The sequence below is a fragment of the Cygnus olor genome, chromosome 11, assembly GCF_009769625.2.
Source record: "Cygnus olor isolate bCygOlo1 chromosome 11, bCygOlo1.pri.v2, whole genome shotgun sequence".
Taxonomy (NCBI): domain Eukaryota; kingdom Metazoa; phylum Chordata; class Aves; order Anseriformes; family Anatidae; genus Cygnus; species Cygnus olor.
The window spans coordinates 20,806,529-20,945,366 of NC_049179.1; the positions used below are offsets into that span (position 1 = coordinate 20,806,529).

General features: G+C 51.7%; 3 protein-coding genes across 25 annotated transcripts; all 3 read left to right on the plus strand.

Annotated features, from left to right (window-relative positions):
* The first annotated feature begins 6,396 nt into the window (after positions 1-6,396).
* On the plus strand, positions 6,397-54,167 carry GLCE (glucuronic acid epimerase). Of its 8 annotated transcripts, none has more exons than XM_040569800.1 (5): positions 6,397-6,542; positions 18,212-18,311; positions 42,688-43,247; positions 47,027-47,272; positions 50,283-54,167. In XM_040569800.1, exons 3-5 carry the CDS (start codon positions 42,701-42,703, stop codon positions 51,305-51,307), a joined length of 1,818 nt encoding a protein of 605 aa, XP_040425734.1. In that variant the 5' UTR covers positions 6,397-6,542; positions 18,212-18,311; positions 42,688-42,700; the 3' UTR covers positions 51,308-54,167. The 8 variants fall into 8 exon arrangements, 7 of the variants coding, with proteins under 7 accessions (XP_040425734.1, XP_040425736.1, XP_040425737.1 ...); XM_040569802.1 differs by lacking the exon at positions 6,397-6,542 and adding an exon at positions 10,196-10,214; XM_040569803.1 differs by lacking the exon at positions 6,397-6,542 and adding an exon at positions 10,300-10,626.
* Positions 54,168-61,577: 7,410 nt separating this feature from the next.
* Positions 61,578-72,666, plus strand: PAQR5 (progestin and adipoQ receptor family member 5). 9 transcript variants are annotated; one of them, XM_040570040.1, is made up of 9 exons: positions 61,593-62,365; positions 65,043-65,095; positions 65,420-65,666; positions 65,836-65,963; positions 66,031-66,236; positions 66,816-66,942; positions 69,890-69,986; positions 70,349-70,490; positions 70,659-72,666. In XM_040570040.1, exons 3-9 carry the CDS (start codon positions 65,616-65,618, stop codon positions 70,904-70,906), a joined length of 999 nt encoding a protein of 332 aa, XP_040425974.1. In that variant the 5' UTR covers positions 61,593-62,365; positions 65,043-65,095; positions 65,420-65,615; the 3' UTR covers positions 70,907-72,666. The 9 variants fall into 9 exon arrangements, with proteins under 9 accessions (XP_040425971.1, XP_040425969.1, XP_040425974.1 ...); XM_040570039.1 differs by having other exon boundaries at positions 65,496-65,666; XM_040570043.1 differs by having other exon boundaries at positions 62,342-62,870.
* A 2,252-nt stretch (positions 72,667-74,918) lies between these two features.
* Positions 74,919-93,067, plus strand: KIF23 (kinesin family member 23). 8 transcript variants are annotated; one of them, XM_040570027.1, is made up of 24 exons: positions 74,919-74,981; positions 75,084-75,150; positions 75,588-75,716; positions 77,557-77,662; positions 78,342-78,478; positions 79,024-79,133; positions 79,719-79,892; positions 80,819-80,860; positions 81,278-81,390; positions 81,539-81,660; positions 82,160-82,262; positions 82,590-82,669; positions 82,760-82,879; positions 83,408-83,567; positions 84,128-84,295; positions 84,507-84,664; positions 85,130-85,303; positions 86,033-86,212; positions 86,587-86,892; positions 88,777-89,007; positions 90,053-90,135; positions 90,417-90,498; positions 90,628-90,698; positions 92,275-93,067. In XM_040570027.1, exons 1-24 carry the CDS (start codon positions 74,971-74,973, stop codon positions 92,288-92,290), a joined length of 2,943 nt encoding a protein of 980 aa, XP_040425961.1. In that variant the 5' UTR covers positions 74,919-74,970; the 3' UTR covers positions 92,291-93,067. The 8 variants fall into 8 exon arrangements, with proteins under 8 accessions (XP_040425961.1, XP_040425958.1, XP_040425960.1 ...); XM_040570024.1 differs by having other exon boundaries at positions 74,925-74,981; positions 75,081-75,150; XM_040570026.1 differs by having other exon boundaries at positions 74,955-74,981; positions 75,081-75,150; positions 79,722-79,892.
* Positions 93,068-138,838: the final 45,771 nt, after the last annotated feature.

Here is a 138,838-nt window from a genome sequence, read left to right on the forward strand (position 1 = left end):
GGGAAGGAGGCCCCTTCCCTCCCCAGCCCGCAGCGCCCCTCTGGCACCGCGCTGCGCAGCCCCGGCTCGCTCTGCAGGCTGCCTCCTCGGTGAGGTTTTTGCCACCCACCTCTCCCCGCTCTCTCCCCAGCCATGGCAGGGGAAACCAAAGCCCCACTGCCCCCAGCAGCGCTTCCCCAGCCGCATTTCCAGTGCTGTGCCCCCGTTACGTGCCCTGCAGTCCTGGGGATGCGCTGGGGTAGCGTGGCATCCCCCGGGATCTGCTTTGGGACCGTGGGCTTAACTCCAAGCACATCAGTGCGGTGAGCAAGCGCTGCTTTTTCTGCACTTTTACCATAATTAGGGACTTTGCTGGTGGTCCGTGCTGTGAAGCAGAGCCTGGGTGTGACCCCAAGCCCGGGGGCTCTGCCCGTGCCTTGGCGCAGGTTGGCGCGGGCTGGGGCGCGTTTCGGCAGCACCCCGATGGCCCCGCGCCTCGCCGAGGGGGCTGCATCAGCAGGGGGTGATGTCAGCTCCTGCTCCCAACGTCCAAGGGAAAATTAGGGCAGCTGCAGCCTCCTGGGGCTGGCGAGGGAAAAACAACCCTCCGCAGAGGGAGCCGGGGTCTTTCAGGGATGCCTTTCAGCTCGTCTCCCCGATTGAGTCCATTCATGTGCACGCAGCTCCGCTTCCACGCAGGCGTTTCCAAAGATGCCAGGAAAAAAAAAAAAAAACAACAAAAAAAAAAACGTGGCTGTACGTGGCAGCGTCACGTGGCTACGGAAAACATACTCATCTCAATCATAAAGAAGAGTTAATTACATCTCCCCGCTCTCCCGATGTATCGAAGCAATTATAAACAGAATGAATCATTACGCGTGTGCTGGTAACCATTTTCCTTCCCCATCCCCGCTGAATGGCAGGGCACTAAAGCGCAGCGCTCAAGCACGCCGGTGCTCGAAGCAGCTCACAAAAAGCAAGTTCAGCTCTCGTTGAAGACGGGGACACCCAGGGCGCCCCGAGCAGATCTCGGGGGCACGACGCAAAACGCACAGAAACCCCCGCGGGTGCAAAGCCGGCTGGCGCGCGCGCTCTGCGACTGGCAGCCTTCCCGCAGGCCTTTTGCGGTTGTGCATGGGGCTCGTCGCAGGGAACTTGGGGGCCGCGCGACGGAGCTGGCAGCGTGCTTTGGGGCGACGTGCACCCCGAAAATCAGGCTGGCAGGGGGGACGCCGAGCAGATGGTGGGGATGCGCTCTCGGAGGGGGCTGGAGGCAGCATCAAGGTCACTGCTGACACGATGCCTGCTGAGCTGCTCCCGTCCCAGCCCCGGCGATGAAAAATTAATGAATTCCTTCCCCTCCATCCACGGGAGCTCTGCCAGCTGCCATTTTCCCCGCGTCTCCGGCTCATCAGATGTTTCCTTTGGAGCTGAGGGAGAAATGATTAAAAGATGTGCGAGGCGGGGAGGGGGGGCGGCTGCCCCCCCAAATGCTGAGCGCTGCTGCCGCCGTGCCTTGGCGCTGCCGCTGCTCCGAGGCGGGGGCAGAGCTGGAGAAAGGGCCCTGTGCGATGGGTGCAGGTGGCTCCGGCTCCTTGGCCAAACCATCTCGGCTTTGGGATGGTTCCCAACGCCAGCGATGCTGCAGAAAGCTGAGCCTGGAGCTGCTCCGAGCCTGGGGTCTGCTTTGTTTTGTGGCTGTTTTTCGTGTTAAAGCAACAGGAGGCTCCGGATCGGGAGCTGGGGAGGCAGGGCGTGAGGTTAGCTAATCACACGCCGCCTGATTAATGCCTTCCCCTGGCTGCCTTCATTATTGTGATTACACTCTGGCGGTAGCATAGCAACAGCTAATTGTTGGTTGGATGCAAAGAGCATAATTCCCCGTATTAAAATTTTATTAAGATGTAATTGCATTCGTCTTGCAGCAGTGGATGCTTCAAAGGCGCCGGGACGCGGCAGCAGCGCTCCTCGCGTCTGGGCTGCCCCTTCGGAGCCTGGAGGACGTGGGGTCGGGGTGGGCACCAGGATTTGGGGGCAAAAACCCATGGGGAGGAAGGATTAGGGCTGCGTCTCCAACCCCCCGTGGCCGTTTGCATTTATTTGCCTGGGGATTTTGCACCCCAGCTCCTCGTGGGGAGACCGTGGCTCGCGGATGGCACGGAGAACTTCTGGTGCCAAACCTCCAGTACGAATCCTTGCACTTTGAGGGATAAAAATGGGATTTTGGGAGGGGATGAAGTGTTGTGGTACATCAGCAGGCAGCCGCTGTCAGCACAACCTGTTGGTAAAGGAACCACAGCAGGAGCTGGTGGCCACCAAAAGCCCTTCGCTGCCAGGGCCGTGCCCCCGCTCCTCGAAACCCAGGGAGGGAAACCTTAAAGGAACTGTGTTTATTAACAGTGCGATCACATTGGGCATATTCCATCACTAAGTGGCCCTGGTACACAGATATTATTCACTTAAGTAATCAATCACTGCCAACAAATTACAGGATACAGGGAATGAAATTAGCAAAATGAACTATGGATGTAAAATTCATTTGAAATTCAATTTAGGAGCAACATTAGCTTTCAATTAGTCTGCCCAACTGTTTGAGCATCATTTTGTCTATCAGATTTTTATATAAATGTAATTAACCTTTGCTGCTAAATTGTTGTTGATTTCATTGATATAATTATTATGCGGCTCCTAATATTTTGCTCGGCTGACATCTCGTTAGCTGGTGGCTTCCAATTAGGGAAACCGGGGCTGGTGGTGACTTCTGGGCCCACATGTGGGACGACGGCGCTCGAAACCGTTCTGGTGGCTGTGGTTTTGGTGGTAGTAGTAGTGGTGCTGGTGGTGTTTTTTGGCGTTGTTTCTCTTGGTGGTGGCTCCGGTGGTGTTGGAACATTTCTTTTTCGTGCTGTCTCTTGCCGTTTCCAGCCCCACAGCCAGCTGGAAGCGAGCTGCAGCGAGCCCTCAGCAATCTGCCCCTCAGCACTGCGCTAAGATGAGGACATCTGGAGTTTTTCTTGCTCCCACCTTCCCCTACTGCTGATGCAAAACCAGTTTTGCCCTTGATGGGCAGCATGGCAGGGTGAGACCCTGGCATGTGTGTGCCTGTCCCAGCCTGGCCTGTGTGTCCTTGCTCAGAATTAAACCAAGTTCTTCTTTTTTTCTTGTTCTTATTATTTCTTTATTTATATTAAACCAAGTTATTCTCTTCTTCACGACACCTGCTGTCGCTGGGACTTAGGGCTGTCCCTTGCTATCAGGGACGCCAATAATGATCTCCCGTGCGCAGCGGTGACGATGCTTCTTCCCCTTCCCTTCTGCCCACACCCCAAAACCCCAAAACCCAAACGCTGTCCGCTGCAGCGCAGCTTGGGGGGCCGGGGGAGGTTACAGGTTTGCACCGAACGAGTTAATTAAGGGGTAATAACTCCTCACAGGCTCGTTACAAGCATTCACTGCCCCCATAGCAAAGGCAGGGGGCACGGGGCGTCCTGCACCGCGCGGCGAGGAGGATGAGGAGGGACGGGCTGCGGCTCCCCGGAGAGCACCAGGACTGAGCCCAGCGCCCGTTCTTCCCCCCGGAAGAGAAACAGCGCTGACAGTCGCTTGATCCCCTCGAGTTATTTTTAACAGGCACAACTTTCCCCCTTCGGCCCCTATGGATTTTTGCACGGCTGTAAATCAGGCGCGTACCTGCGGCATTCGCCTCGTTCTGCCCCCGTTGGAGCCGATGGAAATTTTTCCACTGACGTCAGCGGGAGCAGGATTGATCTCCGCGCGCGTACCATTTGTTCCTGAGGTTTTAAGAATTCATTTCCTTCCTCCATCGCCAAAGACAGATAGCAGCCGTGGAGGTAGAGGAGTCATCTAATAACCACACATTAATACATGAATCGTCGGCTTAGGGCCCGGGCCGGGGGGGAGGCTGAGCGGGGAACAACGGGGCTTGGCGTTGGGCTGTCTGAAATAAAGGATTTCGCGGGCGGAGCGCGGCAGCGAATCTGGAACCAGATGATAATTGCAATGTAAATTTTTGCACTGGCATCAGGACCACATCTTTTAAGCTCTATTTAAGTGCATCACGCTGTGGGGCCTCCGCCTAAATCCTTTATCTGGCATCGGAACAAGAGCATCCCTGGTATCTCTTTGCAATGCGCTTTGAGGACGCTGTTTACTGTTAGGTGGGCTGCCAACGCAGCCCTTAAACAATCAAGAGCAGTTCCTGGAAGAACGGGAGAGTGAAAACCACGCGTTTCCAACCCAAATCACCCCCTGGCACGCAGGGAAAGCTCAGGGGGGGCGGCGTGGTGCCTCGCCGCGCTCCCTCCTTGCATTGCCCTGCCCCAAGCAGAGCCCCCCCCATGGGTGCAAGGACCCCCAAAGCGGCATTTCTTCGAAGGACGAGCATCTCCTTCAAAGGGCGAGCACCTGCACCAGGCTCAAAACCCTCCTGTGGGGCTCTGTGTGCGGGTCCCTGGCAGCAAGGGGCTGCTCCGCTCCGCGGCCCCTCGCTGCTGCCGCTCGGTGAAGGGCCCTCCGGCCTTCCCGCGTAACGACACCGCCTGGGCAGCGCCGCGAAAGCAGCTCCATATAACGACGTGTCCGGGGTGAAAGCCGCGGCGAGACCCGGACTCGTTTGCGATGGGAAATCTGTGGCAGCGCCAGGCTGCCCTGGCACGGGTGGGGCGAGCCCTCCGCGCGCGCGGAGAGGAGAGGGGGGAAAAGCAATAACCTTCCATTATCTGAGCATCTCGCCGTGTCCCGCCCTGCGGTTTTGTTTTCCCAGCGTGTGACAAACAAGGCTAACGAATAACGCAGCCGAAGGAGGTGTTCGTGTCGCCATGGAGACAATTTTTGGGCCAGTCCTGGCGGGGTGGGGGGGGTTCCTGCCTCGCACAGCCGCCAGCATCACAGCATTTGCGGGGTTCCCATAAACATGCGGTGCAGCAGGAGCTCAGCACCCCGTCCTGCACTTTTTCCTAGCCATTTTTGCTTGCTTACGCGCTGCTGGTGAGGTTCGGAGCGATGCACGGGCACCCCAGCCCCGGTGCTTGGTCCAGAAGCGGGGGGGATGCATGCGGTGCCGTGCTGCTGGGGTTGTGTTTGTGCTACAGAAGGCAAGGCCAAGGGATGTGCTTTGCAACCACAGGGTAAGGCAGGGAAGGTCTCGTGGCAGCGCTGAGCTCGCACCTACTGCAAATACCTTCCCGGGTCTGAGTAACGAGGATGGTGCTCTCATTAGGACACTTGCCGGGTTAATTTACCCGGTTAATGTGAAACCAGTGGAAGGGCAAGGCACCGTTTCCAGCCGGTTTCACTGACCTCTGTGTTTGCAGGGCCCTATGGGACCGCGCGGGAGCTGGGCTGGTGGGGTCGGTCCCAACGCGCGGCCCCGCGCTGCCAGCACGCCCAGTGCCACCAGTCCTAGGTCCTGCCCCAGGACATCACAGCCCCGGTGCTGGTTGATTTGGAGCCCGTGGCTGTGCTCGGAGGGAAGTCAGCAGCACGCAACGAGGGTTTTGCACGGCGCAGGCTTGGCCAAGAGGTCACAGCAGGGGCCGGGGCAGGGTCCAGCCCCTGGACGGCCGCGCGAGGCTGCGCGAAGCAGAACAAACTCCCAGGGGCTGCTGACAGCAGCCGAGAGGAGCCGGCGGGGAACTCAGCGTTTTGGCACACCGGGTGCAGCCGGGTAGCACCCAGTCCCCGTGGCACAGAACCAGCGGCGAGAACAAGAGAATGAGAGAAAAGCTGCAAAAGGCCGAGTTCGCAGCGCTGCAGGCAGCGGCGGCACCGTGCCGAGGGCTACCCGGCCGGGTAGGGGTGGGAGACCCCCGCGGCACCGGGGTCTCCGCCAGCACCCCCTCCACCGGCACCTGCCTCGCAGACCGCTCAAAATCCGCGCACGTCACTTTAATAAAAATTAAAAAAAAAAAAAAAAAAAAAAAGCCGAAATCGAGCAAAATGCCGCCCGATGGGGCTGTGGGCACGCTGGGGGGGGGGGTGCGTGTGCTCAGCCCGCAGAGCTGAGCCCGGAGCCTCGCCCCCCTCCCCGGGCCGAGGCAGGGCACGGACCCCCCCCCCCAAACCCCTCCGTGCCCCCCCCGGCTCCCTCCCGGGGCGCGCCGCCCCCGGCCCGGCAGCGCAGGGGTTAACCCCGCCCCGCCCCTCGTTCTCCCGCGCCCGCGCCGCCACGTGCGCGCTGCGGGGCGGGGGGCGTGGCCGCGCGCAGCCAATGCGCAGCGCCCTCCTCCCTCCAGACCCCGCCCCCCTCTCCTTTCCCCCGCCGCGCTCCCCCATTGGCCGGCGGCAAGCCCCGCCCCCTCCCGCCGCTCTCGCGGGAAGCGTGGGCGGGGCCGCTCCCCCCCCCTCCCGCCCCGGCTCAGGTAGCGCCGCGCCGCGCCGCGACCGGAAGGGCCGCGCGCTCCTATTGGCCGGCGGGCTCTCAGCGCCCCGCCCGCTGCGCTCCGATTGGCTGCGCGGGGGCGGGGCGCGGCGCTGATCCCTCCGTGCGGCCCCGCCTGCCCCGGCGCTGGGGTTCCGCCCGCCGGCAGGGCCCGCGCCCGCAGGTAGGGACCGGGGCCGGGACCGGGAGGGCACCGGGGGGGGGGGGGGCTGGCGGGCACCGGGCGGGCACCGGGGCCGCTACCGGGGCGGCTCCGCGGGGTCAGCGCAGGCTCGGGAGCCGCCTGCCGGAGGTCGCTGAGCACCGGCGGGGCGAGAGGAGCCGCCGGGGGGGCGCGGCGGGGGCGGCCCGGGGTTGGCCCGGAGCTGGCGGGGCTGGGGCTGCCCTCGGGAGGGAGCCGCCGGTAGAGCCGCGGGGGGGGGGGGGGGAGCGGGGGCCGGTGCGCCCGGTGGGAAGGGGTCGGAGGGGCCTTGGGCACGGGGGGAGCACCGGGGCACCGCGGGTTGTACCGGGGGGTTGGGGGCAATGGGAGACGTTCGTGCCCGGGGGGTGGCGGCACCGTGGTCCTGAGCCCCTGGGGTCCTGAGCCCCTGGGGTCCTGGGGTCCTGAGCCCCTGGGGTCCTGGGGTCCTGAGCCCCTGGGGTCCTGAGCCCCTGGGGTCCTGAGCCCCTGGAGTCCTGGGGTCCTGGGGTCCTGAGCCCCTGGGGTCCTGAGCCCCTGAGCCCCTGGGGTCCTGAGCCCCCAGCTGCCCCCGGTGCAGGGCAGCACCCGGGTGACAAGGACCCCCTGTGCCAGCACCACCTGCCCCGCGCTGCCTTCGGACACACGGCGCCCACGCGGCCCCCGCAGGCCTCGCACGCGAGGTTCTGAGCGATTCCCCCCCCCTAACGGAAGGGATTTGGGGCGCCTGGTTGTAAGGCGAGGTCACGAAAACCCCAGTGAACGTGCTTGGGATGCATACAGACACAGATCCGAGCGTCCTGGGGCCGTTTGGCCTCTGCCCGTTCTGAGGACGTGGGGCAGCGCCGCTGTGATGCGGTTTTAGCCGATTTGTTCCACCTTTAAGCCCGGTTTTAACGTTGCAAAGGCAAACGGCCGGGAGCCTCCCGGGCAGGGCAAGAGGGAAATCTCTGCTGTGCGCGTGCTAATCCACGCGGTGCCTGCTGGCTTCAGACACCGGAAAGTGTTGGTTGTGGTGTTGTTGGTAGGAGCTCGAGCATCTGGCTTGTTCCTTTAGGTGCGGGGCTTGCCCATAGGTGATGGCTCTCCTGGTTGGAGCCTTCGTACCTGTTAAAAAGTGAAAAGGGAAGCCTTTCCCTCCAAGACGAGGCGTAACTCCCGCGGCTGCTCCGTGCCCCTGCTTTTCAGGTGCATTGGGGGAGTCTCGGCAACGCAGATGTCAGAATCCAGCAGTGTTTGTGGCGGGCATTTAAACTTTTTTTTAAAAAAAAAAAAAAAAACAACACGAAAGTCAGGTGAGAAGGACAAATCCGAAATGCACAGGGCCGGTTTGCAGTGCCACCTTCACCGGGCCTGGCCGCCCCAGCCGGTGGGGTGCCTTTGGTCGTGGTGCTCTGACAGCACAGGAAAACTCTGATAAAGGAAATACCGGCGCTTATCTCTCCAGGGGGCACGCGGGGGAGTTCCCGAACCTCCCAGCAGGTAACAACGGCGGTGTCTGCGCTGGGGCTGCCAACAATTTCTGTATTTTTTTTCCCCTAATCACTGGAAGCCTCCTGAAGCAGCGCCTGGGGGAGGCCGCCCCCTTTGTGTCACGCCGCGTGTTGCACAGCTAAAAATTAGGAGGGCCCTGAGATGATTAGCGGCTGGCTGCTGGCCCGGAAAGAGGGAAAGCTGGGCCTGGCAGCGTCTGACAGTAATTTTCTGTAAGACAAGCGTCCTCAGCTCCTTCATTGTCCGGCTCATTCCTTAACAATAGCGCTCCCGTCGGTAACGCCGCGGCTGAGGCAGGAGGAGCAAGAGGTGAGCCAGGCACCAGCTCGCGCACGTGCTGTGGTAAACAAGGGGTCCGGGGCGGCTGCTTTGGAGAAATGGACCCATTTTTCCCCATTTAGTATAAATATTCCACCGGGGCAGCCGTGGTTGCTGGTAGTACCCTCGTCACTTCAGCAGGTGATGGTCGAAGCGCTTTGTGGACCTGCTCTTTGGGGTGTTTTTGGCCTTCGGTGTTTTTCTTCTCTCTTCTCAGGATCTCTCGTCCTGAAAAATAATAATGATGATGATGATGATGAGTTGGATTTCACTGAAGTTAGGTCTACGTAGCTCTCTTTCTGAACACTTAATTGAGCCGGAAGATGAAAAGGCAGCTGCTCGTGGTGTGTCTTGAACTGGTTACTTTGCTGCTTGGCTGTGTTTTAATGAACCGCCTTTCATGTCCGAAGCAGCCAGAACTTCAAGGTCTAATTTCTGCCGGTTTCCAAAGCAAGTTGACTCGTCGCTTCATCTCGTGCTGCAGACCCAAAATGTCGGCAGATGTTCCCCTTTTTACAGTGGTAGGATCTCATGATTTATTATTTTTTTTTTTTTTTCTCCTCCAACACCAAAACCCGTGTGCACCCAAATAAGATTTGGGAAGTTCTCAGGCCTGTTGACGGATGAATTCCCGAGGCGCCTGCCACGCGTCCGGGTCCTTCCTCGCCTCCTGGCACCACGGTGGCTGGCAGCACGTGGTGGCGGTCGAGCTGATGTTTAACCAGGTCCTCTGGACGGCCAGGCATTGCTTCCTGGCTGGGTTTTAAACGGTAAATATCGAGTCTGAGACATTGGAGGCGGCAGATAAAATGCATGGTAATGAGATCCTGCTGAAGAAAGCTCGCTGCTGAGTCCAAAGGAAACGAGCTTTTAATTAGCGTCTTATCTCAAGTATGGCACCTTTTCTTTTTTTTTCCTTGCTTACGTTGCTTGTACCGTTGGAGTTAGAGGTTGGCTGGTGTCCTCTGACACGTGAACCGGTTGGCTGGTGGCACTTTGTAGAGCCCAAGGTACAAATTCTTGTTTACGCACACCTTGCTGGTCTCGCAACGAATTGATCTGGTGATGTCTCCCAGGTCTGAGTTTACTGTTGCTCGAAGCCACACTTTGGGCACCAGAGGTGGCTTTTCACGTGCTCTTCTTGTAAATGTGCCTGCAGTTGAAGGCAAATCTTGGGAAAAGTATCAAATCACCAGGTTGTGGCGCTGAGCTCTGCTCTCGGGGGCAGCGCCAGGACCCGAGGGAACGGCGCGGAGCTGGGACAGGGGAGGCTGAGGCTGGGTTTTTAGGGAAAGGTTCTGCACCCAGAGGTGGTCGGGCACTGGGACGGGCTGCCCTGCGGAAGAGCAAGGTGAGAAGGGAGCTGAAGTGAGGATGAAATGAGGCTGGCTCGAGAGGAGAGCTCTTCATCCCGCGTGTGGTGTGAGCTGGGACGGGCGATGCCTGGTTTGGCTCCTGAAGGGGCTTTGCCCAGGCTTGGTGTTCTCTGTCCTGCTTCGTGCCTTGAAAAAACGAAGGCTGTCACAGGGGATTGCGGCCTTTTTGTCCCTTGCAGGGTGAGTTTAGTTGTTTGTGTGCCTCAGTGAGAAGCCTTCTGAAAACGCAGATCTGGTGGGAGAGTCCCCGAACCGTTCCAGTGCAGGAAATGCGGCTGTTGCGTGGGTTTTTTTTGTCGCCTTAATCGCATTAAGGTACGCAGGAAATTCCAGAAAGCCTCAAAACAAAAGAATGGGTTTATCAGAATCTCTTGGAGCCGCCGGAGCCTCATTTGGAGGTGAAAAATCAGGAGTTTTCACTACTTCTCGATCATGTTGGAGATACCGAAGGGCAGCTTCACCTTTGGTAAGAGTGAGAGGAGACTGCAGAGGCAGCTTTGTTCCTCTTCGGTTTCCGTGTTCAAAGGGAAACAATTTCCCAGGTTTTTCCTGGGCGTGCTTTTCCCACAGAAGTGGTTTTGGTCTTTTCCTTCTTCTCCTGCCCCCAGGTGGGTGGGGATCCTCAGAGGAGTCCCAAAAGCATCCTACCCCGGGGCGCGGCGAGCAGAAGCCCCCGTCAGATGGTTTCCATCAATTGAAGCAGGCGAGCGGAAGGCCAACCTTCAGCCCTGCTTCGTTAACAACACGCTAACGAGGTCACAGCCTTCAGTGATGTCCAGGTCAGGGTCTGGCACCCGCAGCTGCAGAGCCTGGCTCCTGTCGGGGCAGACCCGAAGGCTCCCGGTCGGGCTCCCCCAGCCCCGCGGCTGCCGTCTGCAGTAAGGCTTTGAGTTCTCCTGGGATTTCCCCTTTTATTAAAGGTAAAACGGGGCTGTTTCACGTAACCTTCACACAGTATTGGATTTTTACCTTTTTGGCGTTCCTATTTCTCCGTAGCGTTTGCAGCCGGTTGTCAGAAACGGGCAGAGCACGGTTAATGAGCTGACGTGGACGTGTTTAATTGCCGAGCGTTTCACGACTTCAGAGATGTCTGAACAAGCATTTCTCACATCAACAGTCTGAAAGCAGGATTTAGCTAAACCAGGATTTTAGCTTGTGGTTTGAATGGAAGAATCACAGAATTGTGGGGGCTGGAAAGGACCTCAAGAGATCATCGGGTCCAAGGGGTCTTTAGTTTTTTTGCCTCTGTCAGTTTGATTTGTATTTCTGCTTTTTGGTAGGCAGAAAAAAAAAAAAAATCTGTAGCATACGTTGTTAAAAACGTCAGCTTTGGTTTCTGGGAAGTAGACAAATAAACCAGCTTGAAGTCAGAGCTCAAGCTGTCCCGCTAAAAGGTGCGTGAGGATGAAGCTGTGTACAGAAGGCTGCGTGTTATGTTGCCTTATTTTTTTTTTTAAGTTCTTGCAAAAACAAAAAAAAGTGTTAACTGTTGTGTGAATCTCGAGCCGAAGGATGGATGGGCTCCTGCCATCCCTGCTGTTTAATGTAGGCTTCCTTAAAAACCCTAAGAAGCTTTGCTCTCCTCGCGGGGCTTTCGGATGTCTCCTAATGAGAAATGTCAACAAGTGAGCTCGGAGCATCTTCTGCTGCAGAAAGGGAGATGTAATTCTGTTTTTTTTCTTTTGCTATACCATTTCTCCATGTACCTGAGGACCCAAAACAGGCCCTGTGCTTCACGCCACAGGGGCGGTGGTTCTGCAGGTGAAGATGACGAAGGATGGGGCATCAGTGGAAGAAGAGGGAAGACAGCATTGTTTGTGTGGTTGTTTTTTTTGTTTTGTTTTTTTAATCCATTTTTAAGTAGAGCTGTGCACCTCGATTCCATCCTGTTTCTGTGACGGGTTTTGAGTGCTTCTTTTTTTTTTTTTTTTTTTTCCCCCCGTGGAGCTGCCACACAGAAGGTGAATTTAGACGAAATCTTGGTTGCTCGCCAGCCCCAGAACTTAGGTGTCGCAGCCGTGCCTGCTCTCCCCGACAGCCAAGTTCCTCCCGGTATTAGTGGCTCCTTGCTCTGCTTTTCGTGCAGTCGGTGTTCTTCCAGACAAATTTGAATTTCCAAGGAAGTGAAACTGTAAAAAACCTGTCAGCGAAGCTCGTCGCTTTTGGGTGGGTGGCAGGAAGAGCTCCGTCGTGCTCTGCCATATGTTAGTGCTAACTTCAGGCTGGTTTTAGGATTACAAAGCGGTAATCCCCGTGGCCTGGCGTGACCGGGACCCCAGGAGGACGGTGTGGCGGTGGTACGGGTATACAGGACACCCCTTAATGTCCCCAGCCCCGAGGATGCTGCTGGGGCTGCCCCATGGATGGAGCCCACCCCAAGCCTCCTGGGGCTGCTCTCGCTTGTCTCCTGCAACAGTTTTTGGCTTTCAGATCGTGCCCAGCACCTCTCTGCACGTCCCCGCTGGACCACGGGCACCATAACCCGCAGCAGGGCACGTGGCGAGCCCTGGGTGGCCAAGGAGAGCAGGTCAGGTACTGCCAAGCACTGCAGGTAACTTATAAATGAATTTATAAACGCCGTTACTTCGTGGAGGCGAGGGAGATCCCAATACCAGCAGCAGCAAACTGGTGCTTCGCGGTAAACAAAGCCTTTTGCAGGGAAGATCTGGGAGTAAGTAGAAAGGATTATTTTTAAGCTCCAAGCTTTGCATGTCTGGAGATTTTATTTTTTTTTTCTTTAACATTAAATAGGTTTAGAACAGAAAATCTTGCCTGGTATGTAATGCTTCCCAAACCCTTGGCAGATGGGTAGCTGTGTTTCCAAACATCAAACGTTTCAGCTGTTTAATGCCTGTTTTTAAGCATGAACAGCGCACTCGGAGAATGTTCATATTAAAGCCTGCTGAGAATTAGGCTTTTAAAAGAGGCATTTTTAATATTTTATCATGCGAAGTGACGAATTACGGAAAACAATGCGAGGCTCGGGCTCCTTTGCGCAGAGCAGCAGCGCGTTGGGGACGGGGGGAGCTGAATTATGCAAAAATTGCCCCGCGCGCACGCGTGTGTAACCTCGAGTGTCAGAGCTGGAACATTTGGTGGTGGGAACGGGATCGACGCCTGGCTGGGAGGTGAGAAGAAGCAGGATTTTGTGTTGAATTCAGATGCTCTCTTCACTGGTCGTGGGCCGTTTCCAGCAGGTGCCCCCGCGGTGCTTTCCCGGTGCTGCCTGAGGTCTGTTAGAGCTCCGGGCAGGAGGGGACGGATCCCTGGTGGTGTGACGTGGGGCACGTTGGCCACAAGGCACGTCTGGTTCTTAAACTTGTATTTGAACTGTGCCTAGAAGTAAATATTTGGTGACTGATATCGTAGGGAAGCCTTACGGATACAGGAGGTGAGTTTGCTCTGAGACTTCTGAGGCAGGTGGGGCTTGGAGCTGAGAATCAAACACCAGCAGCGAACGCGATCTTGTGGCCAAAGGGTTCTGCAGAGCCCTGAGTTTTCTTAGAAAGCCGGCTCTTGGCATCGGTGTTCAGCAGCAGTGTTCTTGGGATACGTGGGCTGTAAAATTTATAGAGTAATAGATATGCAAATGTGCTGCCACGACTCTGAAGGCTGTGCAGTAATGCAGAATTGTGACATGTTTTTAGCTGTTTGCAAAAATTGGCTTTCTTGCAGGAGTGAGATTTATCAGGTTCTCACCTTTTAAAAAACAGAATTCTCAATCTCTTACCTAAAGACATTTTTTTTTTTTTTCTATTTTATGGTATTGGTGGCTTGGGAAAATGAAAGCTGAAAGCAGCGGTTGGGGTTAGCTTACAGGTCACTCACAGCAGCAGCGCTTCCCGAAGGCTGTTTCTGGTTTTCAGAAGACCCGAGGTGGTGCTGCACTTCTCTGACACTTAATTGCTTCGTCTCCTGCCCTGTGTGCGTCGTATCAGGGGTCAGACATTGGGCTGAGCAGTGCCTGGAAGCCCCAGGTGTCCGAGCCCTGGAACAACCCTCTTTGCTCTTGGTGTTTGCTGGGGCATGGCTCTGTGATGGCAGAGCAGAACGCCGGGATCTTGACCTTAGGGACTCTCAGCCGAGCACTCTGGCCTTGCCTTAAATCCCACAGAACAGTTGTTAAACCTCTGTAAAGGAAAGAAATGGTACTATCAGTCCCCCCTCTTTTTTTTTATACATGTAAATATTTGCGTTTTCTCTGACACGGGTTATAGGGCTTGCGGTTTACATACAGTACAAGATACTTGGGGTGAAATCCCAGGTGCACAGCTCACCGAATTTATTTGGAGGCGTATGCTCTAACGGTGAGCTTAATCCTCATTGGGACTGCTGCTTTAAAACGAGCACCTGTAGTAAATACCTTGTGGTAAAATGTTTTGCTCGAAAGAAAAAATACTGACCAGTGATACTTAACTTTATCCAAGCAACTACAGTTGAAGCTGCTCCTGCTGGTTTCGGCCCTTGCATTCGGTTTCCATGAGTGTAAATGGAGGAGGTTATCTCGCTGAGGGGCGATACGTGGTGTTTTAATACACGTGGGGCTGGTACCAAGTTCTGCCTGCGTGCCAGGGAGTCGCGAGTCTTGGGTCTGTTATTGTTCTCCACTTCTCCTGTAAGATGCAAGCTTTCTTTATAAAATGTTGCAGTGTTTAAAATATGTGTGTGTGTGTGTGTGTATTATATATATCTATACACATATGTGTGTGTGTGTATATATATGTATATAATGTCACTTGGTGTGACTTCTGGCACTGCCCTCCTCCCGTTCCAGCAGCCTGACCAGCGCACGCCCCCACACAGGCATTGCCCGAAGTGGCAGGGCTCCTCGCAGCCTGCAGCAGGCTTTCTTATTTTCCAACCTTTGCTTTTAAAGCAAACAAACCCGAGTGTGGTGTGTGGGGCCGCAGACGGTGCTGGGTTTGCAGCCGGGTGCGGGCTGGGCGCTCCTGGCATCTTCAGCTGAGCCCCGCTGGGTGCTGCGGCTCCCACCCGGGTCCTCTCCCTGCCTCCGAGTGCCCTCTGCTGGAGCTCGCTCCCCTCTCCGCGGTGACAGGTTTGTCCCCGGGCTGCAGGGGTTCTGGGTGAGGTTTGGCACAACTTGTGCGTTCCTTGCTGCTTGTCACAAAAAACAAAACAAAACAAAACCCTTGGGGTCCGAGTGCGGGTCAGTCTCCTGCTGTTGGTGATCATTTCTCTTGGGGCTCGCTGTGAAAACGTCCGCTGTAAAAAGCCGCAGGCCTGGTGTTTGCCTGGGGGGGGGAGAGGGTCTGTACCGAGCCCCGGGCACGGCGGTGAGCCTGCGGGGCATGGGAGCGGGATGCCGTGAATCCTGCATGGCTTTGAGCCCGAAGGGTGTCCTCTGTTTGCCAAACCAAGCTCCATCCTGCTGCGATTCCATGCCCAGGGGCGGGCAGACCCGTCTGCGTTTCGCCAGCTTACTGGGGAACTGTCTCCAAAATCACTTAGTTTGCCCCCGTTTCTTGTGACCCTACCTATCGAGTGCCCGCCTTGTGGGACAGGAGCACCCCGAAATGGGGGCTTTGTTCTTGCTCTAAATATCTGCCTTGCGCTACGGGAGGAGTAAGTGTTGGGACTGAAGGCCAGCACCCCGCAGCGACCGCCTTGCTGGCGCACATCAGGGGCTTTGTGCAGCCTGCGGGTGTGCAGGGGTCTGTGCCGGGCTGCTTCCCCTTCCCGTGCAGCCAAAATTCCTGTCAGCAGGAGCCGAGTTGGGCGAGGCCAAGCGTTGGGCAAAAATCCGGACGGAAAGGAGCGTTGGTTTCCCCGGGTGGCAGGGCGTTCATGCAGCTCGGTCGCGCGCGTTAGGAATTCCGTGTCCACCGTGAGTGTTTCCTGAATATCAACACCGTCCTCACGCTGAGCAGCTAACTGGGTGCTGTCGCTGTACCCACCTGATTTAAATTGAAAAACACTCTTTGTGGACGACAGGCGTCAGCTGTGCTCCCCTCTCCCCCTGCCTCTGTCCTGCCCTGAGCCCGCTGCTGCCCTCAGGGGACGACTGAGGAGCGGGGGCAGCGCCAGTGCCCAGCACCCGGTGCTGGGTCAGCACAGAACCAGGCAGCTCCTGGGATTTTAGTGGTGTTTTAGAGAGGGGTTGGTGTCGCTGGGTGGGCTCGGGGACACAGCTCTGCTGTGTGTAGAGAACCAGGAGCGCGCAAATCCGAATCGCCCGTTTGGTGCAGACCTTGGGCCTTTCGTTAAACGTCTCAGCTGTGCTGATTGCTCCTTAAATGTTGCAGTGGGACACGAGGCAATGGATTTGTACAGGCAGAACCTTCCGAATGGGCACGACGTGGGCAGAAAGGTAACCACTGCTGTGCTGCGGCCCTCCTTGCTCAAGCCATGGCTGCGGAGCGGCTCGGTTTGTGCCGTGGCAGAGTTTTGCTCAAGGAGAGCTGGGCGCCTCTTGCGTGGTTTGGGTCGAAGAGGAGGAATCTGCATGCGAGGGAGCTGTGAGAAACGGACAAAAAATGAGGGAGGCAGGGAAGAACCAGCCCCCTTAGGAGGGGACTTTGGGGAGCGCTGGGTCGTATCCCCTGGGAGAGGCAGCATCTGCCTGCCCCATCCTCAGCAGTCTCCTGGACAGCCGTGTCACTGCTTTCTCCTGGTAAAAACTTTTTTTTTTTCCCTTATCTGAGAGTTGTTCCTCTATGCCGAGGATGCACGACCTGGGAGGTCTCGCCTCGCTTCTCGAAGGCGCTGCGGCGAGCGATTAAATAATAAAAATGAAGCTCTTGGGGAGACCGAGGGAAGGCTTTCTGGCGTGGAAGTGCCGGGCACTATTTAAACATCGATGTTGTGCGTGGAGTGCTGCTCGTCTGCTGTAACCTGGCTGTAGGGAAAATACACGTGGTGCTTTGCCTTTGTTTGCTGCAATTTGTAAATAAGTGCCAAGAAAATGAGGATTTGGTTGTAAAGATGTTTTCAAGGCCACGTATGTATTTTTTCTAAGGAGAATCGGGGCAGACAAGCTGACAATTTAATGGTGCATGATGCACTAATAAAAATGTCTGTGTGGTTGCCTTTAATCCTTTAAAGGAGAGAAAAGAAACACAGCGGTTATCAGCATTCAAAAGGCAAGATGCAGGCTTAAATGTATGCAAAGCCTTGGAGAGGGACTGGAGAAATGTACTGACTGTGTTGCAGAAAGCTTCTGACAGGCGCATCGTATCTTTGAAAGTAAGATTTGAATTATTAGAGCTGCCTTTGTTTATTAAATTGAGCCTCCAGCGAGAGGATTATAGGAAGAAACACTGAGCCAGCTCAAGTTGCATTGGCATAAATTTTAATGGGTGATAAAATTTACTTCATTGAGCTAATTCAGTGAGAAAATTCAAATAGATTTTTAAAAAATAATCCAGGTGTGCATTAGGTACCTTTAAAAAAAAAAGAAAAAGGACTTCAAATGCACGAATAAGCCTCCTTTTGTGGAATCCAGTGTGCTTTTAGCGGAGGGTAATCCTTTTAAGACAAGACTACTTCAAGGCGAGCTCCAACAGAAGAGGTTTTGTTTAATTTTAAATTGGGAATGCAAGGGAAGGAGGCAGGAGGGCTAATAGGAGCATAATTATACATGCTACTGCCAAGTTGAGGAAGGGCAGAGACCATTAAAATGCCATTTTAGGAGTTAATTATACGGTGGGTCAAGTTGATGCTGGCGTCCCGAGTTCTGTTTAATCCACGTGTATCTGGTGTGTTGAGGATGTTGCCTCCGCGCACCTAATTCCTATTTCGAGAAACTTTTGGTTACGAAACGCTGTCAGAAACCTTCCAGCCTCTGCAGGCTTTGTGCCCGTTGGCCTTGATTAGGAAATATGCAAAAGCAATAAGGGAGATGGAAAAACCTCGGCGAATATTTTGGGGCCGGCACACATGCCATAAATAAAGCGTTGCGGTGGAATTTGGTTAGTTAAATCTTTCCTGAAGCTCGTTTAATAATTCCAGAGCCTCTGCTACTGCTCCGACGTAGCCGGCTGTAATTTGTTTCAAGGTTAGGCTTTGCCTTGTGCTTTATTAGCTTTTCAGTTTATGTTCTTCCACTCGTGCAGTTCCTCAAGTGAAACTACATAATGGGGCAGCTAAAAGTGAGCTCCTTTAAATATGGGCTTTAAATTGGAATTCTTCGGGAGCGTCTAATGAAAGCTCTGCATGAGGCAGATGCCGGGATTTGCTCTTCAATTGGTGAGATTGTGGTGGGGAGAGCAGATTAGGCTCCTTCGCCGCTGCCTGGAGGAAGTGACATTTATGCTCTTGATCCTTCAGTGATTCTGCATGTCAAGAGCTGAGCCTTGAAATTCGTCAGCAGTGCTGTCTTAAGAGCAGACAGGACTGAGTAAGAGGATTTCTACAGATAGAGGGGAAGGAATTCAACTCCAGTGGCTGCTGCAGATCCTTAAGTACTCCAATTTTTTTTTTCCTCTCTCCACATCTCCCCTGTAGGAAATCGCAGAGGGAAATCTCGCTGGGTCGCCCGCCGATGTATTTTTGAAGCTGAAACACCCGAGCCGCGTTAGAATTCGGAGACCTCCCTTTGCTTAAGGTAAGCAAGGAGCAGATCCCCTGCTTCGAATACCCAAACTGGGGCTGAGTTTGGGGGGGCTGCGACGTGCTGGCGCTGCCCAAATAACGCTCGTCCGGCTGCGAGCTGAGCTGCCAGCTGTGTTCACAGAAGGTGCCGGCTGGAAAATCTCCTCTGCGGGGGCTTTTATCAGCCCTGTGTGGCTGGTAAGTGAGCCCGTGGTGAAAGGTGCCTGGCTCGGGGGGCCGTGGTGCTGGGGGGGCCGTGGGGAGCTGCGGTTCTGTTGCCAGGGGATGCGCGGAGCGTGCCAGTGTGCGCAGATAGCGCCGGGAGATCATTCCAGGGGAAGATTATTCCGGAGGAGGCGGCGTGTGAGACCAGGTCTGCGGGCTGTTAGCCTGGCTGCTCGCTTTTGCGTGAGAAAGCTGTTAATTGCTTGATTTTGGGTGCCGTGCAATTAGCTGCCCCGTGAGCTCGAGGTCTGTGGCGCGGAAGAGGCAGGGGTTTAACCTGTTGTACGTGTGGGGAGGATTTAGGATGCTGGATAAAGCACAGACGTTGAACTGGGGCTTGGCTTTCCACGACGCCCTGATTTTCCAGAAGCAAAAGTTTCTCCTCGTGGTAAATACAGTGATTTATTTCTTTTTGGTCTTCGGCAGTTTCTCTGCTAGTTGTGGTACATCTCGCTGTGCACGAGTTTAGGAAATCTGATTCCAAAGGAGAGGAGCCCGAACTGGAGGCTCGGAAAGCTTCCCAGGGCTTCCAGCATGCCTCCTGTGTCACAGCTGAAAGATAAAAGCCCTTTCGGAGCTGCTACACCAGAAAAGTGGTTTCAAAGCATTTCAAGATGATTAAAGGAAACTTTAAACTTCTGCCCGATAATTAATACGTGCTGCTCTCGTGTGCTTAATCGGCGCTGGGTGAGTTCTGGTTTTCTGAGCCTTGCAGCTGAATTCAGCCTGGGGTGTGCTCCCCGGGATCTTGCTGGGGTTTGAGCCCGGTGTGTAAGCACCCAGCCCGTGCTGGCATACGGGATCTGTCCTTTGGGATATGTGGTGCAGCAGGACGGTCTCGAGCCCAGAGTGCTTTAAATTCTCCACTTACTTTTAAACGAGCGGAAAGGAGCATTTAGCAATTCAAATAGTCTGGAGTAGCAAATGAATTTTAACTGGGCAGACAGACTTGTGTGGAAATTAAGGCAGCGTTTGCAAAATAAAAAGCATCCATTTTGTGTTTCTGTGCTGTGCTTCTTTCTCTGTGCAGCTGGAGTGGAAAACAAATGCTCTGAATCCCTTGTGGAGGTTTTATCGGTTGCTCAGAACCTTCCCTCTTCCACCAGCTCGTGTATTCTGCAAGTGTGCTCCTGAATTGTTTGACTTGTCAAACTCATCATCCTGCCCAGACTTTTTCAAGCTTAACTGATCGTAGAGTATGCTTTTTATTAACATCGAGGCAATAGAATCTGAGAGAATACTCCCATTGAGTTGGGGAGTGGAGTTTTGCTGCCAGGTTTTAAATATATGTTCTCTTAAACTTGCTTGGCAATCTGCTTATGCGAGCATCATGAGTCTTTATATTTGAAATGATTTTTTTTTTTTGAAAAGTAGTGATGAAAGTAGTTGGAGATCTGAATTGCGAGGGATAGATGAAATTAAGCAGCAGGAGCAGTGATGACAATCTACAAAGCTTTAATGTGTTAATGTAGCCTAGGCATTATACATATTTGGAAGCAGACTAGATTGAATCCTGGAGAAAACGCCGAGGTATTCGGAGACTCCTGTCTTGATCGTGTTTTCCTGTAAGTGATGGATGGTACGAAACAGTGTTTTGAAGGAGATGCTAAAAATTATTTTGCTGCTGCTAGAACTGTATCGGATATTAATTGCCCCCAAGTTAGGTTTTTTTTTTTTTAAAAAAAAAATACGGGGGAGGGCGGTGGATACAAGAACGATGTTTGTAAAATTTCCTAGCCTCGCGTAGACCTTATTTTGCTGTCATGAATTATTTAGCGTTTCAAGTCTGCTGTAGTGCTGTATTTAATATGTTTTAAATGACATTGAATCAGTTAATACGATGGAGGAGAAGATCTGGGCGGACTGATAATTAATCTGCCAGGGGGAACAGCAGAAGAGAAGCTGTTGACATAGACTGAACAGTTTATTTTATACAAACAAGGAGCATTTTAGCATCCACTAAAAGGGTATTTTGATCGACCCGGACGGAGCAGCTTCGTGGAGCCGGTGTCTCCACTCCGGCACGGTGCCGTGACCCTGGCTGGAGCCTCTGGATGCACAGCAATATAAAGTAATAATTTATAGGCTCTCAGTGGGGTTGTAAGTGAATAAAGAGTGAATGCATTGAATTTCTGGATGAAAAAAGAGTCCGTAGCATCCAGAAGAAAATAGCTCGGTATTGTAGACCTATTAATTATGTTCCAATATCGAACAGCTGTTGGACAGAAGCACCGGGAGGAAATTCTGTTCCTGGCAGTCAGGCGCATGGGTGCATGCGGGTACAACTCGGAAAGGAAACTTCTTACAACGCTGCTGAAAGTGGAGTGTTCTGCCTGCACGTTTGCTCCCCTCCTTCGCTACCAGAGGCACCCGGGGCAGGACTAGAAGCACAGAGCTGGAAGGGACCCACCAGGATCACCGAGTCCAACTCCTGGCTCCACGCAGGACCACCCAAAAATCAACCCGTGTGTCTGAGAGCGTTGCCCAAAGGCTCCTTGAGCTCCGGCAGCTCGGTGCCGTGACCACGTCCCTGGGGAGCCTGTCCAGTGCCCGACCACCTCTGGGTGCAGAACCTTTCCCTGACACCAGGCTGAGCCGCGTGCTGCCTGCCCCCTCCGTGCCGCTCCTGCCTTCTGCTTGGGCGTTAGTCTGCCTCGGAGCAGCTCCAGGTAAACCACGTCCTTTCGATGCAGCTGGGACTTCCTAGATGACTTTTGCAGGCAGATGCCCTTCAGTGAAGTCTTTTCTTCTTGATGGCCTCAGTTAATGTTCCCAGAGCTAGTTGTTAGATTGGCTTTTTCTGTAGTAGTTCTCTGACGGTCTCGTGCTCTACTTGCGCTTCGGTGGTAACCCCTTGGCTGTAATCATTAGGATGAAGTCCTCCTGGTTTGTTTGATTTATCGTCCGTTTTAAATACCTGAGTCTGTGCGTCTGTAGCACGCCTACTGAAGTTTAAAACCAGCTCAGTGAGACGGCGATGGCCTTTAGATTATGGAGGAGATTTTGGCTTTCGTTTATTACTCCTGCCTTGTGTTAATTAAGACTTCAGCTGATTTTTAACAAGCAACACGTGCAAAAAAAAACGTTTCAGAAGGCTCTTCTGAGCTTTGCCACTCAACCAGCACATCAGTCCTGTGCCTGTCCCGGTGCTGCCCCTCGCCTGCTGGAAGGAGATGGCTGCAGCCCCGTGGCTGCTCCTCCAGTGACCCCGTTCCCTCGCTGGAAATTGATGCTTGAGCTTTCCCTTCCTCCTCCTCCCTCCACCATCGTGGTAGACACTGGGTTGGTTCATCGACAGGCACTTCCCCAGCGAGCTGTTTTTTGGGAAGGACCAGCTTCTGCCTGGAAGTCTCCTCGAGCTCGGTTTTGGGCTGTTTCCCTGCGGAGGTGAGGCGGGCAGAGTTTCAGGGGCCGTGTCCAAGCACACGTTTCTGTAGCTGCCCTGGAAATGTCACATCACCGTATTTTGTTATCCTAATGTGGGGATTTGTTTCTCCATGCAGATGGTAAAAAAGGTGGTTTGGTTAATTTGTACCTACTTGAAATAAGCAACTAAACGTGCCTTAAACCACACATTTGTGAGGCCAGAGCATGTTGCTGGTGGGTAAGTGGTGACGTTGGATAAACCCAAAACCACCAAGGACCCAGGGAGGTGTCTGCAACTGAGGCACAGCCAGACAAAATGTTGAACTGTCCTGCTCTTAGAGCCTGCAAGTAATCTGCCTTTGCACATCTCAAAACTAGGAAGCATGGAAAAGAAAGTGCTGACCAGTTGCTCCCTGGAAAACCTGCCTCAGGAAGGATTTTCTTGTAAATTCAGTATTTCTCTTCTGAATTCTCCATTGTGCTTTTATCTTGCCAACTCGGCCCGTAGGATAATACACACCTGACGGACACTGGCATGATGTCAGGCGCACGCTGGCCTTTCCCTACGCAGGTGGGCACGGTTACACGCTGCACCCAGAGTATTCTTTGTACCTGGTCATCAGAAAAAGGTCTGCCACTGCAGTCAAAACTGCCCTTTCAGCCGCCAAGAGCATAGCTGATTTTTTAAATTTCTTTTTGGAGAAATGCAGCTGGCAGAAGAGGTAAAAACCCCTCGGTAGTGCAGTGCCACTAATTACTACTGCTGTGAAACCTGCAACAAAACAGCCTTTGGGCTGCCTGGCACTCGGGATTCATCAGCGCTTGGTTCCCTTTGAGGCATCTCAGAGCTCTGTAAGCAGCATTTCCGTGGCAAGGGTTAGATTTAATGGAACAAAAGGAGCTAAGTGGAGTAGCAAAAGGGAAAATAAGTTTTGTTTGTGTGCAGTGACGATCCTGTCAGAGCCAATTCCCTGCTGCTCCCCTCCAGCAGCACCCAAGGGTGAGCGAGCAGTGTTTTTTTGCCTGGGACTTTGTGGGCACCTTCACCTGGCTGTGAGGGGACCTTGGCACGTCCCCAGGTGCTGGTAATGGGGAAGGAGGGAGCTCATCCGTCTGTCTTCTGGCCAAGTGCACATTAAAGTCGACAAGAACGGTGGCCTGACTTCCTGGCACTCCGAGGAAATGCTCTTGACGGAGGGTATCGTAGTAATTTGTTGCGTTACGAGGTTTCCATTAGTGCCAACTAATTACACGGACCACGTTGGGTTGGAGTCACAATTACATTGACCGATGTACAATAATTAGCTTTAATACATGTTTCCGTGTGTAGGAGACGTTTAATTGCTTGCCGTTTTTTGACGGAGATATTGCTGTTTTCTGTAATTGGGTTTCCCCTTTCTGCGAGTGCCCGTCTGGAGCTAGCAGCCCCTCCGGCAGGAAGACACGGCCACCGCCGACTGCCTCACGCGATGGATGTGGCATCAGCATTCTGGCAGCTTTGCTAATGGCACTCGGTACGTCTTGCAAGCAAACGCTTTGTCTTTGTGTCCGTCTAACAACGTTAGGCCTTGAGCAGGTTTCCCGTAACGCAGCACTAGCTCCAGCCAAAACCGAAGTGGTTTCGGATCAAACCCGTTGGTCTGTGGTTCTGCTGCTTGGTTTTTATGTGCAAGCGTGTGTACACGTGGGCAGCCCCACGACACGCCTCCCCGTTAACAGATTCGGTCTGGATGCCCGTGTTTTGCACGGCCGGCGTGCCCTCTGCCTCGTGCCGTGTTGGCGATGCCGCAGGCAGAGGTGAGCAGTGGTGGCAGCTTTTGTGCCTTGCTCTGAATCTTCCAGGCAGCAGCTTTTCCAAAAATCATCCCTGGCCCTAAGAAAGTGGCGAGTCAAACCCACTCTTTCCGTTACTAGTAAATGCTTATCATGCTCCTGTGCATATGTCTGTATGCACAGATTAGTGAAAGCTTGTTGTTTTGCTTAAAATGTTTACTTTGAAAATTCCTTTTATTTAAATTTTTAGTAAAGCCGCTCGCACACGAATGTGGTGAATCGTTTCAGCTCGTCTGTATGCAGCCTGTTCCCGCAGCGCATATTGCTGAATGCGTTCAGCATAAAAAGTATAATCAGCGAAACTATTGTTGAGGTCTAATTGCGAGCTGGATCGTTGCATGTTTGCAGATTTTTTTTTTGGCAACGCCGTCGCCGGTTGCTCATTAAAAGAACACTTGTGCGAAGATTGTGCTTGCAGTGCTACATTTGTCAATGGCAATCTAGCATTAATAGTACGAACTTTTAAAAATAACTGATGCAACAATAAATCCCCGACAAATACCAAATACATACTAAGTAAGTGTTGTAAAGTTTCAGACAATGCTTTGAAGTGCTCTGCTAATAAACCATTTTTACAGTGGCGTGGTGGGTTCTGTTCGTGGGGTGATTTAACAGTCTTCATCTCCACAGCGCTTTTGCCTGCAGCAATGTTACACGGTCAGGAGTAATGATTAGGGGTGGTATCGTTGTCAGTCTCAGCACATTTTTCTTAATTTATTTTCATTAGATTAATGGCCTCATCGTGGGATAGACATAACTTGTCTATAAAGCAATCGTATTTGTATATAAATGGATAAAGCTCTCCTCCCTCTGCGGCCGTTCTCCTTGCGGCTCCACGTGTCCAGCGTTACCACCTTGCACCTTGGCTAGCAGGGAACTGGGATAAACTGGTGTTAGGTGCGCTGACTTCCACTGTGTCCATCTTCCCAAGCACCAAAGTCTTCTGTTCTTTGGTAAGAGTAAGGCTTTGAGGCCAGCTCAGCCTGTTTCTAAATACTCTCCTCAGGTTCTCCTCATTTTGGAGCTCAGTTCGATGTCTGAACCACGAAGATGTTCATAAAAGCTCTAGGAGCGAACCTGTTGAGTGAATTTCCATTAAGCGGAGATTTGCTGAAGCTTGTTGAAAGCTGGTTTACCTAAAGTAAGCAGTTGTACTTTCTTATGTTTTTGTTAAGGATATTTTTATTTTGGCAAACGTTCTTCCTCCAAAGAGGCAGAGCTGTTCAAATCTCGAAACGCTTGCAATCTGTCTGCTACCTACCTGCAGAATAGGACTTGTAGGCTGTGTTTCTGTAACTTGCGGTGTTCTGGGAGGCAGCTAACAGTGCTGGTTGTTGCTGCGCATCGGGAGTCAGCGTAAGAGGCGGTGTAGTTCAAGGGTTGATATCTTTCCTCAAATCTGTGCAGCAAAAACATATTTGTGCTAAAATAAGAATTGGTAGTAAGGGTGGAGTTTGTGTTTAGATGTGCAGTTCAGGAATTTCTGCTGCAAAATGTGCTCCCTGCTTCAACAATAAAAAGTCTTCTGTGGAATCTAAAATCAAAATATTTCAGATTGGAAGGTTTAATTCAGATTAAGGTTCAATTTCTGTCGTTGTCTCTTCCTCCTTGCTTCCTCCCTTGTGACCTTGCATTTTTCATGGTGTAGAACAGACCGGGTAGAGAGGAGGAGAAAAGGTGAGGAAAGAGCTTGTTGCATAACCCACTGCTTGTGCCTTTGCTTCAGTATGTTCTGCTCAGCTTAAGCACTTGTTTTAACTTGTGCTTTTGCTGTGGGAGTGAATGAGAGAGTCACTGGGAGGCTCTGGAGAATATCCTCTGCGTGGGTTTTAGTTTCTGCCTCAGGGTCCTGGACAGCACTTCTTGCCATTGGAAAATGTGTGTTTTGGGAAAAAGAAAGCATTGCTTTAGTCGTATCTGATTTGCTGCAAGTTGTACTTGAAAGGTCAAGTGTGCTGGTCTGTAGCTAAGCACGTGAGTGTCCTTGGGACTGGGTTCATTTTCGGATGATTGAGAAAGCATTCTGGGTTTGTGGTTTCTTGCGTGTAAATTTTTGCATGTGCTGATCGCTTTGGAGATGCTTTGTAATGAGGGAGTTCTGAATTAAATTGGACTTACTTAATTTTTAAGCTTTTTCTTAAAGCTTCTTTAAACCTGCTTTGCTTCTCCTCAAAATAGCAAACCTGATTGCATCCTTCCTGTTTATTCCTTCTTTCTTTGAAATGTTCCTTGCTGTTAAACTTGCGGTAGCAGTGCTGCCTACCTTTGCGGGGGAGAGGAAGAATTGCTCTTGTTGATGTTTCACAGCAGTTTATTTAAAATAGAAAAAATCAACTCCTACGTCTGCAGAGCTGAAGTTGCTTTGGAAAAAAAAAACAACAGGTAAACCACAAAACAATTTCTTCTAGCAACAGGAACAAACGCACGGAGTGGTGATGACTTAACCTGTTTTGGAAGAGAGAATACTTTTCTACCAGTTCTGACTCATTGTCCAAACGCACTGTGTGTTTATACAAATACGCATTCATACATCATTTATTGACACATAGCTGGTGCATGGTCCACGAGGCTCGGTCTGAGTCATGATCAAAGAGCACGCATCTACCGCAGGTCTTACCTTTCACCTGAGGCACTGGGGAGACAGGTGCAATTGGGGCCTTTTTGGAGGAGAACAGCTGAATATGAGAAATGCCTTTATCTGGCTTGTGTCATGTAAATAATTATTTTTTCTTGAATGAAATAACATAAGCCTGTAGCGCAGTCACATTTTTGTGGTAAGCGTGTGCAATCCAGCAGTGAAACTGCATTGCTCCTGGCATCTATAGCAAAGCTCCCATAGGTTAATTTGTGTAAAATGAGACACGAGAAGAGAGTAGAAGGAAAAAAAAGAAAAGTGGGGTGGGGAGGAGGTGCAGTGAGAAGTCAGGAACAGCCCCTGCAAGGCTGAAGTTGTGCGTGGTGGCCTGCTCCCATCACCGCGTCTCGCCGCGATCCCACCGAGTTTGGATTAACTCGAACAACAGCTTGCAGGCCAAAGCGGAGTCTACAGTAAATGGAGCTGAAGAGTCAAAGATTTAAAAAAAAATCAAAAACAAAAAACAAAAAACCATGCTGATTTCCTTGAGGGTTCGTTCTGTAACACAGCTCTTAAACTTAGCTGCCTGCTTGCCTGGGAGAAAGGAGAGCGCGTCGCTCGGTGCCGAGCCGCTCCCAGGGAAGCGGTGTTCTTGGCTGGTGGAGCCGGTCGTTTTCTCCTCTGCTCCGCCTTTTAAAGATAATGGATTTTAAAAAGCAGAGGAAATCGATGCCAGGTTCCAAGTCCTGCAGTGACTTGCGTGCCAGGTGATAATAGTGGGGTGGCTGCAAGGGTTTGGATGAGCACAAACGTAACCCAGAAGCATTATGTGCAAGCCTGTCTGACAGCCAGGTCGTGGGCTCAGCTAGTCTGGGACACTCAAGTGTTTCAGGAGGAGAGTTAAGAGAATTTGTTGACAGCAGCTGCTCGTGTGCTAAAATAGTTCAAAACCACAGTCAGTGCTGCAGGTACGGAACAACACCATGGCCCAGTCCCACTCCTCTGTGCAAAAATCCAGCTGGGAGCATCACCGGAGGGCCTGCAGCTCAAGTTAATCCCATCAAACGATGAGCCTGGAGAGGAAATGGAAACCATCGTGTAGCCTCAGACAGAAATCAGTCTGTGCTTGTTAGGATCAAGGTTATTCCCCTGCCAATAATGTCCCTTGAGACACATGAAGTCTCTGACAGCATCTTTTGCTTAATAATGCAGCTAGACACGAGGGTCAACTCCAGGGTTTTTTCATGGGACCGATCCCAAGCAGAAAATGGGGAAGATGATGTTGTCAAGAGCAGTAAGTTTGGGTTGCAGCTCTCTGTTCTGCAGGGTACTTGCTAACTAGAGTTCAAAGAAATTTGAGTGCAACTTCTTAAATACCGAGTGTCTTGTTACAAGATTTTAATTTGGTGTATCACAACAGGAAGAGCAGCTAAAATCTATTTTGAGAAGTGGAGCCAAAGGTCTTTGGAGGCTCCCTCTGGGTTAGCATTGACCATAAACACAAATTTGGAGCCGAGCACTGTCTCTTTGTAAACCCTCTCCTCTCTTGAATATAAGAAATTGCAGTCGGGATGTCTTCACCTCCCTAATTACTGAGGTGGAAGTGGGGAGGAACCTTGGTCACAGAGGCTGATGGATAACAAGTCTTGTAAGCAGAGCTGCTGCGTACAGCCGGGATATCTGTGTAAGTTTATAATTTCTGGGGGTTTAAGAGCTGTGTTTATTGGGATGACTCAGCTGGTCCAGCACTCGGTGCGGAGAGCAGTGGGGTAAGGGAGGGACCGCGGGGAAGCTGCCGATCCCGAAGGGCAGACCAGGGCTGTGTGTGCAGGCTGGGAACTGCTCTTCCAGTTCACTTTGTCAGAAGCCTTTTCCTTCTAACGTGAGAATTGTACAAGCCGTGTCCTCTGATGTGAGTGGTGATGGTTTGGAGTGATTTCACCTGCCTGCGAGAAGTCCTTCAGCGTGTGGAGGACCCCTCATGGGGGTCCTTTGGTGTATATCTTTGGTGTTCCAGGGAATCCAGATGAAGTCAATTTTCTCTTATATTTTTTGGGAAGCTAAGACTTGCACAGTTTTCAGGATTGAGCTAGGAAAGGAAAACCTCCTTTGGAGAAAATCACTCCTCCGTGGGTGCACTCAATTTAATGGATGTGACATGCAGCAGCGATGTTTTAAAGATCAATGCTCCTTCTGGTGAAGCCTCACGGTCTCGAGGGGGCTGCAGGCTGAAAACTTGTTGGCGAGGTGCAGGGAGTTGCTCCAAGAACACGATGGCACTCGGGAACGGACTCCTCAGGCTGCCCTTTTACTTTTCTGCTTGTGACTCTTCCCTGTTGGCTCCTTGAGCCGATTTCCTTCTGGGTGGGAGCATCCCATCTGTGGAGTGCTTTAGGGCACGCTCCTGCTGCTTCCTGGATTTTACTTTTACTTTTTTTTTTTTTTTTGCCAAAGTACAAAAAGCAACTTTACAAGCTCCTACTTGAAGCTGTTAGACAAACTGAATAGAGCCATTAGTGTAACATCTATCCTCCATTAGCTAAACGTTTCTAAATGTTGTAGAGCACAGTGAAATATTAATTTTTTTTTCTTACTTCAGTCCAATTATTACCACTTTACTAGGGAATGACACTGGGAAAAGGGAGTTTTTGCAGGGGAGGCATGGACACGCTGTTATGCCGCCTCTCCTAAGGACAAACCACTTACACTTGCTGAAGTCCCATTAGACGGGGATGAAATTAAATCAACTGCTCCAGGAAATGAGACAAACGTTCCATCAAAAAAAAAATAATATCCGTCCAACTGTAACAACTGGTTTTGATATTCACGCAGTGAAGCAGAGAGCGCTTGCAGAGACGTCGGATAGAGGAGACTTGGCCTTGAAGGGGCTCTCGCAGACAACTCGGTCCTGCTTCTGCCCCCTTACTTGTGCCCTAGTATTCGAACTTGCCCCAAAAAAGGACTCTTGCTCTTTCTCCTGCCCCCTAATTTCCATTCCCAGCGAGTATTTGGTGGCTGAGCGTCCTTGTTTTCTGGGGAAGCTCCCAGCACAGCCCTGCCTTCCCTCACCCTACTGCCGCCCGCATCCTGCTGCTGCGGTCCTGGTGCTGGGGCTGCTCCGTGGCCTGTGTCCCCTTGCCCTTTTTGTCAAAAATCGCCCTTCTGAAGTTTAATTTGCAATGCTGTGTGACCCCCAGGTACCTTCAAAGCTCAAAAATAATAAAAAAAAAAACAAACAACAAAGCCATCCTGTTTAACAGGACAACTTCTGTAATTGTGTATTTTTTTTTGGTCTGGAATAATTTGCATTTGTTGAATTTTTTCCTTTTCTAGGCCTCCCTCGTGGTTTCTTAATCATGTTTTCCTCTGTCCTTGTGGTGCTTTGCAGATGTGCTGCGTGGCGGCGAGGCCCACCCTGGTTAGTGAAGGCCTTGAGGAGAGCCGAGGGGCCCGCTCGGTGCTGGGCCCGCTCGGTGCTGGGTCCCTTGGTCCCCGCGGATCGGCCATGGCCTCGCAGGCTCCTTTGGGCTCCTTTGTGTCCGGTTACAGGCGTTCAGATCGTGGATGAAATGTCTCGGGGTGTATGGGAAGACCTGACGCATCCCGGCCCTGAGAATGTCAGGGTAGAACGCCTATAAAATGCGTATTTATTTTTCCAGCAGGGATGGGTGTACAAAGGTCACAAAAATGAGGAATTTGAAACCGCAGAAGAATTCTAACGTTGATATTTCCTGCTGTCTGTACGAAAATGGAGCCGGTTGATTGCTCCAGTTGGCAAAAGCCCTTTAAAGCAAGGCGAGGCCTTCCGGCCCGAGCTGGGAGAAGCCGGGCACCCGCGCCCCAGGCCGGGTCTGCGATCCCCAAACACAAACCCCGAGGTTTTACAGTTTTACCTCTCGCGGAGGAAAGCCTTCTTGATGGGTAGACTTAAAATTCTAGCAACCCACGTGGAATTTGAAAGCTATAAATCCTGCCAAGCCCGCGTTACGTTCTGGGTTGTGCGTGGAAGTCTGTACTAATAATTGTAGGTATGCATCCCCGTCCTGCTGGAAGCACAAACTGGAGGAATCTCAGAAATGTGTGTGTGTGTCGGATGTTTAACAGTAATCACTTTCTGTATTAAAAACAGAAATAAACAGTTCACTGTCGTGGCTGTACAGAATAATTCGTAGCTGATGCAGTTTGCCATCAGGTAGCTTTCGGCATGCTTTTATATCGTTTCTGATTTTATTCTGCCCTGCTTTTTCATCAGCTCTTCTAAGGAGCTGGAGTAGAAAGGATTAAAAATAAATAAGTAAAAGGCCATCTCCATCGTATGCCGTATTACCTGCCTGTATGCAGTTGTGGGCTCTATCCTAAAAACCAGAATTCAAGTTACTGTAAAAGCTAGCTCTGCCTTTGTTGTGAACTTCAATAAAAACAGGATTTGTGTGTTATCTTGGTCTCCCTCGTATCCAGCCCCGCTGCCTCCTCCTAATCTCTGGCTTGCCAAATACGAAAAAATGTAGAAACGGAAGGTTTCCAAACACATTTGCCAGGGTTAATGCCAGAGTCTAAACATAAACTCTGCTGGGACAGGTTGTTATTGGGAGCAGCACTGGGTGGAAGGGGTGGGCTGAAAGAAGCCCAGAACCTCCTCCTGAAGGCGCTGCCTAGGGTCCCCAGCGCATGGTACGTGTGCTTTTGTCTTTTGAAAGTGGGATTTTTGGGAACAGGGACGTGCTTGTGCTGTGTTGCTTCGGCTCCTGTAGGGTGCTTGTGCCTGCTCGTGCTGGGTTGTATGTCTGCCTTGTTTCTATGTGAAAACCGGGAAAGTAGCAGTAAGTGATTGTAATCCCAGCTTCTAAGGCTTCCTGGGAAAATCCCTTTAATGAAGTTTGTCAGTGGCATTGCTTGTTGTTGTGCAGGTTGTTTGCTCTGGAAATACTTGGGGAAGCAGCACAATTTTGCTGAAACCTTTAATTCAGCAATCGGGTAACTGCCACCAGTGAGCGACTCTTTCCTGAAGAACCATCTGCACACAGCATCGGGGTTTGCTGAGCAATAAAAATGAGGCACTTTTAGACAGTTTCTCTGACTTAAAGCAAATTTTATTTACCTGCTATAAGCTATGTTGCTTCCTTAACGTCTGCTTTTTGCATAGTGAAAGAAGGAAGAGGGAACCTACCTGCATAATACGTAGGAATGTAACAGAGTGGTTTATGCCGATAACGAGCCACAAACATTAGTGAAGCAGCAGGGTTTTGGGCTTGACAGGTGTTGAAGCCTCCAGGAGAGCACTTTGGGGTGGCACAAGGGGGATGCCAGCACGTTTGCTCCCTCAAACCGGTGCTGGTCATGCTGTGCTTTGCAGACCCTGCGTGGCTGTGCTCGCTGGGAGGTGAGATCCCCTACAGAAGCTGCATGAGGCTTGCTGGTGATTACCAAGCAAGGTTGTGCTCTGCTGAGGGCATTGGACGAAGCCTTGAAGGTTCATCCGCTTAACATGAATCTCGTGTGATTTTTAGGGTCAGCTGTGCATCCTCCAAAGCATCGCACTTGCTCGTTTTTAAATGGTGGCAGTGTTCGAACTAGAAAGGCTCTTCTATTTTTACTTGAAGGCTGCATGCAAGCAGGCTTGCCAAATACATGCCAGATGTCTGAGCTGTACTTTGGAGCGCGCTTTGTATGGGATTCTTGTAGGCATTGTCATGAATTGGCAGCAGAAGCGCCAGCATCGCTGCTCTGTGGCTCTCCTGTTGTCGGTGGAGCGCTGTCGGGAAGGAAAACATGGGGCCGTAGTTCCTGCTGAAACCCGCGCTGCCTGTCGGGCTTGGAATGGCTGGGAGAAAACGATCACGTATTGAATCATTGGGATTTTCTAGCCGAAGCTATAAGGGGATCCTGGTAGGAACAAGTGGAAAGCACAAAGCAACTTGGGGCTTCCTGGCGGCAAGAAGGGTCTCCGGGGCTCTGGCAGGAGCTTGGCACAGGAGCGGCAGGCTTTCCTCGTCTGTTCGCGTTGAAAGGTCTGTCAGAACAGAACGTAGGAGCACAGTTTTCTGCAGAGAAGGAAATCTGTGCTGCTCTGGCTGCTCGGAGCTTAGGGCCATGATTTCTCAGTTCCTAGGAAGACGCAGGAGGAGGGAGCCTGGCTGGGCTCTGCGCCGGGGGCTGCGTCGTGCAACGGGGTGGAGGAACCAAGCAGCATGTCGTGGCTGCTAACGTGTATGGAACTGCGTGAGACAGCTCCAAACGTCTCTGATAAGCCAGGAAAATGTGAAGTGGTAGTGAAAAATCTCATTTTGGTCGAAGTTACGTATTTTTCCATTAGTTTACAGGGGAAAAACATCTGCTGATGAAAGCAGCAGCGGCGATGCTCTCCAACAGCAGCCTGGCGACTCTTCGGGTCTGTCGGAGAGCGACGTTTCTGATGTTGCCCTCACTCCTCAAAAATGAGGAAAACAAAGCTTCAGGCTCGTGTTTTAGTTCGCTCAGTGAGTGTTTTCAGTAGAGACAGGTAAACAAGCGAGAGATCCGGATGGCTTCCCCAGCCACATCAGGGCAGCCACGCGTGACGTGCAGAGCTTGTCCTGAAGCAGGCGATGCCAGACCCAAGGGAGACGTGGCTTTTGTGTTTTGGTAAAGCTGCATCGCTAAGCAAAGGGGGTTTGCTATTTTTTAAGCATCGCTATATTTCTGAGTATTACTCTAAGCCCTAGACATGCTAAGAAGTATAACCTGGTGACGTGTGGCCGGGAGCTTTCTCCTGCGTTGTTGTATTCTGCACACCTTAAACACAATTTTTTAGTACAGTTCCTGAATCTGACCTAGAATTATGTTGGAAATCCTGTATTTGTGGCTTGAAAAGCAAGGTTTCTTCCTCTCAAAGACCAGTGATTTCAAGTTTAGTAATGGTAAGTTTTCGGCGTGTTCATAATCCACATTAAGTCACTTTTCAGTGGCAGACCTTAGGTGAAGTTGGTTTAAACACTGTGTTTCAGATTAGCTCTTACTGCAGATAATAAAAATGGCTATAAAAACGTTAGTCTTGACCCTGCTGATATTGGAAGATCCTTATTTTTGTAATAAATTCCCGTCCTGGCCTCCCTCCGTGCTTTCTCCAGGTGCATATGCTTTGCTATCATGCCGTCAGAAGGGGAGCAGGAGCAGGAACCTGGGCTTTTTTGTCTTACCAGCCTCTAAGATGTACACGCAGAGTGTTGAGCTGCAGGAAGGATTTCTGAAGTAGCTATGTTCCGACTTCTTGGAGCTAAATAGACCCTGACTTAGTGGTTTATCCTCTCTCCAGCGGCACGATCAAAATTTAAATTACTGCTGGTGTACTGGATCGGTCCTTGCATTAAAGAAATTTGGCCTCACATCCTCGCTGTCGGGAAATGAGGTTACGGGAGTTGTGCCCTCCAGCAGAGAGCTGGGATCCCGGCCACGAGCTTCCCATTGCACCGGGTGGCCGTGGGGCGGTGGCGATGCCCGGGTGTTAGAGACAGCGTGGCTAAAAACACTAGAAAACTCTTTATACATTAACACTTTTTCATAATAATTCTGCCTAACAGAGAGCTTGCACACGGGTGCTGGGGATGTGATGTGCTGCGAGGATCGCAGCTGTTAAACGTTCTGTGCCACGCCGCTTCCAAACAGCGCTTAAAATAACTTCTGGACAAAAATCACTTTTGTGCTCAGATGCTTTTAGTTTGGGAAAGGCAAACGGTTGCAGTGAACGCCGCGCTGCTGCTCCGTGACAGCAGCCACCAGCACTTCCATGACACACAGACGTGAGAAGTGCTGCGGGAGCCGGGCGGGCACGGGGTTTTACGGGCATTTAAAATTTTGCCGCTCTCCGTCTTCAGGATGCAACGTGTCTCTTCCTTACAAAGGCGGTGACAAATAGGAGCTGACATGGTAATGGGGTGGTTGCCAGCGCTGGTGATTAAATGTGACTGGTGTTGAGACGGCGGGACGGGAGCGATGGCTGCGTTGGAGAAGCCGGCTGCAGCGTTACCACGGAGGCTGGCCTTGGGGACAAAAACTGTGCTAATCAAGCCAGACTTGGTGCTCAGGTAAAAACATGCGGCTTGTTGATGTAAATAACTGGTGGAATTACACCCTCGTGAACCCTCCTTGCTACTCTTGGGCTGCTTGCAGCTGCGGGTTGAAGCAGTCTGCAGGCGTGGGGTGCGAGCGGGGTGCTGCTGCTCGGCAAGGGGCTGCAGCGTCGCCCCTGAGGCCAGGGGGCGGCGGGAGGCAGAGCAAAGTGTGGGCAGGGATTTGTGGCGTCTGCTTTTCTCTGCTGTAGGGCTGTGGGATGGAGCAGGTGCTGTCCCCGCGCACAAATCAGCGCCGCTGCCCGCAGTGGATTTATGGGGACGTTAACTGGGACGTTAACCCAGCGGTTAACAGGGTTAACTTCGCGGGCATCCCGCTCGTCGCATCTCACCAAGCAGCGCTGCAAGGGAAAAGGTGCGAGCGAGGGGCTTCACCTCCTTGTTTTGGGGTTGGGCTTTTATGTCATGAAGGCAGATGGTCGGGCTGACACATTTTACGTGGAAGTGAGAAGCCAGGGATGTGCTGGGGAGCACATCAAAAAGGAGCAGCTGCAACCCCTGTGCCTGCGGTGCGGTCGGCACACATACCTGCACTAGCTCCTGTGAATTCAGCACCGCTGGCAGTCGCAGGTCCCAGGCTCTCTGCAGAGACGACAGCTCGGGTGCTGCTTAAAAGTCACCCGGGGCTGTTGGTGGGAACTCCCCAGTCACCGGCACCAAAATAAGCGTGCTGAGAGCTGCTTCCCTCCAGCTGGCGTCTCCTTGGTGCTGTGATCGGCTTCCAGGAGGGCACAGCTACTGGAGCGGACACGTGCTGAGGCTTTTTGGAAAGCGGGTTGAGCTGCGTTCGGCGGCAGCAGCATCCGGGACAAGCGGGTCCCGTCTGCAGCAGGCACAGCCACAGAAGGGGCTGGGGTGCAGCTGCCCCGGCTGCTCGCTTCTGGCAAGGAGGGAGCCCAGCTCCCTGCCACGGCACCAGCAGCTCCTCCGAGAGCCCCGTCCCTTGGTGCTGCTGCCTCGAGACTCGTTAGGGCATTTACGCGTCGCTTCCAGAGCCTAAATATAAGGAGACTGATGAAAAGGTTTTGTCTTTCGCTTCGTTAATCTGTGTGGTAACACTGTAATACTTGATAGCGTGGAAGGAGGCATCGTAATGCCTCTGTGAGCAGCAGCTAGATTTCAGAGTTATTGTTTGTGCCGTTAGTGAGGGGTTTAATAGCTTAATCCATCTGCAAAGTGAGTAGATTTATTGGACTGTACAACGAATGGGCTCGTAATTACAGCAGCAGTCCTACGAACTGGTCGTCCTGATAAGGCAGGGAAGTATGGCATGCACAAGCAACTTCATCAAAGTTCTGTAGCGGTACCCTGTACTAAATTTACTGAAATTCAAAAGAAAGGCGCCTTGGTAGTCCTTCCTGGGTGAGCGAGAGCTTCCTGAGCATTGGGACCGGCCGCCTGGGCTGGGGCACGCAGACCGAGTGGGTATGCGCAGAAACCCCGATAAGCTCATCGCTTGCACCGCGAGCCAAGTGGCTGCCTGCCCAGCGTCGTTGACACTTATTTATTTATTTCATGTGTAGCTGAGATTGCAATTACGCTCTGAGCCGTAGTAGATTTTCTTTTTAATTAGTGCAGCCTGATAAATACTTTACAAAGCACGCAGTATATTCTGGAAGTAAGAAAGAAGACCGATGCTCGCTCTATAGGACAAGAAACGTAAACAGTTTTGTTGCTTTGGGATTTTCCCGCAGTTAATTGTTACACGTAGCATGAGGGGAAACTCGAAATAAATTTCTGGATGAAGTTTCCTCCCCATGTTTTAGATCCTTTCTGTCCAGCAACCCACAGATGGAGAGTTGGAAGCAGCGAGGATTAGGCAGTAAATCTGCGCTAAAGAGCCGCGGCGGAGGCTGGTAATCTGTGCTCAATTACGGCAGATACGTTCATTTGTTTGTACTCTGCTGCAATTTCCTAGTGCTTAAGGAGGAAAGAAGCCACCCTGACAGCACGCCGGGTACTAGAATACCAGCTGAGCATGGGCTCTGTACAAATCACGCGTACACAAAATGTTAGAAACAAGGCTTGGCTGTTCAGACCAGTTGGCCGGGTCCTGATAAATTCTCATGTTGTCAGAATATTTCCAGCGGTTGTCCCCGGTGTGTAGCATTGTGCAGAACGCCGCCAGCCTGCCAGCAGCCTGGGGCAGCAGGCATGGGTTTTAGGCAGGGCATCGAGGAGCCAACACCGGCAGGTTTAGGACGCAGGCAAAACACATTTGGGAAGCGTGGAGCTGTCAGGAAGTTTCAATAATCCGTAAATGTCTCATTTTAAGGCCTAAGTAAGCTTTGGCAAAGGATGAGGAGTTTTGATATTAAATTATCCAAAAGATTTAATTTTCTGCAGTTATTAAAAACAAGCCCCGAGCTCTTTTTTTTTTTTCTCTCTCTGTTACAAAACATTGGGCTAGTCTAATGACTGGACTGAACAGCATTTTGCTGCGTGTAATGAACGGGAAATGGGGGGAAAATTTGTGTGTAGCCGCGTATGACTTTTACATCAGGCTATTATTGAAGTTCCAGTGTCCCTTCTTTAAATATTGGGTTAAACGTATCTCAGATTGGCAGTCGCTGCTCGGGTTTTTTTCTCCCTGCGCTAAACGGCTTAGCCCGGCGTAGAGGCTTCAAAGTAAATAGGTAGCTTATCGCTATTCGGCAGAAATCCCTGGTCTTAAGTAAAAATACTGCCCGTCCTCCTGCCGAGCAAACACAGAGCCGGTGCGTTTGGCTGCTCCGAGACCTCCCGGGTCTCAGCGGGCGGCTGCGTGCCGATTATTGGTTAAGCGCACCCAAGGTAAACGCGGGCGCTTTCGCTCGCTGCCGGCCTTGCTCCGGGAAGGGTGCTTTTGGGGTTGTGTTTTTTTATTTTGGGTCACTTGCTTAGGAAGGCACATGCGTTCAGGGCTGGTGGTGCTGGGGTTGCACCCAGATGGAGCTGCGGTGGTGGGTGCCAGGCTCACCGGGGCGGCACCGAGCGAAAATAAAGGCAGCGAGGCGAGCGGCTGCGGGGCGCGTGTGGCACCGTCCTGCCCGGGCACCCAGCCTGCCCGCAGCTGGCCCTGCCTTCCTGCAGGAAAAGGGATTTTGCATTTTGCTCTTGCGTCAGGGCAGTGGAAAGGCAAGCTTCCGGATGGAAATAAGTCGTCAATTATTTTATCTCGTGTTTCGAAAGTGCGATGTGGGAATTGGCACGGACGGTGCGTCCCGCTGAGCCCGGCTCGCTGCGAAGTGAGCTGCAGAGGGCACTGCGTGGGGTGGGAGCACAACACACGGGAAGGGACCTCTTAAAGACGTTGGGAAGGGCTGGTCCTTCAATGAACACGAGTTACCTGGCAGTGGGGGGGTGTTTGACTTTCCAGGGGGCCACAGCGTTGCTCCGTGGGGCTGCGGGGAGCAGTCGTCTCCAGCCCGCGGTGCCCAGCGCCGTCCCGATCTCCTAAGAGGGGTTAACCAGAATGATCCCTTGAAGGAAACTGGGGGTTCTTGCAGAAACTCACTTTCTCATTTTTGTGCCAGTTTCCTTCTTCTGGTTCCAGATTTCGTTCTTCTGTTTGCTTTCCTTTCTTCTTCCAGGGATGCTCACGCTGATTCAAAGGCTTGTCCTGTTTACCGGGTGCGGTGACGGGGGAGGAAAGGCATCTGAGTTCCCGGGCTGGAAATTCTGCGCTGTCATCTTGGGATTTTCAAACAGAGAGAGTCCTCTTACTGGTTGTGACAGTAAATACAATAGTTGTTAGGTTTGCATTATAAGATCCTGCCTTTTGTTTGAAGGACATTTTGGTGTTGATAGTACCGACTTCCAAAAAAAACCCACAAACCCTCGAGGAAGGAATGAAATGCCGGTGAACAGCTAAAATCACAAGAGGCTCTGACATTCAGCTAGAGTTAGGCTTGGCTGAAGATCTTCGATAGATGCAGGCGTTGTGTGTGTAGAAACAGCGCTACAGGAAAGTGGGGAGCGTTCAGTGGACACGTCTCTTTGGGAAGCATCGCATCAATCCCCGAACGTGCCGCAATGGAAAACTTAGGGGGAGGATGTGATGTGCATCTGCTGTAACTCAGTGTTTTCGGATTAACACCCCTGTGTAACTCCCACTGAGCTTAAAAAAAAAACTGGAACGGTTTATCGAAATAGTTTTCTTTTAATGGTTCCTGGAAAACCAAAGAAATGCTAAGTGTCGCGGGAGTTCTCCAGACTGTTCCCGGACCCGGGAGCGAAGTGCTGAACTGCAGAAGGAGGCTCCTCAGCTGGTGCTGGTGATGATCAAAGGGAAACGGCCGAGGCAGTGCTCGGGGAAAAGAGTAAGTGCAGAAACCAGTGTTAGCCATCGAGGAGTGAGGGCACACACGGCCAGCTGCTGTCAAGGAGGTGTCCCCAGATGTGTCCCTGCTTCCCGGGAAGTCTGACAATTCTAAATGCATTTATATATTGGCTACATATATATATAAATAAATGTGTGTATATATTAACGTTTCCCCTTGAATACACGGAAATCTGACAACGATTTGGGCTTCAGAGAAATTCCTACTTTTAATACATTCAACACAGTTCTGCAGTTCAAAAAGCTGTCTTACAAAGAGGCTTCTTAATAAATATTGCAGCAAATAAGTTGCTTTTATTTAAGAAACGTGTACCGGAGCTGAACCTGTCACTCTCAGGTACGCAGCAGGGACTGCTGGTTCCTACCTCACAGCACGGAGCACCAAGGCTTGTCCTTTTTCCAGGTATGAGTAAGAAAGCAGCGGTAGCAAGGCTTTATTTTTATGTAGCTCCGTTGCTCTTTATGCTAAAAGCGATGTTTCTGAGGCCTTGACACCTCAGTTGAGTTGACAAAATAAGTGTCTCTAAATGCATCCCTTCTGGGGGCTGCAAACCAGTTCGCTCTGTAAGAAATGTTATTTCCCTGCATTTTAATTAGTTTAATGATGGCTTGTAGAGCAAGTGCAGAAGCAGTGGAAAACTAAGGCAGTATTAATTTGTAGATTGCTTGGGCGCTTCTTGCAGGAGGAGCGTGAGCCCTGAGGCTGTGCCGCTTACAGCAACACACTGGGTCCTGCCGGCAGCTCCTGTAGCCCCGAGTCGTAATTCAGCAGAGGAATTGGAGGAATTTTTGCCAGGCTTCTGCACTGAAGCATTTGCACTTCAAAAGTCGTGGTTCCAGCGTTACTGGGGAATAAGGACCGAGGCGATGAACAACCCACGCCTCGAGGTTCGGGCTAGGGGTGTTCGGGTGCGCAGCCTCAGCCTTTACACTGTCTAGCAAAAAGGGGAGAAAACAAACCTGGGTCTCGTGGATTTGTTATTTCATACCTTAAAATACTTTCCCATCTCGCACTCCTTAAATCTTTTAAGTATTATGTGATGAAATCCTTTTCATGAGAGTAGCAAGGGAATAAAGCAATTTAACACAGTCCCTTTGCAGGTTTAAATTACTTCTTTCTGCTGTGGAAATTCTGAATTCTTTCTTCTGCAGTTGAATAAAAAAATCCATCTACTCATTTAACATGCAATAAGCCTCCCTCCTGCACTGATAGTTCTAGATTTTTCGGTGACTGGTGAGATTTAACGCGATGGGTCTCTGCAAATACTCCACTTTTCTTTCCGAGTCCTCTTTAGTTCGTTTTTGGTTGGTAAAAGCTAAATATTTCAGCAGCCTCACCATGGAGTGCTGGATGAGGCTGGGCTCCGGCCCTGGGGCCGGGCTGTAGCACCCAGTCAGTAGGGGCAGGAAGGGTGCCCCATCCCACCAGCTCTCCGAGGGTGAGGAATTGCATCTCTGCTTCCCAAGCACAACCCAAATAAAATCAGAGCTGATCGTAACAGCGTACCCAGGCACAGCTTTAAAAACACGGGGTAATGGGAGCATAAAAAGTGTGGTGCTGGTGTTCCCCCTTCCCTCTCGCTGTCCCCTGGTGATGCAGATGGTTTAATTAATTTGGAGTTTTATAGGTAGGGGTGAAGTGTGTCAGAAATGTTATTCTCTATTTAAAAGTGAATTATCCCTGTGTGTAAAAAGAGCAGAGCATATTTGTTGGGGTCATCCTGAAAGCATCATCACTAAAAATTATCTGCTGATGCGGAAAATTGGATTTATTCTTATGCTAGCATTTCCATAAAAATACAATTAGATATAAATTTATGTTCTCTAAAAGCTTGCAGTAAACTGGGCTTTCAGAAAATAAGACACTTATCTTTTAAAGTCCAGTTTTAAATGACCAGATGGTGCTTACGGTGTGGAAGCATAAAACTGGTGAGAGAGAATTGTTTCCATTTAAAAATAAAAAAAGGTGGGGGGGCAACTTGAGGTGAAACTCCTCTTCCTCGTGTGTGGTGAACTTGTGTGCGTGTCTGTCGGCCGGACTTGGATGGGTTCTGGAGTTCCTCATTTAACAGGACGGCACCAGGGGGACTTGTGCTTCAGGAGCTCCGTGGGTTTTGGTTCCCCTCTTCGGTTCTGGCTCCGGTGTGGGAAGCCCAAATGCACCTGGTGGTGAGCATCTTAAGATGGGCCTTGGAGCTGATAAAAGCTCAGGGCTTGGCTCCCCATAGCAGCTGATGCAGTTAGAAAACACAGAAAGGCAGAATATTTTTTTTAATCCTTTTTTTTTTTTGTCTTCTCATTCAGCAGTGGGCGGGTACAGCTGGTGGAGGGCATCTCCCAGCTTCTGCCATGCCCTCGGTCCTCCTCCTCGTCCCTCTCCCCAGGGTCAGTGGGGCTGTGCAAAATCACTCAAAAATCACTCAAACTTCTGGGTTTTGTCTTCGTGCTGCTCAGCCTTGCTCCTTGCTGGGGTGTGACAGCGGTGTTGGGGCACACTGCATGCAGCAGGAGATTCATCTCGCAGGGAAAAATAAAGCACAGAGAGACTTTTTGTGGCTTCTGCCTCCTGCTCGGGGAGCAAGCACGGTGCGTCCCCAGCACGTCTGTGGAAGTCTGTCCGTCCCTGGGACAGCCTCGCGCTGTCTCGGTCTGTCCTCAGCCTCGGCAGGGGCTGCGGGAGCCGAGAGCACCGTAGATGCCTGGTGCCGGCACCGTGCTCCTCTCCACGTGCATTGCTGTTTTGGAAGTGCATCTGAGGTGTGTATCGATCCAGCACTGAGTTTCATCTCCAAAACTGTTTATAGCTTGCTGTTGTGCTGTTAAAAAATAATAAAGAGGGAAAACACACATCCCTTTTCGTGTCAGCGATTGCGGCTAGTTTTGATACAGGTTTTGATCGTAGGGCTGTTCTGTTGGGAGTCCCCTCTCGCTGTGCTGGAGGTGGTGGCTTTCTGCTGAGGGCCTGTCTTCCTCCTGTGCTGGTGAGGGTCTGCTCGCCAGTTCCCCAGGGATTTCTCAGCCTCTTGTCAACGTCAAGCACTGTACCCAGCGCCGCGGCCGGCCATGGCTGCTGTTTCCGATGTGCCCTTTGTGTTTGACAAAGCGTGACATGCTGCTCTGTTGTCACAACCCAGGGTGAATCGTTGCTCGGTACGTTTGTCGTGGTTTGGAGAAAGAATGAAGGGGAGAGCTGGAAAAAAAATACTTCTCTCCTAGGTGCCCCTACCTGTCCACTTCTCACAAAATGCTGTCATGGGGTGCACATGGCAGCACCTTATGCTGAAGCAAGGCTCTGCTGGTGCTTTATTCAATGCTAAATTAGGAGGAGTCGTTGATTCCCTTGAGGGTAGAGAGGCCCTACAGGGAGATGGTGATGGATCAGACCTCGGGGCGATGGCTGGCTGTATGAAACTTAGCAGGAACAAATGCTGGATCACAGTGTCAGGGGATGTAGAAATAGTAGGTCCAAAGGAGGGCAACAGATGGTGAAAGATCTAGAGGGTGAGGTGTACAAGGAATGGCTGAGGATACTTGGCACTGCCTGGACATGGTCCTGGGCGGCCTGCTTGGGCACGGGGCTGGGCCAGGTGCCCAGAGGTGGCTCCAACCCCAGCCATTTTGTGGTTGTTTGCTCCACTCAAAGCAGGCCGAGGGGAGGCCTCATGGCGGCCTGCAGCTCCCTCACGGGGAGTGGAGGGGCAGGCGCTGAGCTCTGCTCTCTGGGGACAGCGACAGGACCCAAGGGAACAGCGTGGAGGTGGTGGAGTCCCCATCCCTGGAGGTATTGAAGAAACATGTGGAAGTGGCACTGAGGGACGTGCTTTAGTGATGGGATTCAGGTCAGGTTGATGGTTGGCCATGATGATCTTGAAGTTCTTTTCCAACCTGAGTGATTCTGTGAACATCTCTGGTGTCAGGCCTGCTCAGCACCATTGCCTAACGACATTTTTCATTTATTTTTCAGGTATGGTGTGAATATGCGTTGCCTGGCAGCTCGGGTCAACTACAAGACTCTGATCATCATCTGCGCCCTCTTCACGCTGGTGACGGTGCTGCTGTGGAACAGATGCTCCTCGGACCGGGCCGGCCCGTTCCCCCGCAGCCCCGGCAGCCTCGAGCGCCGCGGGGCCGCCGCCAGCAAGGGTCCCGTGCGCGACGCGGCCCGGCAGAGCGAGGAGGCTTCGCCCCAGGAGCAGCAGAAGGCTCCCCCTGTCGTGGGAGGCTTCAACAAAGCCCCGGGGCTGAAGTATGAGGAGATTGACTGTCTGATCAACGACGAGCATACCATCAAAGGGAGGAGGGAAGGCAGCGAGGTCTTCCTGCCGTTCAGCTGGGTAGAGAAATACTTTGAGGTTTATGGGAAAATTGCTCAGTACGATGGTTATGACAGGTTTGAATTCTCTCATAGCTACTCCAAAGTATACACACAAAGAGCACCTTACCACCCGGACGGGGTCTTTATGTCCTTCGAGGGCTACAACGTAGAGGTTCGAGACAGAGTAAAGTGCATAAGTGGTGTTGAAGGTTTGTGTTCAGCATTTTTTTTTATAGTTGAAATGCTTCTTAAATTTACTGTTACTTGAGATGCACAGCGCTCTTAATTTTGTCATGGTGGTCCAGATAAAAATCCGTTTACTCAGAGAAGTCTTTTGGAAGTCCCAACGCCATACTGAGTTTTGAGATTTTACCAGCTTCCTTCCTGCCTCGCTGGTGTTACTGGTTGCAGCCATCTCCTGAGGGCCAGGACACTCCTCTTGCAGCGCTGCTGTCAGGTGTTGGCATGGTCATTGACGCTTGCAGTATCTGTCAGGGAGCCAAAAGTATTTTTCAGACAAGCAAACAAAACCAAAAAAACCCCCCAGGCCTGGCCCTGGTTTCTGCGGAGACTCCCACTTCCCTGCGGACACGGATGCAGCAGCAGGGCTGATGCTCACTGAGCCAAATGGCACCAGCGGCAGCTGTGACACCGCCTGGCTGCTCCACATTCGGGTTTTGTCTTTGTGCTCACGGTGCTTTAACAGTATCCACTCTCCCTGTGTGGCCAGGGCGGTGCTCAAATTATACCGGTCAGACCATCCATCCGCTGTGGGCTGCTCCGGAAAAGCCGACGATGTTTTGCTCAGCGTGGGATTAGCTCTGTCAATGCCTGGCCCTGTGCAAGCTCTGAGTAATCATGGTATGGGCGCTGCTGCCCGGGGGCTGGGAAAGGCTGTGCTACCCTGAGCAATGCCGGGAGGTTTTGAAGAACTGCCCGTGGGCTGAAAAGTACTTAGAGCCTCCTCTCCTAAGTCCCCACAGCAAATTAAAGCACCTCTCCGGTTGGTGCTTTTGCTAAACTGCGCCATCGGTAATTAGTAGGCAAGGTCTTCCCGTGTCTTGGCAAAGATTTAATCGCAGGAAATGCTTGTTGGGTTTCAAATTTAAAAGTTAATGGTTTAAAAAAAACTATTATAGAATGTGATACTGTGACCCCTTGTAAATTGAAGACCAGGTTTCGCTTAAGGACTAAAACACATTAATTTTCACCCATCTCAGTGATTGGTGTTACTCTGCTGTGTTGATGTGAGCTCTTCCCCTGGTACGGTCACTGCAGAGAGCTGCCATGTCGAGCAATTAATTTGTCTGTGAAGAGTTCACACAAACAAATGCACGGGGCACGCCAGTCTTTTTTAAGGTTTCTTTGTTTTCTTAGCTTGGGCATCACCCAAATGCATGTTTCTCGTTCAATATTTTTTGAATTTCAAATCTGTTTTGGAGAAAGGAAGCTCACAAACTTTTTGGTAGATGTGATAACACTGTGACGATTAAATTAGGGTATTAAAATGGGCGATTTCTTAGTTCGACCTCTGAACCTTACCTACGCTTGTTTTTAAGAGCCTTACCGCAGTGTTTTCCGGCATTTCTGTTACTACTATTTCGGTGTCAGCAGAGAGGGAGAACACCATCACAGCGGTTTTCCCATGCTCCTGTAATAAAGGCAGGGTTTGAAGGAATTACTCTGAAAGCAGTCATACAAAGGAGGAGAAAGGAGGTGCTGACAACATGCACCGCACCTTGAGAGCAGGATGAGCCTGCTCTGAGCAGGGACTTCCCCAGCCCATCTTTGTTACCGAAGGTGCAAACTTACCCTGATAGCTACAAATCCCCCGGTGTGAGCGTTGTCCTGCTCAGGTTTGGGCTGCGAGAGGCTGAGGAGAGGGGTTTGCCTTGCTTATTGCTGGGGTAATTGCTGGTTAAATACAATTTGGGAATATAAATGATAGCTACGGGTGTTTCTTTTGTTGTTGGAGGGTAGGACGTGGGTCTTGAAGCACCACCAGTTTTTGTGTGAAATGGGGAAGATGTGTGGAGTGCCTCTTGCAACTGTGCTCTTTGCAGTGCTTCAGCAAAAAAAACTAAATCCAGTAAGAACTAATTCCGAGGCGGTGGATCCTGCAGCCTCTTGCCTTGCCAAATGTGCACGCTGGGGACCGCAAGGCTCAGTGCTTTGCTGCTTTACGCTTAAGCCTCGAGAAACAAGCGGGGCTAACGCTGGACAATTTGGTTAGTCATTTATAAACCTTGCATTTTTGTAGCATGTGATTTAAGAGCTGTCATCGTGAAATGTGGTGCCAGAGCCTGGCTTTTGTAAAGGCAGGAGAGTTATTGGCATCCAGCAAATAGGTTTGAGAAATAGTTGTGTGTTGCAGAGAAGGAGATTTAATATTAAAACATTTTCTCAGGTAGTTTTAGGCTCTTGCCTTGCATCATTCCAGCCCTAGAAATTCTCATAGTGTTGCGTGATAAAAGCCTCGTGTTATGTTTTCACCTTCTCTCTTTTTGCAAGGTTAATGTGTTGTTATGTCCTATGACCTAGAGAATTTAATCTTGTCATCTTGTATAAATTTCAAGTAAAGCTCTTACGGCAGACTTCTTTTTTTGCATCTTTCAGTCTCAATGAATGCACTCTTTAACTGAAAATGCTTAATGTTAATGAGCGCGCTGGCTTTCAGGAGTTGAGATAATACACGGTATTTAAATATTTCCCGTGATGGCTTTCTCTTCAGGCAGTAGGCAACCATCACATCTCCATCAGTAATATCGATTAGCAACACAAGGCACAGAAATATGTATGAAAATCTATCTTTTTCCATTGAGTTTAAGCAATATTTTCATTGCACCAGGTTTCAGGCAAAATTAGTTTCTGAGCTTGACATTGCCAAAGGGGAAAATGGTGCAAATGCCAACTTGTTTATTTCCATCTTCCTTTTTCTTATGTGCGTGCAAAGGCTTACAGTGCTAAATACGCTTGGTTTCCTGCAAGAGGGTCGCGGTGATGGATTCCCATTTTGGATTTATACGCTGAGGTTGGGTATTTGTTCCAAATAAAACTCAAGACTTTGGGAGAGTACTGTTTTCATCCATTTTATCCGGAGTATCGTGTGTTTGCTCGCTTGTGGAGGTGTGTGTGTAAAAAAAGTCTCTGCCGTGCGGCTTGTATTCGTTCCACACGCAGCACTGATGCAGCAGGCAGCTCGTGGCGCTGGGTTTTTTCCGCTGAAAATCTGAGGCTGGGCCTCTGGGGAGCTGGTGAAGGGCAGGCAGGAGAGGCCGGAGCTCGGCAGGGTTTCTGCAGGAGCATCTCTGCTAGCGATCCTCACGGGAGGCGGAGGTTTTAACCGAGCGTGGTGTGGGGCATCGAGCTCGTACGATGGGTTTTGTGTGGGGACAGCTCTGGGTGGCAGAATCGGGGTGTATTCTGCTGGTACTGCGTGGAGGGCCTGGCTCAAGCATCGTCTCCGACTGCCCTCTTAGGGAGCAGGTAATTGGAGCAGTTTGTGGATGCTGGGTAGGCTGCTCTTCGAGCATCAAGTAGCTCTAACCGAAATCTAGTCGTAGCACATACACTTAATTTGAAAAGATTGATGCGGCGTTAAAGGGATTGCGTTATACGTAACGTCGTCTGGAGATTTAGTGGTCTCCAGGGTAGGGGGAAAAATCTATTAGGGCATTTTAAATGTATTTTAAAATAAGCATGATGCTTCAGTAAACAATTAAATGACAATGCATGGAAGGCCACGATAAGGACTTCTCTGCCATTCCCCTCTGCTCAGTTTTGACTGGTCACGGATCCCAGTGTAAATGGGAGTAATTCGTTCTTTGAGATGGACTTTCCTTGAGCCTAAATAATAGTGACGCCTACAAATATCATCCGCCAGAAGTAAAGCAGTGATGGGGAATGGAGGAGGAGGAGTGTGCAGGGCTGCAAACGCTGTTTTTTGAGAATGCGCTGTTAAAATACTCATTTTCTCCCTCTCTCGTAGGTGTACCGTTATCCACCCAGTGGGGACCTCAAGGCTATTTCTATCCCATCCAGATTGCACAGTATGGGTTAAGTCACTACAGCAAGAACCTGACGGAGAAGCCACCTCACATCGAGGTGTACGAAACAGCTGAAGACAAGGACAAGGCCGGCAGGTCCGCGGAGTGGACAGTACCGAAAGGCTGTTCTCTTTCCACGGTGCCCGACAAAGCCAAGTTCACAAGCGTTAAGCAGTTTGTTGCTCCAGGTGGGTTATCGTAAATATATAGCAGCTCAGCCACGTTTGTTAATTTGCTCAGATGGTACCGAGGGAGCTTTAACTTTCCACGATTAATGTGGTTTTGTACATCCTAAGTGACTTTCCACCCTTAATACCTCTCCTGAAAACGCCATTGAGTTCCTATCCCTCTGGAGTTTTTCTTTTCTTCTGTTGTCTCTCCAGCACTGCTTTCTGCAATACCGTTATTTTAATGAAAAAATGTGTGGATGTACACATGGAGGGCAATGCAGCTTGACAGAGAAGCTGCGCTCGCATTTCCTGAGCCTTTTAGCTTCTGTTCCAAAATAGAAGCAAAAACATTTAACCAGTTGTGAAGGCTGGGAAATGGTGCTGACGTGTGGTAAGCCTCTGCTGAGAGATGACAGATAAAGGCTATTTTCAGCCTTGAGCAAATGTAGCACGTGTGACCGGCCGGTTGGACCCTGTGTCTCTCTTCTTTGGGATGCAATTATTTTAGCAAAATTGGAGCGCCGTGCAGCCCTCAGTTCTGGTTAACCCAGGTTAACACACGTACAGTGTCAGTATTTTCAGAGGGCAGGGGATGGGCTTTTCGTGCTTTCTGCCCTGAGCTGCTGGTTCAGGAAGGATCTGTCTCTCTAATTAGATCAGCTTTTATATTGGAGCGATCATGCATAGGCAACAAATATTTTTCTAAGGGTTTTTACACCACTCTTTAGGGGAGGAGAGCAACCCCTACGGCTAGACGGGCACCAAAAGCTCCTCCAGTGACTCCTGGCCAACACAGACGTGATGTTGGTGGGACTTTGCTCGCCGCCGTGAGGCCACACTCCCCTGTGGCAGCTGCTGTGACTCGAGGTGCTGCTCAAAGCCGCCCCTACCACGTCCCGGCTGATCCTGGAGGTCTGGGGCTGCACACGGGCTCTCGTCGCCCATAGGGGCACGAGGTGCATTTTGTTGCTGCCTCTTGACTTCTAAAATATTCTGTTTTGTACTTAGCAGAGGTTTATTTTGAGAAATTCATTATTTCATGCAAGAGTTTCCTTTGTGCTAGGACAGGCTCATTAATAAGGACGTAATGTATTTTTCTTCAATCAATACCCATTAGAATTAATGAGTCCATTACTTAAAAAGACAATGAAGTAATTTTCAGTTGGCACCTTAGGCCTGGGTCTCCAGGGAAAAAATGTCGAACACTCTTGTGTCTTTGTAGTAGATAAATACAGGGAGAGGAAAGGCTAAAAGATCTGTTATGTATTCTCTCCTCATCCTTTATTGATGGCAGAGTAATCTGCGGGGCTTGAAGGCCACAGTATGCATCCACTCATCTTAGATGGCCTTAAGTAATGGATTTATGGGCGCTTAAGGCTGTACAGAGAACAGGCAGCCTTTGGTTTTCCTCTGCTTCTGAAAACTTTTCCTCTATTATAATTCACTTTGTTATCACACAAGCATTTATTTACAAGGAACCGTAAAGCTTGGTTGGCAGGAATTGTGTGATTTTTTTAATTAGATTCTTCATCGGAGCAAAATGTTGTGTAGCAAAGCGCTCTGCTTTTTTTTCCAAAAGCAGATGCTGATCTCCAAAACTCAAAGGAGGGAAGCTTTTACTTTCAAAGATTTGAAAACATGACATTCAGTCAAAATAATAGGTACACTACGATAGCAGCCTACAATGCAAGATGTGGAAACGGTCGTGATGCAAAATGCAATAGATTAGTTGGGGAGATAGGGAAAAGCCTCTGTTATTCAGGGAAGGCTGACCATAACCCACTTTCTGCGCACAGAAATATTTATGGGATATTTCACACATCAAGAAGTAGCGAAAAAGAAAACAATTGCCTCACACAGGAGAGTTTTATTCCGTGAAAAGCCGTTAATTCAAAATGACTGTCTTTAAGTGTTTATCATCCCTCTGTGCCTTCAAAGCTATAGGATTTGCGCACAGCCTTACAAACTAATTAGCCCTTTGATCTTCTAGTGGAGGTTTTTTGGGGAGGAGTTGATTTTACATTTTAAAATCTAGCCTGAGAGAGAACACCGAGTTTCATTATGTGGTATTGCCTAGGAGCTTTATTTAATACATATATATATATTTTAATTAAACTGAGTTTTGCCAATGGAGAGGTTAATAAATAATTTTAACGTGTTAGTCTTTCTACATTATTTTCTTTTTCTTTCCGTTAAAATAATCAGAGCACTGGTTTTTGGAACACCTTGGGAAAGAAAAAATCACAGATGTAAATGTTAGTCCCAGCAGGATCCTAAATACTTGCTTCTCAGCACTCCCAGCTTGTTTGCTGAAAGCAGAGCTTGATTCAGAAATGCGGCTCTACGAGTGACGCCCCGGTTTTGTTTTTCTTTCTGCCAAGTTAAATTTCCAGTTTGGAACAAAAGGGTGGTTGTTGGCTTATATTTTGAGCTACTGAAGGAGAGGCAGCGAGACACCAGCTTCAGGTGTCCGGCACGCTCAAAGGGGGGAATTTATTCTCCCCTTGTCTTTCTGTTGTCACCCTAATGCCTGGTTGGGGTTTATGTTCGTGCAACGTGGCTGCTGAGCCTCATCCTGTCCCTGTGCGCTGCAGAAGCCCAGCTCTGTGTCCTCCGGGGACCAACTGAAGGCAGCAGTAAGATCCCGCCGTTCCTTAGCTTTCCTTTACCCCAAATTCTGCCAGTCCCTGCTGCGCCCCTCCGTCGTTCACTTTTCAGATGTGTCGGATGAAGCAATTTGTGGAGCCTCTGGCGCTCCTGCTGCTCGGTGCGGTGTGGCAGCGCGTTAGCGTGGGATGCTCCCTGCTGCTGCTGGAGTCAGCCGTCGCGCACGGGTTTACTTTTATGCTTAATTAAATAATATATGTACGGAAAGAAGAGACCGCTTGAATTATTGATCAGCTACCCTAAAAGCATTTGGATTTTGTCTGGTAGCTGGTTACCTCTGGAAGCTGCACTTGCTATCATAAATAGTTTTGAAAAAATGAGGGCTTTACCACTGACAATTTTTTATGTGTTTGTTTTGCAGAAAATACCGAGGGGGTATCTCTGCAGCTTGGGAACAGCAGAGATTTTATTATCTCTTTCGATCTCAAATTCATAACGAACGGGAGCATTTCCGTGGTTCTGGAAACAACAGAGAAGAACCAGCTCTTCACCGTGCACTACGTCTCCAACACGCAGCTCATCGCTTTCAAGGACCGGGACATCTACTACGGCATCGGGCCCCGGACCAGCTGGAGCACCGTCACCAGAGACCTGGTGACCGACCTGCGGAAGGGAGTGGGCCTCTCCAACACGAAGGCCGTGAAGCAGACCAAAATCATGCCTAAGAAGGTGGTCAGGCTGGTAGCAAAGGGAAGGGGCTTCCTCGACAACGTCACCATATCGGCCACGGCTCACATGGCAGCTTTTTTCGCTGCGAGCAGCTGGCTGGTGAGGAACCAGGACGAGCGGGGCGGCTGGCCCATCATGGTGACGCGGAAGCTGGGGGAAGGCTTTAAGTCCTTGGACCCGGGCTGGTACTCGGCCATGGCCCAGGGCCAGGCCATCTCCACGCTGGTCCGGGCCTACCTGCTGACGAAGGACCACACGTTCCTCAGCTCGGCCCTGCGGGCCACGGCGCCTTACAAGCTGCCGTCGGAGCAGCACGGGGTGAAAGCCGTGTTCATGAACAGGCACGACTGGTACGAGGAGTACCCCACCTCGCCCAGCTCCTTCGTGCTCAACGGGTTCATGTACTCGCTGATCGGGCTCTATGACTTGAAGGAAACGGCCGGGGAGAAGCTGGGGAAGGAGGCGCGGGTGCTCTACGAGCGGGGCATGGAGTCCCTGAAGGCCATGCTGCCCCTCTACGACACCGGCTCAGGGACCATCTACGACCTCCGGCATTTCATGCTCGGCACCGCTCCCAACCTGGCCCGCTGGGACTATCACACCACCCACATCAACCAGCTCCAGCTGCTCAGCACCATCGACGAGGCCCCGATTTTCAAAGAGTTCGTCAAGCGGTGGAAGAGCTACCTACGGGGCGGCAGGGCAAAGCACAACTAGAGCTGACGACCAAAACCCCCGTGCCTGCTGTCGGCGGGAAGGGTTGGCTCCTCGGAGCTCGGCGGAGGTACATTTCAAAAGGTTGCATACTAAATTTTTACAGACCGTTTCAAAGAAGTGATCCTTAGAACTGATCTCCTGAAATAATTGCATTCCAGTGTGAAAATATTTGGGTCTGATGGGTAGGATTCGGGAACTTCAGCTCGCTCACCTGTCCTTAGTGCTCCACCGTGAAGTTAGCCGCACGAAGCAAAACCCGTTTGTGCTCCTGAGCTGGGGGACGTCTTTGTTTTTCCGTTTTGCAGGAAAATATTTACAGAAGCCATACAGGTCTCTAAAGTCCAGCACTTGCCTGAAAAGTTAGTATGTGGCCTCTTTAAAAATGGAGTTCTATGTGTATATGTTGGAACAGCGTAACGGATCATGTGGTGTAATGCAGTAAATGTGTATTTACTTGTAGCCTGGGTAGTGGACAGCGTAGCTTTTTCAAAGTGTTTCTTTTTATATGGATTCTTTTCTTGGGGTGAGAAATACACAGGTTTTTTTAATTCTCTATATGGAGATCCTTTATCTGTATGGTTTCTTTAAAGATGTGTGGACAGAAAACCCACAGACAGCGTTCAGGCTTCAGAGTCACATCACGTTAAGCACAATTCGGTGGGGCACGTGGGCTGTGGAAAGCCTGCAACCATGGCACCCCCTTTTTTATGAAGCCAAATTTACAAGGTTTGCTGGTGTCACGTCCTCCCTGGTAGCTGGAATCTCGTGTCGTGGAGCCCAGTGTTTTGTACTGTATTTTTTAATTCCATCCGAGAGGTTTCTGCAAACATTGGCAACTACATTCGCTGGGAGACCTGTAGTAAATTCCTGAACGTGACGTGGAGCTCACTTTGAGTAGCGCACAGGAAATTTGATTTGAGATAGTTAACGTTGTCCTATGGTGATTTTCATTTTTAACCTGCTTAAGTATATCCAGCACTTTAAAAACGTAAATTACCCCATAGGGCTTTCCAGCTCCGTCTGTGCTTTAACATCAAGTTTCGCCTCTGCTGGCCGTCTCGCTCGTAACATCAGGGCTCGTTACGTCCCCAGCCCTGGTTTACTCGGTGTGCTTTGTTGTCGTGGCTCTGCCGAGCGAGCAAGGGGACCTGTGCAATAACCAAATGCGTCAGAACCCAAACGCTTTTACTTTACTGTTGTAATGCAGGAGAAACCAGGCGGTTTCTTCCTCGTATTTATAAATCCTTTACACCCACCACGGGTCTGCCTTCTCAGCATGGAGGTTCCTGGTTGATCCAGAAGAGTAAAACCAACTGATTGCATCATTAGATCGGTATTGTTTAGTTTGGTAGCGTAGCAAATATCAGGTCATCAGCTCTGTTAAGGCATGCTGGTGTTTGCTTTCCGAGTCCCGGGCTCGAAAGCTCCCGACATGCACCAGCGTGGTAAGGACATGTACTAGCTTTGGGGTTTTTCCACTGATCCTATTACATGTTGTATGTGTAGGCAGGGGTTGAGCTTAAGATGTTTGTATGGAGAACAAAGCTGATTCAAATCACAAAAACGCTGGGCACAAGGACAATGTGCATCTTGATTTTTGGTTTGTTTTCTTTCTTTTATAATGCTTTTTTCTATTTCTTGCAGATATTTGAAGCAACTTTATAATTACTTGATCTCTGCAAACGCATGCTATATGATCATATCAATTAATGTGAAAAGTGGATGTCACAGGAGAAATTTCAATACCAAAGTTAGCAGAGGTGAATTTTTTTATATGTATTTTTTCTTTTACTTACATGTGTGCACACACACAGAAAACAACCCAGAAAAATGTGCTTCCTTTCCAAATGACTGGTCCTCACTACAAACAGAAACATCTTTCTCCTGCGTGTTTCCTCCGTCTTTTGCCCATTTTGGATTTGGGGAAAATAGAGAGACTATTTGGGTACTGCTCAAGAGGCAGTACCGGTGCCTTACTGAGGCCACAATTTCCTCTTTTTTTTGTTTGTTCTGTTTTTCTTTCCCCTTTTTAATGCCAGTTTAAAAGTGCAGCGATGCTTCATTGGAATCAGCCCAGCAGGTAGATGAGCTCAGAAGCGATAGCTGGCAATGCCAGCGCAGTCGGTCGTGTCAGACCACCTTATCCTTAATATCTCCACTGCATTTCTGTTGGCCTTTGCACATGTACAAATTGAACCACCCACCATCAGAGGTTGTAGAAGTGAAGAGAATTAGCGTGTGGGCTTCTCCTTTTTGTTTGCTTGGTTGGTTTTTTTTTGAATAGAGTTGTGCAGTGGGAGAGGATTTTTGGACATCGGTGCCCATAATGTCATCGAATTCACTTAAATTTTTATTCCTGTGCTTTTTCAGTCTTCAAGCTGACAAAGGTCTTAGAGACTAAGATCTGTTTTACCTTTCCATGAGGCTTACTGTACATAGACTTCATTGGAAACACAGTACGCATGGGTATATGCAAACCAGTGACACAAGCACAACTGTACAAGTGTGGCAGTGCTGTTTTTCTCAGCCATTGTGCAAGACATTCACTGAAAGCTGCTATTTTCATTCACCTTGTAATTGTACTTTATTTTTTCTACATTTTTACATGTGGGATATACACCATGTGTTAAATATGCAATAAATTGTTTACAGGATGCTCTTGTAAAGGGTAGTCCTTTGTAAAGCTGTACAGACTTTGCAGTTTAAGCACAATGTGCACATGTTAGTTTTATATACGGCAAGACAAGACTTTTTGCAGAAGGAAAGGTTCTACTATGTTTATATACAAAGTAAATGGATCAACGTTTGTGCTTAATGTAAAGCTGCTTTATAAGATTGTAAAATAAATTTTTTATCTTAAGACAAACACGGAGTGTTTTCGTTATTTCGGTGTATACCTTCCCCCGACGTATGGCCACAGGTGAGTGCTGGTTAGCAATCGTCTTGGTGTCTTTTGAGATTTCTCCTTTTAGGGAATTCTGGAAGGTTTTTGATCCAAAATAGGATGAAAAATGTTTTTACTTCAGCAGTTAAGAGTTTCTGATTTGGGATAAGGGCCAGAGGTGTATATTCTCTGTCTGCTCAAGTAAAGTGCACACAGTGTGTTGCTGACGTGAGTTATTTCTGCTAAATGCATCTCATTTGGAGTTCATGTAATTTTTGGGAAGTGAGTTTTAAATAACTGGTCATCGAAGAAATACCCTAACAGAGCTGAGATTTAGTAATGATCTGTGCAAGAGGAGCACCGGTCTCCTCCTGTTTTCAGCTAAAAGCGTGCAAGTCCTACTTTCTATCAAAATTCCCCCCCCGAAGGGGAGTTGAGGTCACCTGAGCCCATCTCCACCACTCCGTGCCGGACGCGCTGCATCCTCCCTCGATGTGTAAGTGCTGTTAAAAGTGCTGTTAAATTGCTGTTCCACCGGAGCTCGCTGGGCTGTGGTCAGTTGGCGCTGCCGTAGCCGCAGGCACGACCTGCCCGCGGGCCGTCACGTCTGACTTTGTCGCGGATAACTTTGCGTGGCTGAAATACGCAGAGCACATCTTCCCCGGCCGGGCAGAGCTTCCGAGGCTCTCTCCCAGCGGCGTGGGCGAAAATATTGATTTTCATTACTTAGCAGTTTAAAAACGTATGAATTGAAAATAGAAGAGGATTTAAACATGTTGTCTTGGTGATGAATTTGAATGTTTGCTGCTCAGTTTGTGGTGAAAGGAGATACATTTACCATCTGCCGGGAGTGATTGATAACTCCCCTGTATGCATTGCACTTGCTGAATGTTAAATAGCTGCTTCTATACTTTACTAATCTCTTCCCAAAATGGAAGGAGCTATTTAAGTGTCGAGCACTCAGCAGTTTAGTGTATTCAACAGGGCTGAGTCTTGCTACGGTGAAGTGCAAATGTTGAAAGACGTCCTGGCACTCGCTGCCTTCAGGGCGGTGAATATTTTAATAGCTCATCTCGTTGAATTTGTATCTCTGAGCGACTCGCTGAATAGCTCTCGGCTGGTTTAAGTGAAGATGAACAGCTCTTCCTCGAACAGCGTGCGGCATCTGGTGCAGGGCAATAACGGGCTAAAGAGCACAGGGGTAGCCCTCTGCTCCTTCTCTTGTGTGTTTCACATCACAGAGGGAGGAGGAGCACATGCAGGCACTTACCTTGTCCAGAAGTGGTGGAACCCTGCCGTGCCCTGGCCTCCAGCGCAGGATCCGTCCCGCGAGCAGCACGTGCCTTGCAGGCACCCGTGCAGGAACCCGTGTTACGGTGCCGGGGGTGCGGCCCCAAGCGTGTGAGCTCTCACCCTTGCAGTGCTGCCAGCACGTCGTGTTCTTGGTGGTGGTGAAGGTGGGCTGCGTGTCCCCAAAGCAAGGCTTTTTTTAGTGGTGTTTTGCGGTAGGAAAGTGCCTCGCGTGCAGCCACCCGCCTGCGCCACCCCGTGCCGCCATCCCCCCCTCCCCAAAGCCAGGCAGCGAGGCCAGCTTCGAAATGCACAGAGCACATCTCCCCCCCCCAACCCCCGCCAGCCTCCTGGCCCTCTGTCAGCACAAACCCTGCTCTAAAGATGCTTGCAGACATCTGATTGCCTTCCTGAGCTGAAGCGATGCCGTGGCCTCGAGGCGCTCCCCTCTAAATGGATCCATCGCGGTTTAGTGGCGTGCTGCCACCCTGGCGGGGAGATGCGAGGCAGCCCTAATGCACGGAGCTTCCCCGGGCTGCCCCAGCCAGGGCTTCACCCTGCGAGGCCCCAGCCCCGGGGTTGGGCTTTTGAAGCACCTGGGGATTCGGAGCTGATTCCTAACGCTGTCGTGTCCTCAGCAGTCCTCCAGAGGAAGGCTGGGCATCTTTTGGGACCAAGAAACCAGAGAACCTGGAGGGGATGGCACTTCTCCGGGACAGGGCGGCGAGGAGTGTGCATTTTGCTGGAGGGGACGTAGCTGTGCCACAGGGGTAAGGCAGCCCAGGGGCGAGCTCGGGGGCTGCAGCTGCCCAAGCTGGGAGTGCTCCGTGAGCCCCTTCTGCGCTGTCCCGCAGGGCTGCTCAGCTCCCCTCCCGGCCGGGGTCGCCTCCGCATCGCCGGGGCTCAGGGAACTCCGGCACCGAGCAGGCACGCGTGGCCCCTTGTGTGCAGGAAGCATCGAAATAGATTTGCTGCTGCAAAGCCCATTACCGGGGAAAAAAACAAAACAAAACAAAAAAAACCACCGAATCCAAATGGCATTGCCTGGGTGGGGAATACTACCCCATTAATTTGATCATAAAGAGCCCTTCTCACTGAAATCCCTTCTGTATCCCAAGCGCTGGCAGGGCTTGGCGGGCTCTGACGGACGCTCCGCCCTGCCGCTGTGTCTTTTTGTTTTCCCCGGGCCTTGTTTGAACAATCAAATGTCAGCAGAAGCAGCTGGTGGTAAACTGCCATTTCCCTCTGTCCGGGGACCGCAGGGCTGGCTGCCGTGTGCTTAATCGAGGGATGAGCTGCTTAGGGCGCATTAAACATTGATGTGGTGCCCTAGCACGCAGCTCGGCAGAACCAGCTGTGCCCTTTTTCGGTGCCACGGGCACGCAGCAGCTACAGGAAAGCGAGGATGAGGAGGGTGTAAGGAGGCCTTTTCCATCGCAGCCTTGCATCCTTTGGCTCCGCAGGGTTTTTGCTCCGGGTTTCCGCAAGGGTTTGGCTCCCCCTCAGCACCCGCTCCCCGAGGGCAGCGCTTGTTCCCGGCCGGGCGCCAGCCCCCCTCCTCCTCCTCCTCCCACAGCGCGGCGGCAGCGCCCGCGCTGGCACCGTCCTCCCTCTGCCATGCCCTGCGAGCAGAACCTGTCAGCGCATCCATTTTGTAATTAAAAATATTAATTAAGACAGGCCGGAGCCAGAAATCCATCGCAGGCGCTGCGTGGTGCCAGCAGCCGGGTCCAGCTGCGTGCCGGGTCGAGGGATGTGTCGGGGGGGGATTGGGGCTTTCCATATGGGCCCCCTGCAGCCCCACGGGGCCACCAGCTCCCACCGATGCCCCCTATTTCTTATTTAAGTAGCAGGCAGGCACGGGCCGGGCTCCGGGGCACAGGGACCCCCACGAGCCCCTTCCACCCTCGCTCCTCCTGCTGGTGGCCCCGGACAGGTTTGGGACGGTTTCCCACCAAATCCTCCGCTTTTGCTCCTGCTGTCCTCTCCTTTTCCTTGTCCCTGGCTTTTCCCACCCGACACGGAGTGGGGTGAGGCAGGATCCTGCTCGGCTGCTGCTTCGAGCCTCCTGCCTGCGATGGCTCTTGGGAACAGGGGCCGCAGCCCCCCTGCTTGGCAGGATCCGGCCCCGCGGGGCTGCGGCCCCAGCGCTGCGGACGCGGAGCTTGAGGCAGGCCACGAGTAAGGTGGAGAAGAATTAAATGTGCGTAATTAAACATGCGGGCTCGGGGCTAAATTAAATATTAACCAGCTCTCCCTTTGCACCTCCGTGAGCAGCTCCGCTGTGGCGCCGCAGTGATTGGGAGCAGGCGAGGGATGCTCGGCTCTCCCCTGAGACCATTTTCTCTTGCTCGGAGGTTTTGGGGAGCTGCGAGCGCTGGGGAGAAAACTTCCCACACTTGGTCTTCGCCCCATCAACTGAAATTTTGGGAAAGCCCATGCCCAGACCCTCCAATTAATTTAAAGAAAATAATAGAAAAAAAATATATATATGTGCTCAGAGCACGTTGCCATCACCAGCATCTGCGTCAGACCCGGATGGAGGGGGCGGTGGGACGGGGTCCCTGTGCGGGCCGGATTCTGCTCACCCTGACCGCTGTGATCCAGCAGGGAGCTGGGCTCAGCCGCGGTGTCCCCGGCTGGGGCTGCGTGGGGGCGTTTGGCAGCTCAGCGCCCTGACGTGGCCACGTCCCGAGCTGCTGGGAGCTCGGACACGGGTCCGAATGTGACCCCGGCCGCGTCCCCGCAGCTCCCGGCTGAGTCACGTTTGGGCAGCGGACGTCTGGCCGCAGCTCAGCAAACACGCGCCGTGTCCCGCGGTACCATGGGCTGCTAAAAGTCACCTCTGTGCTGCTGCTGCCTGCCTCTAAGCCACAGCTGGGAAGTGACCGAAACCAGAGCACGGCCCTGGTGAGCTCGGACACGTCCATGTGCCTGCTGTGACCGCTGCCCCGCGCTGTCCCCAGGCTGTGCAGGGGCTGCGCGGGGGTGCTTTGGGGTGCACATCCGCACAGGGTGCTGTCCGTGCACATCTGGGGGGTGATCTGCAGGGATGTGCGTGCCCGGTGCTCCCCAGGACGCACGGCGCTCCAGGACTGGAGGGGAAGTGGCAGCAGAGCCGGCGCTGTCCCTGTCCCCGAGCCCCTGGACGTCTCCGCCGGCACCGCTCAGACCCCAGCTCCCAGCAGCTGCCTGCTGGCCCCAGCTGGGTCCCCAAAACCCGCCTGGTGCTTTCCCAGGGGTGCCCCTCGCCTGCAGCGCACCCCGAGATCAGCATCGCTCCCTGTGCCCAACCGCGTGGGGCTCTCGTGGGGCTCCAGCACCGACCGACCCGGGCAGCAGGGCCTGGCCAACACTCAAATACCGATTTTTCATTTTTCATCCTCTCTGGCATTTAGCAGCGCTCAGTAAAAGCGCAGCTCCCGGGGAGCTGGGCTCTGACAGCGGCTTTGAACTTCGCTTCTGGCCGGCGTGGAGCTGGATGCTGCTGCGGTGAATCCCGGCCAGCTCTGGAGCAACGCCTCAGGGCTGAGCTCAGTGGCTCCAGCTCCCCTGAGCGGGGCTGCTCGGGCATTTGCACCAAGACAGGGACAGATGTGCCACTTGCATGTTCACCCCATGAGATTTTGGGGTACACGGATCTTGGCAGAAGGCACCGGGTGCTCTGGCAGTGCCCCATCCCCATCCCCATCCCATCCCCATCCCCATCCCCATCCCATCCCCATCCCCATCCCCATCCCCATCCCCATCCCCATCCCCATCCCATCCCCATCCCATCCCCATCCCCATCCCATCCCCATCCCCATCCCCATCCCCATCCCATCCCCATCCCCATCCCCATCCCATCCCCATCCCATCCCCATCCCCATCCCCATCCCATCCTCATCCCCATCCCCAACCCCAACCCCATCCCCATCCCCAACCCATCCCCATCCCCATCCCCATCCCCATCCCATCCCCATCCCCATCCCCATCCCATCCCCATCCCCATCCCCATCCCCATCCCATCCCCATCCCATCCCCATCCCCATCCCATCCCCATCCCCATCCCCATCCCCATCCCATCCCCATCCCCATCCCCATCCCATCCCCATTCCCATTCCCATCCCCAACCCCAACCCCATCCCCATCCCCATCCCCATCCCATCCCATCCCCATCCCATCCCCATCCCATCCCCATCCCCAACCCATCCCCATCCCCATCCCATCCCCAACCCATCCCCATCCCCATCCCCATCCCCATCCCCATCCCCATCCCATCCCCATCCCATCCCCATCCCATCCCCATCCCCATCCCCATCCCCATCCCATCCCCATCCCATCCCCATCCCATCCCCATCCCCATCCCCATCCCCATCCCATCCCATCCCCATCCCATCCCCATCCCATCCCCATCCCCAACCCATCCCCATCCCCATCCCATCCCCAACCCATCCCCATCCCCATCCCCATCCCCATCCCCATCCCATCCCCATCCCATCCCATCCCATCCCCATCCCATCCCCATCCCCATCCCCATCCCCATCCCATCCCCATCCCATCCCCATCCCCATCCCATCCCCATCCCCATCCCCATCCCCATCCCCATCCCATCCCCATCCCCATCCCCATCCCATCCCCATTCCCATTCCCATCCCCAACCCCAACCCCATCCCCATCCCCATCCCCATCCCATCCCATCCCCATCCCATCCCCATCCCATCCCCATCCCCAACCCATCCCCATCCCCATCCCATCCCCAACCCATCCCCATCCCATCCCCATCCCCATCCCATCCCCATCCCATCCCCATCCCATCCCCATCCCCATCCCCATCCCCATCCCATCCCATCCCCATCCCATCCCCATCCCCATCCCCAACCCATCCCCATCCCATCCCCATCCCCATCCCATCCCCATCCCCATCCCATCCCCATCCCGTCCCCATCCCCATCCCATCCCCATTCCCTGCTTTGTGGCCTGACTGCATGATGTGTATCCTGTAACTTTCCCCCTGCAAACGCCTTGTCCTGCTGGTCTGACCCCAGGAACACGGGAAAGCAGAAGCTGATTTGTGCTTGCGGCTGTTTTTGCAGATCCCCAGGCCGCCCTGCTAGCACAGTTGTGTTCCAGCTCCGTTCCTATCTAAAAAAAATTACAGCCGGGTTCTGCCCGAAACTCGTAAAACACCTTTTACAGCTGGGAAGTTTCCACTGGTTTCCAACTGGCCGCACCAGTTGCCGGAAGGCTTCGCTGTGTTGCCGCAGCCCTGCTGAGCACGGCAGGGCGAAACCCACCGGATTTGGGACCACGAGGCTGGGCTGCAGGGCGGGCACGGGGCTGGGGCCGACGTCCTGAGCGGGGCTGGGAAGCAGGGAGCCTGCGGGGCCGGTGCCATCGCCGTGCGGGTGCGCGCTGCCCGGCGCGGGGTCAAAGTTCCCGACCGAAACCTCCCCTGGCACCGCCGTTAAGGCAGAGCTGCGAGGTGGAAGGGCTGGCAGCGAGCAGCTCCTTGCTGCCAGCGCTAATAAGTAGAGCGCCGGACTGAACGGCTGGATAGGTTTGTGTCGGCGATCGTATAAAAAAAAAAAAACAGGAGTCGTTTTCAAGTTTTTTCCTGGGTTTATCACGGCGCAGCAGCGGACTTCATCCTTTCCGGCTCATTTGACCGGCTCCGGCTTAGCCCCGGGCAGGCAGGGGGTGAGTAGAAGAAGTCTTCACCTCGGTCCTTGTGGGGCTGCACGGTGCCACCCAGGAGAAGCTGGGTTTGGGCACCCGGGGAGTACGGGGGCACTGCGAGACGGGGGCATTCCCCCCCCCCCCCGAGATGTCCCAAATCCTGCGTGCCCCATGGGCTGCCCCTGAAGGCGGCGTGGGCGCAGGGTCCCAGCGGGCTGGGGACGCCTCGGAGAAACATCCAGGAAATTGTTTGGAGGAGAAAAGAGGCAGAAGCACAGGAAATGGTTTAAAACGCACGCTAAATGCCAAAAGCGGGAGGCGGACGGGGGGCGGCTGCGCGCCGCTGCGCTGGGCCCCTTGGGGACGGTGGCCCCGGGCGGTGCGGGCAGTGACGGTGTCCCCGGTGTCCCCCGGGGGCTCCGCAGCTGGAGGCAGACGTGCCTGCGCCCAGCCCGGCCACGGCCGCATCCTCCCCATGCTCCCAAAGCAAATCCAAATGTTGTGCTGCTTCGCCAGAAAGGGTGGAAAAACATCTCACGGGCTTCGCCATCCCCGCTCCAGCCTCCCCTCGGCGCTGCGCTGTGATGAAACCTTCCCTGCGCTGTTTGGGGACGGCGTTACTCCGTTCGTCTGGGTGAAGGGGTGTTCCTAAACCCAGAGCTGCCTAAGTCCAGCTCCCCAGCGCCGGTTTCTGCTGGCACAGACTCACCTCCACGGGAGGAATTCCTTGCCCAGGTTTGGGAAGGGCTGGTGTGAAACGACCCGATTTAAACCACCATTGGCCCTTCTCCCCGGGCTCTCAGACTGATGCGTTCCGCCTGGATGCGGTTCTGCTGGCTGCTTCCAGGAATGGCCACGCATCGCTCGGCAGCAATTCACAGCCCTTAACCCACCCTCCACTCACTGTGAAACATCGCTCACGGCTGCCCGGGACGCAGAAAAAAAAAAAAAAAAAAAAAAAAAAAAATGAGGCTTTATGGAGGGGAAGGGGAAACGCGCCGGGTTTCGCATGCGGCTGCGGGAGCGGCCCCGTGCAGTGCGGGGACGGAGCCGTCAGGGCAGCGACGCTGCGTGGCGTGGGCCGAGGATCCTCTCCTTGGTAGCACCTCCCTCCCCATCCCCGTGACGGTTTTAACTTTTACAGTCTCCCTGGAGACAGTTAAGCAACTTTCTGGTGCTTTCCGGTGCTAAAGGGCCCTGGGAGCCGAAGATGCACGGAGAAGCCTGTGAGTTAATATTTTTTCCTGCCCTTATTCTGCTTCCTCACAGCCTCACTGAAGCCGATCCAGAGCGCGATCCGACAGAGTTTGGCCGCAGCAATTTCCGGTTTTGTTTTGTTGTTTCTTTCTTTTTTTTTTTTTCCTTTTTTTTTTTTTTTTTCCTGTTCCACCAAGACACGAGCCAGAATTAATCCGCTCCTAATCGCGGCGTGCAGCCGGCCGGGCTGACCTCCGCACGTCCTTCCCTGCGCCCAGCGGGGACCGTCCCCGGGTGGGACCCTCCCGTCCCCGTCCCCGTCCCCGTCCCCGTCCCCGTTCCCGTCCCCGTCCCCGTCCTGCCGGTGCCTGCTGCGAGCCCGGCTCTTGGCAGAGCTCCCCAGCCCTTCCTGCCTCGCCTCCCTCGCCGCGAGCCTGCCCGGCCCCGGCCCAGCCATGCGGGCTGTGTTTGTACACAGATGAGTAACAGCTCCGGCGCTCGCACAGCACCCAGCCCGCTGCCGGCAGCAGCGCCGTAAGTACGGGCACGCTCGCTCCTCTTTCCTTGCCTCCAGCAGCTTTTGGCAGCTCCTTGCTGCCTGCTGTGCTCCTGTGCTCAGGCTCTGGGGGGGGGTTTCCAGCCGGGGGAAGACGGGATTTGTGTGATGCGGGGTGCGCGGGGCGGCCGGGAGCTTCTCACGCGTGCCGTGGGCAGCTGGAGGTGGGAAGGAGCGGCGAGCGGTGGTGCCGCCGGGGAGGCGCCTTGTCGCTGCCGCTCGTGGCCGCAGTTCGTACAAGTTGCATCCCGAAGCCTTTTACGAGCCGGACGAGGAGGGATGGGAGCGCCAGGGCTGCAAGGAGCTCACGCACGTGCCTGAGTCTCAGCTGTTTGGGAAAGCCTTGAGCTTGTGCGCGTACTTGAACTTGCTCGCTTGTCTCCGCGCCGGAGCAGCTGACGGCCTGCCAGCAGCGGCACGTCCCGCGATGCTCACCCCGGGGAGCAGCACCCCAAGGAGCCCGGGCGCTTGTTTTGCAGCTCAACCGGTCCCTCTCCCGTGCGGCCATAAGAAAGCCGTAAAAGTTAATAATTAACAGCTAAAATATTTTTCCCTCCACTGAAATACACGGCTGCATCCTGCTGGGCTCTGGGCTCACGCGCGTGCAGAGCGGATGCGGTGACAGGGACGGGTACAGGGCTCGTGCGTGGCTGTGGGGACGAGGAGGAAGAGCAGGAGGAAGACAAGCAGGAGGAGGAGGAGGAGGAGGAGGAGGAGGGTGTGTTTGCAGCGAGCTGGGTGAGCCTCCAGGGTTCGTAACCCGCTGCTTGGAAAGCCGCCACTCGCAGAGGTCGCGGCTCGACGCGCGGCCGTCCCGCCAGCCGCTGCCATGCCCCTGCCCGCGGCTGCAGGGGCGATGCTGCCCACGTCGAAAAAAGCCAGCCGAGGCAGCAGGAAGAAATGGGACTGCAGGGTGTGCCCGGGCTGCTCACGCAGCCTGGATTTTGGGTGACTCATTTTGCTCTTAAAAACACAGGCTCGTGGTTGGGGCTGGCACGGGAGCTGCGGGCGGAGGGCGAGGGCCCCCGCGGGGACAGCAGGGAGCAGCCCGGCTGCCAGGGGCCAAGTCCCCGTCCCGGGGACCCGCGTTCCTCCATCACTCCCTCGGTTTGCCGAGGTCACTGTCACCCTGCAGGCCTCTCTGCAGCACCCCGTGCTGCTCCCAGCTTGGAGAACTTGTGAACGTGGTGGGTGCTGCCCCGTGCGCTGAGAGGAAGGCTCTCGGGCACCTTGCGCTCATCTCCCGACCTCTGGTGTGCCGCCACGCCTGCACTGGGCTTCTCCTTCCACCTGGGGCGCAGACGCTTTGGGCACCCCTCTCCCTGTCCCTGCCCCTGTCCCTGTCCCCCGGTTTGCACCCTGCGACCCCGCTGGTCCGCAGAGCCGCGGCGTGCCTGGGCGCCGACCTCGCCGCATAGCTCGCACGGCTCCCGCGCCTTCGCCCAGATAAGAGAAAGTATTTTTGTTCCGTCCCATTGTCGGCCTCATTTGTGTTTATATCAGACGTGCCTCGGGGACAGGAACAGGCAGAGCTCTGTGCCAGACTGGCCTTTACTGGTGGGGAATGCAAACAAGCAGCGAGGGCCCTGCTTCTCCGAGCCCCTGGCGGCCCGGGGGGGTCCCTGGGGGCTGCGCGGGGCGAGGAGCCACTGGGGACACTGGGGGACGGGTGGGCTGCTTTGGGGCACTGCTGGTACTGCAGCAGCCGAGGAGAAGGTCTTAAAGATTGAAGTCTAATCTTTAACTAAAGGCATTTCCAACTTTATTCTGTGTCAGGTTTATTGCTCTCTTGCCTCGTTAATTTTTTCCCTTCTGTTAACCACCTACCAGCCGCTGCCCTCCCCGGGCACCCCCCCCGCCCCCCACCCCATGCCACGGTGTTCCCCATGCCCGTGGGATGCACAGAGGCAGGGCACGGGCAGGTGAAGCTGATGGGCAGTGCCAGGGGTGGGGAAGGGCAGCAAGGGGCTTGGGCCAGGACCCCGCAGTGGCTCTGTGCCGAAGCTGCCACCAGCTCCGTTTGGTGAAGCTGAAGTTACGTGGAGGGAGCGGAGGCACGGGCACAAGTGGGGCAAACAGCAGGGGTGTTGCTTGCGGCCTCGGTGCTGCTCTTTGCCCAAAATGGACCTTTTTTCACCTTGGTTTTACAGCCCAGGGGTGGAGGCGGAGAGGGGAGCGGCGGCGCTGCCAGGGCCATCAGTGGGTAAGTGCTGGAGACGTCGTGGCTGCTCCGTGCCCCTGCGGTGTTCGGTGGCGAGCAGGTGGGGGCACCAGTCCGGGCGTCCCCCCACATCCCCCCACATCCCCGGGGTGATCTGTCCCTGCCCTGTTCCCCCATGCTCCTCCCAGGTACGGGTGGCAATGGGGGGGTCCCCACACAAAGCCCCAGGCTGGCTGCCAGGCCACCCCTGCAGGGATGGATGCCATCTCCCAGCCCCAGTATCCACACCATGGGACCCCCCCCCAAAGAAGTGTTTGGCACCGTTGGGTTTGGGACCGCGTCCCTGTGAACACTTGTGTCCCCCAGGCCACCCGTCCGGAGCACACGGACATCACCTTGGCCGTCACGGGGCAGCCACGTCCCCATCCTTTTACCTCCCCAGTGCCACTTGGTGCCTGGCCAGGCAGCGATGTGTCCAGGCAGGGTGTGAGGCACCGCCGGGGCTCGTCCCCAAGGACGCCGAGCCGACGTCGTCCCTCGGAGCCGCCGTCCCGACCGCGCGATGCTGAGCCTCAAGCTACCCCGGCTGCTCAGCATCAACCAAGTGCCTAAGGTCAGAGCGGAGCTCCTCGTCCCTAAGCCCGAGGCACGGTGGGATTTGGGGAGGTGACAAGTGGCAGCAGCGTGCCAGGGTGGCCGTCGGTCCCGGATCCTGAACCCTGGCACCTTGACGGCCCGTCCGGCTCTTTGGGGAGGATTCGCCACCGCTCCTTGCCTTGCAGGGCTACCAGGAGCAGGGCATCCTCTGCGGGTACCGCCCCCCGCGGAGCTCGGCGGCCGACTGCCTCCTCAGCGTCTTCCAAATGACCAACGAAACGCTCAACATCTGGACGCATTTCGTGCCCGCCTGGTACGTGCCGCCGGGGGAGGTCGGGCAGGGATGCGCCGGGCGCGATGCTCACCGCCTCCGCCCGCAGGTACTTCGTGTGGACCCTGGTGGGGCGGCTGCGGGGGCCGGGGGGCCCGGAGGACCCCCACGCCTGGCCCCTCCTCGCCTACCTGCTGACCTGCTGCATCTACCCCCTGGCCTCCAGCTGCGCCCACACCTTCAGCCCCATGTCCACCCGCGCCAGGCACATCTGCTACTTCTTCGATTACGCGGCGCTCAGCATGTACAGCTTGGGTAAGGGCGGGTGGCGTCACCCTGGGGCAGCAAGCCCGTGAGGATTTCGGTGGGGTGCGGGTGGTTTTGGAGAGCACATCCGGCCCGAAAGCCAAAGAAATGGGGTTTGGGGTTTGGCGCCAGGTGGAGCCGGGGCTGCCGATGGGATGGAGATGGTGCAGCGCCGCTCGCCCCCGTGCCCGGGCTTTTGCTTGTGCTGGCGAGGGAGGGCGCTCGGTGGGACGCGGCGGCTCCAGCTGCGATGGCACGGCGCCTTCCTGCGCTCAGTGAGACGTTTCAGATATGGATCCGTGTGACACAAAATGCTGCGGTGATCACAGAGCATGGGGGGGGGGGGGGGGGGGGGGGGGCGTGAAGCACCCGTGCCACCACCGTAAATAACGATTTGGGGCTGGGTTTAATCCCCGGCTGTCCTCAGGGCAGAGCCCTGGTGGTGTGGCCCTCTGCGGTGCTCCAGGTAAACAGAATAAGGGAAAAAAGAAACACGTCAAAGACAAGTGACGGCAGGGAAGCCGGTAACCTGTGGGAGCGGGGGGAGCAGCAGCAGCAGCACCCTCCCGGTACGTTTTCCCTTTCCAGGTTCTGCGCTGGCGTATTCAGCGTACGTTTTCCCAGACGAGTGGGTCAGCAGCACCTTCCACCACTGTTACGTCCCCATCGCCGTGTTCAACACCGTGGTGAGCACCAGCCTGTCCTGCTATTCCAGGTACGGTGCCTTCTGCTTTATCTGCCGCGATCGCTACAGCGTAATCGTTAATTAGCGCTATTAATGAAGCTTTTGAACTGATGGCTCTATTGTAACAACTTGAGCCTTGCGCTCAGGAAGGGGAAGAAGAGGATTTTTGCTCCGTGTGGCTGGCACTGGGGCAGGTTGGCAAACAGAAATGAAAACAACCGGAGCAGCTTTAATTTTGGGAAGTGCCAAAGGTGTTTTCGTGGTGTGGCAGGAGGAGGCACAGCTCCAGCCGTGCTTGGGCTGCAGCTTCTCTGCCATCACCTGCGAGCGGGGCGGCTCTGAGCCACGAGCATGTGCCGCATTTTGAGGATGAGCTCCGTGTGTGCACGGATGTGTCTGTGTGCCACCGACCTGCAGAGGAGGAACCTCAACCTCCCGCAGCCAGCTGCGTTATTTTTGAAGCAGGGGCAGCGTTACGTGTGTGGTATTTTGCTCCTGAGCCGGCTTGGACAATTTGTTTTGAATAACTCTTAAAAAATATTTAAAGTACTCAGATGGTTTCCAGCTGTACTTGCTGTGCGAGGTCTCTGGCTGCAGTTTGGTTCCAGTTCATTCATGGTCGGTACCCCCTTGAAGGCTTGGGTGTGCAAAGCACTCGTACCTCCTGGTGTTCCCTGTGGGTCCTGCGATTTTGGCTGCTGTTGTGCTGGGAACAGAAGGATTTGCTTGCCCTTTGGGCTGCGGGTTACCTGGGTAGCCCCGCGGGACAGAGGGTTTGGAGCTGTGGCGGTAGTACCGAGCAGTACTGCAAAACCAAGGGTTGCTCCTGGGTCACTTTGTGGATCGTGCCAGCTGAGGCTGGGTGTTTCGTCCTCATTTCTTTCTCCTTCTTTTCCTCTCTTTCCCCCCCTCTTATTTTTGTGCGTCTCTTAATGGTCTCATTAGAGGGGCTTAGCAAAGGAAGCTCGCTGACCATGTGCTAACCCTCGTACTTACCACCAGGAAATGTCAGCAACCTGAGATCAGCTCCAGATTAACCAGGATTTATTTTAATTCTTCATCCTCAAATGTAATTGTCAGCATCCTTCAGCTACGAAACTTTAAGTACAGTTCTGTCGAAACCACACAACTATTGATACATGACAGAATTGCAGATCCTAGGGACTCGGGAATTTTTGTTAGAGAAGGAGAAAATCCGTCAAATGTCAGCTCAAAAAAAATCAGCAAAAGGCAACAGTGGCAGCGCTGGGGCCACCCCGAGGCGGGGTGTCAGCAGGGAACAGACCCGAAATCGAGCCCCTAACCTCTGCCCTAAGAACACGGAGTCACCAAGCAGGGAAACCCATGCAGACGGAGTGAAATAAGGGTGCCTGCCCTTTGCATGACGCTACCTCCCCTCGCAGCGCTGAAACAGAGCGCGCCCGCCCGCGTTCCCCGCCCTGCGGGATGAGCAGCCCCACAAAAGGTTCCTTTCATGCCTGTGGGCTTGGCATTTCCCCGCCGACTTGTGCAGGAAAGCAGAAAAACCTGCATGGGCTTTTCATGGGGAGAACAGAGCCCGCCTGAGCCGCGCCGTGCTGGCTGAATGGGGCAGTGTCCCCCCGCCGCCTGGCCCTGCGCCCGGGGGCTCCGCCGGCGCCCGCGGCCCCCTCGGACCCGGACCTGGCCGAAGGAGAGGGCATGGAAGCGGGCGAGCAGAGAGCAGTGCCAGGCAGGGAAACCACAGCAGGAAAACACGGCGGGGGGAGTGCAGAAATGGGTGAAAATAGAGCAGGAGGCGTCTTGACATCGGCAGGACGCCTCCCTCCGAGGGCTGAGCGAGCCACCAGCCGTGGCAGAAGGCCAAGAGGGAGAGGATTGAGATGAAAGCCCGTGTGCAGTTGGCAGCTGTTGAGCATTTATTGTCTTTGATGAGCTTTCAACACATTTTTGGGGTCATACCAATAGATCCGGTGGCTCTGGCAGGCGGGCAGGGGCTGGGCTCGAGCTGCCCATGGGTCGTGGTCAGGAGCATCCCGGTGCCTGCCCTGTGCCTCTCCGTGGGCTTTTTGCCTCCAGATTGCATCCGAGTTGTGCTCCTCGGGTGGCGAGAGCAGGCTGGGGACTCGGCACCTGGCTTGCGACCCTGCTGCTCTTCCTCCAGTTTTAATAATGTTGTTTTTTTTTTTTTGTGGGGGATCTAAGTCTTCAATTATTTCATGATTTCAGCTATTCCAACATTTCAACAGCATTAATTTCCTGTGGAACACAATGCAGAATATTATTCCCCTCCCAGACATATGCTTTCCTCCTCATATGCACTATGAATATAACCAACAGGCTTCTTGCTCCATTATAACCGGGATTTCATAAAAAAGTAACTTGTTAAATTAATTTACTTTCTGGTTTCAGTAACTTTCTCCGTGCATTCTCTGAAATGACGCTTGCAAAGTCTTGTCAGGATGTAAAAAAGAAGCATGCAGAGACATTTCATGCATCTCAGACACACGCTGCAACACAGCTTCATTAGCAAACATCCACGAATGCAGCCGGAACGCTGCAGTACCTGCGACGCCTTCCAAAGCGAAGAGGGAATTTCTGCACCCTGAAAGCTTGGATTAAAAACCGAGAGTAAAAACTCAGTTAGAAAGTGCAGGGGCAGCAGCTGTTTAACAACAAGCCCTGTTCTCAGCGGCTGGTGGGCAACAGTGAGCGAGCAGTGGTAAAAGAAGCAAAACCAGGCACGAAAAAATGGTGCAAAAACGATTGTTTTCCAAGCTGCTTCCTGGTACATCCTAAACCATACCTACAGGTGGAGGCAGGCAGGCAGAGCGGTCGTTTCCCTCCGGTTTGTGATTTTTTAATAACAGGCAAGGGCACCGTGCGCCCCGCCGCAAATCAGGTGCGATTCAGTAATGGGAATAGGGGCAAACAGCGCCTGCAGTAGCCGGCTCTGCCCTGCTGTGTGGTGCGAAATGCCTGCTCTGCTCTCCCGCAGGTTCCTGGAGGTGGAGCGGCCGCGGCTCAGCAAGGCGTCCCGCACCCTGGCCTTCGTGTACCCCTACCTCTTCGACAGCATTCCCCTCTTCTACAGGGTACGTAGAACGCTCCTGCGGGCGGCGTTCGCGGCACCCGCACCTTTGCTTGCTGCAGGGTTGGAAAGATCAGCTGCTCCGTCTCGCTCTGAGAATACTCGGGAAAATACGTCCGCCTTTATTTATTTAAAAAAAAAAAAAAAAGGGAAAACAAAGTCCTGCAGGAAAAGAGATTTGGTTATTTTTTCCCGCACCGGTCAAAGGGCGGCGTTCTTTGAAGGCTGCGAGTCGCCGGGTCACCGGCGCGGGGTGGGCATTTTGCTGGGGGGGGGGGGACGGGAGGTGTGGGGCGGGGGCAGCCGATGGGATGTTTGGGAACGTGGTGCTCTCCCTTTTTCCCCCGCCGCTGCCCTCCTGCTCAGTTCTACCTGTGCGCCGTGCGGAGCTGCGCCGAGCCCGCGGTCGCGCTGCACTACAAGCACACCGCCTTCGCCTTCCTCACCTGCTTCATCTTCGCCACTCACCTGCCGGAGAGGCTCGCGCCAGGACACTTCGACTACATCGGTGAGTGCCGGCAGGCCGAGCCGGCGCTGCTTGCTCATTAAGCGGAATAAATATTTAAGAATGTGAAGCCAGGAGGCGACGGCTCCCACGCAGGAGGCCTGCTGAGCCCGTGGTTGTGTTGTGAGTGAAACCTGGGGAGTTTCTCCAGTGCTTGTGGCTTCCTTGCAGGGCACAGCCACCAGGTTTTCCACGTGTGCGGGATCCTGGGCACGCACTTCCAGATGGAAGCCATCATGATGGACATGAGCGAGCGCCACGAGCGGCTGCTGGCCACCTCGCTGCTGCCCTCCGCCCTGCAGACCCTGGTGCCCATGGGCACCTGCATGGCCATCGGCCTGGCCGTCATCGGGCTCTGCTCCGCGTCCCTCCGCTTCATGCCCGAGCCTGGGCACAAAGACAAGCCACACGGGCACTAGGCTTCGGGTCTAGGTGGCACCCGTGCTGCTCTGCAAGCCAGAGCCTAAACAGCACGTGGATGGGATGAACGAGGAGTTTATCTGCATACGCTCTAGGAGAAAATGTTTATTTACGGTTTCTCGAGAGCGGAACATATTGCACTGTTTTTTGTACATATAGCTTTAAAGCTGGGAACAGATTATGCAATGCTTTTAATCAAGTTGGTCTTTCACCACCAGAAATATTGAAAATAATCTTAACGTTTCCTGCAAAAGGGAGATAAGTGCTAATACTTTCCAAAGCAATAGGCATTCATCGGTTCTGCCTTATGGAGGACGTGGGGAAGCAAGGGCAGGGGGGAGCACCGGGGGTACGAATGTCCCTGCTGGTGGCTTGGTCCTGAAGCAGGCCCCGATGGCAGGGAAGGGAACGCGCTGTGCGCCACATCCCGAGCGCTGAGCCCAGGGCCCTCACCTTGCAGGTCCTGTCATCTGGGGGGCCAAAACTCAGATATCAGAGTCCTTGCACTAAACCCAAGTGCCTACCCGATACGGGACTGAGGGAGACCAGGGCGTGCCTACACTTTAAATTTTACTGAAATAGCTATTTTTGATAATTATCCGGAAAGTGTTACTCCAAGGGATCTCTCCATGCGGATGCTCCTCCAGAATAGCCCTTTTTGCCCAATTGCAGTGCATAGATGAGTCCTGGGGAGTGAATTTCCGTGCAAGAACTCAGCTCTCACCCTACGGCTGGGGGCACCTCTGCCCCTCCTTGCCTTCTGGTCCCTCTTGCACAGAAAAGTGTTTGTGGCTCCCCTAGGGCTGGTGGCTCCAGCGACGGAGCCGTGCCCGTGCCTGGCTGGGCTCCATGGCGCAAGCAGCCCGCCAAAGGGGATCGCTTCTCCTCCAAGAGAGGTCCTGAGGGCTTTGGGGACGCTTCCGACGAGGCTGTCACGTTGGTTTTACCCGATACCTTACAGGAGGTGCATGTGATGCAGATGACTGCTATGGAATGTTATCAAGCTCCTTGATAATCATACGGGTGTATAACTTGTTTCGCGTATAATTACCTCTCTCAAGGTATACTAGATGCACTTTTGAGTGACAACACAATGGCTCGTTAAAGATATTATGGGACAACTAAGTCTTTTGAAAGCAAACTTTCTTTTGAAAACTGACCAAGATTTATATTAATATTTATAAGCACTGGAACATAATTGTTTATTCAACAGTTTTATTTCATTAAAAGAGGAAACTAATATAACTATGGCACTGATGTATTCTAACCTGATTTGGATAGTTCCGTTTCTGTCTGTGAAAATAATCACTTCAGAGATAATTGCTAATAATTGCAAAGCTTATTTACCTTGTGTATATGTGTAACTGGAAAGGAATCTGGCTCTATCTGCAAGACATGATTTAAGCTCTGTAAACTTTACATTAATTACTCTAATTTTTTTCTTAGTTGTTTGTTTAACTTCTGAATTTGGGAAGTTCTCTGGTGCTCTTGAGGTGAACTTACTTGCAGGAAAACTACACTGAAAATATAGCACTACTTTCTATACTGCCACAATCCCTCCGGATCCTGCAGCCCTTTGCACAGATCCTCTGCCCAGTGCACACCTTACACAACAAGTGAGTGAATGTGGTTTGATCTTGGAGCAGCATAGCCAAGCCAGATTTCTTATTCAGTTGGAGACAGGCCTTCAGAAAGCTGTTCAATGTACTTCATTTTATTCACATAAAGAAATAAAAGCTTTGTGTCAAGTTGTAAACAATACAGGATATTTATCTGTTGGAACATGCTGTTCTGTTGCGGCTGCACTCCCTGTACATTGTGCAAACCCTGCTCTACTGGGGCCTTGCACCAGCTGCACGCCGGCCTGAAGCCACAAACGCCACTGTTACCACTAGGAACAAAGCTAAGAGAGCATCACTACCCTGCTCTTCAGCTGAGGTTTTACTGCACTGATGAACAGTGCAGATATTGCAGATATGAAGGAGGGTCAGACTCAATAGGTACGTGATGTACATGATATGACTCTCCCTGGAAAAGGTTTTCAGGGCGATTTTTGGCTGGAATCCCTCTTTGGTTTTCACCTCTGAACTCCGTGCCCAACCCGAGCCTGTTTGCTGTGTAAACTCTTCAATTTAATCTTAATTTATGTTGAACTCTAGTATTCCACACCAACGACCATAATGGTATTCAAAGTGTGCTTTACCACACTTGCAGTCTGCTGATCTAACTTTTACACCTTAGGCAGAAGTTACAGAAAACTGCGACTTGCCTATTCAGCAGGGCAGTTGGCTGGATTTTAGGTCTATCAAATTCCTTTGGGTTAATGTAAAATGTGATTCTGAATATTTCTGAAAAATGCTTAATCCAACAGGCACACATTTTCTCCCATAACAGTATAACACAGAGCAGGGATTTAAGTCAGTTGGAATAAAGGTGTAAGTGTCTGCAGTGGGAGGTGTGGGGCTATCTTCTGGTAGTCCTCCCTGGGTGAAGCAGCCATCAGTGAGGTGAGGATGGAAGCATGGATGAGGATCAGTGTGCAGGAGACTGCTGGTGCCTGGCTGGACAGCAGGGAAGTTATTCCTTCCCTAGTGACTGAGACTGCATCGCTACCTCCACTCGCTGAGGTTTGTGATCTCTAAGGCTGATTAGACTCCTGGCTCCTGCCACTTGATCGGGTAACCAGCACAGAGCTATTTTAGCCTTTTTTTCCACCTACAGAGACAGAGGAACTTGTGCATATCTGAAAACAAACACACACTCGGTTGCAGACCTTCTGTCTTGCACGTCTTTATCGCCCTGGCATCTGACATTGTAGCACTCTCTGCACAGCTTAATTTTAACTGCTTATATTGTTGATATGTTTTATGGGAACATTAAAAAAATTGTCTGATATATTGTAAAACACCATTTAAGAACTGAAGGTTACCCAGGACACCAAACAGCTTATTGGCATGATTCCTTCGGATTTTTTTTTTCTCTTAAAATGGGCAAGCTAATGTTATTTAGTTAATTTACACTAAAACGAAGAACTTGGCTGGAGTCAGTGGTTTAAGTGAGACTGAATTCAGCCCGCTGGAGGATTTCTGAGCTGCAAACCAGGGTTAAAATCCAAGCTACTTCATCCTTTGCCCCAGTTCCCCAGTTGATTTAGGAGTGCGTTTCCTTCTCAGGAAATTGGTCTTTCAATGGGCTCATTTGGCCTGGCTCTTTACCCTTGCCTCCTTTTCCACCACTAAGCATTTCCTAAGGGCTAGGAATTAACTGAGCGACCTGCAGGCAGGTAGCAGCTCAGACACCGGGTACGAAGAGAGGCCCTGGCATGGAGAATTTTGCTGGATTAGACCTGCCTTCCTGATCCCAAACCTTTATTTGAACTAAGCACATGAACAAACACAAGGTAAGAACAGCCCACGCAGCCTTCCAGGAGAGGTTCCCATGCACAGGGCAGCCCAGGCCCTGCGCTGCAGCAACGTTTTTTTATCTGGGCTCAAGGAAATGTTTGTTGGCTGTTGAAGAGCCCCCACAGGGGTGTAAGGCAAGGTGCGTAGGGGCCGCTTCCCACCCCCATCTTTGAGGCACCCACAGGAGGCTGCGGGGCGGGGGCCTGGTGGCTCAGGAAGTGCTTGGGCAACGCTCTCAGACACAGGGGCTGATTTTGGGGTGGCGCTGTGTGGAATCAGGGCTTGGACTGGGGGGCTGCTGGCGGCTCCCTTCCAGCTGGGGACATTCCGTGATTGTGTGACCACAACCCCGCGCTCCTCACAGCCGGGCCCGCAGGCCCCGAGGGCCCAGCGGGGGGCGCCCGCGCTTGCAGGCCGCGCCCCGGGGGCCCGTCACCACGGCAACGCCCGGGGGCCGGGGCGGGCGGCGTCCCCCCGTGACGCAACGGCGCTACGCGGCGGCGCGCGCGCTGATTGGCCGCATTTGAATCCGAGCGGGCGCGCGGGCGGAGGCAGCGCCGAGAGCGGCTCCGGGGAGGCCTCGGCCCCGATTCCCCCCCCCCGCCCCCGCACCGCGACCCCCGGCCCCGGTCCCGGCCCCGGCCCAGGCCCCCCGCGCCATGAAGGCGGCGTAAGTCGGCCCCCGGCCCCTCGGCTCCTCGCCTCGGCCCGGTTCGCCCCCCCCTCCCACCCCCCCGGGCCTCCCCTCACGCCTCGCTCCTTCTCCCAGTAGGGCCAAGACGCCGCGGAGGCCGGCGCTGAAGAAGCCGCCCGCCCCCGGGCCCAAGGATCCCGTGGGGGTGAGTGCGGGAGGGGGGGGGACCGGGGGGCGGGGGAGGGCTGCTCGGAGCGGGGCCGGGCCCCAGAACTCGTCCCCCCCCCCCCCCCCCCCCCCCGGCCCCGCAGATACCTCCCTCCCCCCCAGACGCCCCCCTCCCCCCGGCCCCGGTCACCCCTTCCCGGTTCCCGGTCCGTCCGTGCGTCCCCCCGGTCCCCCTTTCCCGGTGCCCCCCCCCGCCCCCGGTCCCCTTCTCCCTGTTCCCGGACCGTCCCTTCCCCCCGCCCCGCTACGGTCCCCCTCTCCCGGTTCCCGGTCAGCCTCAGCCCCCCCGGTTCCCTGTCCATCTGTCCCCCGACCTCCGTCCCCCCCCGGTTCCCGGTCCCCTCCCCCGGTCCCACTCTGAGCGCCCCGCCGGGCCCTGTCCCCCCCCGTCCCGTCCCGTCCCGTCCCCCCCAGGTGTACTGCAGGGTGCGGCCGCTCAGCCGCCAGGACCAGGAGTGCTGCATCGAGGTGATCAACGAGACCACGGTGCAGATCCACCCGCCCGACGGGTACAGGGTGTTCCGCAACGGGGAGTACCGGGAGGTAAGGGCCCGGGGCTGCCGGGGGTGGGCGGGAGCCCCTTCCCCACTGTCGGGGTTCCCTGCTGGCTCACGGCGTCCGTCACAGCTTGCAGAGGAGCTCCCATATGGTTTGTGTGCTCAGGGGAGCCGGTTTCCGAATTCAGAAGCCCGCCTAGAGTAAAAAGGCACGATTTCCTTGGCCATCGGATGTATCCCCTGCGCGCATAAGGATTCTTTTGTGGGGTGGAGGGGTGAGCGTGAAAGGACAAAAGTAAAGCTGTCAAATCCGTGGACTGCTGGAAGGACTTGTTTGCAAAGGGCTGGTTCACAGAAACCAGCTCTATGCAAAACCAGGCATAAATGAAATTAACGGGTGATTTATCCTTAACTGAAGTTGGGCGAAGAGCAGCGCTTCCACGCCTGTGCGTGTACTGGGTTTGGGGAAGCTGTAGGATATGTACACGAAGATGGAAGGGAGGTGCCAATATCTTCCGTGGGAACTGATGAGGGGACACCCGGAACAGAAGTCACACCGCGGGAGGCTCAGACTGGACGTTAGGAAAAATTTCTTTACCGTGAGGGTGGTCAAACTGTGCAACAGGCTTCCCGGAGAGGTGGCTGATGCCCCGTGCCTGCCGGTGTTCAAGAGGCATTTGGACAATGCCCTCGTTAACAAGCTCTAACTTCTGCTTAGCCCTGAAGCGGTCAGGCAGTTGGGCCTAGTCTTTGCAGGTCCCTTTCAACTGAACTATTCAAGTAGTGAAATGGCACAAAGTGGGAAGCAGGTAGCGGGTCGCTTATTCCAAGCAGTTTGTGCTGTTACTGGACCAATATCATCCTTCCTAGGAAAGAAGGGTTTAGGTCACATGCACAGAGCGAGGAGCTGAAGCCCTGTAGTGCCGAGCACCGTTTGGTTGTGAAACAGTTAATTACAGGTCCCCAGCACAGCCATGTAGCTCTCCGTGAGGCAATGACTGCGGCTTTCTGTGAATAAAAGTGTTTTGTTTCAGTAAAAATTTTTCAATAAAATATATAATAAAAGAAATAATTTTATTTATTTATGTAATAATAATTTTATTTACATTTATTATATTTTATATAAATTATAATTTATATAAACATATAATTTATATAAATTATAATTTATATATTTGTATTGGTATATTTATTTTATTTATATAATTTAAAATAAAATAATTTTATTGAAACAAAATATTTCAATAAAATACAGTGTACTTTGCTTCCGATTTCAGTATGGAAGAACCTTGAAGTATATAAAGTTGTCTTCAGAGTCTTAAATAAAATTGGCAAAGGTTTAATCAAAAGTTCCGTAAACAAACCTTTGCTCAAAAACTCGTAGTTCAACTATTTATGTGAATAAGCGTTTTGATGAAAAGTGGCCGGATTGCTCAGGAATGTATTAAAAACCCATCCTGGAACTGGCTGGAAAAAGACATGAACTTAAAAGAAGGTGACTAAAACCTGGAACAATCTGGCTTTGGCCATTGTGGGTGTCGCTTTGCTCAGTGCCTGCCTAGATGACGACTGCAGCTCACGCAGAAATTTGACACTGAAAACTGTTGGCGCGGGAGGTCAGGCTTTGTGATCGTTCCAGTTACTGGGGGCCTTAAGTTCTATGAAAACTGGACGGTTGCTGTGCTTTGTTTTGCAAATCGTAGCTTATTCCTGGAATAGTTGTGGTGGAGCAGCTGCGTGTGTTCGAACACTGGCGTGATCCTAACGTAGATTTTGTCGCTGTGTTAAGCTGACGGAAAGCTGTTCTAAAGAGTGAAGCATTTTGAAGCAATGACTTCTGGACGGGGAAGCGGAAGGTTTAGGGCACTGTATTTTCTTTGCTTCAGACGCAGTATTCGTTCAAAGAGGTGTTTGGCACCCTCGTTGTTCAGAAGGACGTTTTTGATGTGGTGGCTAAACCTCTAGTGGAAGATCTCATTCGTGGGAAAAATGGTAAGGAAGTAGTTGTTCTCTACCGCTTCTGTGTGTCTACCCTGCACCTTTTTGGTATTGCTATGATTTTGCATGTCTTAAGGTTTCTTAGCTTGTCTAGGTAAAAATGTACACACCTTGTTTGCAGTGAAACTGTTGTGGTTCAGCTCCTCTGTACGACTTCCCTGGGAGCTGCTCTTGTTTTTCATTACTTGTAAACTTATTTACCTGTGTTATGGAGCGCATGTTATGTGCGTCAAGGAGTGATCTTGTACACTGTTAACAGAAGAAGCGTTTTTTCTGCAGAAAGGGATGACTTCTTCACCTGAAGACTGACCACAGAGACAAATCAATCTGTCCTGGGCACAGTTTGATGTCTCAGTGTTGGTCCTTGGGGTATCTGGCTAATGTCAATCTCCTCAGTAATGTCCAAAATAAATTAGATCTCTACACCTGGGGCTTAGTGGCTTCCTTCCATTTTCACTTCCAAATACAGGCTAAGTACCGTGACTTGTAGTTGAAGTGTGCCTCAATGAGAGATGCACGCGTTGGTATTGACTAGGAATGGCTTTTGGTGGGCTGGGATAGCTTACTGGTAGCTGCTCCAAGGGAGTCATCGTTTTTCCCAAGTATGTTTTACCCGAGACAGACGGAGTGTGAATATAATCAAGCTTTTCTGAGACTCTTCCGTCTCTCCTAGGTCTCCTTTTTACCTACGGGGTGACAGGCAGTGGGAAAACGCACACCATGACAGGATCTCCTGGTGACGGAGGACTTCTCCCACGGTGTTTGGATATGATCTTCAACAGCATAGGACCCTTCCAGGCCAAGCGATTTGTGAGTAGTTTTGCATTTTAAAAAGTTTAAAATGTTTAACTCCTGTCTTAAAAAACCAAACCGTGACATTTGAAGAAGGCGGCCGAAGAGGCAGGCCTGGTGTCTGGGACAGACATTTCAAGAAGGCCTATGGTCTGGCTGTCCTTGTAATTGTCACTTATTCTTTAATTTCTTGGTTTCCTGTGGCTTTTGAATCTTGTGACTAGGTTTCGTTCCTTGTCTAAAATAATATAGGAGATGCTGTTAAGTTTTTCTTGTGGTAAGGCCTCTCTGATTTTTTGCTACTTAAATATATTTGAAGCAATACTGGAAGCGTTTTCCTTGGTAGTATTCTAGCTTGGAAGCTTCTGTGAAAATTTTGTATTTTGGAAATACCTGTTAAATCTGCTTGGAATTAGCCAGCGCTTTGAGTGTTAGTGAGGGGGCGTTAGTCAGGTATTTGCTGCTTGCCAGACAGCCTGATCAAATAGCTTGTCTTCTGCTGGCCAGCACCTCATGTTCTCTAGTGTTTATCATTGTGTTGTCTAAACGTGTTCCCTCTTCAGGTTTTTAAGCTTGATGACAAGAATGGTGTGGATGTTCAGTGCGAAGTAGATGCTCTATTAGAGCGACAGAAAAGAGATGCCATGCCTGTTCCCAAAACTCCATCTGGCAAGTGAGTAACTATTGTAACGTGCAGAACAAATTACTTAACGTAAATGTTAATCTGGAATTGCGATTTTAAATTACCTTGGTGTCTTTAGCCTTCCTTTGAAAGAAGAAAAATATCTTAATGAAAAGTTAGTATATTACTTTTCATGTGGTTTGAGCAATTGCATAATGACATATTTAGATTCTAAAACTTAGAATCAGGCAGACTAAGGCTATTTTTTGTACCCATTTTCCGATAAATAAAATGCTGTGATTTGATAAAGTAGTGATACTGTGAACTTAAGGGTGTTTTGCAAAAAGTGATGTTGCTGAATGGTGGGTGATCCAAATGCTAACCATCCAGGAATTTTGCAAGGCAAAAATTCTTACTGCGACCAAGTACAGCACTGCTGGATGAAAATCTATCTATTTTAACTTTTTTAATCTGATGGGACCGCAAAGTGATGTGTTGGTTTTAGTTTCTAGGGTGAGCTTTTCTGTTCTCGGATCGTGCCACCTGTCAGTAGACTTGCGTTTTGACTGTAGTCGCTGTCTGCCATGTTAACTGTCTGTGGATGCTCCACTGCAATCAATTGTTGTGTGTTATCAGCAGGCGACAAATGGACCCGGAATTTGCTGATATGATAAACGTGCAAGATCACTGCAAAGTGGACGAAGTTGATGAAGACAATGTCTACAGTGTTTTTGTTTCTTATATCGAGATCTACAACAACTACATATATGACCTCCTGGAGGAAGCTCCCTTTGAGCTGATAAAACCAAAGTCAGTATGAATATTTGTAAGCTTTGGTTACGCTTTTGTGAGAGCTATGTTGTCTGTGTGGCTGTTGTCAAGTCTGGCTCAATTCATTCATGTGAATCGCTTCAAAAAATCACATAGGAAAAGGTGATGTGTAAGGAGTCCAGACAACAGTGTTTAAGTGTGCCGAGTACTGGTGGTTGTTCTGTTGATGCTAAGACTTAGTGCTCCCTTTACTTGCCTCCCACTATGCTAAGAAATATTTGTTAGGCAGCGATGTATCCTGCTGAGGTTCTAAGTCTATTCATACCGTTCTGCAAGTACTATTCCTGGCTGGCGAGTGCAACTTGAAGAGTAAGCCATTCCATAGCTGACGTTTTTCTCTGGATAACTGTATTGGGCAAAAGTTGCTATTGTTGCTTTACAGTTGATGTAAGCTTGCGTATCTCTTCGCTCAATGCCAGTCATTTCCATAGAAACAGAAATGAGTAGTCTCATAAGTGAATTACTGATTTTTTTGGGGAAGGTGTGTACTTGGCTGCTGTCTAAAATCAGTGAATCTTGTGACTTTTGGGAAAAGAGTCTGCAAATCAAACTTAGTTGAACGTATTTTTTAATTCTAAATCCGTTAAAGAAAACACTATGGGTATCTACTGGTACATGTGTTAATTAAAGAGTTGGCTAATCTATAAAGACCGGCTAGAGCAAAACAAGTTATTGCACCAAAACATTGAGAGCAGTCTCCAGGGTACTGCTTTCAAATGAGTTTGAATGTCCAAATGCTTTTTAAAAAAGAATTATAATTGGGTTTAGTGTCTTGCTTATGTCCAGAAATCAGCCTAGGAAAAATCTTGGATTATTTCCACTTACGGAAGCTACAGTGCATTAAATATGAAATGATTTCAGACAAGCTGAATGACTTAATATTTTTAACGCTGTTTTTTTGCTAGGTGGAACAATTGCAACACTCCTGTGCGAAATGGTGACTTTATGTATGTGCACAAGCATATTCCCACTATTGAAAAGTGAAATTTACTTTCAGTAGAAGCAGAAAATAGACTGACTCTCTATCTCTTCTTGCTTAACTAGCAAATATAGACTGCTCTTGAAGCCATCTTGCTTCTGTATGAGCATATGCATGTAGAAAAACAATAGCTGCCGTTCAAACCAATGATTTCTAGTAAGAATTGCAATTAAACCTGGCTTCTAAATTAAAGCAGTAGCTGAAGTGTAACTAATCCTTGCTGAATGTGTGTCCCTGTACTTGTACTTCCTCTTACATCTGCTGTATGGATGATTGATGTATTCAGTCTGAATTTTGTACTTAAAAGAAAACTTGCTTGACATAACGTGCTGCTGTATATACACCTCCACTCAGTTTTATTGTTCTTTCCTTCCTTGCCCTTAAGACCTCCACAATCCAAAATACTTCGTGAGGACCAGAATCACAATATGTATGTCACAGGATGCACAGAAGTAGAGGTGAAATCTACAGAAGAAGCTTTTGAAGTGTTTTGGAAAGGTAAATAATCTTGAAAAGTAACTTATTACATCTAGTACAGACTCGTAATCTTTTACGCTGCCATGCTGAAAACAGAACTGGCTTTGCTAGGTGACAAGTCTGTTAAATGAAACAGACTTCTGGAGGGAATGTGTTTGTTTTTTAACAGGTCAAAAGAAGAGGCGTATTGCAAACACTCAGCTGAATCGAGAATCTAGCCGATCTCACAGTGTTTTTATAATAAAGTTGGCTCAGGCACCCCTGGATGCAGACGGAGATAATGTGCTACAGGTGAATTCTGGGGCAGGCTGTTAAAGAAGAGCTGTGTGTGTATGTATGTATAGGTAAATTAGAAAAAGAGAATCTTGTAATATGGCCTTCTGAAACAGTTACCTTGTCTCAGGAATATGCATCTTGATCGTTAGAAGTTTCGTTCTGAAGCGAATCAAAATTATGAAATTTCTGAAGTCTTTAACAAAGTTAGTCTCCTATTTATAATTAAAGTAGAGCATTAAAATGGTCAACAAAGCTGCCCGTTCCTTTGTTCTTCACCTCTGTTTTGAACAAAATACATTAAAAATGTAAGAATATAAGACTTTGAGGCTTTGAGTGAGCACGCTTGTTACAATCTGTCCTGTGGCCTAAGACAGAAAGGATTTGATAAAACTTATTCACACACAAAGAAGTGGTGCATAGTTGGATCGTGAGGTGTGCGTGTTTTCTTCCAGTGCCCCCTTAGAAGGCAGGGAATAGAATGCTAATAATTTGTCTTACTTTTTGTCTGTAACAGGAGAAAGAACAGATCACTTTAAGCCAGCTGTCCTTAGTTGATCTCGCTGGAAGTGAAAGGACTAATAGAACAAAAGCTGAAGGGAACAGGTTGCGAGAAGCAGGTATGTGCCGTGTTTAGAAAGCCTGTTAGTTTTATATGCTAGGATATGTTTACATTAGTGTTGTCTCCTGGTAAAGAAATTGTAGGAACAATGAACGTTCTGTTATGATGTTCAGTTATCTGGTTTGACAGTCTTAATCCTCCAGTTTGGAAACTAGAAGCTTCTTTATAGAAGCTATTAAATTCATGAATGCTTCAGATTATTTGGAATGATTATCTAACAAATACGACTTAAGGGTCCAGGGGCTTTATCTTTAAGTAAACTGCTAAATAATTCGAGAACATGATCCAAATAGCTTTTTACAGAGCTTTTTTTCATTATTTTAAGGTAATATTAATCAGTCACTAATGACATTAAGAACGTGTATTGAAGTTCTACGGGAAAACCAGATGTATGGAACAAATAAGGTATGCGACCCATCATCTAACTATCTTTTGATCTGATGAAGAGCTGGTGTAACGTAACCTTACTAGACCTTTCTTCTACTTTACTTTAAGATGGTTCCATACAGAGATTCCAAGCTGACTCATCTCTTCAAGAACTATTTTGATGGTGAAGGAAAAGTGCGTATGATTGTATGCGTTAATCCTAAAGCTGAGGACTACGAAGAAAGCTTGGTAACTTTCTTGCAGTTCTTATCTCATCCTCACCTCCTCTTGTCTCGTGTTTATGACTGAATTACTGTACTTGTTTAGTAGGTGGCAGGAGTGATAACTTTTGTTGCTTGGACACTTCGGGTAATCAGGTATAATACTCTAGGGCAAATGTGTCCTCTAAATCTTACTTGTCCACTTAAAAAGTACAACTACTACTTGCATGTAATATAGGTAGGAAGCTTCTCTTATTTATAGCTGTCTAAATAGTCATATTTAGGTGTTTTATCCCCACTATGACAGTACTTGCAGGAACTTAAGGCACCTGCACAGTCAGGTTCATGATTCCTTGGGGGCTGAAGTAGGGAAGATCGAACTGGTAAGATTTTTAGACACTCAGCTTTGGATTGGCAAGCTATCTGGCTGGGAAATAGTTGAGATTATAGCTTGATAATGTCTCTGCTAAAACTTTTATTGATCTAAAATATCACTTTCAAATTTAATTTGGACTGCTTTAGTTTAATTGTTGAGCTTGCTTCTGTTCTTTTGCAGCAAGTCATGCGTTTTGCAGAAATGACTCAGGAAGTTGAAGTGGCAAGACCTGTTGATAGACCTCTGTGCGGCCTAACACCAGGGCGGCGCTTTAGGAATCAGGCCTTCAGAGAAGAACTCGCGCGGAAGTTGGAGATGCGGGGTGGCCCAGTCAATGGAGGTAAATACAAGAACACTGGGTCTTTACAGCACTGGCTTGTGCTGTTCTTAGGGGATGAAGATGTCTTTAAAACAAATTATTTGAGCCGTAAAGGCACACAAGGAACTGCATCAAACTGTTAGTTGTGAGCTTTCTTTGTAACAGTTACACCTGAGCTGCTCTTTTCATACAGTGGTACTACTTAAGCAGTAATTGGGCTTACACTACAAATCTCAGACCAATTCTTTATTGGTGATGAGTTGAATTCATGGTCCCATTACTGCAGCTCTGGAAAGGAAATTGTGCTGAAGATGAAACTTCAATTTATTTTATTTTTGAATGCTCTGGACCCACCTTAGAAATCAAGAGTTGCCTGAAGGTGTTATAAGAGAGTGAATCAAAAATATCACACTTAGTCTTTTCTCAATACTGTCATCTATTCTGAAAAACATGTAGTTTTAATTATCCTAAGTTCTGTCTGCTGTAGAATATTGTGGAATGATCTGTGGCTATGCATTGTCAAATAGAAACTTTCTGCTCTGTAGCTTGTTGACTGACTTTCTTGGCTTTAAATCTTACAGAAACAGAAGAGCAATCTGCTTCTGAGATATTTTTGCAGAACTTTCCTCCGTTGCCTTCATGTGAGCTATTGGATCCTAATGATGATCAAACACTTCCAAAGCTTATTGAAGTCCTGGAAAAACGCCATAAACTACGACAAATGTTGTCAGAAGAATTTGCCAAAAATGGTAAGAATTTTAACATCGATGTGGAGTTAGATTTTTTTGATGCCCTTATTACTACTACAGCTTCTCTTCTCTTGTCTAGATTGATAGCTTAAAAAGAAAACTTGAAGGTAATGGAGTAGCTGGTAGCATTAAGTTGGTAGGAGAAGAGAACAACTCATTTTGATGCTATGGGGATAGGGAGAGAAGGTAAAGTGTGTTGTCTCTCTTGCAGTGCTTGCATTTAAGACTACACTGCAAGAATTTGATTCCAGTGTTATATCCAAGGAAAACTATATTCAAGGAAAATTGTCTGAAAAAGAGAAAACAATAGCAGGACAGAAAATGGAGCTAGAACGTCTGGAGAAGAAAATTAAAACTTTGGAATACAAGGTTAGTTTTTATATTGCTCTAAGCTGTACAACACCTAAGCACAATATGCATTTTCTGTCTCTTGTTTGGCAAACTTCTTGACATCAGAAGTGCTTGTAAGATGGATATTAGAGGCAAGGTTAAAAGTACTTCGTGGGAAACTTCTGATGAACTTCTAGCATTCTGGTTTTCCTACTAGAATCCTAGAATCATCTAGGTTGGAAAAGACACTTAAGATCGTCAAGTCCAATCATCAACTTAACACTAGCAAGTCCACCACTAAACCATGTCCCTGTGTCCCAAAGGCCTTTCCTAATGTGTTAAGAAGGGCAACTTTCTTAGAAGTTGTAAAATCTGAAACTTTCTGGAATCTGGACTTCTTATCTTATATATTGGTACAACAGCTAATATATTCTAGTATATCTTGACCTGGTGTTCTGGGCTTAGATGGTTGTGCGTAGCTAAGTTCGTCCTTTCTTCCTCCAGATTGAAATTTTAGAGAAAACTGCTACAATTTATGAAGAAGACAAGCGTAATCTTCAGCAAGAACTAGAAAGCAAGAGCCAGAAACTGCAGCGTCAGGCTTCCGACAAGCGTAGGTTGGAGGCACGACTGCAAGGCATGGTGGCAGAAACGACCATGAAATGGGAGAAGGAGTGTGTAAGTACACTGCCATAAATATTAGAGCTGTCTAATGGAGCCATGCTGGGGGGAGCTGGGGAGCTTGTTTTTGTGAGGGCTTTGAGTGTTTTTTTCTTTTGTAGTAGCGTTAAGATTGAAGATAAGTCTGTAATTAAAAGACAAACTCGAACAGACATTTCCATCTTAACTTTTATAAACGTGGTATGATAGGATAAATTCCTCAAGGGCTTGTGATACAGCTAGAGTAGCTCTCCTGAGTACTTCCATTTTACTTCAATATCTAGAACTTGTTCTTCTGGGTTTGTGGCTCTCTGGGGAGTGATTCTTTCATTCTGTCAATTGTCAGTAGAAGCCCAATATTGGACTTTCCTCTTTATCCTCATGTAAACTCTTGCTCAGATATGCCCTTGATGAGCAATAAGCAAAGGAATTCCGAAGGATTACCTTAAACTACTGTAGGACTGCTTTCTGCTTCAGGACCACTGATGGAACTATAGTTAGACAATGCTTCAATTTGCCACTAATTTAGGAAGCAAAATGGTACTGGTTTATAATAAGGCTTATAAACTGGTTTATAAACATGGTACTGGTTTATAATCTGAGAAGTCTATCTTTTTAGCTTGATATATAATTATTTTCCGTAGCTTGTATCTAAATGGGGAAAAACTGTGTTTCCTGTTCAAAATTTCAGCACTACTTGTGCTTTTGTATAATATACTTCATGCTTTTCCTCTCTCCTCTCTGTAGGAGCGTCGTGTAGCAGCAAAGCAGCTGGAAATGCAGAACAAACTTTGGGTCAAAGATGAAAAACTGAAGCAACTGAAGGCCATTGTTACTGAACCAAAGAATGAAAAGCCAGAGAGGCCTTCACGGGAGAGAGACAGAGAGAAGCCTGTCCAGAGATCAGTGTCTCCTTCACCAGTACCTGTAAGTTACCTTTAAAATGCTCCTTCATATGGGGACAAGCTTATTTATAAGAATGAACTAAAATGCAGACTGCTTTTCTTTAGTGGCTAGAAAATAGTTCCCGAGCACAGAAGTTGGATGACTAAGCTTTCTTTGAATTCTTCCTTCTCCTCTTGTATTTATCAGTGTTCTTTATTTGTGCTCCTGTCTCCTAATGCTCCTAGAACTGGAAGAACACCCGATTCTTAATGCTGTCACTGCAACACAGGAGCTCCCCAAACCCCTAAGCTCAAATAGCCGAATTGAATACTGACAATATGCAGAGTGACACTGTTTGATTGCCTTACAAGTTGATAGTTCTGTATGTTCACTAACTTCTTTCCCGTTCTCTCTAGCCTTCTAGTAATTTAATTACTCAAGTCCCTAGCAGCCAGCGGCTCGTGAGCAACCCCCAGGTGCACAGACGTTCTAATTCTTGTAGCAGCATTTCTGTGGCTTCCTGTGTTATGGAGTGGGAGCAGAAAACCCCTTCGCACAAGCATACCGGTGGCACTTCTAATGCAAGGAGTAGACAACAAGAACCAGAACAAAGTAGAGACTATAACACCTCAGACAGAAGGCGAGGGATGTGCTGGACTGGAGTCATTGAGGTTCCCAGGCGTAGAGATGAGCTAGAAATAGAAGAGGATCAATGCTGCAGGGTTAGTGCTGATCCCGTCAAAAGCTAAATGTAGCATTGCTTAGTCTGGCTCAAAAGTTCATCACAACTGCTCTCTTACATTGAGCACACCTAAAACAGATTCGATTTTTTTCCCTAAATTTATTTCTTATAGCACAGTACTATTTCCTAGTCTCGTTGTTATTCTATTTAAGTTCTTAATTTGGCATTTAATTTTTTTTAAAAGCAGTGAGTCTATTTCCTGTTAGTGTGTAGATAGCTCTTGTAAGGAATTCTGAACTAGCTAGACCTTTTTCCTAGCTATGAGTGTCTTTGTTTTGATTTGTCTGTCTCCTCGAGTCTGTCTTGCAGCCTGCAGTTTACCATAGTCTGGGCAGCTTAATTGGTGGTCTTATGAGCCATATATGCAAATGTCTACTGGAAATAGAGCTTGGGCAAATATCTCACTTTAACTGTTAAATTTAGCTCTCTTAGAATAGTTCTCCCAAATTTTCATGTCTGCGTTAAAAGCGGGGGGCTTTGCTTATTTTTCATTAAATCGATGTGTGCAAATTATTTGTATCGGTGCTGTCTCTATCACGTTATAGCTCTGTCGCAGTGGCTCAGGTAAATCCAAGAGAATTGTACAACACCCTGCCCCCTCAAATCAGCCTTCTTGAGAGAGCTTCTCAGGAGGGGGGAAACTTATGGTAAACTCTTTTTTTTTTTTGACAACATTTTCGAAGTTTGTTACTTGCCAGCCCTTTGAAATATGAAATGGGTGTTTAAGCAGATGCTATTCCAATTAACCAGTAAACGAACCATCAGGGATGTGGCCTCTCCCACAGTAACGTGTGACTGGTAGCAGTGTCCTCTCTTTAGAACATAACTCTTAAGGCACCCTGGCAGAATTATTTCCCCAAAGTGCTAACAATAAGTACTTGCCCAATAAAAGGGGGAGGAGGGGATCTTGAGTGTTTTCTCCAATTTTAATTTAAACTTTTTCTGAAAGCCACATGTCTCTGTGCACATTTAATTTTTAAGAGCTGCTTTATATTTGTAAAGGGCACGGCCCGTCTCAAGTCTATTGCTAAAAGAAATCCCAATTGCTGCTCATAATCTAAAAGTACAGTGGATGGGATTTGCTTTCATAGCTTTGGGTTATCTAACCTCACTATGACTTACAGAGGTCTGCAAAATTTAGTGTATAAATAAGTCTGCAGTACTTTTTCAAATGCCTGCTCAAAGGTCTTGAAGAGACCCAATTTTTTTAAACAAGTTTCCTGAATTTTCTGGCTTTCCTGAGCAACTGAAAATGTTCGTGACCGTAAGATTAAAAATGTACAAACTTCAATCACTTCTCATGGATTTCCAGCAGCTTAGCTTAGAAGCAATAACACTAGCACAGGGGGCGCTTCCTTTTTCTCTGCTCTGTTTACTCAGAAGTATTACGAGACCTAGCATCCTTTAGAGACGTTGGAAATCCATACTTGGTCTGCTTCCTTTGCTACCTCAAAACTCCTTGATCCATGAATGAATCTGCGGAAACATTTCCAAATGTCTTTCTTCAGGTTGGTTAATATGTTTATAGCAATCAGACTTAACCTGGAAATTTAGGAGAAGCGTTACCAAAGATAAAGATGTTCTCCTTGTGGAAACGTTACTATGTAGGGAATGCAACTGATTGGATAACACCTAAAATTTCCAAGAAACAAGAATTGGCACAGAAATAAACCAGTAAGAATCCTTTACAGGGCTCTTTGTAATGCTGCCTTTCAGGATGGATTCTGAAAGCAGTTTGGGAACGAAGCTTTGAACTTCAGATAAACGCATCTTAACCAGACCTGGGAAATTCACTCTGCTAATGATATCCTTTGAGATGTTTCCTGCGTGCTGATTTCTTCTGATTCTCTTCTACTCTGATCAGAACGCACCTCCGGTTCGTCTCAGACACAGACGGTCGCGCTCAGCTGGGGAGAGATGGGTAGATCATAAGCCACCTTCTAATCTGCCCACTGACACGGTCATGCAGCCGCACGTCCCTCATGCCATCACGGTAGCGGCTGCAAGCGAAAAGGCACTAGCTAAGTGTGACAAGTATATGCTGACGCACCAGGAGCTAGCCTCTGATGGGGAGATTGAAACAAAACTAATTAAGGTAACGCAAACACCTTCGTGGTGAACTTGTGATAACCCTGTCAAATCCCATGTCTGGCAATGTATTTGTGCTGCAGGCTTGCAGGAGGGTAGGTTTAACTCGCTGTGCTAAGAGATCGGATTTGGAAGTTTTGTGCAGTTGGATTCAAGGGAGCTTTTAGAGTCTGAAAATGCTGTTCTTGAACTTTGTTGTTACTTTATATTTACCGTTATAAGCTTGTTTCCCAGTCACCAGTTTTCCTGAAAGTAATTAAGTGGTGTATCGTGTGTCCATGTCGTTCCCTCCCCCCAGTAAAACACAATAATCCATTTATAGTGAGAATTTCTTAGACTTGTGGCTGCAGCTGATCTTGTGGAGTCAGTCTTGTTGGAACATTATTTGATTTCCATTAGTGGAATAAGTAAGCTTGCAGCAGTGATGGATGCTCAAATGCTCCGGAATGTAATTCCTAATAGTCAACTAACAAGCAAATTGGTGAGGTCACCTAAGCTTTGAACACTAACAATGGTTGTGTCCCAAAATGCTGACTGTGCTTACCGAAGGCAAACTGAGAGCTCTTTATAATTCATAGCAAGAAGCTTTTGGTTCATTTTTCCTTTGGTCACGGGCCTTTCGATATTGCCTTTTTTCTTTTGAGTTTTATTAAAAAAAATGAAAAATAAAAAAAACCTCACTCCTGTAAGGTAACCTTGTAGGTCCGAGCAGCCTCACATAGGTAACATACCTGTTCGTGCTGTTGAGTGGAAGCACTGAAACTGAGCCTGTGACATGATTTCTGCATATCTTATAGCAATAACTAGGTGTTGAACAGACAGAAGCCCGTCATAGTGACTGTTCTCTGTGTATCTTGCGTGATAATCAGGGTAGATGTTGGTTGTGCCTTATTTTACGTATAATGGGGGAGAATGTATTTGTGCATGTATGCTTACTGGCTACTGAAAGGAAATTATTGTTCTAAGCACTTAAAGATTTTGTGTGGAAACTGGCACTGTTGCTGGCGTAATGATTTAGTAACTGTAACTTGTTAAATGATTTTGGCTTCCAGGGTGATGTCTTCAAAACCAGGGGTGGTGGACAGGCTGTGCAGTTCACAGAGATAGAGACTCTGAAGCAGGAATCTCCAACAGGGTGAGTTGTTCTGAACTTTAGGTTCTGACACTACTTCAGTAGTGCACAAGTAGCTGATTCTTGTCCTAATGATTAAATAGCAGAATGTTGTGTGTAACCTGAAATCATATAAAAGTAACCTGGAGGAGCTTTCAGGTACTGGAGCTGCTGGTAAGGCTGATCTGTCGCTGAGAGACACGTATTTCATTGGAAAGTATAAAATGTATTCTCTTGCATACGGGAATCTATCAAAATACATGACGCTCTAGTAACATTTTTTTCCCTCCATACTCATCCTTCAGTCGAAAGCGGAGATCATCACCTTCCAATCCTGATCCACCAGAGGATGCTGCAGACTCTGAATGGACTGATGTGGAAACCAGAGTAAGCTACAAAGGAAGGGGGGGGGCGGGGAAGGATGGAACGTGTCATGTTTGATCTGGATGAGGATTTTTAATGTTGAGAGCTAGGGTGGGGTTAGCAAGAGAACTAACTGCCTCTGTGTCTTCTCAGTGTTCCGTCGCAGTGGAGATGAGGGCAGGGTCTGCCCTTGGACCTGGGTATCAGCATCATGCTCAGCCCAAGTAAGTGTCTCTCCTCTCTAGTTTGGGTGTTGTGTTCTTTCCTGGCAACATCTAAAGTGAGACAACACTTTTTCCCCCATGACATTGCTGCCCTTCCTGCTTTAGGTTTGGGATGCGTACACCTTTAATGCTTTAAGATGGCAGGCTTGTTCAGTTCTTGGAAACCCTGACTGTATGAATCTGCAGGGGACTGTCACCCAGAAGACATGGTCTTGCGTGGTCTCTGTATTCATTGCAGTGAGCAGAATGTCAGGGTTTGATCTTGTCCTTCTGCAGCAAATCAGAGTTGACTAATGGGACTGCAGCATGCCTGACAGGCCAAAACTGGTATGGGGTTGGCGATGGCAGTGGCAGAATTCTAAGCTGTATCCTTCTCTAGTCTCTCTAGCCTGTATCAGATGCTGCTGTAGCAAAATGTACTCCATTTGCACCTTCAGATATATTGAAATTAAAGGTTACGAATACGCTAGCATTCATTTTGAAGGAACAGAGGGAGCTGAGGCAATCCTGGGATATACCCAACAGTATATTTGAAAGTAGCTAATATTTCAGCTGCTACCTGCTGTGCAACTGCCAAGGCATCTGCTAAGGAAGCACAGGTTTTAGTCATGCTAGAAGAAGTTTTCCTCTTCGAATGCGTAGATAACACTGAATTTTTCAGGGCTCTCTTATCATTCCTTAACGTGGTGGGGTCAGAGTGGCAATCACGCAGCAAGTGTACCAAATCGGAAGCCTCAGTTTCTAGTAAAAGTTGAAATGATCTTGCAGTTCGTAAAGCTAGTGCCCAACATCTGAGCCCCACATCTAATAAAATCTTTCACTTATAAAAGAAATGCTTCGGATATGATAGTTTTGCTAAACTAGGTGTTGCAGAACAGAATTCGATATCCAGACTTGGCCTCTTGCAGATAGGTGCTGGCAGTGCTGTGGAAGCCACCTGTTCAACTCAGGGGAAGAAAACTTGCAGTTTTGCAAGACGTGTACAGGCAGGAGAGAGGGCTGGAGAAGCAAAGAGGTATTTGAGAGGCCAAAATGAACCAAGCTGATCGCATTTAGAATTGAAATAGTAAAACTTACACTCACTTTGTGCGGTGTGTTGTTTGGATATAGAGTTTAAGGTTTTAAACTCTATAGTGGGAAAGGTATTTCGAGGAGTATCCTGAAATGAGAGTAGTCTCTGAGCTAAGGTCATGAATGTCTGTCACCGTGTTAGTATATGCTCTATTCCACTTCTCACTGGAAACTGGACCCGTTCAGGTTGGCTGCTACTACTTGCAGCCTTGCTACAGCTTTGTAAAATGGTAGTAAATCATTTAGTTTGCCTGCATATTGATTTGAAGCTTGTGTTTATTTAAACAAAGCTTTATTTCAGTTTAATGAGTTTTAAGCTCATGGCTATTTTGGGAGGGGGGGAAAAACAACTGCTTCTTGATAAATAAGTTGTTTGCTTGTAGCATTTGTTAGCGTAGGAAGTCTGTGATATGTATATGTTCAACAGGATAGGTAAATAGGCTGCTGTTTTGGAAAACTGCTGCCGTGGAAAATCTGAAAGTTACTTGACTTTATTTTCTTTTAGGCGAAGAAAGCCATGAACGTAATGTACTGCCGCGTTGGAGTCCTGTTGATTTTATCAGACTGATGCTATCTGCTGCCAGTGATAAACTAACCGGTTTGTTATCACTGCAGGCTTCTATTTTTATAATGGCCTGTGCTAGGCGGTAGCTAAATGGGAAATACTGTCTGCAATCCCAAAGAAGCATATGAATGGGTGCATATATCTTCAGTAGACGGGGGTGGGTGGGAGGGCTCCTGCCGTTATGTGCTGTGGACTTCTGAGGAACACCTTCTGTCTTGTACGTATGATGCTTTTGTTATTAAGATGTATCTTTATAGAGTAATGACACAAGGCTTTTGCCTTTGGTATTTTTTCAGCTTTTTATATAATATACTTCTTTTCTGGTCACTACCCCTTCCTTGTCAGGTCCTCTGTTTTGAAGAGGCATAAACGCTGCTATTTATTTAGATGCAGTAATGCACTTTAAGAGTGTTCCTATGCCATTTCATATTTTATTAGTTAGCAACAGCTCGGTAATATGAATCTCTTCTTGGAAGAGCTACCTTTGATTATTTAATATGCAAATCAGCTTGTGAAAACAATTTCAATTTTCCTGCCTTCGTTGTAACAGAGCAAGAATACTGAGATGATGAGTAATGATGTCTTGACATCATAGCTACTTTATTTTGTAGTGCAAGTTAGTAATTAAATATTTTACATCTGTAGACGTGGGGTAAAAGGGTAGTGTGCTCACTGACATGGTGAGAACTTTGTATGTGTGGCTCTGCAAGCATATTAAAATAAATACTTTTATTCAATGGCTCTTACCAACCATGTCCTTGTTACGTAGGAGTACACTAAGCTACAGAAACGAAGGTAAGCTTTGCAGCATCATGACAGTCTTATGCAAAGACCTATGAATGAACGCAGCTTTTGGGAAGCTTCTGGAATTTAAACCAAGGAATCTGCTTGGATCCCAAGATGTGTTTTGGACAAGCTTATGTTCGAGTCTGCAAACTGCTTTTAAGGGCAGTTGGTTGTTTTGAGTGAATGACTGCCTGGTTAAAAGATCTCGAAACTTTGAGCTTTATGTTCAGGTGGTCTGTGAAATGCTTTATCCTGGAAAGATAAAAGAAGCCTTTCCGCGGGTCTTTTTGACCCACAGCTAGAGCAGAAAGCTGTACGGCACTGGTAGTGGCTTAGAGCTAATGCTGTCCTCTATGGTAGTATTAATGTTCAAGTAGCTAAGAGCAGGCTTGATCGTACTTGTTCTAACAAAATGTGTAGCAGAGTTGTTGTGCCGTCTGTTGTCTTGAGCAGGCAGTGCTGTGCAATGGTTTCAGAGGGTTTCCACCTTGGTCTGGGAAATGAGAAGTCTTAGCTAGAAGAGCTACAAGCAGAGATAACTGCATGCCTGACACACACAGCTATTAAATGCACGTTCAGGATGCTGGCTGAAGTACAGCCCTGCTTTGATTTAATTTGTAACTAGTTAATAGCGCTATCTGAAGACGTGTCATTTAAGTCATAAATGACATAAGGAAAAAGGGGGAAAAGCAGCTTGAACAAACGTGGGTTTGTTTTAGAGGTTTCTGTGAGTTTTAACAGGCGAATCCCACCTTGCATCAGGAAGGGAGCAGTGGGGAGCTCTGCGGCTGTAATGGTTAGCTGGTGCCACTAGGTGGTATGAAATAACCGCTGTTGGGTGCTGGTGTCTGAATCCTGTGCCCCGCAGGGAGGGAGGTTTTTTGCCTGGGCTGCGTGGCAACAAATTCCTCCTTTTGGCACTGGTGAGTTTTTGGGATACTGCTAACCTGTGCAGTGCGTCCTTGCTACCACCCATCTCCTGCCTTATCCACTGCAACCCGGTGGGAGGATGGGGAGGGCAGCCAACAGCAGTAACAATGAAAGAAACTTAAATAAGGCCCGTGCTCCTATTTCTGGTGTTTAAATTAACTCCTTTGCAAGCACTAAAATAATTAATCTACTATTAATGATGAGCAAGCTGTCAAAGACATTATCTCTTTGATTTAGATTGAATCATTCTGTCATCTTCATAAATCATTGAAGTGTTACTGGGGAAACCCAAGAGGGAGACGTGAGAAATGAATGTTCAGAACTTTGTAAAAGAAAATATTTAGCTGCAGAACGTGGCTTCTTTTAGGTTGCTTCAAAAGCAATGTGAATGAGGCATTCAGAATTAGCGCTCCAAATGCTATCTTTTGTATCTGGTGGCAAAGGATGTGTGGCTGGAGTGCGTGAGTCCTTCCCGAGTTCTGTATCTTGACACACAATGTACTGAGAAAAGCTCTTGTAAAGCAAAAGTTCTTGTTTTGAATGAGGATGCTGTTAAGCACGAAGAAATAGTTGCTGCAGCCACCTTGTCCCTATTATAAAGGTTAATCAAAAGCAAATGTAAGACCTTGCAAAGGAGGATGTGTGTCCTTGACAGTGCTGAGGCCGGTGGCGGCATGGGAACAAGTAGTGTCAAGCCTGTGACTTGTTCTTCATGTACCTAAGCTGCCCGTGAGGTCTGAGCCAACAGCGCTGCGTTGTGCCTCTGAGCAGAATTCAAAGGCGAGGCGAAGGCTGGGCTGTGCTACTTGAAATCTTGACAAGTCACACCCCTGTGCAGCCAACACAACCATGCTACATCCCTCCTATCTTAAATAGTGGCATCTTAATTACCTGAAGGCTGGTATTACATCCTGTGCTGGGCAGAGTGGGCAACTTTAAAGAGCAAAACCTGACGATGTGTGAGGACTGTCTCTGCAAGCTGCTCTGGTTCCGTTTCTTCCCAAACATGAACTTCGCAGAGCCCAGAGCACTCCTCTGGATGGAACTCAAGGCTTGTCAGCTTGGGGGAAGGAGAAGACACGGGCTCATCCACTCGCAACGACGGTAGGATTTCATTGCATATCAAGCTGTTTCCTGGCCCAGTTCTAGCAACACTTTTCCATCAGAGGAATCGCATTCAGTGCCACTCAATTGCATTCCTCTGAAGTCGTTCTTCATGTCTTTGCGTCTTCTTCACATATTTACTCTAGTACACAGCACTGGCGGTGTTTACTCTGCAAAGATTCCTCTAAGACTCAGCTAAGCACACAATTTACTCAGCTAACAAGGGCTGGCATTTATTGTGGGTATCTTTGTGTACTTGTCATTCTTTAGTCTCCGTTGACATTCAGTGGGAAGCGTTAAAACAAACAGCAGCACGCAGTAGGAGGGTTGCCTGTACCAATGCTCCTCTGTGAAATAGCTGAATGAGGCCTTCTGCTTGATGTTGGCCAGAGCCAGCTTCTACCAGTTACTGTCAGCGAGGCTGGAGAAGCCTTTGTGTAGGAAGTGGGCTTCTGGGAAAAAATTTAATCTTTTGGAAATCCGGGTTTTTGTTCAGTTTTGCTGCGTACTTATGCCTGCTTTTACTTTTCCCCTAAGCTTTGCACTGATTGCATCTAATATTACCCAAAGCAGGTAAGAAAGTAGCCCTCTGGTGTGAGACTTGAAGCCCAAGTTCCTATTGGGTGAGATTTGGAGGGGGTAGCCCTGAATTTGTTGCCCAAGCAGGGGCTCCAAAGCTGAGGACATCTTTTAGGGTGCCGCTAACTGTAGGCAGCAGGAATATTTGCCTGGAGGGTGGTGGGCTCTGGCTCCATTTGCTGTGTGCATGCAGGAGTCAGCTGCCCCACTAGCCTCAGTGTTAGGAGACTTGAACCTGCTGCGAGCAGAGCTCAGTTGTACATGGAAACAAAGCAGCCAGTGTGATGCAAAAACATGATAAATTGAGGTTCCTTTTTTTTTTGTAATTTAAATGGAAAATCTGTAACTTATTTTCCCCAGGATCTTCCTCTTAGAGCTCTCGGTTTTATTGCAGGCTTTTATTTCTGCCAGCCCTTCCACTGGCAAGCAGGATCAGAGCGTGTTCCAGTGGGATGCATCACTCCGTTTCGCAGAGGCTTGTAGCCTGCTGGTGAAAGCAGCTCTTCGATGCTTTTGTTCCGAGTCTTGTTTCTGTGATTTCTGTTTTGCGCAGCTAGAAGCTAGTGGGATTTCAGTACTTCAAGTCAGCTTCTCTTTGGGAGAGAACTGATGAGCAGCGGATGCCCTGTGCTTTGTGTGAGCAAGCCTGGAGTCAGAGAAGAATCTTGGTCAGTTTGCGTGTAGTTAAGTTCCTTGGAATTACTGACAAATGCTGTTTTAAATGCAGTTCGCTCAACTGAATTCGTGTTTACCTTTTGAGGTAACAAATTGCTCCCACAATAAGCTGCAGTCTGCAGTTAATGCTGCCCGTTCTGCCTGCCAGTTCTGAAACATCAGAGTTTCCTACTGGCAAAAGGTGAAGGCTCTGGGCTCTGTTGCCTGTGTTGCTTGGATGTTCTTGGCATTAATTGGCTGCAGCCTCTGCTGAGTAATGAAAAGCAGAAGAATAATATGCAGGCTCAGCCCTGAAATCATAGACTTCTCACAGCGAGCTGGAGTGGGTCTGTTCTTGAACCGGGGCTGGCCTGAAATCTGCTGTCTCAAAACAGGTCAAGATACGGTATGAAAGTTCAGGACACCAATCTCATTCCAGGTCATGTTCTGCCCCTTTGCGTCTGTGGCAGTGAATCACGGCTAAGCATGTAAGTACCAGAAGCCTGTAGGATTAGCTGAACTCTTCCCAGTGAAGTTAACAGGATTTTACTGCCTACCTCACTAGCCTGCCGGCTCTTCTTGCCAAGTGCTCTGCAAAAAAAAAAAAAGGTGCCTGCACTCTGCTCCTGTGAAAAGCGTTCTGGCTGAACTCAGCCTGTGCGCGCTAGGCAGCCTGCCAGCGAGCAGGGGATGAAAAAGCTGATACGGAGGAGCCTGTCTGCTTTTGGACCTGGCAGCTCCTGTGCGTGCTTCACACTTGCATGCTAACATGCTCCAACCCTGACCCGAGCGGCTACAGCTGTTCTCAGGCTGGCCCCTCAATCAGGGCCTGTCATTCCGCAGATCTGGTGTGCTGCCTGGTGGAAGCTATTTGCAGACAGGGATCAAAGGTATGGCCAACAAAACTGACTGCTTGGGGACTAATGGGGGTTGTCTGAGGTGGAAATCTTCCTTTGCTTGGAAGTCAGCGCAGAACATTTGCGCTGAGGCAGCGTCTGACAAGCACTGCGGCCTGAGCAGCGGGCGCTGGGTGCTGCCGCCTCGTCCTTGCGGTGCTGGGCAGGCAGGATGGGCTGTGGGGACAGGCGCTGAGCTGAGACATCACCCCGGAGTTGTGCTCTGTTCCCATCAGACCTCCCTGCTGTTCCTCCGTGTGTTACAACAGGGACGCAGGCGCCTGGCTCCGAGCAGCGCATCCCCAGAACAGAGGCTGGGAGCAGGGAACGGCTACTGCTGGGTGCCCAAGACGCAGCCACTTTTAGTGATTATTTTTGCTTGTAACATGCTTTTTCAGTGAACTGTTCTCTTTTTTCCGCTGTTTTCCACTCCCTTTTGTGGTCTCCTCTGTCGCCTCTAACTCGGATGACTGCAGAGCGTGTGTGGCCTCTATTGTTTTTTTGGTGGGGCAGGCAGTGCTTGGTGCCCTGCGGTGGCCCACGGCCGAGGGGCAGCCTCCAGCTCCCCAGCTTGCCCCCTGGCAGCGAGGGTGTGCGAGTGGTACCTAGGGGCTGGGTATGAAGGTGGAAAGCTGCCTCTTCAGAGTCTGCAGCAATAAGCTGTAGATTGCCCAAAGGAATGGGGCTTGGAGTTGCTATTCTTCTGAGAGAAGGCTTGCTGTTCGTAGCACAGCATGAATAATTATAAGCAATAATCCTGGCAGGCACGAGCAACCCTCTTGAAATTGTAGAAGGAGATGAACTGCTGGCAAACGGCAGTGCCTGTGCTGGTAAAGCAGGGTGGTGTTGGACGGGGGCAGCGCTGGGAACAGCGCCCGAGGGCTTGCTGTGCTCCCCTCCCGGGGCAGGTGATGAAAACCACCTTTGACCTTACTGCTGCAGGCAAAAACATTCCTCTTCTGGGGAGGGCAGCGGGCTTGAAAGACGGCTGGTGCCTGTGTCTGCTGGTGTCTGGGACTGCTTGGCAGTGCCTGCCTCCGAAGGACGGGGCTTTGTCCCTTGCAAACAGGACAGATGCTAACACGCAGACGCCCCCCGTGGAACCTTCCCTCCCCGCAGCAGCCTCGGTGGCGATCCTCGATCCCCGTCGGGGCAGGAGCTGCCCCGCAGGCAGCCGTGGGGCCCGGCGCTCTGCTCCGCCACCCCGAATGGCGCATAAGTAACGAGCTTTTTCCACCGAGCTGCTCCCTGCTTCCCAGAAATAGCGTTTGCCTCCAGTGTCTCTCTTGATTTATGGGGAGTTCAGATGCTGTTAAAAATAATCCTCCCGCATGCTAAAATTATATCGTCTCTGATTATATTCAGCTTTGTGGACGGAGCGCCTATAAAAAGATGAGCAGAACGGAGCGCGTGGTGGGGTGGCGGGAGAACGTCGGCTGTTTGCTGGAGGAAAGAAGCTTGTCCTTTGCTTTGGCCGGAGCCGCTCTCCCCTGCCCCAGAGGCAGGCAGCCTGCGCCCAGGAGAAGGCAGCAGATCAATTCCTAGCCGTGCTAGCCCCCTGCAAAGAGTTCGGCTCAGTTCCTCAAGACGAAATACAGGAGTTAAACGCACAACTTAATCTGCAAGTCAGATGAAAACTCTTTAATTAGTTAGCAGGAGTTTTGTTTTAGACAGCAGTGAAGAAGCCTCTCCTTCCTGCTCCAACAGCTTGCTTATTCTGTAGCTTTGGATACTTGGATTTATTTTGAAAATGCCATGAGCTGTTCTTGTTGTTTTATTAGGAAAAACCTAGAGTCCATAAAATACAATTCCCTAGGATAGAAGGCTAATCCTCTTATTTCTACACATTTCTGGATGATTAAATGGCTGGATTATTTAAGTAGTGATTTGTTACTGGATTGCATCATCAAGGAGATCTAAGGCATAAATATTAGCTTTGGGCTTTTGGCGCTCTGCTGTTGAAAGGGGTAGAAGGTGTTCTGCAGACAAAAGCCAGAGAAATTAAATTAAATGAGCATGTGGAGTAGTGGGTCGTGGCGAAGTCCCTAAACCCTCATTGGCTCGAAGAGCTTTAACCTTTACACAGAACACGCACGGTAAGTAACGTCAGCTTTGCCTAGTAAATCTCGAATCCTGCGGCGTTTCTAAGCGAAGTGGCCCTTCTGCTGTACTTGGAAGTGGTTCTGCAGCTTCTGGGGCTCGGATTTGTCTTTCCCTTGCGCACAGCCAAGTCCTGGCAGCCGTTTGTGCCACATCACCCAGCAAACGGGTGCGTGGGGGGCTCGGGGCACGGCGGGAGCCCCCCGCTGCTGCTCCATCCTTCAGGGCTGCCGGGGCAGGAGCAGCCCCGCGGGGGTGAGCGCTGCCCGGGGGCTGCCTCCTGCCTGGCTCCAGGGTTTCCAGGGAAGCAGCAAGAGCTCGAGAACAAACCGGGGCTCTTTGGGGCAGGAGGCCGTGGGGTGACCCTGGTGGCTTCCATCAGCACCGGCGTGACCGGCGGCGCGGAGCCGGTGCGGGGCAGCAGATGGTGCTCTTGGCCCGGGCTGTGCTGCCACCAGCAGCTGGGGACTCGGCCTTCAAAAACCGACAGGAAAAATGCCAGGAGCTGCTAACGAGGACGCTGGGAGATGCTGAGGGGAAAGGGGGGCTGCGGGGAGCACCCTGCCTGCTCCTGGCACGCCGTGTCCTCGTGCCGCGCCGGGGAAGACCCGCACGATGGAGACCTTCCACGTGCTTCATCACGTGCTGGCGGTGCTCTCAGCACGTGAATTCCCCAGGGCCCGGATGTAGGAGGGATGGGTCGTGCCTCTGTTCTGCGCTGCTGGAAACGCACAGCTGTTGCAGGTTAAATGTTTGCGTTCGACCCTCCTGCCTGGCTGGCGCAAGAAGAGAAAAAGCTGCTCTTGTAGAAGCCGCTGACAGCCAAAGGTGTCCAAAGTAAAACGCATCTCCTCGGTGGAGCGCCCTGCTCGTGGGGTCTGACAGCCTTGGCAGCACGTAGGGACAAACAGGAGGGAAGGCAGGCGGCTCCGAATGCTGAGCTAGCTGGCTTCTGTCCTGATCTGACTCGTGGGACGTTGGTGGGGTTCGTGCCTGCCCGGAGGCTGCCCAAATCCAGCCCTCCCTGGCGTGCTGAGGCTCCTACGCACAGAGCATCGGGAGCAGCGACCTTTGCTGACAGCACGCGTGCATCGAGGCTGATGCACCTCGGGGGGAGGACGTGGAAAAAGGGGAGAAACGGGAAAACTTCTGTCGTGGGCAGCTGGAAGAGAAGCACGGGGGTCCCAGATGAGCATCCTGCTCCCCTGGGTTCCTTTCTAGGAGCTGATGGTGAGCCCGATGCTGTGAAATGTCTCGGCGTCCCCATGGACGCTTGCACCTTTCCTCGCGACCAGCTCAGGCTCCCTCTCGGAGCTTGTTGCGATGCTACCAGCACCGATTGCAGTGTGCCTAATTAACCGTGGCTGTTGTGCACTAACTGGTGCTTAGCTTTGTGCCTGCGGGGTTGGGCAGCGTTTGTCCTAACGCCGGTTACCTGCTTAGCTCCCACCGGGCTCTGGGTGCTCCAGCACGATGCAGGCTTGAAGGCTACGAGGTGAAGGGATCCTGGCCATGGAGAAGGGATGAAGGGACTGCTCCTGCCTCCGAGCCACGAGGAGAATCCCATTCCATCCTAGTGAGTTACGCAGGCGTTAACCTCTCCTGCCTGGGCCTGCAAACCGAGGGCGATTCTCTTTTTCTGCCCTGTTTCCGGACTTTTTCTAGCGTGGAATCTTCCAAATCGTTCAGACCTCTGTGTAAGGAGAGATGGGTGTCTGCTAAGGAAGTGTTCTGTTGGATGTGCTGCTGGCCGTGGTTTAGTAACGGCGGCTGATCAGCATGGAGGGTTTAGGGAGAACACGTGCTCGCTAGGAAACGCGTTGTGCCTAGATCTGGAGGGGAAGGAGAGCAGGGTGCCTCTGGCTCTGGGCTAGGGTCCGGGCTTGGCATTTGTGCTTGAATCCTGCTTCAGGGCCGCCAGGGGTGGATGCCTTCAGGCACCTCCGTCTGCGACTTCTCTCTGAGGGAGGAAGGCTGAAAGGTGCAACGGGACCTGCTCCTGGATGGGACCAGCTCCCGGGTGCCCGCTGTGGAAAGGGACGGGCACGGCAGGAGGGGCCGAACGCAGCCCTCGTGCGGAGGGGAGGGCACAGGGCCAGCCCTGCGCTGCTGTGGGAGATGTCGCCACAGCCCCTGGACTTGTGCTGGGGATGCTGCTGGACGTGTGCTTTCTTGTGTGATAAGCGTGTGGTGTATGCTAAATATAGGGGCTCAAATCATCTGAGGGCTGTTGGATGGGGTGGGCGATAGGAGGCTGAAAATTGAGGAATGCAGCTGGCAGCGTGAGTGTTCCCCAAGGCTTTGGGTTTCCAGGCGTTAGAAGAAGTACGGTTAGAATGAACCCATACGAAAAAACAATAGCGAAAGTGTTGCAATAATAAAACTACTTAAACGATACAGATATGAAAATGGGTGCAGGCAGGAAGGGGGCTTTGCTGTGGACTCGGAACGAGCAGCGCTGGAGAGCGTAATTCCTCAGCCACTTTAAGAAATTCAGTTGAAAAATAAGACAAAGTAAATATTTACTTGAGCTTGGACTAGCTGAATGCATTATTGCATTGGGAATTCTTAGCTCTAGTACGTTAATACTTTCATCTGTTGTGGTAATAAACTCTGGCAGAGGGGCTGGAGCGCGGCACGGGGAGCTGGGCTGGCGGTGCTGGGCTCGCGCGCTCCCGCAGCCCCTCCAGGTGCTTTCCAACCCTCTTGTTTAAACACAGGTTGGGCTCTTTTAATGAATCCAACCTTCAATGCAAATGAGATTCCAAATAATAAGTAATTAACTTTATCAAATTGACATTACCATTTATAACAAAATGTCAACACTGCCTTTATAAACAAGGCAGAGCTGCTCTTTACAGAGGCGGGGGGGGAGGCTGGAGGAAAGGAGGAAAATGCAGCGAGGCCCGGACAAAGAACAAACGCTCGGCTTCTCGGGCTCTCGTTTCTCCTCCCGTGTCTCTCGAAGCAGCTCCCTGGCATCTCGGCGCCCTTCGCTGCGGTGCCCAGAGCACGGAGAAGGAGGTGAGACGCGCTCGGGGTGCTGAGCCCCCTCTGGCAGGGCAGGTACTGGAAGAGCCTTGGTGTTGTTCTAGGCACCGCTTACAGCCAGCTTCATCTCCAAATGATGCGTGCAGGGGAAGGCAGCCTCTGGCTGATGGCGTTTCCAGAGGTGCAGAATGCAGGAGAGGTCAGGGGGTGGTGCTCGCTTTCAAGCCTGGCTTTCCACCTTCCTCGCAGGCTCTGCCTGTGACACCTCCAGTTTTATAATGAGAGCAAACTTACCGATTAAAACATGTGCCTCTGCTTTGGGGCGGGTGCCAAGCCCCTGATGGATATACGTACCTAATAAAAATGTGAAAATTTGCAAACTGGGAGACTGCTTAAAAAAATAACCAGGGTGTTTAAAAGAAGGAAAAAAGTGTTTACCCTCACACATGGAAATAAAATCACTTCTCAGTGTGCATTGGCGACAGTATTGTGTATTTTCTTGTTACCCAAGAAATGAAAAGTTACTCATTTACCTCTGGTGTCCTCGCAAGCAGAGGTTAATAGCTGCAATAAGGATAAAGTTTATCCTCCCTCCTGGAAGCACAAAGCTGGGACTGCAGCAGCAGAGCAGAATTTAAGTGTACACAGCTCAAAGGGCCCTGCCACGGGGGTTTCCACGAAGGAAGCAGGAACTGAGGGCTGTGCTTTTTTGTTCTTGGGTGCTGCGTGATGGCTTCGGGACCCCGCAGTCCCTCACGGAGCTGCTGGTTGCAGAGCAGGAGCCCTGCCCGGGGTGCTCGAAGGCAAGGAAAGCTTCCTTCTACGTGATCGGAGTCGCAATCCCGTAACGAATTTTCATAGTAGAAAAATATTCATTTTATTGGCATGGGTGTTTCTGCGAGTTTCTCTTTATTGCAAGCCTACATTTCTGGCAAAGGCCACCGAAAGTTTGGCAATCCAAAGGGAAGTGTTAAAATAAAACTCGAGGTAGGTTAGTGACTTGGAAGATTTCTGCCCTGGGGCCTGGAGTCGCAGGCGAGTAGAGGCTTTAAGGCCCTAATGGTCCAGCTGTAAAAAAATAGTTTTTCTTTTTCTCCTAGGGTTGCTATTTAGTGGCCAGTCATCCAAGGAGATGCCAAGGGGATTTGTGGCCTTTTTTTTTCAGTTCACCTCTTGGCAGTGATAAACAGGATGAATTTCAGCTTAAAGGATAATTTCTTGGGGCTGGGATGAAATGGAAGGGGGGCAGAGCAGCCTGGTGCAGGGCTGGGCTCCAAGGCAGCAACTTGTGCTGTTTGAACGTGAATCAATCCAAAAATCCACCTTCTGTTTAAGATTTTTAAAAAGAAAAAAACAACAACAAAAAAAGCCACATTAATCTCATCAGTGGAAATAATCACGTTGGGGTCTATGATCCTAATCTTTTACGTCGTACACATCTGGAAAAGTAATTCGGGGAAATAATATAAACTTCAGCTAAGCTGTATAAACGCAATGAGAAAGTGATTTCATTTAACTGCAGCTCGGTGGACCTTTGTCACACGCCTTCCTGTAACAATATTGACTTTATAACACCTACACTTTGTTCTCTTCCTTAACAGGACAGCTGCTAAGTGCTGGTAAAACAAACATCACATGTTCTGTGGGGCTCCTACAAGGTTTGCAATCAAGCGCTCTCTAATAACTGCTTAAATACTCTCATCAAGCTTGTCCTTGCTGTTTGCTTTAGGACACGGTGTTTTTCTCTCCCCTCTGTATTTATTCTGCACGAGCGATAGACGGAGCTAGAGGTCACACAAAGTAAATGCAGGTGGCGCTTTGGTTTTGTTTTTTTTCTCCCCCCCCCCCTTTTTTTTTTCCGGTTTGACTCTCATCACTGAGCTTGCCTTTCTGAATCAGCAGAGCGGATGTCACTCTAAAAGCATTGCCTTGTTCGTCGAGGCTGGGTAATCTCTCCTGAATGCAGGTCCCTATTCTCTCTTGGCACGTTTTCAAAGCCAAGCCGAGCAAATGCAAGGTGACAAGAGAAATAAGAGCTTGTTTAGCAGGAAGAAGAGAACCGAGCCTGATCCGGGGGTGGCTGTCCCTTCAGCGCGGTGAAATATCGCAGAATTACGTTCCCCTTTACACGGCCTTCAAGGTCAGCAGAAATCAGAGAGGAGCTCGGGGGGTGCCTTAAAACCTCACCCGCGGCTCCACCTCTCCCCGGCGCCACGATATGGGGGCTCAAAGCCCTGCTGGGGCACCCCAGGATAAAGCCTCCCCTCTGCTCCGACGTGATAAAGGGTGACTTTGTCTGATGGGGAAGCTGCCACGTTAGGGGGGGACAAATTATGGGCCCCCCGCTCTGTCTCCTGCCATCGGGTGCGTGCGCTCTGCCCGTCGGAGCCGGGGATCGATACCGGCCCTGGGTGAGGACGTGGTGTTTAAATCACCGCAGAGACAGCCTGCTGGGGAAGCGGCGAGGGGAGCACGCGAGATTGATCTCAAATAATTTTCGTGGCTGGGGACTTGAAGCTGTTGTCGATATTTCTGCATAAATAACGAGAAGCAGCGAGGGGGGGGGGCAGCCGTCAGTGGCAGCGTGCGCGGGTGGTGCCGGGGCGCGGGGCGGGTTGCCCTTCCCAAGGGGCAAACGGGGGTTTTGGCACCGTCTGTGGGCTCTGCCGCTGTGCCAGGGCCGGTTTTGAAGTCAGCCGGGCCCTAATTTAGACGTCTTCCCCCTTCCATCCTCCTGGCCGGGACAATGCCCGCTCTCACCTCGCCCTTGGTCCTGTCGCAACGCCTCCGAACAATAACCAGGAGGTAGCTGGCGCTCGCTGGCGTAACATCTATTACCTTGGTCTCTGCAATCAAAAGCCATTTATAGTAAATGTGTTTGCTTTGTGCTGAATTACTCACAATGCTGCCAAGTACAACCACACCAGCTGTTAATTAGAGTTTAGCTTTTATTACCAAAAAGTCTGCTCTGTTGATATGGAAAATGGGAATAAAAAGTCATTTAACCTATTGTGATGTGAAAATAAACGATGACTTGTTGGTTTAATTAAATAGTCTATTTATCTAGCCGTTGACTTGTTTGAACATACACAGGATTACGAGCAGCATTACCCTGGCTTGTCTCCTGTTGTCTGCATAATCCGCGGTGTTTGAAGTGACAGTTACCTGCTAAATGGCCCATTGAACTCCACGGGAATCTTTCAGCAGAGAAGTCCGATGCATTTCCCTTCCCTTCCCTTCCCTTCCCTTCCCTTCCCTTCCCTTCCCTTCCCTTCCCTTCCCTTCCCTTCCCTTCCCTTCCCTTCCCTTCCCTTCCCTTCCCTTCCCTTCCCTTCCCTTCCCTTCCCTTCCCTTCCCTTCCCTTCCCTTCCCTTCCCTTCCCTTCCCTTCCCTTCCCTTCCCTTCCCTTCCCTTCCCTTCCCTTCCCTTCCCTTCCCTTCCCTTCCCTTCCCTTCCCTTCCCTTCCCTTCCCTTCCCTTCCCTTCCCTTCCCTACCCTTCCCTTCCCTTCCCTTCCCTTCCCTTCCCTTCCCTTCCCTTCCCTTCCCTTCCCTTCCCTCTCCACAATTACTCCTGGGCACAGTGAAGGGCATCGGTGTCAGCCCCTTTCATCACACCTCTGTGCACACACGTTCGTCACTTCCCCAAAACATCCCTGCTGGGCTTGTTTGGGGATTTTGCTGTGTGTTACACGGCAGAAGTAATGCTAGGGTTTCCAGAAACCTGCAGCTCTTCCAAGCCTTCGTCTCTTGCGTGATGCTCTTTGTGATAAAGCTGGTAAAGGAGATTCCCCACGCTCAGATCTGATGTTCGTCATCTCTTGTGCCATTTGTTTGTCCCCAGCAGCTCTGTCTTGAGTGGCGTGTGGTTTTCCAGGATCAATACGGCAAACCAGAGAGCCTGGGTCTGGGTCGTGGTGAGCCCAGCAGAGTGGGAGTCTCCAACGCGTGGACTTCCACATGGAGGGGCTTGGAGAGAACGGGCTTAGGGAGCAGATCTGGTTAAATGGAGCAGCTTTAGTGCTTCTCCTGGGGAAAAACAGAGGGTGAGGAGTACTTATATTGAGGGGAGAAATTGATTTCAAGCCCCACAGGGAGATCCAGCGCTCACAAGGTCGCTGAGGATTGCTTTGTGCAGCCGGAGAGCGAGCAGCCCGGCACGGCAGCTCCAGGGACAGCGTGGCATCGCTGTGCCGGGGTATTTACAACACCCGAATGTAAATCCTGGTGTTTCCAGGGCACAGCTCTCAATTACGGAACGAGATGGGCAGCAAGGCAGCTCGTGCTAATGGCAGTCGGATGCTTCAGAAGTGGGCTCCGCGCTCAGCTGCCAGGCGGAGCACTGCGAGCCTCCCTGGAGGACACGGTGCCTGGTTCTGGAGGGAGTTCAAGGATCTTTACTCATCTGTGGCAGAAACGGCTTTGTCATTGCTGCTTTTCCTTCCTCCTCTTACAGAGTGTTTCACCACCTGCCAAGGCTGGAGGAACGCGTTCCTGATCGCCAGGCTGGGGAGCAGAGCAGCGTGGTCCTGCCAGGGCGGCGGAAGACGCTCAGGTCCTTCTGTCCCCGCTGCATTTTTAATACGGAAGAGGCCGACCGGTGCCTCGGGTTTTGTGTTTTGGGCATGTGGGCATTTCCTGGCATGGGTCACGGGTGTCCGCCTGTCCCTCTTGCCACCCCTTCTGCCATACCAAACATCACACTCCTGTGATGCTGTTGAGGATGGGCTCCATGCACTCTAAGGACACGATCCTCACGGGCGTGTGCTGTCGTGCAAAAAGTGCCGATGCTCTGGCATGCTTTGTTCGCTCCCCGAAGGGGCTGAGCAGGGGCCCGTGGCCACCTTTGTGGGTGCCGCGGTGGCACCAGGTGCCAGCCGCAGGGTGGGCAGGGCTGGGGCAGGCAGCGTTTGGATTTGCGTTGAGGAGCTGGTGGCTGTCAGCAATTACTCTTTGGGCAGAAATTTGTCTCAGCATCGCGACATCGTCCTGTCCTGGGCGGCGGGAGAGGAACCGGCGCCGCGCCTCTCCGAGCGGCGGGGGCACTTTGTGCCAGCCCTGCGCAATAACCATCGGCGTGTCCAGCGGGTGTAGGTGGTGGTGCTCTCTGCTTCTTGCTTGGAGCCGTGCCCTGCTGCCCTGCTGCTCCAGCCCCGGTGTCCGGGTGCTCCTGGACGGCGGCGGGGCCGCGCGATGCTCGTGTCGGCGTCCGCCTGCGGCTCCCTCTCGCCGTGCCCCGGCGGTCGCGGTGGCACGAAGCACACGCGCTCTGTGCAGAACTCCGTCGCCACGAGAGTGCTAAACTTGTCATGGCTGTTTACTTACGCTTTCGCACTGTTTGTGTAGTCAGAAGTCTTGATCTCATATTTATCTCCTCTTAAAACAGCTACAGTTTATAGTTTAAACACATTAATCATTTCCAAGCCTTTAAAGGGCTTTTAAGTGGAGACACTGCTTTTGTTTGCCTTTTAATTTTTATTTAAAGTCTCCCTTCCGAATCAGAAGGCAAGTGCTTTAAAGGACGTTGAAGGAGCACGCTCTCAAATAAACTGCGACTCGGCGAGCCTTCCCCGCGCTAGGCAGAGCTGCAGCAACTCGGGCACCTCCGTGCTGGGGCTGCTCCCGTTCTGCCTCCTCTGCACCTTTCGGGAGGCGTTGTGCTGCAGGCTGCCCTCGGCCGTGGGACCCCTTTGGAGGGTGTGGGGTCCGCAGGGTGCCCCCGCACTTGGCGGCGTCGTGGGCCTTGCACAGGGAGGGATTTGTGCCCTGCAACCATCCACGGCCCTTGGGGTTATCGGCCGGGGAGATGCGGCGGCCTGGGTTTGTGTGGTCTGGCTGCGAGCGAGGTGCTAATGCAGTCAGTGGCTGCCTTGGCCAAGCCGCTCCAGGGCTTGCCTTTCGGTTTCTATGGTCCCCGGGTCTCGTAAATCAATCTTGTGGTCTTCCAGCTCCAGCTTAGACGATCAGAAATGCTGGCAAAGCACAAGCCATCCGAGGAGAGAGACCTGTTGCTGTTTGGGGTCTGCCTTGCCGCTTGGGATATAACTCACCCCTGCTGCTCTTGCCCTGTCCGTGGTGCAGAGGCAGCAGGCACCGGGACCCGCTGCACCAGCACTGCTCACAGCTGTGGGGTTTTGAGCTCCAAACCTGTCCCCGGGTTTTTGGGAGGAGGCACGAGCCGTGCCGGTCAGCCGGAGCGAGCGAGCGGCGCTGGCTCTCATTCAAGGCGCTGCGGCCAGCCCTGCTGGGGACACGGTGCTCAGGACACTTTTGGTAAATACTGGCACGCTTGTTTGTTTTACAGGGAGGAAATTCTGCCAAAACTAAGAAAACTCACGCAGCGTTTCATATAGAAATAACAACCATTGCGTGGGACTAAGTGCTGCGGGGCATCGGTCAGGCGAGCAAAGCTATCGAGAGATAGCAAGGGGCTGTGCCCCTAAATCTGTGTCCTGCTAAAATACCTGGAATAAGGCTGAGGGGGTTGGGTCCCTGCCTGGCAGCCAGGTGCCAAAGGGTGGGAATTACCGGGTGGAGATGCAGGATTTGGGCAGGTGCCCTGGGCTGTGCCGGGGGCAGGACGCTGGGGCAGGGCCCTGCGCTTTGTCACCCGTCCTCGCTGGCGCTGGGTGCCCGGAGCTCGGGGAGCAGCAGCCCCCTGCACCTGCGCTCGGGCCAAGCGGTTTCGGGCCGGCTGCGGCGGCGCCCGCGGAAGGATTGCTTTGGCACTCTTTGCTTTCCTTTCCGGGCCACTGCAGGAATTCAGACTCAGGGCTGTTAATCCAGCACCTTGTGCAAGCAAAAGCCGCAAAAACCAAGCCGAGAGAACGGGCTGCTTGTCCTGCGCCTCCTGGAGCGTGGCGGCGGGCGCTCGTCCAGCCAGGACGTTCTGCATCATCCTGCACATCGCATCCCCTGTCCCGTTAGGCACCCGGGCTCTCTGGTGCTGTGGATCTGTGCGTGTGTCAGGACGCATTTTCTACAAGTCCCATGCTGCAGCCGGGGGGGCGAGAGGCTCCTGCCTGCTCTGGGCATGAGCACGGGACCCTCCTCGCAGAGCTGCCTGCCCCGGCTGTTGAAGGTGGTGGTGCTGGAGCCTGTCTCTGTGCCACGCTGAATTATCGTTGTTTTCCTTGGAGTCCCATCGAGGTGCTGCAAATGGATCCAGATGTGTAAACACTGAGCCCAGCTGGACCTGCCAAGAAGCCCGGATGAAGCAAAGTTGCTGTAAAAGGATCCGCACTGGCAGGGGCCAAGATGTGCCTTCACATAACACCGTGGAAATCTGGTTTTATTTTATTTTTCTCTTCTGAGATGGATGAGAGCCTGCATGCCACATCGCCAGGGCTGGAGCGGAGATCCGAGGGAGCTTGCCAGGAGAGGCTGGGTGAACTCACGGTTACCCATCAGTGACTTGGAAAAGGTGACCGAGCTGCGCCGGAGGGGCTGCGGGCGTGTGAGCAGCAGCGCGGAGCTTCGCTGGCCGTGCCCAGGTGCAGCTTTCCAGAAAACCTCCGTGAGGGTGCACTCGGACACGTGGGATGTGCAGGCTGCAGCGAGCCGGCGTCCTGCCTGCGCTGCAGCTGGGGGGGAGCAGGAGAGCAGCCCCCTGGCCCTGGGGGCTTTTGGGGAGCTGCGTCCCCGCACAGCTGGCAGCCGGACGCGCCGAGTGCGTCTCGGTGCCAAGCGGCACGTGAGGAGCTGATCGCGTCAAGAGGCCATCCCAAAGTTAGCAAAAATAAATAAATAAAGCCCACAGACGTCTCGCGCGAGACCTTGAAGCGATAGCTGGGAATTGGCCTCGCACAACCCGCGCCGAGCCCGGGGGCAGGCCGGGGGCGCGGGGCGGAGGCGAGCGCAGGAACCTGCAGCTGCGCAGCCCCGGGACGCGGCGGGGATCCAGCGCGAGGTCTGGCGGTGGGGCGGATCATGCGGCTCTGACAAGCTCCCTCGAGGGCTGCGGGTTCCCAAACCAGCGCATAAATTACAGCCAGGCTTCAGTCATCCAGCGCGCACATCTGCGGGCGGCAGCCCTGCTCCAGTGCTGCGCGTTACGTAAAACCAAAACCAGACCCGCTTGCTTCAGCGCTCCGAAATTTCCAGAGAGAACCAGATCCTGCTGAACCCAGGGCAAAAACCCAGCAGAAACCCGCGGCGAGGTTTGGCACAGCTCCTTCCACCTCGGATAGCCGCGAGCAAGTTTGGTTTAATTTCTTATTAAAAACACGATTGCCTGATTACGCTTTCGCAAGAGCTTTCCTGCGATCGCTCGGTGCTCCGCAGGCGTCACGAGCCAGGCTCTGGAGTGACTCACGTGCGCCCTGGAGCTGCTCGTGGCTGAGAGGTGGGAGCAGGCGCTGCTCCCGGCGGCCGTCACTCTGTCGAGGAGGCAAACCGAGACCGGTGAGTCCCTCCCAGGCATTCCTTTTGGACCAACGCAGAGGAAAATTCAGGATTTTTCACCGTCCTGTTTCACACCTGAATTGTGTGATTAATTAAACCAGTGCCCTCCTTGCTCAGCCCATGGGACATCCTCCGTGGTGCATCTCCTCTTGTTGCAGGTGCCCCAGGGAGTTCTCCAGTTCACAATTTTCTGCACCAACCAAGAGGTCGCTGGTGGGGGTCATCACCTTGGATCTGCTGCCTTCCCTGCGATTTGGGTAACGCCACGGGTACCTTTAATAAGTGCCTCCCTGGGAGCAGCTCTTCTCCAACGTGCTTGCAGTCTCCCCAAGTTTCGACCCGCAGTGGTGTAAGGGAAGGCATGGAGTGGTTTGGGGATTAAGCCCATGGCTGCTGGGAGCAGCGGGGTGGGAAGGACAAGCGGGGGATGAGCGTGTCCAGCCTCCCTCCTCCCTCCCCACGCTGTCCGTGTCTCTAAGCCAGAGCCCGGGAGGTGTCTTGGGAAATGCACCGGGTGCCTGAGCAGGTGGAAGTGGCTTCGTGTGCCTGTGTTTTATCTCCCCTTGCACCCTTTGTCCTTTCTGCTCGGGGACAGGAGAAGCCCCTGGGGATGGCAGCGGTGACTTTCTGCGGGGGTCCCCTGGCTCTGCGCCTCCCGGGCCATGCCGTGGGCACTTGCTCTGTTGCTGCTACCCAGCCAGGGACAGATCATCGCCTAATAGCATCGCTTAGCGCCGAGGAAGCTGTCTACATCTTCCTACCGCTGTGCAAATATTAGCTAATTAAGTGGCAGCAACCTTATCTAGAGGACACTTGTGATGGCGTTGCTCGTGGCCACAGCAGGTAACAAGGAGGATTAATTCCCAGCTGTCGTTTGCAAAAAAAAAAAAAGAAAAAAGAAAAAAAAAAGGGGAGCGGTGTTTGAGCTGGTGAAGGCTTTTTAACAAAGGTTTTATTGCCAGCTTTTGTCTGAAGGAGTTTTGGCTCCCAGGGCACCTCCGTGCCTGGCTGGTGGGATGGGGCTTCCAGGTGGCAGGCGTTAAAGCCCGGGGGGCTGGCAGTGGCTGGCTGGGTGAGCGGCAGCAGGGCTCCCCCGGGGCTGACGCATCCCTGTTTTATCTGCTCCCTGGATGTCTGCTCGCTGTGATGTTTGTTACCAGTGATCTGGCTAAACATCGGGGATTATTGCTGTTTACTCACAAGCGGTGACCTTGCGAGCGAGCCAAGAGGTTCAGATGCGCTTCCCAAAAATTTGCAGTGAGATTACTTCCTGGAGAGGAAAAAAAAAAACAAAAAGGAAAAAAAAAAAAAAAAAAGAAAAAGAGAAGACTCCAGGCTGCGCAGTTTGCTGGGGAAGCTGGCAGCCCAGCGGTGCTCAGCACCCTCAGCACCCTTCTGCACGATGTACGTCCTCCTATTCATGCCGACCGCCAGCAGGCTGCAGTGCGCCAGCGGTCCCTGTGCTCCTCGTTAGCCGTGCCTGGAGATTCATTAGTCCCTCTTGCTTCCCTCATTAATTTCTAACAAATCCATTTTGTGCCTTGCTGTAGAGATCAGTCCCCCAAAGGCCTTTTTTTTTTTTTCATAAAACCGTCGGAAATGGGTGAGGCCGGAGGTTAAACGCCAGATTTGCAGCTACAAGTCCTCCTCCAGGTTGTGCGAGGATGTGACCGTTCCTGGGGCCTCACGTTGCTTTAACCGCAGAGAAAATGCTCTGGTTTTGAACAGCTTGTGCTATGGTAACCGGAAACGGTTTTCTTAGGAGAAAAATTGGGCCTTCTTTTGAAATTCCCCTCGGCACTTTGTGCTGAACCTGGGGCATCAAGGAGAGCCCGGTCGGGTGCCTCTCCTGCTCCTCCAGCCCTGCAATTGTAACAAATGCTTTTTCCATAAGATGTCAGTGTGGCACAGGAGTTTAGATGCTTGTTTGTTGCTTGTGCAAGTAATCCATCACGGGGAAATGATGGAAAGCCATCTTCTGGACCGTCACCAAGTTTCAGCTCATTTACGGCTTGCAGCATTAATTTTTCCATTGGTGGAGAGGCGGGGGAATGGCTGCGCTGATCCGGTACCGTGGAAAGATGATCGCTCGCTTTCAGTGGGGTAAGGAAGAGCTGAGGGACCAGAAAATGGGTGTGAGATGTGCCTGGCCGGCCGAGGTCTCCTCTCCCTGCCTCTGCCTGTTCAGCGCTTTCATCCGACTGATTCACACCCCAAAAAATGGAGCCCCAAATGCTTTCTCCTCCTTTCTGTACGTATGAAACAATAAGCTGGAAAAAAATGTTGGTATTTTAACAGTATTCTGCATATCTCTTGTACAGCAGAGATAATCAAAATTAGGAGCAATTAACGCCCATTACACTAGTGATGCTTTTGGCTACCGTATGCCTTTACTGGTCCAAGAGGAAAAGAATGCCATAAGGGTGCCGTAAATGTGGGCAAATGAGGGCATTTGGGCGATGTTTTCTGTGGCTTTTGCAGGGGCTGTGTGGGGAAAGCAGGATCTGGCCTCGCGTGGGCCAGTGCCTGCTCCCAGCCCCGTGCTCGGAGCCAGGTGCTTTGCTGGCGGAGCCGCTGCTGACCCCGGAGGAAGAAGTCAGGGTGATTATGAGAAATATCCCTCGCTCTGGCAAAGGGAGGAAAGGCAGAGCTGAGAAAAACAGCCAGGGCTCAGAGCCACGATCCGTAAGGAGCCACCACACCAGGCTGCGGCTGCAGCGCGGCGGGGAGCTTTATTGAGCGCGGGGCTGCGTCGCTGCCGCTGCACGAGAAGGTTTTCAGGGTTTGGCTCCAGACGTGGGACCGAGCTGGGGAACAGAGCCCGGCACCAGCAGCCCCCGTGCCCCAACCCCTTGCGCTCCCGCTGCCCGCTGTGGGCTTGGTCGCAGCGCGTGGCCGAGCCCGGAGCACTCCTCGGGGCTGCGGTTGCTATTAAGGGCCAGGTCCAAAGGCTGCTGAAGCCGTGGAGAGGCTCCTGTTGACCTCATTAAGAGCTGGATCGATGCCTAATGGCAGACAAAGGGCTGGGAGCAGCGCGCCCCGGCCCCGCTCTCCCAACGGCTCCGGGGGCCCAGGGTATTTATTTCCTCCCCGGGTAATGGGCATGCTTGGATGGCTCGGATATTGCGCAGTCCTCTTCCTTCTCTAGTTTCAAGTCGGTATTTAAATCCACTAATACACGCAATAATCTGCGTGTCTGGGATTAATATAATGTTATATGTTTCTTGAAAGCCTTTCTGATCCCATAGTTAATTTAATCTTTTATTAACATTAACTAGCTCATGTGGTGTCCAGCAAGCCTGGGGAGTATGCTTTCCAATACCAACAGATGACAAAGAGATGAAAATATAATAGCAGATGAATTCCTCCTTTACCACAAAAGCAGCAACAGCGAGGCTCCAGCAAAGAGCCTTCTCCTGCTCGGAGCGCATTGTCTCCCAGGCAGAGCACGTACTGCTTTGCTAACGTGAATTGCCAGGAAGCAATACTTATTGTCGAGGCTTTGAAATGGTAAAGGAAGAGATTATTGAAAGGCGTATCTCTGGCCTAGGAGCAGCCTGCACTTAACAGCTATCAATGCACAAGTGCCAAAAGGGAAATGTTAACCTCCCTGGTGCCAAAGAGACTCCGCGGATCCATTCTTTGGCCTCCGTACAACATTATAAAATAGAAATAATGGCATTCTGGAAAATGGCCACTTCGCTGCTAGAAACGCTGCTCTTGTGCAAATGCCAAGTTCCTACCTCTGGCAGAGGCTCGGCTCTGCCCGGATCACGAATGTCACGGCGCGGTGCACAGCGGCCGCGTGCCCGTCCCTGCTGCCATGCGGGGGGCCCGCGTCCCCCCCTGCTGCAGCTGGGCTGACTCCAGCAGGCAGCGACACCCGTCCTGCTCCAGGCAGCCCCTTCGGGTGCCGTTCGGCACCGACCTCAGCACCTCCAGAGCGGCCACGGGCTCTGCCGAGGTGGGCGCCGGGGGAGCGGAGGCAGCGGGGAGGCTCCGTGGCTGCGGTCCCACTGCTGCACGGGCTCGGCTGCGTTGGGACGTCAGCCCGAAAGCTGCAGTTACACAGGGAGGGATCCAGGAGCTTCATTAATTTCCAGTTGAGCTTGTGCTAGTGCGGTTCACTTCTCTTTGCTAGAACAAAGTGGCTCAGCACCGTTTGCTGCCTCTGGCACCCCCGCGCTGCGATAGCACCGGCATTGGATCCAGATGGGGAGAGGCTGCGCTCCGGCGGGGCAGAGGGAACCCATTAGGAGCACGCTCCATTCCAAGGAATTCCTCTCCAATTTCCTCCCTCATTATCCCGCTTATCCACATGCGTGAACCCTCCTTGCTCTCACGTTGGTTTCTCTCCTGCACTTGGGTATTTTCTTTTCACTTCGTCCAGCTGTGGTGGTGCTGCTTGTGGAGCTGGCAGCCGGGTGCCTCACGGGGTGCGCTCGAAGATGGGATGATGGGCGCAAGGACCAGGGCTGCTCTCTGGGGCTGATTTATCTTTAATACAGAGCCTTACAAAACTACAGCCCAGTAGAAAGGAAGAGCTAGCCCTCATGGTGCTTGCTGTTAACGAGAGGCTCTTGAGTTGCCGCTTCTCCAAGCCATGTCAGATGGCACGAGAGGGATGTGCTCTCCAGTCTGCCATGGAAAGTCCTTAGTTTCCATTCACACCAAGCCCCTGAAGACCCCTGTGCTGCTTTTGTGTGGTTCGGTATGGCAGTGACTAGCCTTGGAGGCAGCATGTGGAGTTTTTCTGACCTTGGGAGCATGGGGACAGGCTCGGGACGGGCTGCCCCTGCATGGAGCGGGGCACCTGGAGGTGGCTGCCTTCGGCGAGCTCCCCAGCACGGGTGCACGGAGACCAGGACTGGCTGCGAATTTGGCTGTGGGTGTCTAACATGGAGATTTCTTTTTCCATGCCACCAGCCTTGTTTCTGCACGCTACCCAGCAATGAGCACTGTAAGTGATGCGCCGGGGCTGGGTTTGGTAACAGCTGGAGACCTGCAAGATGCTGGTTACACACCAGCGTCCCCAGAAAAACGCGGCACTTTGCACACTGTGAAGCCAGGCCAGTGCAGGCTGTAAATGCAGGAAAGGAGCATAAAAACAAAGTTGTTATAAAACAGGAGGGAAAACAGGGTTTGACTGGTTTAGTGAGGAGAAATTAGTAATCAAGTTGGAGTTTTCTGAGCCGCAAGCTACAGTTAAAAGTAAACTTTAGGAAAGTGCGGTCTCCTCTGAGGTCTGTGCCATGGTGAACACAGTGGTGCTTTCCAAGCCTCAATGGTTTCTGCTGAGCTAATAAAAGTTGTTAAGAAGAGAGGGAAAAGATGTAGTGGAATCAGGGCACGGGAGAGCCAGGACCTGAGCTGAAACTTCAGACCTGTTCAGCTCCAAATAAAGCAGACCGACGCCCAGCCGGGGAGTCAAGGCGTGGGCAAGGTGCAGTGCTGCGAACGCTGCTCAAGCCGTGCAGTCCAGGGTGGGCGTTGAGGCTGGCAGGCCCTGGGTAGCTCGGTCCCCAGCCGATTTCCTGCAAGGTCTTTACAGTTTTTTGGCTATGGGTCTAGTTTTAATCATTTTTTTTTTTTTTGCTTTGAGAGTAGGTGCACCAGTGTGTGCTTGGGGACGTGCAAGGGGAGGGTGAGCTGTGGTGGAGAGACGAAGGCAGAGGAGGTGGAAAAATCACAGCCTGGGGAAAAAAAAAAAAAAAAAAAAAAAAAGGGCTTTTGCATATATTTGGGAAGGTTGCTAATTAGTGCAGAGACACCACACCAGGGAACACCGCATGAAAGGTAAAACTCAGCTGTGCTCAGGATCGAGTTGGCAAGGGAATTTTAATGAGAGCTGCTAAACTTCATCTTAACACAAACCCATGCAGAAATTCAGGATTTAGTGCTGCAAAGCATCCGTGAGCAGGCAGGTCGGGGAGGCTGAAGGAACAGAGGGCTTGCTGGAGACCTCGAGCAGGGCTTTCTGCTGGGCCTGGCTCGCCCCCAAAGTCCCTATCTGGATATCAGATGGGTGCTGAGCTGGGCAGAGAGAGCCCAAGCACTGGTGGGGACAGGCTGGTTCTGCTCGCAGGGGAGGGATCTGCTGAGCACCCTGCACCTGCTGAGCACCCTCCTGCTGCTCCTCATGCCGGGAGCAGCATCTCCTGCATGCCTCGGGGCAGAGGGGTGGGTGGATGGATGGATGGATGGATGGATGGATGGATGGATGGATGGGTAGGTGGGTGGGTGGATGAGTGGATGAGTGGATGGATGGGGAGAGCGGGTTGTGGTGGGCAGGGTGGTCCCTCAGGGGAGCCTCGTGTGCATGCCAGCATGGTGCGTGGAGCCTCTGAGCTGCTCGTGGTCTGTGCAAAAAGCCGTGCACCTTCAGGTGATGGGTCACGGCGGCACGTTTAAGTTTGGGTTTTAAAATAAGTCCCAGCCCTGAACTCCTCACGTGCTCAGCGCTTACGTTGGCTGTTGGGTTTTGTGCACCTTCGCTGTGTGCACTCAAGAGATCTTGCGAGCACTTGGGGTGGAGCTGGTGCCTTTTCCGCTCTCGTTTTGGAGGAGCTGAAGACAGCGGCACCGAGCTGTGCTGGCAGGTCTCGTTGCAGGAGCTGTTACTGTAAATAAGAGATTTGGTGCCTACAGAAAAGGGGTTTGGGGAAATCTTTTTTGTATCCATGCAGGAGCAACCCTCCTCCCCCAAGCCCATCTTCAGCGTAAAACTGCTTGAAAGGAGCCTTTCTCATCAGCAGTGTAATCGCTCTAGCCCAGCTAGGTGTGTCTTTATTGCCCTCCAACACGTGCCCTGTTATGTCTTATTGTTTAACGGGTACTTGGCACATCCCTGGTACGAGTCTGTCTGGGGCCCGTTGGAGATAAACTCTTTCTCCATTAACATCAACTGGAAGTTTTTATGGGGTTGATGAAAAATATACCTGGGACAAATCATTGTTTTATGTCTTAGAGAAGTAAGACCTAAGAGGCCTCTAGACACGCCGTAAGAGAACCATCAGCCATTAACATGAAGGAATAATTTGTCTCTCATCCTCTTTAACACAGGGCTGAGGGATACTTTCTAGGTAAATAAAACGTTCAGCTGTCTTCTTGGCACAGCGGATAAGGGCAAATCCACTTCCTTGGCAGATTATAATGATATACATTAGCCACCCAATTTAGTGAAAAATATTGTTTTCTCCTAATTAAGCAAATTGTTGCAAGCTAGGTCGCTGACTCCTGGGGAAGTTACAGTTTCTGCCTTCTGGGCTTGCTGACAAGAGAATAGATTTATCTCCAATTCAGATCACTGGAGATGGCTTTTCGTATTTTATTACCACATACAACTTTCTGGATGTTACTAAGAGATTAATGAAGAAGAGAGGGTGGGGGTGAGGGGAGTTCAGCAACAGTCTATGCATGACAAATATTAATTATATTTCATTTCATATGCAGATAATGCAATCAACTGCACAACACTGGAGATAACACTTTTGTCTAGGTTTGTTTTTTGACCTTGAGAGGCCGTGTCCCCCCCCGCCTTCTTCCCGCAAATCAGAATTCATATCTTAATTACGCTCTGTGATTCGAGTTCCCTTTCATATGTGCAGATTAGCGGATGTTAACACGCGGGATAGACACGATAACACCTGCGGGTCAGGGTGCCTCTGCCCTGCTCAGATCCCCCCCTGCCCCAGGAGAACGCACCACCACCAGCTCCTCCTGCTCCGTGCCATCAGCCCTGTGGCATCCCAGCGCCACCCCACCGCCGTCCCAGGGATGGTGGCACCTCATCCTCCTTCTCCGAAGCCTCTGGCCATGGTGTGGGATCAGAAACGCTGCTGACCTGCCCTGATGCAGCGCAGTGGGCACGGCGGTGCCACCAAGCCGAGAGCCACCGTGTCACCACGGGGCATGAGGGGAGCGGGCAGGGGACGGGCAGGGTCAGGTTACAAGCAGCCAGGGGTTTGGGATCACGCTGCAATTTCATTTGACAAAGCTGTTAAGCAGTTCGTCTAAGGCTCCAGGATTTAGTGGGGTCAGCTGGAGTGCTGCGGGGTAACGTTCGGATAGGGATCGGGTGGATAGGGAATAAAACTCTCCCCTCATCTCCATCTCTGTCTCTGTCCATCTATATAGATACACATATCTATATGTACGCGTTTATGTAATTGGAAGTGTCTTTAAGTGTCCCACAGCAAAAATAGAGCTAGTAGAGGGCGTGAATTTTCTTAATATTCCAGCTGAGCAGCTCTTGGCCAGAATTCCAGCTTTTTATTAAAATTTGATTCAAAGCTTTCACCCATGGTAGTATTTTTTCTGTCTTTAAGATCTTAGTGCTTATAAATGTCATCACCCCTGGCTTTTATTTTGTTCCGTGAACTCTCTGAGGCTGGAAAACGTGGTGGTTTATTGGGATGGGGAGCAGCTCCGGGCCGCGAGCGCCGTGTCTGCCGGCCCCGGGTAGCGCCCTGCGAAGCTGCCCGTGCCCGATGAATAATCATAATGGAAAGAGACGCTGTCAGCCCAAATACATCAGGCCTGTTCTCTCACAGAGTGGCAATTTGCTCTGTCGTTTAGAGTTATGCAAAGTAAGGGTAAAATAGTAATATCCTCGTCTGCTAATAGCTTACGAGCGGCTTGTCGAGGGCAACGGCTGCACAGGGGTGCGGGAGAGGTGGATCAGGAGCAGGAAGCCTGAAAACGCCCAAGGCCTGGCAGCCTGGGCTCTGAAAGTGAACCGAGGTTTAAGACTTCTCCACTTGGGCGTATTTCCTTGCTTCTTGTATTTCTCAGCCTTGGCAATGAACGTCTTTCATTTGTTTTTCCAGTCCTTTGCACCCTGAGCTCCTCGTTTTTCTTACGCTCTTAAGCGAAGTTAGCATTTCGAGGGATACTTTTACACTGAAGATTGCTGAAGCTGCTGTGCTTTAGCAGCTATTTTGTCTACAAGCTGTTGGAAGCCCTCCTTCTGTTGTGGAAAAGCTGCTCGCATGGGGGGGGGAGAGGTAAGGGAGGGCTTTCTGGAGCAGCAAAGGCTGGAGCCGCCGCAGCCCCTGCGCTACCTGCCTGGGCAGCAGCATCCTGCCCTGCTGAGCACCGCCCTGGGGAAGTGGCTGGTGAAGTATCAAGGATTTTGCTCCCCGTGGTGGAGGTGCCCACCCTCAGCTCTGCCTTGCCTTGCTCCTGGGCTCAGCCCCAAGGCCGGGATCCCCAAAACCTGCAGCGGGTGCCGGCCGCGGGCGCAGCGTGGCGCGGCGCCGCACCAGTGGGTTGTTGGAAGCCGCTTCCCATGGAAAGCAGGGCAAGGACCTACGGACTTCCATCCGACTTAAATCCGTCGGGTATTTAATTGATTCATCGTTTTCTGCCTTCCCCTTGTAGGTACGAGTGCTTTCCTAACCCTTCTGATTTGTGCGGGCTTGTTTTTTCCATCGTGGGGCTTTCTTTCCCCCCTCCGCTGTGCACAAACAGACAAGATAGCTTAAGAGCTCTTATCTGCAAAGGAAAAAAAATAGTCTTAATCCCCATTTAATAACATAATATCAGCAGGTAACATGTTCAATATGGCAAAAGAACTCCAGCACCAGGTCAATAGGGTAGCTATAATTTTTAGCAATAAACAAAGCCTGCTTTTAATTACTTCTGTGAAATTGCTTGATCCATGCATGATTAAATATTCATTCTGTGTAACTAGACAGTTTCTTTGTATATAGATCCATATTAAATTTAGCTGGCATCCTGCCCACACAACACATCTAATAAATTCCTTTTAATGTGCTGCAGCTTTGAAGACGTTTTCCCCTCCCCTCCTCCCCACATCTAATCTGTATAAATAGCTGATGTCTCTGCCTTACCTGGGCAACCACGCGCTCGGGATACACATGGAATCTTTTAGGAAGGGAAATGATGGAATCTGGGGGGAGACATGGGAAAAATAAACCTCCTGATCGCTCCGTGATGGATCTGCAAGGGGAAAAAGTGACTCTCAGACCTTGTTTTTTCACAGGCTTGCCAGCTAACTACTTTGGCAGCATGTGCAAGGGGAAAAAAATCCCTCCTTTTAAAGTAAAGCCAGGGCTGATGTAAATATTTATGTAATATTTTATTACAATCTGAATTTACTTCTTGATTGAAAACATTTCCTAGAAACCCTGTGGAAAATCAAATTAATATGTAATTTAAGTGTCTTGGTTTTTTTTTAGTAGTGGCTTTACCAGGAATGCCAATGGCTGGAGGTAGGGCAGCACAGCTCGTCTCAAGGTGCAGACCTGCAGCTAAAGCCCTGCTCAGGCAAGCACTGCATTTTTGGGTAGGATGCCTCTTTTTGGCTCCCTTTAATTGCGTGAATGCCCATTGATCAATGCAGCATGATGATGGCCTGAGCCAAAGGCAAGCAGGCAGGAGCACGCGCTGCAGTGACGGGCTGGGACGTCCACCTGAGCACAATGAGCGCGGGATCCTAACTTCATGGCCACGGGGGCTGGGCTCCTGGCTCACACCAGGGATGTTTCTTTCCCCTTCCAGAAACATCTCCAGCCCTCTCTGACATGTGGCTTTTGCCTTTTGAGCACGCTCCGTTTACACCCTGCTGCCAAAGCCCGTTCAAGAGCTGTAAATAGTTGTAGAAGAGAAGTGGGTGGGCTGCAACTGGTGGAAATGTGGCAGTGGGCTGCCAAGAGTGCACTGGGCTGTTTGCATGTGCGTGTGCAGCCAGCACACAGCAGCACCCGGAGCTTCATGGCATCTCTTGGTGTTCAAGGCTTCTGGGGCTGAGCCTGGAGCCCCTTGGGGAAGCCCTCGCCTGCGCCCTCCACCCTCTGCTCTCTGGTCCTTCTCGAGCGGTGCCTTCTCGGACACCTCGAGCCCTGATGGCAAGTGTTCTTGGGGCTTTATGGAAGCGCTGGGCTTTGTGTTGGTGCTGTGCCTGCTCACAGCGATGTGCACAGCTGCAGGATTTGGGACAGGAGGGCTCTGCTGGCTGAGCCAGCTCTAGGGCCAGCAACGCCTCCGAGATGCAGACCAGCATCCCCCAGAAGTGCCCGGTGGCCGTGGCACATCTGGGGTCTGGGTGTCACCTGCGTGCGACGTCCCACAGCTCCTGGCTGGGCCAAGTCTCCGTCTGTGCACGTCTGTGGTTGGTTTTCCACTGCAACCCTCGGTATTGATGCTGCAAATTGAAAGAAATAGCTACCAGATTATGAAATTAATAATGTATTTGTTTCTGTCATCACGACTGCATTGTTTAATGAAATCTAATTCAGCAGAACATAATTACTCAATGAAAAAAAAAATCTCTTAAATAATCAAATCTGCACTGATAAAGCTAAAGCCAATTATGCCTCCAAACACGGCAGCCAGTGTGATGATCTGGCTCGTGCTGCCAGAGCTCTCCATGGGGGTCTGGGGGCACGGCTGGAGGAGGTGTGCGGGCACAGCACACGGCCCCACACACACACCAAACCCAGCTCTGCCCCAAACCCCCTCTGGTTTCTGCCCGAATTCGCGATATTAATTAGCGAGCCCGCGTTTCAGGCGAGAATGTGTTCCGTGTTATCTTCTGCGGCAGCAGCATCTATAAAGGACGTTCTCTGCTCTCCTCCCCTGTTACTTTTAATCCCATGTCCAGGGTTTTCCAATCAAAGCAGAAGGATATTTCGCTTAATGAAGAACTGATGCCACTAGTGTTTAGGAAGCATTATTTTTACTGCACGGTACAAAAAAGCTCTGAATTCCTTGGAGGCCCAATACTTAAAGCTGGCGTAACAGGCTGCTTTTAAATTTACTTATAAGGAAATATCGAAGTTGTAACGAGCAGGCAACTGAACTAAATGACTGGCAAGCCAATTAGCTTGCTTTAAAACATTGTCTTTATTAGCATGAAAATAAAGCCAAACTTTTTAAAGATAATTGCGTCTTTCAAATATCAGTATTCTTGATCCATGGTTGTCTCATAAATATGCATTTTTGTAAAATCCTTTAAAAAACATGCTCCGTTAATAAGGAGCACAAAAAGTATGCTAAATGTTTGAAATTATGACGTGAAATGAAACAACAACAAAAAAAAAGTAACAAAGACAAAGAGGCTCCACTTTAAAAGCTCAGCCTGGTGCTTAGCGGTGCCCTGGTGTGCGGGGCTGGGCGAAACGAGCCCGGGGAGCTGAGGTCCCGTGGGGCTGGCGGTGGAAGGGCCGCATCCTGCACTGCTGAGCCTGCTGGACCCATTTGGCACCCAGGACCTGGACCAGTGCTGGACCCCATCCCAGCAGGGAGGCGGGTGGCTGCTTGGCTGGGGATGGGGGAGATGGGGCTGGACGTGGATGGAGCCTTTTCACCTCCTAAAGCAGTTCCACCTTGCAGAGCCCGTAGTGTTTTGTCAGCAGGATATTCTTCCATACAAACGCAATTCGTGGCAGCAGAGCCTCTCCCGAGGGAGGTGTGGGATGGCAGCGGGGTGTGCGCTGTGCCCTGATCCCATCCCACGGGGCAGGGATGCCTCCAGCCCACGGCCCCGCGAGCAGCAGCAGCAGGAGCAAAGCCTCTCCTGCACCCGAGGCAGCGCCTGCTGCTGCCCATGTCCCTGCACCCCAGCTGGGAATTCCCTTCTGGCTCCAATGGGATACCCCAAAGCAGAAATTTATTGCAAATTTGGGCCGAAGTCATGCTGAACCCAGCTATACAAAGATGAATATTGGCCAATGCTTGGAAGCCCAGCAGCAGGTGGAAGCAGGGTTGGGTTTACCTAGGGCAGCAGAGCCATGGGGTGACCGCTGCGGTCCCCGACCCTGGGGAGCACCGAGGGAGCAACGGCTTCCTGCTCGCTCAGACAACTTCCTGATTTTACAACCCAACGGAGAGTGCACGATAAATTACATAAAGTGGGAAAGTTTGAGACCGTCTGAATTTTGCAATCGCGCCAAGTTTGCCGTGGCTGGCACGACTGCAAAATTAAGGTGGTCCCAAACCTGCTCTAAAGCATCCCCGTGTGACGATTGGGATGCGAAGGAACTAATCAGAGGTTGGTGTTGTGTTTTGTTTTGTTTTGTTTTTTTTCCATGAGAAAATATAAAGGGGGTTATATTCCTGGCAAGAGAGTGCAGGCTGTGCGTGCAGCGGTGGTGGGGCGTCCTCTATTGAAACAGAGCGGCTGTTGTGGAAGGGAAATGATTTTAGGGGGGAATTTCATGTTACCCTGCAGCCGGAGGGGCCAATGCTGCATCCATCAGAGCTGCTGAACGTGGAAGTGTTCGGGAGGTGAATAGAGACAGCAAGGTAAATTTAGCTCCTCTCCCCCCCCTCGAGGTGCTAAGTGCCACTCGCGCTGCAAGCTTTGCTGGAACGCTGCACTTTAAGACTAAACTAATAGAAGTTGCTGGCGTGTGCAATTTGGAGCTTACGCTGTAAAAACGTAACTTAGCTGTCCCCTGTGGCTTTATTTATGGCTCCGGGAGAATTAGCCTGTCAAACGAGGAGTTTCTCTGAAGAACGTGAGCTGTGTTTTGCACCGGGCCTGGCTCCTGGTGGAGCCCCGATGGGGGCTCCGGGGGGCAGCCGCCTGCTGGCCCCGGCACCGCTGCCACGTTCAGGGGTCTCCCCCTGACAGCCCCTGGGGCTTTGGGGTGGTGTCTGGGGCTGTCTGCTCCCCCGTGGCCTTCTGGCAGAGCTGGGGGGGGGAATAACAGCCCCCCTGTTTGCGTTGGGGTGCGCTGGAGGGAGGCACCCCGCAGGAGATTTGCGCCCCATGAGCTGCAGACTCCTCCTGCTGCTGCATCACGGCACAGAGACGTGGCTGGGGATGGCTACGAATGTCTCCAGCCCCCATGCTGTTGCTGGCTGTCTTTGTGGGGTTAGTCCTGGTGATCCTAAGGATCAGTGGGGTTCGCTGCACCAGGAGGCTGCTTCCCTCCGGCTCTCTTTCCCTACCTGCAAAATCAAGGGTTAAGAGACGTCTGCACCTGCCAGACGAGATGAGACACGAGTTAATCAATGTATGCATGATATTTTGAGAACATAAAGTGCACGCATTAATAAATTATTGTTCTATTATAACTGAAGTGCTGCAGGCTCAGAATGACAGGGCTGCGGGATGCCGACCGAGCGTGACGTGACGTGGGAACAGCAGAGTGCTCCCGCCACTTGTTTGCACCCGTCATTCCAGTAATCACTTGTTGTTATATGATAAAACAGGATAATTGCCAGCTACTTTTTGGGAGGCAGCTATAAGCAACAATTACAGACTATACAGCGGAGTGAATTCATTTTCTGCCATTTTGCTTTCTTTTCCGGTCTCTCTCAGGGTAAATAGGTTCCCGTGGCTCCTGCCATTTTCTATTCATTCCGGGCTTTGTTAGGAAAATGAAGCCGCAGAACTGAACACCCCTTCTGTTCTGTGGCTCGCAGCAGCTGCTTGTGGACGCTGGGTGCGTGGCTGGTGACGAGCCACCTTCGGTGCAAAGACGGCGCTCATCAGCCTTCACTGGCCACCAGCTCTGGCAGCTGGAGAAGTTTCCTCTTCTCCCTCTTATTTTGGGGTCTCCAAAGGCACGGGCTTCTGGCAGCGGTGGGGCAGGCGGCGGGCATGGGCACAGCATGGTTGCAGTGCGAGCCGAGGCTGGCGGAGGTGCTTGCGGGTGGCAGCAGCACTGGAAGTGGCCCGAACTTTCTGGAGGCTTTGGTGCTCCGAGTGAGCTTGGAAGTAATCTTATCTCTTTTGTTTTTGTGGTATCGCTGCTCCAGGAAGGGCCAGAGAGAGATTTAGAATTGCTCCAGATGAGGAAACATTAGAGCATCATCCAGGGCAGCACGTATTTTATTTCTGCCTATCTTAGTTATACACTAAATCCATGGAAACTGGATGTATAGCAGAAGTGCTAGGACAACCTCACTCCTGTGCTGCTGCTGGCTGCTGCTGCAGTGCATTAGCAATGCATCTTTTCTTCCTTCCTTCCCTCCCCGCTTGTGCCTCTCTCAGCAGGAATGGGTGCTTCATGCGGCATCTCCCCTAAGGCGAGTGGCTGTTGTGCTAAAAACCCAGCAGCCCTGTGTTAAAGCACGCCCTGCCCTGGAATGCACCCCAGGCTCCCGGCCTCCCTGCCCGTGCTTTGAGGAATGTCCGTAATGTCCACGCTGGGTCTGCTGAGGGGAATGAGGTGAAGCACTGGGGAAAGCTCCTTTCAGCAGAGCTTTTGTGCAAGAAGCAAAGAAAAGCCCGGCAGAGCCGAGGCCCTTGCCCCTTGTCTCCACCCAGATCACTTCCGCTGGCTCCGGCCTTCTTGCACTCCAACTGACGGAGCGATCGCTCCACGTTTCCCCTCCCAGCTTTGCAAAACGCTCGACTTTGGCCCAAAACTTTTGTCATCGATCTGAAACCCTCCAAAATCAGTTTCCTGATAGGAACAAAACTTGGTGGTTTAGGTCTCAGGTGATGGGAGGCCTTCACCCAGGCAGAGCAGAGCAGTGCATGGGGACCCGGAGGCAGCCCGCGGCCCCATGCTGGCCCGGGCAGCCCCCCGAGGGTGAGCACACACCAAAACACCTCGGTGAGGCTTGCAGTAAGCAGGTCGGCTTGTTCCTAGCTCCTGCTGCTGCAGGAGGCGGTGGGGGAGATGCGTTATCGGCTCCCTTCCAGCAGCAGTTTGTTTTATGGTCGGTTGCACAAGCGGCTGCGACTGGAGCCATCGAGACACTCGCGGAGTCCTACCTAAGTAGTGCCAGGCATTAAAGAATAATGCTAGTTTTTCTTAAGAGATGGCAGTGCTAATGGCTTTTTTGATTGCAGTGTGTACTTCTGCTTGGCTAGCAAAGAGCAGGCAATTCCTAAGCGAGAAGGGGACATTTTGATGCCAGGGGGGAAAGGGGTAGGGGCTCCTTGTGCCCCCGCTAGGTGCCTGTTAATTGTTCTGTGCCAGGGGTGACATTTTAAGGTGGCAAGGACAGGCTGCCCACAGCCCAGCAGAGACATAAATCTCACTCGTGCTGGTCCCATTTTGTCCCTGGAGCCCCACAGAAGTGCCCCGGTGATTTGAGGGAGCAGGATGCGACCCACAGCAGGGCTGGAGGTGTGTGCATGGCACGGGTGGGCACAGCCCGAGGTGTGGAAACCCCCCCAAAACACGAGGGCTTGGCACACCGCCGTCCCCGCCTGCTCTTCACAGGTTTTGTGCGACTGCGAACGTGCGCTACTCAGGTTTAATAATTAATCGGGGCTTTATTTAAGTCCATCACTTCACTGCAGTAATGATTCATCAGATAACTTCTTATAATGTGTACAGTGTAATTTTTATTAGGAGGTACTTCTGAAGCGAAAGCTGGTTGTTACCTGGTTGTAGTCAAACACGTCATTAGTTACTAGGTATCGTGGGTCAACACACAGGCATAAAACAATCCCTTTTCTTCTCTTGCAATGATTAACCCACCTATCAACAGTGTCTGTTTAATATATATCACTATAAACAGTCATTATTTGCAAGAATAGCCAGATGGGCAGATAATTTAAAACATAACTCGGAATCTATTTTAGTTTTTAGAGGCCTAACTTAACAAAAAAATCATAGAAATGCCCATGCAATCACACGCCCAATTTGTGTGCGTAATTACCTTGATTACATGTGTGCTTGTGGTAATTGTCACCGCAGATGGCATTGGGATGCATGAATGGTCACTTGTGCATGCAGAGCCGCTCCACATACCACACCAGGGTAATTGCAGATGCAAATTGAGTGCGCACCTCGTGCACCCCCCCGCTGCAGAGCACGGCACGGGGCGCTGCATGGCCACCCCGCCCGGCTGCCCGCCCGTGGATGCGTGGTGCAGGGACTAGGGTGCAAAAACGGGGAGGTGTGAGGAAGCTGCGGGTTCCTGCACAAGGCTGTGCTGCTCGGATGTGTGCCCTTGCTGTGAGATGCCTCCTGCGTCTGGCAGCGAGCTGGCTGCTGGGGCTCGGTGGTGCTGATGGGGTGCCACCACGTCGGCACTTTGCTTGAGACAGGGCTGCCTCCGAACGCTTTTTGCAAGGCAGTTTCCTCTGCAGAGCGTGCAGGAGCCCAGCGAGAAGGCATGGCCTCATCCTGCCCCGAAGAGCACCGCCAAACTGGGGTTGTACCACCCCATTAGCACCCGAGTGCTGCCCTGCTGGCACATCGCCGTGCGCCCCGCTGATGCACCCCCATGCTGGCACATCCCAGTGCTCCCCGTTTATGCACCCCCATGCTGGCACACCCCAGTGCTCCCCATTTGTGCACCCCCATGCAGCTCCACCAGCGCGGCCACGTGCCGCCCCAGCAGCCTGGCCACCCGCCAGCAGCCCTCGAGGCCGCGGCTCCTGCTCGCCGCAAGCCCCTGTCCTCGGCTTAGAAGAATTAAAGATGCCTGATGCTGTGCTTATCAGGGGAGGAGAGAGAGACTTAGGAGGCAGTCTATCTAAAAGTTATTATTAATTTTTATTGCTGCATGGATTTAGAGATTTGGAAGAAGATAAATTCCAAACAGACATCCATTACCAAAGCGACAGTGTAGCTTAAAGATAACATTTACATTCTTACGGTGTTTATATATATCTGATCCCACTCAATCTGCTCCCTGTTCAAACTTTTTGCCACCTTCAGAAGGATCAATACCTACATCAAAGGTTATATGAAGGTGGCCAGATTCTTTTAAGCTGTTTGCATAGCCCTCAGTTTGCTGTGCTAACACAGGCTGGTACTTCTTCCAATAACTCTGTTTGCCTTGTATTAGGACTGTTTGCTGAAACACCTAGCAGAATCCAATAGAGGACAGACTTTCTAAACATTTGGTCACATCTGTCAATCAATAACACCAATCGGTTTCCTGATACAAACAGCAAACTCTGCCAAATCTAATATTTGCCCAAACTTTTACTGACTCTTGCTGGTTTAAAACAGTAAAAGGCAACTGAGCAGACATTAGTGCAGAAAGGTTCTCGCTAATATTTAACTCTAGGCAAACAAAGAATAATTCCAGCAATGAAAGGAGCAAAAACAAACAGTGTAATTATTGTCCTCTTTTTATTTGAGATAATTTGCTTAAATGTACAGCTATTATCTGTTAATATGGTGAGGTATAATTAGAAGGGACAAAATACAGGTTTGGCTGACATAGGCACGCTCACACACAGGCACACAATGGTGCAGATTTCAACTCTTGAACCTTGCCCCTTGCGCTGAGATCATGTTTATGCAGGTGATCTTGGAACAAACACGGTGATGTTATCAGTGAATGGAAAACACCTGACTCGAAAACAAACAACAAAAAAAAAAAAAGGAAAAAGTACTCAGAGGACTCCAGGCAAATCTGGATTCCAGATTAAAACAAAGAGGAACAATAGAGGCCAAATGTTTTTCTGGAGTGGCTGCCAGGCTGGGGTAGGCGGCTGGAAATTGGCTCAAGTCTCTTCCATAAAACCGGGACATGCTTTTAATCTGCATCTGAAAGAAAGCAGAGCAGGGCCAGAATCAGCACCCAAGAGGTGTGCTGGGACCGAGCGTCGGGTCCCATCCTGCAGGGGCACCCAGCACCCTCGGAGCACCTCACTCCAGCCCCCAGGGGGGCACCGCGGCTCGGACCAGGGTGTCTGCCTGGGTGGCGGCTTGTGGCAGTGCAAATCATCTTTAATTCATCGTGTTGCGGAAGGAGGATAAGTGGGACAGATAATGATCTGCACAGTTTTCATTTTTGGTAACCAAATGTATCTTTGTGCTAAGTGACAATTATTCTAAAAGCTTCTTTTTTTGCAGCTAAGGTGCTCAGCTCCCGTGCCTCAAAGAGTCGTTTTTCCCTCGGAAAGGAATCTAATTGGGCTCTGATCGAGAGCAGAAAATACCTAAAAGCTGCACGGAACAATATTTCATCCAGCTAACAGCCTTTTCATTTCGAATGCACAGCCTAACAATAAGTGCGACGTGTAGTCTCATCTCTAACACTTTGTTTATTACAGTGCGCTGCTAAATATTAGATAATGGTGGTTAGAGAACGCTTTCTGCAGGGGAAAACAAGTGAAGCAGAAAGCAGGCTTGCTGCCCGGCATGCAAAGGAGATTACGCTGCAGATGATGGGGGCGATGCTGGGGGATGAGCAGTAAATGAGCACGAGCCGGCGCTGGTGGCCTCGGCCGGCCACTCGGGTTGAGCAGTGCTGTTCCTCTGCCCCAGTTTTGCTTGGTGGGCGGCTGTCAGCACTCGTGCCCGGCGTCCCGTGGCAGCTCAGCCCACGCAGTGCCCGCCAGCAGGGGTGAGAGGGTGCAGACGCCGTGTCCTGAGTCACCGCTGTTGCACCACCAGCCCTGGGCGCTGCGTTGGAATGGCCTCGGCGCATTCACGTGGCTGAGCCTGACCATTCCTCTCTTGGGAAAAATCGCCTAGGTTCAAGCTGGAGCTTCCTTGCCTTCAGAGCAGCCCTTCTGGTGGCATTTAGGGTGTTGTCTGCCTGTCCTGATGGTAATTCGGGAGAGCTGCGGGTCACAGCAGCCTCTTCGCGCAGGACTTGCTAAGCAGGCATAAGCGAAAGGAAAGTCCGCAGGTTATTCAGGGAGTAAAACCCCCGGCACAGAACCTTTCAGAGCACCGCAGACACGTGCATGCGGCGTGCGTGGGCAAAGTGCGCCGATAGGGACTCAAAGCTGCTGAGGTTTTGGGGAGCCCAAGGCCCGGGGCCCGCGCGGGCAGCCCTCGGTGCTGATTAACACGGCGAGCGCTCGGAGAGTGGCACGATTTGGGGCTGTGGGACCTGAAATGAACTCTCTCCTCCCTTGCTGAATGCCAGGTGGAAGTGTCTGCGTGGAACGGCACAGCCTGGGGCTCTGACATTCAGCCCGAGCGGAGAGGATGAGAGGTGGGGATTGCTTTGACGGCAGCAGAGCCCACCCTGAGCTGGCGTGCGGATGCCATCGAGGGGGTTTGGCTCCATGGGGATGCCTGGGCTGGCTCCAGCACTGCTGGTACTGCTGCTGTAGGGGCCTGGGGGCTGTTAGCACCTGGCTTCAGCCACTTGGAAAGCCAAGCATAAGGGGTTTTGGGGTCCCAGGAGGAGCAGGAGGTCACACACAGCCACCGCTGTGCTGCTGGGGAAATCTGGGCGGCCAAGGCAGAACCATCAGGATGAGATCTGACACCACAGCCTGCCTGGGAGCTCGGTGCAGAGGCTGCAGGGTGGCATCTCCTGCAACCCTGGGACCCCAAAAGTGGCACTGACAGCCCCGACATGCCAGCACGGTGCCATCCAGCCGCTCCTGCGTGGGCACAGTGCCCTGGAGCGCAGCCCAGAGGCTCCCGCAGGTGGGTCTGGAAGAATCACAGAAGCACAGAACGTCCCGAGCTGGAAGGGACCCACCAGGATCACCGAGTCCAACTCCTGGCTCCGCACAGGACCACCCAAAAATCAAACCGTGTGTCTGAGAGCGTTGCCCAAAGGCTCCTTGAGCTCCGGCAGCTCGGTGCCGTGACCACGTCCCTGGGGAGCCTGTCCAGTGCCCGACCACCTCTGGGTGCAGAACCTTTCCCTGACACCAGCCTGACCCTCCTCTGTCCCAGCTCTGTGCCATTCCCTCGGGTCCTGTCGCTGTCACCTGCAGAGGAACGGGATGGGACGCCTGCCCTGAGGCACACCAGTGGGAACTTTGTCATAATTCCTACCCAGACTGTTCTAATTACCCGTTGAAAATGAGCTGCATTGGGCCTGTTCTTCCTTATCAGCTTATTGCTCTGATATTTTCCTAGACACTGAGATGAATCAGAGCGTTGCATCACATTCCGTGCTGGCTGGAGTGTGTTTCCGGAAGAATGCTAAGGGTGTTTTGCTGCTATTACTGAGTAATTAACCCGGGTGCTCTGGGCTGGAAGCTGCTTGGCGTTCCCTGATCATGAGAAAGCGCAGCACGCGGAAGTTGGGAGGCGGCCGGGCTCGGCACCTGTGAGAACAAAGCAGGTTTCCTCGCTGTGACAACAGCAGCGGGGGGGAAGGCCTTGGGGAAGAAAGCCACGCGTTGGTTTGTTCCCCAGGGATCTGGAAATGTTTTGGCTGGGTGTGACTTGTGCGACGGGACGAGAGGCGAGCGTGATTCGGCTCCCCTGCGGAGCTGCATCCCCTTGAGCATCCCCCCCGGGCACACAGGACAGAGCAGCTTTGCTTGGACCATGCACCCAGATGGCTCTCAGCAGGCGAGGGGCAGCAGCGTTGCACAAACGTGCCCTTTCGGGGCGTTGCACAAGCGAGCGGCCGGTGACGAGCTCCTGCAGCTGAAGCTCTGGAGATGAACGCCAGCCGCTGCCCGGCCGCCCGCCGTGGCGAAACCCCGGCCCCATTGAAGTCGGTTGCAAAACTCCTGGATGGAGAAGGCTGGGCCGAGGTCTCGCCCTGCCCGCTGCTCCCTGCCGTGCCCGGCGAGCCGGTTCATGTGCTGGAACCGAGCTCCTGCTGCTGCTGCCGCCGGCTGCGGGGCTGGGAGCGGCTCGGGAGGACGGTAGTGCAAACGCCAGGGTATGAAACGAGCTCGTTTGTTCTTTTATCTTTGAAATTATAGCTCGGAAAGGTCCAGAGATGATGGGAAAAAAGTCTGAATTATTCATTGAAGTGACTTTTTTTTCTGCTTTAATTCTTCAAAAATCTTCAAAAGTGCACAATTTGGGAATATCGGTTATAGATGTGACAGCTCCCACCAAATGGGCCTTTTTTTTTTCCAGCCCTTGAGAGGTTTTATTCCTCCAGAGCTCTTCCCCACCCTGAATCCAAAGCAGTTCGCTGAGAAAGAAAGTCAGCACGAAACATTTTGGGTAGTGCATCCAAGAGGAGCCGGGGCTGTGTGCCCTTCCCGGCTCCAGAGACGGTCTGTTGGTCCCCCCCAGCAGCCCCCACCACGCTTTGGGTGCTGTGCGGGTGCAGGACAAGGTGCAGGACAGGCCCTGGTGCCTGCAAGCCAGCTGACGGGCGTCAGAAGGACAGGAAACACCCAGGGAGGGATGAGTGCGCGCATCGTGGCACTGTAGAGACCCTGCACGGGGTGACAGGGAGGAAGGCGAGGAGGGACTGGAGGGAAGTCAGAATGCTGCGGGGCCAAAGGATGGGAATGGGGCTGAGGGTAAATGTTGGGTGTTTGGTAAGGGGAGAACAAGTGCCAGATGTGGACGCAGCCTGGGTGTGAGGCTGTTGCAGAGCTGCTGTGCTGGGTGCCCTCGAGGCATCGCCACACTTGCCCCTGGCTGAAATCCCCTCCAATTCCCTCCAGCCCCCGGACCTGCAAGCCATCGCCCTGTGCCCCCCCGTGTGCACGCCGAGCTGATCCACAAGTGGTGCAGCTGCGTGTCCGTGATATCATCGGAGTGAACTGGGAGAGAGAGCTGCCAGCAGCGCTGCTCCGCTGGCAGAGGAGACGGCTCTGAAGCTTTAAAGTGCTTCGAGAGTAAGTGCCACGTGTGATAGCAAGCATCTCTTCGCTGGCACCGCTTAGAGCATCGGTCCTCCTGGGGCAGGGAGCTGGAGAGCTGCTGCACAGCACGAGCCTCGTGGCCTGCCTCTGCCGGGGGGCTCCTCCGCAGAGCAGCCCCATCCCCGTGGCCACTGCTCTTGACAGCGGGGCCACTGCCTGGCTTGTTGGTGGCTTGCACCCTCAGCTCCTGCCGCATCCAGCTGGGGACATCTGCCCCCATCGCCTTGGGCTGTGCTCCAGGGGTGCTCAAGCAGCCGTGAGGTTTAGGAGCCTGTGTGCGCCTGCAGCGCTATTTATTTAGGAGTCCGACCCAGACCTCAGAGGGACTTCCCATAGGATCCAGCCCTCGGTGGCCAGAGAGCAAAAGTAGCCAAAAGGGAAAGCCATCAGGAACGGGGTGAGGCTGGGAAACCCCACCGTAAGTTACCGACAGGAGCTGATTATTTTTCTGCAGGTGATTTGACCTCGGAAATGGGGAAGACACGAGGCAGGAGGTGGCAGAGGGGGCATGCAGGAGGTGGCACGCAGCCGGGGCAGGGACCGACAGCCCCCAGCCCAAGGGGAAGGCTGCGCAGCCTCTCCCGGTGCAGCACCGCCAGCATTCTCGTGGATAAAGCCCTTGCTGAGGCTTCCAAACCACAGCAGGCTAATTGTAACTAATTACGGAAGGTAATTGTGTGAACATGGCGTGGCGCTTTGACCTGCATAAGGAGGAGGGACTCAGCACCTCCCCTGCGCCAGGAGGGGCAGGACCCGGGTCCCAGAGCTGCAACGGGAGTCCGGGAGTGAACCCCATGGGAGCACTCGGTGCTTTCATCTTTCAGAGGAATAAAAACCTGCAGCAGGCACTGGAAATTTCCCCTGTGACGGTGCAGAGAGAAAACACTCCGGGCTGGGAGTGGGAGAGTTTAATTGCCCTGCTCATTAAAGGCGCTGATGCACGACGCGCTGGGTGCCGGCACGCCCAGGGCTCGAGGAATCCCCGGCAGCCGCTCGAGGCCACCGAGCCTCCCAGCTCCCTGCAGCCCCACGGGGGCCGCATCCAGCCCCAGCACCGGGCACAGCCCCGACACCAGTCCCTCACACACCAAAATTAGATGTTTTGTATATTTTCCTGCATACAATCCCTGTCGCTGTGAGTGAGCGAGGCAGGCAGAGACTGGAGGCATCAACGCTGGGATTTCCTCCCCACCCCCCCTTCTTTTTTTTTTTTTTTTTTTGCCTTTGGCAAAAATTCCAACATTGGTTTAATGTTTGTAAAGCAGCATGGGACCTGAAGGGAAAGGTGCTACATAAGCACAAAGCATAATTGAGAGCCTGCGTGATGGGCTCTATAGAAATACGTGTGTAATAGTAATGACATTAATAACAGGCTGTTATTTGTCAGCGAGCAGACCCGAGGCCCAGGCACGCCCAGAGCAGGCTAATAAAGAGCAGAGAGCTCCAGTCTGCACACCGTTTTGGGAATAATGTCATATAATAACACCAAAATTGCTCCCCCAAACCTGACATCGTCCCGCTCGGGGCTCCTCCGTGGCCGGCTACATTTCCCTGGGCCTTTTCCTGGGACACAAACAGCCGAAAACGGGGTTTCGTGGAAACCGGATACCTGCTATTCTGCTGCCTTCATGAGTGAGCTGCTGCTTTTATGAGTCATTTGCTGCCTGAATGCATTTTCTCCATTTTTCTACCAGAAAAAAAGGGGGGCACCCGTCATCTCCCCTGACACTTGCGGACATCGGGAGCAGAAGGTCGTTCCGGTGTCCAGCCCCCATTGTGGGCTGGGGGAATACGCCGCCCTCCCGCTCCGTGATTCCCAGCTGCAGCACTGCCGGCTCCCTAAAACAGAGTGCCAACTTCGTTAACAATCATTAACTTATTGCGGCAACGTCCTGCCATCAGCGTGTCTGCCTTCCACCTTTGCATTCGGCCGCGTTTTGCTCATCAGCAGGTCTGTGCGCACAGAAATGCGGCTTGTGCCCCATCTACACGTGGCTGTGCTGCCCCGTCCCGGCGCCCTCCTGCCCCAGTGGGGCAGGAAAGCAGAGCTGGAGACACGGCAGAGTGCAGTGGGGGTGAGCCGGGGCACCGAGGGTCCCGGTGGGCACGGACCAGGGCACAGCCCTCCCTCCTGAGCTTGTCTGAGTGGCCCTGGCTGGGCTGGGAAGTTCTGTGCACACCGACCTGGCCAATTTGGCTGCCCAGGAGAAGCGCAAAAGGCAGTGTGAGGGTAAAGGAGCATGCAGACACCTTACTTTTTCTGCAGCATCCAAAGGGGCTTGTGCGTAGGAATGACCTCCCCTGGCCCGACTGGCGCTGGTGTTCCCACCACCCAGCTCCCGCAGCTCCCACAGCCACATAAGCAGGGGGATGCTGGGGCCCTGTGTCAGGCACTGGCAGCAGAGGGACCCCAAGGGATCGTCCCCTGAGCACTGCCCTGGTCCCCTGCGAGGGGTGGCGGTCCCTGCGTGCACGCGGCGCAGGTGCTGGGTGCCTCTCGGTGGTGATGATTCAGCCAAAGCAAACAGCCAGCTCCTGCCCTGCCTCCCAGCCCCGCCGAGCAGCTGACTAATGATAATTGCCTCTTTGTTTCGTTATTTTGGAGATGCTTGCGGTGGGAAGCAATGTTTGCCTTTTTGTGTTTATCCGCGTGGTCATTTCTCAAGTGCTTGCTCTCCGTGCCTCCGCGGCTTTGGCTGACGGGCGGAGAAGGAGGAAGAGGAGGCTGTGCCGGGTGGGGTGCTGCAAGGCTGAAGGTCAGGACATGAAAATGCTGTCACAGAAACAAGGAATTAATGCTCCCAAGCTGGCTCGCCCTCTCTTACCCACCAGGGCGGACGGACTTTGCCCAGGATGGGGCAGAGAGGCAGGGGCTGAACCCAGCTGCCCCAGCCAGCATCACCTGCCCTGTCCCCATCCTGCACCCCAGAGCTGCTGTCCCAGTGATGCTGCGTGTCCGGGGGCTCTCCAGGATCCAGGGAAAGGCAGGAAAGGAGCTGGGGCAGCAGCTCCAAAACATCTCCGGGCTGCACACCTCTGGCTCCTGCCCCAGGGGGGACAGCTTCCTGATGGCAGAAGAGCCTTTAAAAGCTAAACCCGGGGCTTGCGTTGATAGCGTGGGAGTTGGAGGGCATGCAGGTCCTGTGGCAGGGCTGCGTGTCCCCGGCCAGCCGCTCTGCTCACATCGCACCAGGCAGGGAGCAGGCTGATCAGCGCGCTAGACAAGGGCTGCTCCCTGCCTCTGTGTGTACGTCTGATCCGCACGCGCATCTATTTTCTATAAACTAGTGGACGCACGTGGGAGGCAAACAAGGCAATCAGTCTGGCTCGGCAATCTGGAAGGGAAACAAAATCTGTCTGTAAAGTTGAGTGTTAGCAGGGAAGAGTGACAAACGCAGCCACTCGGGAAGGGGAGCACGGCAAGCGCAGCCGCGGCAGGCACTGCTGCGGGGACGGGCTGCCCGCCCAGCCCCGGGTTTTTAGGGCAGCAAAGCGGCGGCGTGGGATGCCCACGGCACCGACCTCCACGTCGGGGTGCCGTGCTGAAGCTCCTGTATGAGCCAAAATCCTCAGGCAACCTTCCTTGCCCTTTCCATGGCTGCTCTTGGCACCGACCCGACCAGAGACCAACCCCTCGTGGTCCCACCCGAGGTGACGAGCAGAAATGCAGCCTTTCTGTAGTGCTTGCTCTGCTCCAGTACACAATAACACTGTAACCTTGGGTTGTTTGCACTAGCCAGGAGTGTCATTGCCAGCATTATATTCAACAGTTGTACTTGACTGAATAAGCAGACGGGTTTTCCCCCCCCCCCCCCCGTCATAATGGCACTATCCCACGGAGGGGTGATGGATTGCTTTTTCGGTTGCACATGCTGTTATCACTGCGCTGTTCTAATGCTCGTCAAACATTATTGTGAATAGCCAAACTCAATAGCAGCAGTGTTAGGCTGGAAAGTCAATATTAGCTGAGCAAACAAAGCAAATAAAGAGTTGCTATTTGCGTAGCTATGAGTATTTGTATGCTCTGCTGCTGAACAGGGTACTTTGAAATAATAAAAAAAAAATGTTGTTCTTCAAGGCAGGGAATGTTTTTTTATTTAGGGTAGAGGAGTTGGCTTTTATTACAGCTCACGCTCGCTTCCCAAAGAGCTGGGCAGGCCCCGCGGCACGGCCGCCCCTCGTGCCACCCCGGCGGGCACCGCGTGGTCGCCGACCTTTCGCGCTGCGAGTGATGGGTGGGGACCTGCCGGGTGCTGAAGCAGCACACGATATTAAGTTATCCATTAAGAGACAGGCCTGCTGCTGCAGGAGCTGCTCTGTGGCTTCTCGGTGCCTCCTGATGGAGCTGTAATTGCTCCTGAGCAGCACCTCGCTGCCCCCAGGGTGCTGCTGCGCGGAGGGGACGGGGGGCCACGAGTGTGGGAGCGCGTTTCCCTCTGATTTCGTCTGCATTTCGCTGTTCCCTGTTAAGTTTCTGGCTCTTTTCGAGGTTCGCTGCGTGACCTTCTAAATGACACTTGCCTATTTATAAGCAGCTGTCTGTGGCCCGGTGCCACTTTAAGAAGCCTTGGGAACGAAATGCAATAAACCCTTCCCTCATTAATATTGGATAGCTCGACGTATGCACCCAGCGTGCATGTTAAAGAGGGGATGCCACAGCCCGGCTTCATCCCAGGCCTGTTCCTTTGCAGGAAACGCTGCTAAAGGCACGTGCAGAGGGGGCTGGCTGGGGGGCACGAGGTCCTGCCCCCCCCGTGCCCTGCACTGGGTGCTCTCCGCAGGGTGCCCAGCACCTCGGGACGTGCTGCGTCGCTGGTTCCATCTGCAGGGAATTGTTCATGCAATCTCCAGCCCAGGATGCTTCAGAGAGCTAAATAATACAGCTAGGGGATTAAATAATTAATTCCAAAGGAGAGTAGCTGTGAGGCATAGGCAAGGGATTAAATATACACGGCGGTTTTGGCCGAGCTGGAAGGAAATGCAGTGTCAGGGGGTGGTGGAGTGCAGGCTGCCTCTTCCTGGGAGGCGCGGGAAAGAGGGCTCGTGCTGGGAAGGGTAAAAAGCTGAAAGAGATGAGATGGGGATAAGGGCAGGGAGAGATGTTCCTGCAGGTACTAACAGCCGAGAGCATGCTCATGGCCACGCAGGGTGCCTGAAACTCCTGCAGGCTTAGCTGGGAGAGAGGGCAGGTGGTCCTGGAGTACGCCACTGCAGATGGTAAATAAAGAAGTCTGGGAGATGTCTGAAATCTGGAGGCTGTGCCGTCCTGCTGGCTTTTTGGGCAGTTCCCAGGAGCCCTGCGGCAGAGGCACTCAGCCCTGGGCAGCGGGGTGAGCCCTGATGGTGGTGCCAGGCTGCTGCGGGGCAAACCGTGTCACCCTGTCCCTGCAGCGGGACGCACCGGGCGAGGTGGCCGAGCAATTCCCAGGGGAAGGGCAAACCAAGCACCTGCTGTGCCTGCAGTGCTCCTGTGTCCTGGGAGCTGCTGGGAGATGGGCACAAGCAGCGTTCCAACACAGAGAAGACCAGGAAAGTGCTAGGAAGACTTTTTTTTTTTTTTTTTTTTTTTTTTTTTTTTTTTTTTTTTACTTATTTCTGAAACGAGCAGGCTGGGGGCAAAGAGAAGGAGGA

What these genes read in the sequence shown, in the direction of transcription:
- GLCE (XM_040569799.1), top strand. Translation starts at nt 23,363, where the DNA reads ATGTGGCATCAGCATTCTGGCAGCTTTGCTAATGGCACTCG. An exon ending in GTGCATAAGTGGTGTTGAAG is followed by an intron (nt 43,248 to 47,026) that starts GTTTGTGTTCAG and finishes CCTCTCTCGTAG; the next exon opens with GTGTACCGTTATCCACCCAG. An exon ending in TAAGCAGTTTGTTGCTCCAG is followed by an intron (nt 47,273 to 50,282) that starts GTGGGTTATCGT and finishes TTTGTTTTGCAG; the next exon opens with AAAATACCGAGGGGGTATCT.
- PAQR5 (XM_040570037.1), top strand. Translation starts at nt 65,616, where the DNA reads ATGCTGAGCCTCAAGCTACCCCGGCTGCTCAGCATCAACCAAGTGCCT. An exon ending in GCATCAACCAAGTGCCTAAG is followed by an intron (nt 65,667 to 65,835) that starts GTCAGAGCGGAG and finishes CTTGCCTTGCAG; the next exon opens with GGCTACCAGGAGCAGGGCAT. An exon ending in GCTCAGCATGTACAGCTTGG is followed by an intron (nt 66,237 to 66,815) that starts GTAAGGGCGGGT and finishes TTCCCTTTCCAG; the next exon opens with GTTCTGCGCTGGCGTATTCA.
- KIF23 (XM_040570024.1), top strand. An exon ending in GCAACGGGGAGTACCGGGAG is followed by an intron (nt 75,717 to 77,556) that starts GTAAGGGCCCGG and finishes TCTTTGCTTCAG; the next exon opens with ACGCAGTATTCGTTCAAAGA. An exon ending in TGTCTCCTTCACCAGTACCT is followed by an intron (nt 86,213 to 86,586) that starts GTAAGTTACCTT and finishes CGTTCTCTCTAG; the next exon opens with CCTTCTAGTAATTTAATTAC.